We start from the raw sequence: 115,177 nt of genomic DNA on the forward strand, positions 1-115,177 counted from the left end.
AACTGTACAGGCAACACAGGCTGTGTATAAGCGATGCACTCAGTGTACAGGCAACACAGGCTGTGTACAAGCAATGCAGATGGTGCACAGGCAACACAGGCTGTGTACAGGCGACACAGATTATGTACAAACTGTGTACAGATAACACAAACTGTACAGGCAACACAGGCTGTGTATAAGCGATGCACTCAGTGTACAGGCAACACAGACTGTGTACAAGCAATGCAGATGGTGCACAGGCAACACATGCTGTGTACAGGCAACACAGATTATGTATAAACTGTGTACAGATAACACGAACTGTACAGGCAACACAGGCTGTGTATAAGCGATGCACTCAGTGTACAGGCAACACAGACTGTGTACAAGCAATGCAGATGGTGCACAGGCAACACAGGCTGTGTACAGGCAACACAGATTATGTACAAACTGTACCGGCAATACAGATTGTGTACAAACTGTGTACAGGCAACACAGACTGTGTACAAGCAATGCAGATGGTGCACAGGCAGCACAGGCTGTGTACAGGCAACACAGATTATGTACAAACTGTTTACAGGTAGAACAAACTGTACAGGTAATACAGATTGTGGACAAACTGTACAGACTACACATACTAACCCTTCCTCCTTTAATCAAATCCTGTAAGAATTTTGCAAATAGTGCATAATCTTCTCAAAATTCCTGCAATAATTAAGAAGACTTAACACTTGTCTCACCCCTACAATGGTAAGGTGTCTTTGCACACAAAACATAGCTTTCTTTCAATCTTCTGGAATCTCTTTTTAACTCTGGGAGATAATGTGTCCCAAGATATGTCACCTGTTCCCACCCCAACTGAGTTCTGCTGAGTTTGGTTTAAGACCGCTTTCTGAACTGCTTGAATCACTCTGTGTACAGCTAAGCAATGTGCTATTGGACAACCTGATGCTATCAAAATGTCGTGCACATATTGCAAAATGGTCGTTCCTGCACAATCTATTATCTGTGCCATGTATTTGTGAAAAATCACTAGACTGTTGCTGAATCCCTGTGGCAGACGGGTATAGTGTTTTGCTGATTACTGACTATAAATGCAAACCTATGTTGGTGCTCCCCAGCTACAGGAATTGACCAAGACCCATTAGCTGTGTTTGGTACTGTGAATATTGTCTGCTCTATTCCAGTGGTGTTCAGGATGCTAGCTGGATTTGCCACCATGGAGTGCTCTTGAATCGTGCAGCAATTCAAAGCTTTGTAATCGATCGTTAATCGATAACTGCCATTTGGCTTTCTTACTGGCCAAACAGGTGAATTAGTCTCAGAAGAGATCTTCATTACTGCTGTTGATTTTCTAAATCTGAAATGATGTTTTGAACTGCCTCTATTGCTTCTAGTTTGAGAGGATATTGCCTATGTGAGGTGGGGGGGGAATGGTAAACATTTCCAGGAATTGAAATCAGAGGGACATCTAAATACCCACAATCCTGTTTGAGTTCGGCCCAAAGTTGAGGATACTGTGTTGCCTAATTTCCCCATGTTGTTCCATTCTCCCAATTTTGTCGGAGTGTCGTTATTCTAGAGCTATTGCAACTTTTCCTCTGACCCCATCAATTTCGCTTTTTTGACTTATGCCACTTTAGATTACCCTGCCTTGGCATCGATTATAACTCCCAGTTGTTCTAATAGGTCTATCTCGAAAATACTTCATTCCTCTGTTGAACACATCCAAGTCTGGACGTGTTCCCCTTTATCTCCGGTACAGTAGGTTCACTTAATAATGTGGTTCTAATTCCTCCAGTTACTCCTTACAATTGTAAAGTCTAATCAATTGTTGGTAAATTTAGATCTGACATAGATACAGATGTCCCAGCATCTACCAACATGATGCAGGCTTTGCCTCCTAACACTGCTTCTACGTATATTCAGGGATCTCTACTTGTAGTCTCAGGAGTTAGTAATTGTCATTCCTGACCTAACAACCTCTGCAACTCAGCTGGTGTCAGGAAATACTGGCTGTGCTGCCTGCTGTGTTTCTATGGGGTTTTGGGGTTGAGCCTCAGAGGATGAATTCACATTATTGGGATCCTGTCCTTCTTCACCCCCTCCTCCCTTTCGCCCAGCAATTTTTATATCATGACCTATCTCACTACAATTACTGCATTGTGTTCTGTTACCCTGGTTATCTTCCATTTCATAGCCCAATTCATAGCATCCCAATAATTATTCCCTAACAGAATACCCATATCTACGATCCGAATTAGAACTGAATAAGCCCCTCTCTGAGCAAGTCCAAAAACATATCGTCATCTCTAGTAGGGTTTTCAACCCCTCCATTATCTACATAAACCCTGAATTTTCTTTCTCCATATTCTTCCACAGATTCTTTGGGATCTTGTTTAATTAAAGTTACCTTAGTCCATTGGCATGTCCTTTACCTATAGCCCACCCTATTGCCCATTTGAACTGCTCATACCTTTGGTCCTCACTATCATCTGTGGCAAATATCCAACCTCTCCCTTTTAAAGGTTCAGGTAACATTTGCCACGCTGGTCCAGTGAACTTTCCCTTCACTAAAATTCTTATGTTGACCAAAGTCAAATTATGAACCTCTCTTAACTCATCCATATTTTCCCAAAAAGCTGAACTTTGGTGGTTACGCACAAAGTACCTAACTTATCCATAAGCATCTGCTTCTCAGTCACCATTAACGGCACTTCCTCAGTCGATATATTGATTGCTCCTCTACCCCGACTGGAAGATTTTATTATAGTAAGGAGTGCTGCCACAAGGACAGGCGATCCCACCTTACTACTATCACAGGAATTTCCATCTCCCTGAGTTATCCTTTCTGATAAGTCTCCCCGAACCATTTCCTCCTCATCTGACTCCTTTGGGAGTGCTGGGGGGCAGGGGTAACAGTGAATTTGTTAACGTCTTTCCTGTGGGTACACTTCCCAGGCAGCTTTTGCTGTGGCTAATTGTTTGTTAACTGCCTCTTCCTGCAGGCAATTTCTCATCATAGCAGCGTAAATCACCACGGCCAGTTCTGGGTTTTGCTTAGTCTGGCCTTTCTTCCAAGCTTTTTGTTCAGATTCAGAAATCTCCGAATCATATCCTTTCTCAATCCTTTTCCTAATCATTGTATCGTGCTCTGTTACTATCGTTTGTATTAATAAGTCATGTCTTCCCCATTTCAAATTTGCACTTCCTGCCATACTCAACAAGACCACACGAGGATGCCCTAGACCTTCCAACTTCACTCTGAATTTTTCAATTTCACATCATCAACTTTTGCCATCTAGCCACACACCCCGCCCCCCCCACCCCCGCTTTACTCAATGATATCACCTTCACAACCCCCAACACTTGTCCGGATAGGTCAACTTACGGATCCGACAACTTGATGCATTACTCCTTCTAGTTAACTTGGGCAGTAAGGAAGAGATACTCACCCTTAGAAGACATATCTCACTGTCAGACTCCAGTGACTCAATCCCGTCACTTGTCTCCAAAAAGTTATTGGTGGGGTTTTTGAGGTGGCCAGCACCAGCAGAAATTTCAGACAATGCAAGATTCACAAAACTAGTGTCTCAGTTTAAAGACGGAACCTTTATTTTGGCCAGCTAGGTTAAATCATCCAATATATACAGTTCAACACAGATCAGTTTATAGATTTTCTTATCAATTACTCTCATCTTTCATTAGCTTTAAATCAAACGTCTTCAATATACATAAATAATACCTGTCCAATACTTTAGCCAATTGCATCTTAGTCTCTGGCATAATGGCATTTCGTCTGACCTTAGAATCCAGCCATTTTCTCCCATTTTGGCTCACCACCCTATCCCTTAGTAACCAGACACCAGCCACAAAGTTTAAAATGCATTTAAAGTTCCCCTAAAAGTCACTGCCAAATCAGAACTTTGGTGATTATGATGCAAAGGACCTAACTTATCCATAAGCATCTGCTTCTCAGTCACTGTTAGCAGCACTTCCTCAGTAGTTATAGTGTTGCTCTTCTCTCCCAACTGGAGGATCACCAAACGCATGGCTCAACATCTGGGCAGGCATCCATCTTATCTGGACAGTGAATAAACCCTACTCATGAAATTTGATTAAGTGTTCTGAACATTCTCTCCATCAGAAATTATACTGATAAACCTTGTATACTCCCAAGCCTTCAATATTCCCTCAGAACATGGCTTTGTCCTAATAACCTTTACCATGATGCTTTGCAGCAAACTACCTTTGGCTAAAGTGAACAATGATTCTTAAAAATACATTAATACATTCAAAATATCAGCATACATGTTTTTAAATCATAATCACTTGTTTAAATCACTTACTGCATTCCATATGTGTGTAAACTGCATTCTTGTTAGCTTATAAATGTGTTTTAATGTCTTTTAACTCAATGCTGGTAGTTCTGTCAGTGTTTTAGGTTGAAACTCTACCACCTCACCCGCCCCTAAATCAGGGCAGGCGAGATTCCCAGAACGGAAATCTCTGTTGGTCTTGGGTGGGATTTTACCATTGCGCCTGAGCGAGGCAGTAAAATCCCGCCCTTAATGACTAAATATCTCATGGTTTAAAAATCTTTACAATCATGTTCAGATTTTTCCCCCTACAGGAGGACTGGCCATGATCAATGCGCAGGATTACAGGACTAGGGCTGGATATTGGGCATAGGTAGGGTGCTCATTCCAAGGGTCAGTGCAGACATGATGGGCTGAATGGCTTTTTCTGCACTGTAAGGATTCTATGACCTTCACTGACTCCAGCTTGCTTGGGTTCAGTGGCGTCTATTTGGTTCAGTGTTGTTGTGATGTCATTAAAATGAGGTAAGTCTGCCAACAAGACACCCTTCAGAAATCCTTCCAGTTCTTCTTTCCCTGTCACATGAGCCGCCATATGTAGGATCAGCACAGTGGGGCTGTAATGCCACTCCCAAATCGATTTCAAGATCGACAGGAAAATGACAGGAAATGTATTATTAATGGTTCCACCTTTCTTCAACTGTAAATCGCTGCGCCAGTTGAAGCAACAACCACTCCAGATATTCTTGGTTTCCCACAGCACAGACAACTGGGAATCAGAATCAATTTAATGAGCACCACCTTTTTATGAAAATGGCCTTGACCTTTCTCTCCATTTGTACCCCTAATCCCTCTCATCTTCTTCCTAACCCAACAAGCTATCCCTTTTCCTCTCCCCTACGGCCCACATTTGTATTTCCACTCTATATTCTATACACTACATATCATGCCCCTCTTACTTTCTTATGTCCACTATCCCTTCATCTTTAATCTTGTCCTTTACCCATTCCCCTCCTCCTACCTTTCCCCAACAAAAGGGTCCCTGTTTGAAAAACGTCACCTGATCCTGAGCTTTAAATTTAAAGGATAAGCTTTGCATCTTCACCACCAGGCTAGCAATCTAGAGGGGTGAATATTCCATCCACCGTAGAACCTGCCCAGTTTTAATTTCATTGGCTTCACGGTAACTTCACACTGCACGTGCCGAGAAAGGGCAATGCGGTGTAAGCAGGCTGCCAGTTTGCCACATTGAAAGGGAGCACACATTTAAGTTAAATTCTATCGGTAGAGAGCCTGGGGAAAAGAAAGGCACACAAGTGTATTTGGGAAATATTTCAGCCGCTGGCACATGTCCCTCTTGGAAACAACATGCTTTGCGAAATGCCGGTTAGATGCAGGGTATGTTAATATTTTAACAATGAACAAAAGGGAAGCAGTATTTACTTTGGTAACTTTCCTGAAGCCAGCAACCACATCATATGTTCTTGGTCCTTGGCACAGCATTGACCCTGTCTGACAACTCCATCCGCACAGCTTTGGCAATACTCTCCCAGAAGGTGAACCTTGCCACACAAAAAAGATGGTCCATGGACCCCATACTCCGACATCTTGAAGAATAACTTAATTAAATAGCGCCTCAGGAATGAGCATTGTTGCTCACACATCATGCTGGTTGATCCTTGTGCATTCCCGCCACATGCACGATGGTCCAGGAGCGTTGTGCTAAAATATGTCCAGCAGGTTTAGCTTTTTGTGGTGAGTGTCCCTTTAAGGGCAACACAGCTGAAGAGGGTTAGGTGGCTTGAGGGGCCAATTGAGGCTGACAATGAGTAATTGTCCACCCCCCCTCCCCCACCCCACTCCCCAGTGGTTGGACCTTAAGCAGAAGGCACCTAGAAGACATGAGGTGAAACTTTACCCGCACGTCCGCCCAAGGTTCCTAAGATCCCGGGGCCAATGGAGAATGTTATTCTCCGAAACTCACCCACCCCTGGAAGGCGGGTGTACCGGTAAAATTCCAGCCATGGAGGGATTGTGGGGCAGTCGGGGGGAGGCAGCTCACCTCTGTGCAGTTTTTCTTTATTAATAAATAGAATTTGTGTCCCTGTCAGTGTCTGTGAGTGCGCATCATTACACTTTGCTTGTGGGTCAGATCTATCATAGACTAGGGGTACAAATAGAATCAAATAGGAGAAGATTTTGAACACTCCAGATACTCGTTCAACACTGAAGATTTACAATCAATCACCAATTTGCAGTCATCAACAAACATTTGAACTTGGGTTACCGCCGAAAAGGATGGCAATGAGGCTTGACCAGCCAGCGGATAAAAGTGAACCTTTACAACATTAACAATAAGAAAAAATGTGACTGCCAAATTTTCTTTAATATGCTTTTTCACTTTTTCTATTATAAGCATAATTTTAATGGTAGGTTTGAAAACTTTGCCCAGTGTGACCACAGATCAAAGGGTCAGGCATGAAGATCAGTTTGGCAGTGATGCTGATCATTTTGATGTCCAGTATATCTGGGGAGATACCCTACTTCTTTAGTTTACTCTCCTGTCAAATGCTAGGGATGATATTCAGAATTGACCCTTTCCCTGGGCATATTTGAGTGAGCTTCTTTGTCTTTTTGTAACAGCTCTTTCTTTGAATACTGGAGTTGATGCATACAGCTGGCAAGTTTAAATTCAATTTTATTAGTGACACATTAACATCACAGTGAAGTTAGTACGAAAATCCCCTAGTCGCCACACTCCGGTGCCTGTTCGGGTACAGTGAGGGAGAATTTAGTATGGCCAATCCACCTAACCAGCACATCTTTCAGACTGTGGGAGGAAACCAGAGCACCTGGAAGAAACCCATGCAGACACGGGGAGAATGCACAGAGTCCCCACAGACAGTGATCCAAGCCAGGAATCGAACTCGGGTCTGTGGCGCTGTGAGGCAGCAGTGCTAACCACTGTGCCATTGTGCCACCATTGGCTTCCAGCCCTCTATTAACTACACAGCTAAATGTGATGCCCCTCGCACTTGCTCTTGCCTCTGATGGGTGGTGTTGAAGGCTCGGTAGTTTCCTACTCGATATGGTTCAGATTAGGAACTGAAAGCAGTGGAACTTGATCACATCCTACAGCACCATGGAAATTTACAGCAGGGAAGAAGGCCATTTGGCCCATCATGTCTGTGCTGGGCAATATGGAGCCATCCAGCCTAATCCTTCTATTTGGTTCTTGGGAGCCTTGTCACTTATCCCTAGCATATGTTTAATATGAGGGCTTCTGCTTCTATCAACATTTCAGGCAGTAAGTCTTACACTCTCTAGATGAAAGTATTTCCCCTTGCATCTCTTAGCAGCTCTAAGGCCTGCTGCCTTACAACGCCAGGGGCCCAGGCTCAATTCTAGCCTCGGGTCACAGTCTGTGAGAAGTTTGCACATTCTCCCCGTATCTCCGTGGGTTTCCCCTGGGTGCTCCGGTTTCCTCCCACAGACCAAAGATGTCAGAGTTAGGCTGATTGGCCGTGCTAAATTGACCCTATTTTGAGAGGGATTAGCAGGGTAAATGTGTGGGGTAATGGGAAAAGGTGGTCGGTACAGACTCGATTGGCCAAATGGCCTCCTTCTGCACTGTAGAGATTTTATGATTCTATCTTTTTTCTCCTCTAAACCTTCAGACTCTTTGCCTAAATCTAAGCCCCGGGTGCTAAACCCTTATGAAAGGGGAAGACGACCTCCCTATTTACTATCTTGACCCTCCAGTTTTATATACTTCAGTTAGGTTTTCCCCCTCTGCCTCCTCTTCCAAAGAAAACCCTGGCCAATCCAATTTTTCCATTCTTGAGTCCAAGCAACATCCTGCTTTCCATCTGTCGACTGCACGCTTCTAATTTTTAATCTGCTCATCTCACGCCAAAGAAACAAGCATAAAATTAAACGATTTCATAGTAGATCTTTTTTCGAGAACAATTTAAAGCCATCTGCAGTCTCAAAACAGGCACACTTAGTCCAGTCATAAAATGACAAAAGAAACCAGCCAATGTAATCCCACCATACCATGGGAGATAGTATTCTCAGTGAATCTTCATCTGTACTGGTAAATCTTCACATTGTGGTGATAGCAATCTGCAACAGCTAAATACCCTTGCTGTGTCAGACACAAGCCACAGGGTCCTTGAAGGTCTTGCTTCACTACAATTGCAGTGAGAGATAGATCTGGATTGAACATCACAACACAGTTTTGTCCTTTATCAGCAACAAGAATATTTCCATTTTCATCTACACATATCCCAGATGGATTCATAAAATCGAAGTTACTTCCATATATTGGTCCAATTTTCTTCTGGGTGACCCTTTCTTTACCGATAATTTTTATGCATCTACCCACATGTGGGCCAAATAGTTGTCCTTCAGTAACTAGGATATCTTCATCCTGTTAAAGAAATGAGCATCACTACATTTGTAACAAAAAGGGGACAAAGAAAAGGTAAGCATGGGACACAGAGATATGTTCATAAAGGAAGTCCAGTATTATTCATAGAATCATCATAAAATCCCCACAGCACAAAAGGAGGCCATTCAGCCCATCAAGTCTGCGCCAGCCACATCCCACTCAGGCCTCATCCCCGTAACCCCAAATATTTACCCTGCTAATATCCCTGACACTGAGGCGCAATTTGGCATGGCCAATCCACCTAACCTGCACATCTTTGGAGGGTGAGAGCAAACCGGAGCACCCGGAGGAAACCCACGCAAACAAGGGAGAATGTGTAAACTCCACACAGATAGACACCCAAGGCCTGAATTGAACCCTGGTCCCTGGCGCTGTGAGGCAGCAGTGCTAACCACTGTGCCGCTGTCCTGCCCGATTCTAAAGCAAAATTCTACAGATATGAGAAATCTGAAATCGAAACAGGAGATGTTGGAAATATTCAGGTGGTCAGGCAGCATCTGTGGAGAGGGAAACAAAGTTAAGAGGCTGAATATTTTGCTAGTCAGGTCCCTGTCCCGCACAGTATTGTGGTCAAGTCCAAGTTCACTTGACCAACTCATCCCACAGCCATTTAATGGCCGATGGGGAGGAAGTTCAGTCTTCAGTCCAGCCAATCAGAAGGCCAGTAGCTCCAATGGGATCTAATGTCTAATCAAAGGTCATATTGTTCCACATCCAGAAAATGGATAAAAAAGTAACCAGAAAGGAGCAGCAACAAGACCAGAGGAGCAAGGCAAATTAAAGTTTTAAAATTCCTAAAAACACGCTGGTTAGGTGCATTGACCCGAGCAGGCGCCAGACTGTGGCAACTAGGGGAATTTCACAGTAACTTCATTGCAGTGTTAATACAAGCCTTACTTGTGACCATAAATAAACTCTACTTTTATTTATTAGTCACAAGTACGCTTACGTTAACACTGCAATGAAGTTGCTGTGAAAATCCCCTGGTCTCCACATTCCAGCACCTGGTTCGGGTACACTGAAGGAGAATTTAGCACGGCCAATGCACCGAACCATCACGTCTTTCATACTGTGGGAGGAAATCGGAGCACCTGGAGGAAACCCAGATGCAGATCCGAGGAGAAGGTACAAACTCTACACAGTGACCCAAGCCAGGAAACGAACGTCTCTGGAGCTGTGAGGCAGCAGTGCTCACCACTGTGTCACCATGCGCCCTAAAAAGGATGGAGTGTATCTGGGGCTGGGCCTGTAAAAAGGCTGTGCTGAGATTCAAACCCAGGATCTCCTGTTTACAAGGCAGGGCACCTTAACCAACTAATCCACCACCAAACACATCATGGAGCCATCTTTCAAGATACTTCTACCTTTGGCTTATGTGGGTTAAAACACAGATTTAAAAGACATCTTTCACTGATATTCTGAAACTGTTTACCTACCTTACTAACTGCCATACAGGTGGGTCTGTAAAATCCTTCGATCACGTCCATTTTTAGAATTTTCCGTTCCTTCCAATCCACACTCATAAAGTGAACTTTCCCTCCTCCTGACCAATCAGTTACTGCCACCTCGTCACTGGGCAACACTGCTAATCCATAGAAGTAGTTGACATTTGGTGTTGTTAGTTGATGGATTAATCGTCCTTCCCCAGTGAACACTTTGACTGCTTTGTCTCCATTGGTAACTAGTAACCTTCCATCTCTGGTAGCTTTAATATCCCCCAGGCATTTTACTGGACCAGATTCGTAGGAAAAGCTGTGTTTCTGGAGTCCTTCAGGGCTGAAGACCTGAATCCTGTCATTTCCACTGTCTTTAACTACCAGATCCCCAGTAGGTGTAAGTGTGACAGAGCTTGGCCAGATTAACTGGCCAGGCTCACAACCGAGGGTTCCAACTTCACCAATCAGTCTATTAAAGAAAATCTGTCTGATTCCGGACAGCTTCCATTCCTGGTCCAGACTATGGAGTGTTGCCTATTAAATAAACAGCATTATTCAATGATAATAATTACACCTCTACTTTCTCAGGAGGCTAAGGGAATTCCGCATGTCTACTTGCGATTCTCCCCAACTTTTACAGAGGCACCATGGCAAACATCCTTTCCGGATGTATCACAGCTTGGTATGGCTCCTGCTCTGCCGAAGACCGCAAGAAAATGCAAACGGTTGTGAATATAGCCCAGTCCATCACACAAACTAGTTTCCCATCCATTGACTCTGTCTTCACTTCCTGCTGCCTTGGAAAAGCAGCCAGCATAATCAAGGACCCCACGCATCCCGGACATTCTCTCTTCCACCTTCTTCCATCAGGAAAAAGATACAAAAGTCTGAGATCACATTCCACAACTGATTCAAGAACCGCTTCCTCTCTGCTGCCTTCAAGGCTTTTGAATGAACCTACCTTATATTAAGTTGACCTTTCTCTACATGTTAGCTATGACTGTAAGACTACATTCTGCACCCTGTCCTTTCCTTCTTTATGAATGGTATGCTTTGTCTGTATAGCGCGCAAGAACCAATACTTTTCACTGTATAATACATGTGAAAATAATAAATCAAATCAAGATTAGCTGACATGAAACATAATTTAGAATAGACAATACCTAAAAAACTTACTTCCTCATCCTCCAGTTCTTTCAGAAAAAATGAGTCCAACAATTTCCTTTTCTTTAACATTTTCAGGATAATATTAACTAAATTCGCCCAGCTCAAAAGTCGACTGATGGAGGCAAGTTATTTAAAAACTGAGTAATTAACTTTTTTTTTAGAAGCTCTCACCATGATGAGAGCCCCGAGTAACATCTGATAGGGGTTTTTTTTTAGACAGCCATATCAATTTATCAGTTCCTTTAACAATAATTTATAAGGTGACTGAGTTTCTCTTCCAATTTGCTCTAGAAGCCAGCCACAGCCGAAACCACCTGGTAATTGTGCTAATGCAAGTTCCTTGCCAGAGCACATGCAGTCCTTTCCATCTAGGACGGGCTATTCAATTTAATTTAACTTTTTTTCAAGTGTGCACACAAACATTCCTCTAGGTTGATACTGCAGTTTAGTGGTGTAATGTTGTTTGGTCTCTCACTAAGAGGTCTGGAGGCTTGCATAGTTGAACATGAACTGTTTATTGGTAACCCATAACTAAACATAGCCAAGGTACTGCCATGCATGGCTGCTGTCTTCACGCTGGCTCCTTCCAGACTCGAATCTACACAGTCTACTATTGTGTGGCTCTCTACATACTAACGTGCACAGTACTGTTCTCCAGTCCCATATTAACCCTTGCTCTGCCTGAACACCCTTATACTACATCACCCGCCCTCACCCCTCAGTCCTTAACCAAATGTATTTACAATGTAATATTTAATCTACGTGCGACTTCTTCTCCCTGACTCAAATCTTTGACTTTGTACGAGGGCTTGAAACTTTTACCAGATCTTGTCCTGTCATATTTGGAGGAATGGTGGTTCCAGTTGCTTTGAGCTATCACTCTTGGTTTGGCATTGAAATTGTAGTACTCTGTGTTTCTGGTACTTGGTTGTCTCCATTTGATTCACTTTTTGCACTTTTTGAAGTTGTGTTTTTTTTTGACAACCCATCTGTTTCATTTGAACACCAGGAATTTATTTCATTCCTTCCGTGGGAATGTTTGCTCTGTTCATTCCAGAAGGTGGACCTCTGGAAGACACCCTCCATCCTTCATGTGAAGGCAAGCGTCCAGGTGAGGGCAGCAGAGAGGTGACGCTGATTGGCTGTTTCAGGTAAGATTTGCATACATGCAGTCACTACTACCAGAAGGTCGTTTGTAGAGGAGTTGTTGTAAAGGGACAGTTAGGAGGATTGCAACAGACACCTCCATATGCTGAAAGATGCCTTCGTAAGAACAGGATATGGTGCTCGACTCATCGATCGACAGTTCCGACGTGTCACAGCGAAAAACCGCACCAACCTCCTCAGAAGGCAAAATTGGACATGGCAGACAGAGTACCCTTCATCATCCAATAATTCCCCGGATATCTACAATATCTTCCCCGGAGCCTTCAACATGTCATTGATGAAGATGAACATCTCGCCAAGGCCATCCCCATAGCCCCACTTCTTGCCTTCAAACAACCGCACATCCTCAAACAGACCATTCAGGAGAACAGTGACCACAACACCACACAACCTTGTCACAGCAACCTCTGCAAGGTGTGCTGGATCATTGACATGGATGCCATCATCTCACGTGAGAACATCCACCAGGTACACAGTACATACTCATGCAACTCAGACAACGTTCTCTACTTGATACGCTGCAGGAAATGATGTCCCGAGGCATGGTACATTGAGGAGACCATGCAGATGCTACAACAATGGATGAATAAACATCGCTGACAATCACCAGGCAAGAGTGTTCTCTTCTTGTTCAGGAACACTTCAGTGGTCACAGGCATTCGGCCTCTGATCTTGGAGTAAACATTCTTCAAGGCAGCCTTCACGACACATGACAGCGCAGAGTTGTTGAGCAGAGACTGATAACCAAGTTCCGCACACATGAGGCCGACCCCAGCTGGGATCTTGGATTCATGTCACACTATCTTTAACCCCCACGATTTGCTTGGCCTTGCAAAATCTCACTAACTGCCCTGTCTGGAGACAATACACATCTCTTTAGCCTGTGCTTAACGCTCTCTCCACTCACATTGTCTATACCTTCAAGACTTGATTATCTGTAAAGACTCACATTCCAACCATTATTTTGTAAATTGAGTTTGTGTCTTTATATGCCCTGTTTGTGAACACAACTCCCACTTACCTGATGAAGGAGCAGCGCTCCGAAAGCTGGTGGCTTTTGCTGCTAAATAAACCTGTTAGACTTTAACCTGTGTTGTGAGACTTCTTGCTGTGAGGCAACAGTGCTAACCACTGTGCCACTCTGCACTGGGCCCAGACCCCGCCCCCTGAGCCCAGACCCCGCCCCCTGAGCCCAGTCCCCGCCCGCTGAGCACAAACCACGCCCCTTGAACCCAGACCCCGCCCCCTAGACTAAGCCCCGCCCTTGATCCCGAGCCTCCCGTCCCTTGAGCCAAAACCCCGCCTCCTGCGCTGAAACCCGGCCTCGAGCCCAAGCCCCGCCCTCTGTCCTGACCCCGCCCCCAAAACCGAGCCTCTGCACCCAAACCCCGCCCCCTTGAACCCTAAACCCGCCCTGCCATCTGAGCACGTGAACCAGCCGCGGGTCTCCAACCGCGAGGCGTTTTGCGACATCTAGTTGTAAACTTCACGTCAGTGCCGTGCAGTGAGCTCTTGATTTACGGCGGCTGCCCAATTCTTGGAGCCGGGATGGGGAAACCGCGGAGGAAAGGTTGGTGTAGCCCGGGGAGATAGGGAGGAAGGAGGGTGGGGCTTCTATCCTGCTGCGGCCCGGGCCCGGGGACGGGGACGGGGATGGGGAGGTGGAGGTGGGGGTGGGGGCGGGGGCGGGGACGGGGGTGGGGGCTCCTGGCCGTCTGCAGTCACTGTGGGAAGCTGAGACGGGGAAGCTCCGGCCTGTTTTGCAGTTTGCGGCTTGTGGTAAATCTCCTGTCGCCAATTGTAACTAATAAAGATGCTGCACATCTTACAGCCTTTAAAATGAGAAGATAAAACTTCACAACAGGATATGAGACAAATGCTGGAAAATTGGGATTAGTGTGACTCTAGTGGTAAACATGGACAGTACAGATTCGATGGGCTGAATGGCCTTTCCGTGCTGTACGGCTCTAACCTGCCTGACACATTCCATTTGATTTTATTTTGATTTGATTTATTATTGTCACATGTAATAACGTAATGAAAACTATTGTCTCTTGTGTGCTATATAGTCAAAGCATACCATTCATAGAGAAGGAAAGGAGACAGTGCAGAATGTAGTGTTACACTTATAGTTAGGGTGTAGAGAAAGATCAACTTAATGCAAGATAAGTTGATTCAAAAGTCTGACGATAGTAGGAAAGAAGCTGTTCTTGAGTCGGTTAGTACATAATCTCAGACTTCTGTATCTTTTTCCTGACGGAAGAAGGTGGAAGAGAGATTGTCCGGGATGCGTGGGATTCTTAATTATGCTGGTTATTTTGCTGAGGCAGTGGGGAGTGTAGACAGTATCAGTGGATGGGAGGCTGATTTACATGATGGATTGGGCTGCATTCATGACCTTTTGTAGTTTCCTGCAGTCTTGGACAGAGCAGGATCCATACCAAGCTGTGATACAACTAGAAAGAACGCTTTCTATGGTGCATCTATAAACGTTGATGAGAGTTGGAGCTGACATGCTGAATTTCCTTAGCCTTCTGAGAAAGCACAGTCATTGGTATGCTTTCTTAACTTCAGCATTGACATAGAGGGACCAGTACAGGTTGTTGGTGGTCTGGACATTTAAAAACCTGAAGGTCTTTCACTCAAAGGGTGGTGAATCTCTGGAATTCTCTGCCCGTTGAAGTGGTGGAGGCTGCCTCGCTAAATATTTTTAAGACGCGGGTTGATGGGTTTTTGATAAGAGAGGGGATTAAGAGTTATGGGGAGAAAGCGGGAAAGTGGAACTGAGCAGCGACAGATCAGCCATGATCTTATTGAATGGCGGGGCAGGCTCGAAGGGCTAGATGGCCTACTTCTGCTCCTATTTCTTATGTTCTTGACATTTCCACTTCATCCTCGTTGGGATAAAGAGGCATGTTCTCCACTACGCTTCCTTTAATTTCATATCATTAAGGAACTTAAAATAAGGCCAGGGCTTGGAATCCAATTGATTGTGACTACCTGTTGGGAAGGCCGAAGCAGGGGGGAAATTGTTTAATATTTACTTTTGGTTCATGGGTGTCCGTTGACAAGTTTATTCTGCACACCTGATTACCTTGTGAAAGTGGTTGTGACTGCATCGCAGTGTGACTTGCTAGGCGGCCACAGAGGATTAAGAGTCAACCATGCCAGTGCCACGTAAAGACACAGACCATTTGAGATGGGACGATTTCTTTCCCTAAAGGACATTGGTTTCCAAAAAAAAAGGACATTGGTTGAATTTGAGAGGTCTTACAAATATCTGGCAGCTTCATGTTCACTTTTACTTTGGCAATGTATTCTGGAAACGCAACCTGCAAAAGCATTCCAATTCTCAAATTGGCATGGTGGGATTTGAACTCATTCTCTTGATCTTTCACCTCAATCTCCAGATTATTATTTCAGTCATTTAACCAGTTCTGTATAGCATCCCAGTGTATGTATGGAGAGAGTTAAGATAACAATTAGGAATTAACTGGTGATTCTAAGGGATGGAGGAGAGAAGGATGGTGAAGGTGAGATGCTGAGTTTTTGTTAAAAGAAAATAAGAAATATGAACATTATTCCTACGAGACTGATCCCCAAGCTCTGTGGCCTAGGACTTGGCCCCTTCCCTTGCGACTGAATCCTAGACTTCCTAACTCACAGACCACAATCAGTAAGGATAGGCAACAACACTTCCACAATCATCCTCAACCCCAGTGCCCCACAAGGCTGTGTCCTCATCCCCTTACTATACTCCTTATACATCTCTGACTGTATGGCCATATTTTCCTCCAATTCGATTTTCAAGCCTGCTGATGACAACACCGTTGTGGGTTGGATCTCAAACAATGACGAGACACAGTGCAGGAAAGAGACAGAATCTGGTGAACTGGTGTGACGACAATGATCTCTCCCTCGATGTTAACAAAACGAAGGAGCTAGTCATTGACTTCAGGAAGTGTAGTGGAGGGCATGCCTTGTCTGTGTCAATGGGAATGAAGTATAAATGATCGAAGGTCACCAACAACCTGTTCTGATCCCTCCATGTGGCCACTATAGTTAAGAAAGCCCACCAACACCTCTAATTTCTCAGGAGACTAAGGAAATTTGGCATATTCACTACAGCTCTCTCCAACTTCTACAGATACAACCAGAAAGAATGTTTTCTATGGTGTATCACCAGTTGGTATGGCTCCTGCTCTGTCCAAGACTGCAAGAAACAACAAAGTGTTGTGAATGAAGCCCAGTCCACCACTCGAACCAGCCTCCCCTCCATCGATTTGATCTGCACTTCCCGCTGCATCAGAAAGGCTGCCAGCATAATCAAGAACCTCATGTACCCCCGACATACCTCTCTTCCACCTTCTTCCATTGGGAAAAAGGTACAAAAGTCTGAAATTGCATACCAGTCGATTCAAGAACAGCTTCTTCCCTGCTGCCATCAGATTTTTGAATTTACCTATCTTATATTAAGTTGACCTTTCTCTACACGCTAGCTAAAGCTATGACTAGCTGTAGCTACTACATTCTCCACTCTTCTATTTACGGTATGCTTTGTATGTATAGTGTGCAAGAAACAATATTTTTCACTACCCCAATAAATCAAATCAGAATTAGGCTGTATGGCCCTTCAGGCTTACTCTATCACGCAATGTGATCGTGGCTGAACTTCTGCATTGATTCTACTTTGCTGTTTTATCCCCATAACCTTAGATTTTGGGGCACAAGTGGAATCAATCAAACTTTGCCTTAAATGTAAACATCGACTGAATATCCACAGTAGACCTCTTAGAGAATTCCAAAGATTCCCAATCTCCTGAATGAAGGAATTACTCCTTATCTCAGTCTTAAATGGCTGATCCCTTATCCTGAGGCAATAATACCAAATTCTACAACCTCCAACTAGGGGAAACGGTCTCTTTGTATAAAACTGTCTAAGCATTTTGTCTTTTTCAATGAGATTGTTGTAAAATTCAAAAAAACGTAGGCTCATTTTACTCAATCTTTCCTCATAAAATATTCCTCTCTATCCCAGAAATAAATCTAGTGAGCCTTGTTGCAACTCATTAGCGCAAATATACATCTCCTTAGGCGAGGAGTCCAAAACTGTCCAGTATTCAAGTGCGGTCTTGCAAAGCCTTATATACTTGCAGCGAGACTTTCTACCTCTTGTACTCTGACCCTCTTACAATAAAGGCTAACGTACATTTTTTTTTACCGAATGTTGCTGAACCTGCAAGTTAACTTTATGCTTTGTATACAGGAGCCCCCAAGTTCCATTGATAACATTTACTGTCTCACCAAAATAATCCTGCTTTTCCATTCTTCCAATCAAAGTGGGTAATTTCACATTTTCCGTCTGCTACCTTGTGTGATCACATAATCGGTCAATGTATTCTTGCAACCCCTGTTTCATCCTCCTAGCTTACTTCCCCACCTAACCTTGTATCGTCAGCAAACCTGGATAGTTAACCCTCAGTTCCCACATTTAAGTAGTTTGTAAACAGCTGAGGTCCAAGCACTGACCCACAATCAGCATTCCATAAGTTACTACCTATTATCCTGAAAGTAACGTGTTTTCATGTGCTCTCTTTTCTATCAATCCATGCCAATATTGTCAGCACCATGAACCCTACTGTTATGTGGTGTCCTGTTGAATGCCTTCTGTAAATCCAAACATTCACTGGGACGCCAGCAACAAAAACTCAAATAGATTAGTTGAATACAACTTCCCTTTCGTAAAAGACGCTGCCTAATCATATTGTGATTTTCCAAGTGCTATGTAACCATGCCCTTGGTAATTAATGGCAGAGTTTCCCTGACTATGATGTCAGGTTAACTGACCTATGGATTTCAGATTTCTCTATCCCTATCTCAACATCATCATCCATACCTCTATTACCCATCGATTTGACTATCCCAGTGTTCTTCTGACCAGCCTCCCATTTCATTTCTGTTATCCTGTCCTGTCTCCTATCATGAATCAAATCCTACTCGCAAATCACCCTCAAGATTGTCAACCTTGACTCCCAACCCACCAAATTCTCTAGTTTAAAACTCTCAACCTCAAGTTCAAATCTTGCCTTGCTTCTCCCTATTTCTGCGACCTCCTCCACCCCTACACCGTCCACTCCTACACCTTCTCCAGACTTTCCCTCTGTGATTCCGTCCCCTTATTCCACCCCTAGCCAATTCTGTTTGCCTCATCATTGGCGGCCGTGTCTTCAGCTTTCTCGACCCTAAGCTCCAGAATTCCCTCCCTAAAGCTTTCTTCCTCCCACTTGTATCTCCCCCTGAAGATGTGCGGTTAAGTGAATTGGCCATGCTAAATTACCCTTGTGTCGGGGGGATTAGCAGTGTAAATATGTGGGGTTATGGGAATAGGTCCTGGGTGGGATTGTGGTTGGTGCAGACTGGATGGGCCAAATGGCCACGTCCTGAACTGTAGGGATCCTTTGGATTCTAAGATCCTTTTTTGACTGGGATTTTGGTCACCAGGAGTCATGTTTAGCTTGCGGTTTGTTCGTGTCTGATTACAGCTGTATGAAATGCCTTTGGAGAGTTCCTCCACATTAAAGTTGCTTTGGAAGAGCAAGTAGTTAACATCTGCCCTCTCTTACAGTGGAGTTCAGCCATGCTGAGCGGATGATGATGACAATTGCTGATGTCCTCAAGCAGCTGATTGAGGCACACGAGCAAGGGAAGGATGTCAATCTAAACAAGTAAGTGTCTGCACTAAACTATCTGTTCATCTTGATTTAATTTCAAAATGCTTAAGCAGCACGACAGAGGTTACCAAGCAGAACTTTGACATAGAACACATCTGACGGCTTGTTTAGGAGGGTAAATAAGGCCCAGATATCACCCCAGGGGATTTTTACAGCAACTTCCTTGCAGTGTGACTGTACGCCTACTTGTGACAAATAAACTTTAACTTTGCTTTAGTATCCTCTTCAGCTCCTCCATCATGGGGGTGGGGACAGTGGTTAGCACCGCTGCCCACAGCATCAGGGACCTGCGTTCAATGCTGGCTTCGGGTGACTGCCTGTGTGGAGTTTACACATTCTCCCCATGTCTGCATAGGTTTCCTTCGGTTTTCCCTCTCAGTCCAAAGATCTGCAAGTTAGGTGGATTGGCCATGGTAAATTGCCCCTTAGTGTCAGGGGGACATGCAGGGTAAATACATGGGGCACTGGGGATAGGGCCTGGGTGGCATCATTGTCGGTACAATCTTGATCGGCCAAATGGCCTCCTTCTGCACTGTAAGGATTCTATGAAAGGCCCAGATATCAGTCCTGTAGTCTCATATCACCTTCATGTTGTCCTTCACTGGTTAAACTGGTACAAAGTGGTACTGTTGTGAAGTTTTGATTCTGCCAATATTAACTTGCACGCAGCTGATTTGAAGCCTCTAGCGATCTTAACAAGATAGTGCAGAATTCAGTACAGCCCCATAAGAACAAGAGATGAGTATTCAGCCCCTTGAGCCTGTTCTGTAATTGAATTAGATTGTGGGTCATCTGCACTTCAACTTCATTTACCCATCTCAATTCTCTAATCTCTAATACTCTATCAATCTAAGGTTGAAATTTTTAATTGACTCCTAGAGGTAAAGCCTTTTTGGGGAAGAGAGGTCCTGATTTCCTCTCCGCTTTGCGAAGAGGTTTTTCTTGGTTTCATTCCTATTAGAGGAGAGAGTTCCCCCCCCATCCATCATATCCAACCCTTTATCATTTTAACTCAGAATCAGAGTTCAGTTTTTTTAAGCAGTAAAACCTTTGTGCAAGGTTGCTCAATTAGCACAGTTAGATGATTCAAACACAAAACAAAAAAGCTTTGAATGATCACATGTTGTCTGTGCCATGGACACTGTCGAGGCCACCAACTGAAGATAAGAATTACAATGAGACTTTCTGCCAGGAGGCTAGAGTAGCAGGTTGCTCATCTTCTTGCTTTGCACTCATTCTAATATGTGGGGGAGGCGATGGCCTGGTGGCGTTATCGATCGACTGTTAATCCAGAAACCCAGCTAATGTTCTGCGAACCGGGGTTCAAATCCTGCCAAGACAGATGGTGGAATTTGATTCAATAAAAAAAATCTAGAATTAAGAATCTACTGATGACCATGAAACCATTGTCAGAAAAACCCATCTGGTTCACTAATGTCCTTTTAGGGAAGGAAATCTGCCGTCCTTACCTGGTCTGGCCTATATTTGACTTCAGAGCCACAGGAATGTGGTTGACTCTAGGGATAGGCAATAAATGCTGGATGGCCAGCAACGCCCATGTTCTAACTTGCCTGGTTCCTCCCATATTTTAAATGTTGCTGTTTTTGTCTGATCCACTCCTTGCTAAAAGTTCTTTGCAGGAGAACAGTAACCAAGGCGTTGAGAAGAGAACAACCAATCAGAGGTTGCTTGCTAAGTAAGCTAAGGTTGGATTTTAACCATGAGATGTTTTTGTTGTAAGTGCAAAAGTTCCGAGAGTGCCCATGTCCAATTGCACACTTTCAGCCAACAGCAACCAGAGGTAGTCTGGACTCTGGAGCAGGCAGGATAATCTGCATTGCTCTTGTACAGTCCTGATCCCTCCTGCTGGATTGTTGCTTTAGTTTCACAATTGGGGTCGGATCACTCATTCCACAATCATCTGCTTCCAGATATTCTCCCCATCCAATCCAGGGTCAGTGTTTGAGATGTTCCACAAGCGGAACTCCAAACATTGAAATGTTTAATTAATCAGATGTGTATTACAATTACTATATGTACCCTAATCACTAATTACTACTCGGTATTGTATAGTAACAACTTGCGTTTAACACAGTGAAACATCCCAAGATACTTCAGAGGAATGTAAATCAGTCAAAAATAGAAACCAAAATACAAAAGGAGATTTTGAGAGAGGTGACTAAAATCTCCTTGAGAGAGATGGATTTTAAAGAAGGTGAGCGAGGCAGAGAGGGTGTGGGAGAGAAATCTAGACCTTGACACCTGGGTGGCTAAAGGTGTGACTGCCAATGGTGGAGTGATTATAATGGAATGATTTCAGATCAACACTGGAGATGCTGAATAAAACCAAAATTAGAAGAAGGCAAAGATTTCAGAACCAGGATTCTTGATACTGACAGCAGTTGGAGTAGGAAACACAAGTTGCTCTTGAAGAGTTTGGTAGCTGGATCCCTTGGGCAGAAGGCTTTTCCTGGCATCTGTGGTTGATGAATTGCTTTGTGCTAATGTTGGCCTGCGGATGGTTCCTGCAGCGAGTTAGAGCCCCAATCTGACTGTTCATGAATACATAACTCACCAAGCATCCCAGACCTGTGACCATAACCATCTAGGAAGAGCAGTAGACACCTGGAGCTTCCCTTCCAATTCACTCACCATCCTGACTTGGAAATATATTGCCATTCCTTCACTGTACTTTGTCAAAATCCTGGAACTGTCTTCATAACAGCACTGTGGGTGTACCTACACCACAGGGACTGCAGTGGTTCAAGATGGCGGCTCACCAATATCTCCTTAAGGGCAATTTGGGATGAGCAATAAATGCTGCTATAACCGGTAATGCCCACAACCCAGAAAGGAATTGTTAAAAAGCTACGGGATATACTGGTCCCAGTGGGATTAGTTGCTTCAGTTTGCTATTGAATGTTAGTTTTTGTCCTGTCTATTTATTTATGCTTCCACCTTCATTTATTTAAGAGTGAAAACCAAGACCTCATCAAAGTATGGACTGACCTCACAACCTCGCCTTGTGGACATCATTGCGGCTGTGCCCCCTCAGTACAGAAAGGTGTTGATACCAAAACTGAAAGCGAAACCCATCAGGACAGCCAGCGGGGTAAGAGTTTAAAGTTTATTAGTGTCACAAATAGGCATACATTATCACTGCAATGAATTTACTGTGAAAATCCTCTAATTGCCATACTCTGGTGCCTGTTTGGGTACATAAGAACATAAGAAATAGGAGCAGGAGTAGGCCATCTAGCCCTTCGAGCCTGCCCCGCCATTCAATAAGATCATGGCTGATCTGTCGTGGCTCAGTTCCACATTCCTGCCCTCTCCCCATAACCCTTAATCCCCTCGCTTATCAAAAACCCATCAACCCGCGTCTTAAAAATATTTAGCGAGGTAGCCTCCACCACTTCAATGGGCAGAGAATTCCAGAGATTCACCACCCCTTTGAGTGAAGAAGTTCCTCCTCAACTCCGTTCTAAACTGCCCCCCCTTTATCTTGAGGCTGTGCCCCCTAGTCCTACTGTCCTTTCTGAGCGGGAAGAGTCTCTCCACCTCTATCCTATCCATCCCATTCATCATCTTATATGTCTCAATGAGATCTCCCCTCATTCTTCTAAACTCTAATGAGTACAAGCCTAGTTTATTCAGTCTCTCCTCATAGCTCAACCCCATCAACTCTGGTATCAGCCTAGTAAACCTCCTCTGCACTCCCTCCAAGGCCAAAATATCCTTGCGTAAGTGCGGCGCCCAAAACTGCACCCAGTACTCCAGCTGTGGCCTCACCAATGCCCTATACAGCTGAGGGAGAATTTAGCATGGCCAATGCACCTAACCAGCACGTCTTTTGGACCGTGGGAAGAAACCAGAGTACCCAGAGGAAACCCATACAGATACGGGGAGAATGTGCAAACTCCACACAGACAGTAACCCTAGGCCGGAATTGAACTTGGGTCCCTGGCACTGTGAGGCAGCAGTGCTAATCACTGTGCCCCCGTACTGCCCTTTCCATCCTGAAGGATATTAGTGAACTTGATGGCTTTTTTACGACAATCAGTGATGATTTCATGGGCATCATTAGACCTTTAACTTCAGATTTTTATTGAATTCAAATATCACCATTTACCATGATGAGATTTGAACGCATTACCCTGGGCATCTGGATTAATGGTCTAGTAATTACTAGAATTTCAACACCATACCTGCTGTTGCAAAGTGTATCTGTCTGACTTCCTGGGACAGATGTTGCCTAACTATTTACAGCGAACAGGAATGCTCGGCTAGCCTTTCGATTCTGATTGGAACTCTGTTTTCCCTCCTGACCGGCCGAGTATTTTCAGCATTTTGTTTTTCTTTCAGACTTCCCTCACCTGTACTATTTTGCTTTAGCAATTTCGTTCATCCAGGGATGAGAATGACGCCACAAGGGTGGGACAAGGGGAGTGCTGAGCACATCACTCTGGGCATCATGTCCTGGATTACTGGGTTCCATCTTGACCTCTGCGACAGTTTGGTTATACCCAACTTGCTGTTACTATTTGCCTCTTACAGACCCTCTCTCCTCTGTCCGTAGATTGCTGTGGTCGCAGTGATGTGTAAGCCACACCGATGTCCTCACATCACCTTCACAGGAAACATTTGCGTGTAAGTTCTGAAAGTAAAGTTCCCTCCCGTCTGTCATGATTCTTTTAAGTGATTTGAGCATATTTGCTGGTGGACCCCATGCCCCTGAAACAACTGAAAATGGCAATGGTAACCACACAAATCCCAAATCAGAGAAACAAGAAGAAACTGTCGGTGCTTATCTGCATCAACTAATTGGGCAGAGGCTCCTGGGTGGGTTACATTGTTTTTTTTATTTTTCCTGTGGCCAGTGGAGAGTTCTATCAACTGGAAACTAGCAAGACCAACCCTGCTGAAGATACAGGTGTGAGTGGTATTGCACAGTCACATGGTAGTGTCCGTCCTCCTGTTACAGGAACTTGTTGACCTGCAAGGATTAGAAAAGAGGCCAAAAAAGATGAACGTGTAGACTGGTCATTTTCCAGAATTCTTTGGACCATGGATTGGTCCCTACAGATTGGATGGTAGCTAATGTAAGCCCACTATTCAGAAAGGGAGGCAGAGAGAAAACAAGGAACTATAGAACTGTGAGGCTAATGGGGAAGTTGCTAGAGTCTATTATCAAGGATTTGATAGCTCAGCATTTGGAAGGCAGAGGTATAATCAAAGAACAAAGAAAACTACAGCACAGGAACAGGCCCTTCGGCCCTCCAAGCCTACACCAACCATCCGCCCAACTGAACTAAAACCCTCTACCCTTCCAGGGACCATATCCCTTTATTCCCATCCTATTCATGTATTTGTCAAGGCGCCCCAAAAAGTCACTATTGTACCTGCTTCCACTACCATCCCCAGCAACAAGCTCCAGGCACCCACCACCCTCTGTGTAAAATGCCTGCCTCGTACATCCCCTGTACACCTTGTCCCTGGTACCCTAGACCTGTGCCCCCTACTAATTGACTCTTCCAGTCTGGGGAAAAAGCTTCTGACTATCCACTCTGTGCGTGCCTCTCATAATTTTGTAGACTTCTATCAGGTCACTCCCTCAACCTCTATAATTCCAGTGAGAACAAACCAAGTTTCTCCAACCTCTCCCCATAGCTGATGCCATCCATAGCAGGCAACGTCCTGGTAAATCTTTTCTGTACCCTCCCCAAAGCCTCCACATCCTACGGGTAGTGTGGCGACCAGACTTGAACACTATATTCCAAGTGTGGCCTAACTAAGGTTCTATAAAGCTGCAATGACTTGCCAGTTTTTAAACTCAGAACTCCGGCCAATGAAGGCAAACATGCCATATGCCTTCTTGACTACCTCCTTCACCTGCATTGCCATTTTCAGTGACGTGTGTACCTGTACACCCAGATCCCTTTGCCTATCAATACTCTAAAGGATTCTGCCATTTACTGTATGTTTCCTATCTGTATTTGACCTTCCAAAATGCATTACCTCACATTTGTCCAGATTGAACTCCATCTGGCACCCCTCCGCCCAAGTCTCCAACTGATCTATATCCTGCTGTATCCTCTGATGGTCCTCATCGCTATCTTCAAATCCATCAACCCTTCTGTCGTTCGCAAACTTAATAATCAATCCAGTTACATTTTCCTCCAAATCATTTTTATGTTATATATATATATATATATATTACGAACAGCAAAAGTCCCTGAGGAACACCACTTGTCACAGCCCTCCATTTAGAAATGCACCCTTCCACTGCTACCCTCTATCTTCTTTGACTGAGCCAGTCTTGTATCCACTTTGCCAACTCACCCCTGATCCCATGCGACTTCACCTTCTGCACCAGTCTGCCATGAGGGACCTTGTCAAAGGTCTTACTGAACACCCACTGCCCTACCCTCATCAATCATCTTCGTCACTTCCTCAAAAAACTTGATCAAGTTCGTGAGACACGACCTCCCCTTCACAGAACCATGTTGCTTCTCACTAATATATCCACGTATTTCCAAGTGGGAATAAATCCTGTCTCGAAGAATCCTCTCCAATTATTTCCCTACCACTGATGTAAGGCTCACTGGCCTGTAATTACCTGGATTATTCTTGCTACCCTTAAACAAAGGAACAACATTGGCTATTCTCCAATCCTCTGGGACTTCCCCTGTAGCCAGCAAGGATACAAAGATTTCTCTCAGGTCCCCATCAATTTCCTCTCTTGCTTCTTTCAGTGTTCTGGGGTATATCATGTCAGGCTCTGGGGACTTATTTACCTTAATGTTTCTGAAGAATCCCAGTATCACCCCCTTTTTGATCTCAGCATGACTCAAGATATCTACACACCCTTCCCCAACTCATGCACCAAGTCCTTCACTTCGGTGAATTCTGACGCAAAGTACTCATTTAAAACCTTACCTATTTCCTCTGGCTTCACGATAGATTCCCTCCTTTGTCCTTGAGTGAGCCAACCCTCTCCCTGGTTACCCTCTTGCTTTTTATATATGTATAAAAAGCCTTGGGATTTTCCTTAATCCTGCTGGCCAATGCCTTTTCATGACTCCTTTTAGCCCTCCTTACTCCTTGCTTAAGTTTCTTTCTACTTTCCTTATATTCCACACTTGCTTTGTGTGTTCCCAGCCTCCCAACTTTGACAAATGCTTCCTTTTCCTCTTTGACTAGACTCACAATATCCCTCATTATCCAAGGTTCCCAAACTTGCCATACTTATCCTTCATCCTTACAGGAATGTGCTGATCCTGAATCCCTTTCAACTTACACTTGAAAGCCTCCCACATGCCAGATGTTGATTTACCCTCAAACATCTGTTCCCAGTCTACATTCTTCAGTTCCCGCCTAATATTGTTGTGATTAGCCTTCCCCCAGTTTAGCACCTTAACTTGAGGGCTACACATATCTTTATCCATCAGTACCTTAAAGCTTCCTGAATTGTGGTCACTGTTCCTGAACTGCTCCCCTACTGAAACATTGACCACCTGGCCGGGCTCATTCCCCAAATTCCAGTATAGCCCCTTCCTTAGTTGGGCTATCTACGTGCTGTTTCAAGGAACAGTTCTGGATACTCCTTACAAACTCTGCCCCATCCATGTCCCTATCACTAAGTGAATCCCAGTCAATCTAAGGGAAGTTGAAATCTCCTACCACAACAACCCTCTTGCTTTTACACCTTGCCAAAATCTGCCTGTATATCTGTTCCTGTGTCTCCCGCTGGCCTATGGTAAACCCCCAATGTTGTGACTATATCCTTCCTATTCCTGAGCTCTACCCATATTGCCTCACTCTACGAAACCTCCATGGTGTCCTCCCGCAGTACAGCTGTGATATTCTCCTTAACCAGTAGTGCAACCTCTACCACCTCTTTTACATCCCCCTTATCCCGCCTGAAACATTTGTGTCGTGGGATGTTAAGCTGCCAATCCTGTACTTCCCTTAATCAAGTCTGTGTAATAGCAACAACATCATAGTTCCTAATACTAATACAAGCTCTAAGTTCATTTGCCTTACATGTTACACTTCTCGCTTTGAAACAAATGCACTTTAGTCCATCAGATGCTCTTTGATTAGCAAATCACTCTGCCTGCTGTTTCTCTGAATCTTACTGGCCTTACTCTCTGGTTCCCCTTCAGCTAATTCACCTTTGCTTTGGTTTCCCTCCCCTTCCAAACTAGTTTAAATCCTCCTGTTGGCACTAGCAAACCTCCCGGCCAGAATATTTATGCCCTTCCAGTTTAGATGCAACCCGTCCTCCTTGTACACCAGGTCCCACCTGCCCCGGAAGAGACCCCAATGGCCCAGATAGCTGAAACCTCCTGCCTCCATCAGTTGTTTCTGATGGTGAGGGAGTCCAGAACTAGGGATCATAGTTTGAGGATAAGGGGCAAACCTTTTAGGATTGCGATGAGGAGAAATTTCTTCACCTGGAGAGTGGAACTTATTACCACAGAAAATAGTTGAGGCCAAAATGTTGTCTGAATTTAAGAAGGAAATTGGGCTAAAGGGATATGCGTAGAAAGCAGGATCAGGGAATTGAATTTTATATCAACCAAGATTAAAATGAATGCCAGAGCAGGCAAGAAGGGCCAAATGGTCTTGTCCTGCTTCTACTTTCTATGTATGATTATATGTATACAATACCCATAGGAATTGTGGAAAGCTTGAATGCTGTTATTTGCTGCTGAAATATTGGAAAAAGTCACAAGATTTTACTTCAACCTCCAGCCATTGCTCCTTCACAGGGAATTGTACCCTCAAAACTCTTCACCTTCCCAACTCCCACCTGCTCACATTCAACACAAACAGAAAGAGCTTTTGGATTTCTCTGCTAGTCAAATCTGGGCCATCCATGCAGCCCACTGCACAGCTACTCACTTATTGCCAAGATACCCTGCTGTCAGAACCCCCTGTCCTTATAAAGCTTCCTCTCAAGTAGTTTCCCAAACTCATCATTTTGATGAGACCTCTTTCCTGCTCCTCAAGCCCTTATTCTGCCCAATGTCCGATCACCTGATGTTGGAGGCTCTGATCCGTGGGTGTATATCCTTGTACGCAGCCTGAAGTTTACATCCCACCCCATGCAGACGTGAAGATCACGCTAGACGAAATATACACCACTACGAATAGCCTTGAGATGAAACATCCCGAAACCTGTTCGTCATGGCCAGAGACTTCAATCAGGCCAAGCTCGAGCGTACTATAAGTCACCACCAGCACATCATCTGTTCCACCAGAGGCCCAAACGTTCTAGACCGCTGCTACACAAATATCAAACATGTCTACTGCTCTATCGCCCGCCCACTTTGGCAAATCAGACCACAAGGTTGTGCTGTTGATCCCGGCTTACAAGCAAAAACTGAAGCGGGAGAATCCATCAAACAAAGTCGTGCAATGTTGGTCTGAAGAATTGGCTGATGATCTACTGAGCTTCTTGGAGTCAGTGAACTGTTTGGAATTTAAAAACTCTGCGACCAGCCTGAACGAGTACACCACTACAGTAACTGATTTCATTCGTAAGTGTGTAGAAGACTGTGTGCCAAAGAAGCAAATCCATGTGTTCCCCAACCGGAAACTTTGGATGAACAGAGATATCCACTGCTTCCTGAAGTCCAGGTCTGTGGCGTTCAAGTTGGACAACACTGACCAATGCAAGCAAGCCAGATATGATCTAAGGAGATCCATCAAAGATGCCAAAAGACAGTACTGGACCAAGCTAGAATCCCAGGCTAGCCACACCTAGCCTCGCCGACTATGGCGAGGTCTGCAAGACATAACAGCTACAAGATAATGGCATGTAAAATCACAGGCTCCAATGCACCCCTCTCTGACAAGCTCAATGCATTCTACGCCCGTTTTTAGCAAGAGGTCAGCCAGAGCATGCCCTGTACCTGGAAGCCCTGGATCAACCTGTATCTGGGGTCACCATTGCATATGTCAGAGTAGTTTTTTCGAAGGCCAACCCATGGAAAGCGACTGGCCCGGATGGGGTACCCGGATGATAACTCAGATCCTGTGTGGATCAGCTGGCAGGGGTATTCACAAACATCTTTAATCTCTCTTTACAATAATCTGAGGTCCCTATCTGCTAATCCGAGTACCTGAGAAAAACCAAGCAGCATGCTTAATGACTATCGCCGGTGGCTCTGACATCCATCATTATGAAGTGCTTCGAAAGGCTAGTCATGGCACAAATCAATTCCAGCCTCCCAAACTACTTGGATCTACTACAGTTTGCCTACCGCCACAATAGGTCCGCAGCAGATGCCATTTCCCTGGCCCTGCACTCAACCCTGGAACACCTAGATAACAAGGCCACTTATGTCAGACTCCTATTTATTGACTACAGCTCAGTCTTCAACACTATTATTCTCACAAAACTCATCTCCAAACTCCATGGCCTGGGCCTCGGCACCTCCCTCTGCGACTGGATCCTGAACTTCCCAACTCACGGATCACTACCAGTAAGGATAGGCAACAACACCACTTCCACGATCATCCTCAACACCGGTGCCCCACAAAGCTGTGTTCTCAGCCCTCAGTTATATTCCTTATATACCTATGGCTGTGAGGCCAAATTCAATTTTCAAGTTTGCTGTTGGCAGCACCATAGTGGGCCAGATCTGAAACAATGATGAGACAGAGTACAGGAGTGAGATAGAGAATCTGGAGAACTGGTGCAGTAACAATAATCTCTCCCTCAATGTCAACAAATGAAGGTGATTGTCATCGACTTCAGGAAGCGTAAAGGAGAACATGCCCCTGTCTACATCAATGGGAATGAATTAGAAAGGGTCAAGAGCTTCAAGTTTTTACGTGTCCAGATCACCAACAGCCTGTCCTCGTACTGCCCCACGCTGACACTATAATTCTGAAAGCCTACCAATGCCTCTACTTTCTCAGAAGACTAAGGAAATTTGGCATGTCAGTTATAGATGCACCATAGAAAGCATCCTTTCTGGTTGTATCACAGTTTGGTATGGCTCCTGTTCTGCCCAAGACTGCAAGGAACTACAAAAAGTCATGAATGTAGCTCAATCGATCACGCAAACCAGGCTTCTATCCATTGACTCTGTCTACATTTCCCGCTTCCTTGACAAAGCAGCCAGCATAACTAAGTATACCAAGCACCCCGGACATTCTCTCTTCCACCTTCTTCTGTCGGGAAAAAGATACAAACGTCTGAGGTCACATACTAACCGACTCAAGAACAGCTTCTTCCCTGTTGCTGTCAGACTTTTGAGTGGACCTACCTTGCGTTAAGTTGATCCTTCTCTACACCCTAGCTATGACTGTAACACTACTCCTTTGTGAATGGTATGCTTAGTATAGCATGCAAGAAACAATACTTTTCACTGTATGTTAATATGTGCGACAATAATAAATCAAATTAAAATCAATATCTGACCCCTTCTAGTCCCAACCTGCAAGGTTTGCTCATTAACTATATCATGGTCATCTATCTTTTGGTGTGATTGGTGGATCCACACAAGGCAGCCACTGCTGTCTTTCAAATGCATTAATGACTTGTACCTGGGGGTACTGGCCACAGTTTTGAGATTTATACATGACAGAAAATGCGAAAGTGTAGGAAATAGTCAGGAAGATGGTAGTAGACTTCAAAAGCACCTTGACAGGCGGATGGAATGGGCAGACACGTGGCAGCTTCTTGAACCTGCTCTGCCATTCAATTAGATTTGTGGCTGATCTTCAACTGTTCACTTTCCTGCACGATCCCCATAGCTCTTCGTTCTCTTCAAGTCTAAAACACCATTGATCTCCACCTCGAATACCCTGAATTACTGAATCTCACAGCTTGCTGGCATGGAGAATTCGAAAAGATTCACAACCTTCCTGAATGAGGAAGTGTCTCCTCATCTCACCTGTCAATGACTGCCCCCTTATCCTGAGACTATAGCCCCTAGTTCTCAGCTTTTCAAGGGAAACGGGCTCTCCAACAAAGCAAAAACACATTTGGGTATAAAATATATTTTGTGAATTCCAGATACTGCCCAGGGGGCCCAGATTCGGACTTTGAATATTCAACCCAGTCGTACACAGGATACGAGGTAAGGAAGCTCTTGTGTTACAAGGAATCAGCAATCATTTTTTGTATTACTTGGCATCAATAATTCTTGCCCTCCTGATCCTCAATTGGAAAACAAAACAAAAAGTGTCTGCTTCCAGCCAAGAACCTGAGAAATGTTTTAATGAAAGGATAACATTTCCTGATCAGTAATTATAAATTGTTGGGTTTATTAAGCAACTTCAGCCTGCATCAGAGTACCACTGCAACAATATCATATCCTTGTCAGAGTTGTAGAGATGTACAGCACAGGAACAGGCCCTTTGTCCCAACTCGTCCATGCTGACCAGATTTCCTAAACTGAACTACTCCCATTTGCCTGCTTTTAGCCCATCTGTAAGCCACATTTCCACGTATGTGAGCAGCATGTTATGAGCAAGGGATCGCGAGGTGTAAGGGGAAAAATCCTAATGGGTTAGTAAAGATTTTTAAACCATTTAAGACACTGACACAACTACCAGCATTGAATTAAATGATTTTAAAACATATTTATAAGCAAACAACAGAGCAGTTTATATGCATACGAAATGCAGTAAGAGATTTAAACAAGTGATTATGATTTAAAAACACATTTGCTAATATTTTGAATGTATTAATGTATTTTTAAGAGTCATTGTTCAAGGGCAGATTGCTGCAAAGCGTCCGGGTAAAGGGCATTAGGACAAAACCATGTTCTAAGGGAATATTGAAGCCTTGGAAATATACAAGGTTTTATCTGTAGAGTTTCTAATGGTAACATTCAGAACACTTAATCAGACTTCATGAATGGGATTTATTCACTGTCCAGATAAGATGGATGCATGTTCACATGTGAAATGATGCATTAATCTGGTTTGGCAGTGAGCTGTAGGGGAATTTACGGGAATGTACCCTTCGAACTTTATGGCTGGCACCTGGTTATTAAGGGATACAGGATGTTGAGTTAGCCAAAATGGGAGGAAGTGTCTGGATACCATTATGCCAGAGGGTAGGATGAGATTGGCTAAAGTATATGATAGGTATTATTGTTGAAGATGATTCATCTTAAAGCGAATGAAAGGTGGGGGTAATTGGTAAGAAAATCTACAATTGATCTGTTTTGAATTGTATACATTGGAATTAATTGGAGAGGTCTAGCTGCTCCTACTCAGGAGCTGTCGCAATGCTTTGATTTCTCCTAGCCCCCGCAGATCAAAATAATGATTACATCTTTAAATTGAGACACTGGCTTCGTGAGTCTTGTCTGAAATTTCTGACTGTACCTGGCCACCTCAAAAACCCCACAACACAGGGTCTGTCCTTGAATCTCTGTGTAAGTTTACAGTAACAATTCTCATGTTAGTCCTTTAGTGCACTGGTGACAGGTAAACCCTTCCTTTATTTCCATAGTAAGAAGTCTCACAACACCAGATTAATGTCCAACATATTTATTTGGAATCATGAACTTTTGGAGCTATCAACCAAGTTCGGCATATGTGAGGACAGGATCTTGGGTATGTGTCACATCACATGTAACCCCCACCATTTGGCCTGGGCTTGCAAAATCCTACTAACAGTTCTGGCTTGAGACAATTCACACCTTTTCAACCTGTAATTATCCCTCTCTCCATTCACATTGTCCGTACCTATAAACACTTGATTACCTGTTAACTCTCGCATTCCAACGATCATCTTGCAATTGTATCTTTGTCTCTATATGCCGTGTTTGTGAACCCAGCTCTCCATTCGCCTGATGAAGGAGCAGCACTCTGAAGCTCGTGATTCCAAATAAACCTGTTGGACTTTAACGTGGGTTTGTGAGACTTCTTGCTGTGTCCATCCCAGTCCAATATCAACATCTCTGTTTTATTTCCATAGCTATGGGCGTGCTTATTTGCTTTTTGTACCTTGTGTTTAACTATGTTCTTTCCATTAGTCTCTCACTCATGTCTTCCCTTTTTTGGTTTATTTGTCATATTTCCCCCAGCACCAATCCTCTCCAGCCTCAGTGGCATTTCCACACAAAATAGTCTCACAGGGATAATAATCCAGAAAGTTGCAAAATAACTTGGGAGTGTGTGTGTACCTTTGCACAGAGTAGGTGGAATATAAAGTGTAACCTAGCCTGGATGCAATCATTAAATAATTTTCATATTAAAACACAAGTTCCTATCCTTATAGGATTGGGGGAGGGAAATAGGTGATGAAATGTCCCCATAAAGAAAATTAATCTCGGAGGACTTTTTTTTCAAGGATTTGGCTCCATTAGATATTTATCTTTATTTCTTTTAAACAGCCAACCTCGATGAGGGCCATTCGTGCAAGATATGATCCCTACTTACAGACAAGACACCGCGTAGAGCAGGTACGTACGAGTCTGTCATCAATAATCAAACGTCCTTCGACTGCTAGTGTTTTAGTCCAACTCCAGATTGTGAGATGGTTTCAGAGAGGATTATTAGTGAAGGGCATTGTCGACCAGGTGGAAGAGTCAAGTGCTGAGAGTTTGGTCCCACCAGCCTGCATTTAATGTCACACTTCCAAACCCTGAGAGTTTGTAAAGCTGTGCTTTCAGTAACCAACTTTTATACTGTACTTTCCTCTGTAAAGATCTTTTTTCATAAGTAAATCATCAAAGGGAGAACTGCTATCATTGTTACGAGGTGATTGGCTATGTAAATGTGTTTGACATCAAGGTCAAGCAGAGGGTAGCACAGTGGTTAACACTGCTGCCTCACAGCACCAGGAACCCGGTTTTGATTCCCAGCTTGGGTCACTGTCTGTGTCTACATGTTCTCCTTGTGTCTGTGTGGGGTTTCTCCAGTTTCCTCTCACAGTCTAAAAGATGTGCATTGACCCAAACAGACGCCAGGAGTGTGATGACTACGGGAATTTCGCAGTAACTTTATTGCAGCGTTAATGTAAGCTTTATTTGTAATTAATAAATAACTTTTAAAGTTTTAAGTCGCTTTTTTTGGCACCTGCCCCCCCAGTGATTTCTTCATATATCTGGTGGGCTCAACTGCTTCCAACAGCAAAGAGAAAAAAGTTGATTAAAATATAAAAAAAGTGGATCTTTGTAAAGGAAAGTGCAGTATAAAGACAAGTTACTAAAAAGTCTAGAGAAGGTTAATGGAAGAAGTGGAGAGACCTTGATTGATGACCTGTTGCTGTTTTGTGATCAGTAACTGTGAGGATCTGTCAAAAGGATGTAAGAAATAGGAGCAGAAGTAAGCCATGCAGACTCTTGAACCTGCTCCACCATTTAATAAGTTCACACTGATCTTTAATCTTTACTCTTGTGTTCCTGTCCAATCTCATATACTTTGGTTCCATTCAGAGTCAAAGAACATAAGAACATAAGAAATAGGAGCAGGAGTAGGCCATCTAGCCCTTTGAGCCTGCCCCGCCATTCAATAAGATCACTCAGTGACTGAATACCCATATTCTGTAAAGAATATCAAACCTGAGTGAATAAATTTCTCCTCACCTCAGTCCTAAGTGACTGACTTCTTATCCAGAGATTGTGCCACTTAGTCCTAGACTCTCCACCCAGGGGAAACAGAATCTCAGTAACCTCCCTGTCAAGGGTTTTCAGCAGCAAGTAGGTAATATAGATTTTGCAGGCCTGGCGAGGAGTTGAGATGAAAATGGGACAGTGTTACTGGACATGAGGGATACTTACAGGGAGTAAGAGCATGTGGAAGACTTTCAGTATTATGATTACACAGTAATTTACACAGGTCTTTCCAAAGTGATGTTTCCCCCATTTCAATCTCGTTTAGCTGAAACAACTGGGACACAGTGTGGACAAGGTTGAGTTCATTGTGATGGGGGGGACGTTTATGGCGTTACCAGAAGAATACAGGGATTACTTCATCCGTAACCTGCACGATGCCCTGTCTGGGCACACCTCCAACAACGTAGCAGAGGCTGTCAAGTAAGTAACTAGTTCAAAGAGTCTTGAGATGATAGAATTGGAAACCTCTCACTTGACAATGATGATGGTGTCACCAGGGCTGGTAGGCTGATGGTTTGACACAATCTGCTGGGTGCTGCACTTACAGAATCTCCAACTGAGCCTTTCCGTTCATTCTTGGAAAGCTTCACCCAGTCAATGGTTGGAGGTTAGTTTTCCTGCAGTAACTACTTGTTTCCAGCAGAGGGTAACCTATCCTCGTGTGTGTGTGTGTGTGTGTGTGTGTGTGTGTGTGTGTGTGTGTGTGTGGACCTTTTGCAGATCCTGTCAGTGGTTTGCCAATTTTTTTCAGGATTTACAGTAACTCACTCACAGCTGCTCATGTCCACCTAGCTGTGTACGCTTGCAGCTACGTGCAGTCACATACTGCTGTCTTGCAGCTTCACACATCCAGTTAGCCGAGGACCCTTTTTCTTTCTCTGCATCTCGTTTTTTTTCTCTCTAACCCTATTTTTGTCACTTTCTATCTCTCTTTGCCCCCTCTCCCTGTTATCCTGTCAGTTGTCTGCTCCATCCTCGGTATCAGTTGAGACTCTGTTGGTAGCGCTCTTGGCTCTGTCACCAGGTTTGTATTCAAGTTGTGTTTCAGGACTTGAGCACAAAGACCCAGGCTGACCCCTCAGTGCACTACTGCGGGAGTGTTGCATTGTCAGATGTCTTTTGGGTGAGATGTTAAAATGAGGATCCATCTACCCTCTAAATTGCATGCAAAAGATCCCAAAACACATTTCAAAGAAGATCAGGGAGTAATTCCTGATGTCTTGGCCAATTTATATCCCTCAGTCAATATCACAGGAACAAATTAATTGGTCATTATCACTTTGCTTTGTTTATGGGAGCTTGCTGTGCACATATTTTCCAACAGTGACTACACTGAAAAAATCTCTCATCAACACTTTGACACAACTGGTAGTTATGTCCCATTATCACGATGGTCCTCCCATCACTCACGCTGCTGCCACTTACACTTTGTTTTTACCCTTCTCCTCCCGCCCCTGGAATCCTCAATGGATCAGCTGTCTGCTTTCCCCAGACACACCCATGGAGGGAGGGAGCAGTTTGCACAGTTAAACTTGGTGGCGCTGCCTCTTACGAAAGTCTAGTAGCTCATTTCTGTCCAATAACAGAACGAACATGAAGTATATGCTGTCCAAACAGTGACTCGGCCTACACTTCCAGCTGTCTGGGGAAAGTGGCCAGCATAGTTAAAAACCCCAAGTACCCCGGACATTCTCTCTTCCACTTCCCATTGGGGGAAAAGATACAAAAATCGGAGATCATTTATCAACCGAATCAAGAACAGCTTCTTTCCTGCTGCTATCACTTTTGAATGGACCTACCTTTTAGGAAATTGATCTTTCTCTACACCTTCGCTATGACTGTAACACTACACTTTACACCCTCTACTTTCCTTCTCTACGTACGATGTGGTTTGTGTGTAAGGTGCGCAGGAAATATACTTTTCGCTGTATTCTAATAAATAATTAAGTCGATTTATAACAAGTTATATCAAACTTTTGCTACTTGCCCACTTGTCCTCGTGACTCAGCTAGTTGATTAGTCCTACAAATGTTCCAGTGATTCGCAAGGCTGGACGGTCATCAGCCAGGTAAAGCCATATGTACAGAGTACAAGTGTTAGTCAGTTAGTGGCTGTTCAAAGATGTGAATTGTTTACATAGGCATCGAGCAAATGACTCAATCATCAGTTCATTCATGGTTCTTGAAGTTTCTTCTTGCTGGAGCTAGTTCCTCTCGGCAAACCTTCTTCAGGATCCTCTGACTACACTGAGGAGTCTGTCAAAGTGGCCCATTTTGGTCACTCACTCACTCAGTGTTGTCTTAATGATGGGTGGTTGGCTGGGCCACTCAAAGCTGAAATGAGCCTATAAAATAAACTGTCCAGGTGAGACCAGGGGCTGTGCTAGATTTGTTTCTGTCAGGGATTTCCAACTGCCCCAACACGGGTTTTCCAAGTTAATCTGAGAATCTCAGGCCAGCTCAAAGTTTTCTGCGCATTTCTGTTTAAAGTTTCCCAATATAATTCCAAAAAAAGGGGCAAAGTCACCTTTTCTTTTGGTAATGGAAACTTCTTATTTGAACTCCCTTTCCCCTTTCTTCACCTGTGCAAATGAGAGTAAAAGGATTCTCCTTGAGCTGCTGGGATGTACATTAGGATCAAGTCTTAACCGATGGGGTGAAAGTTAGTCTCTAACAATGATGGTTGGAAGTGATATGGCTCTTGGACTGAAACCAGCTCATGTATGATTTGAATTCACACGGAAGAAAGCTTCTATAAATGTAACATTGAGGGGGTTGGTCAGAGTGGAACTGGTCTGATCAGGAATGCTTCCCTGAGGTCAGGGTTCAGGCGTTACAGGGGAGGCAATGTCTGAGTGGTATTATCGCTAGACTGTTAATTCAGAAACTCAGCTAATGTTCTGGCGACCCAGATTTGAATCCCACATGGCAGATGGTGGAATTTGAATTCAATAAAAATAATATCCGGAATTAAGAATCTACTGATGACCATGAAACCATTGTCGATTGTCAGAAAAACCCATCTGGTTCACTAATGTCCCTTTGGGAAGGAAATCTGCTGTCCTTAACTGGTCTGGCTGACATGTGACTCCAGAGTCACAACAACAAAAAGGGGGCAACACGATGACACAGCGGTTAGCACTGCTGCCTCACAGGACCAGGGACCTGGGTTTGATTCCAGCCTTGGGTCAGTGTCTGTGGAGTCTCCAGGTTCTCCCCGTGTTTCCTTGGGTTTCATCTGGGTGCTCCAGTTTCCTCCCACAGTCCAAAGATGCACGGGTTAGGTGGATTGGCCATGCTAAATTGCCCCTTAGTGACAGAAGGAATAACTAGGTTAATTGCATCAAGTTATTAGATGGGATTGTGGTTGGTGCAAACTCGATGGACTGATGGCCTCCCTGTGCTCTGTAGTGAGTGTGGTTGAATCTCAACTGCCCTTGGGCAACTAGGGATGGACAATAAATACTAAGAAGTCTCTCAACACCAGGTTAAAGTCCAACAGGTTTATTTGGTAGCACAAGCTTTTGGAGCACTGCCCCTTTGTCAGGTGAGTGGGAGTTGTGTTCACAAACAGGGTATATAAAGACACAAACTCAATTTACAAAATAATGGTTGGAGTGCGAGTCTTTACAGGTAATCAAGTCTTAAAGGTACAGACGATGTAAGTGGAGAGAGGGTTACGCACAGGTTAAAGAGATGTGTATTGTCTCCAGCTGGGACAGTTAGTGAGATTTTGCAAGCCCAGGCAAGTCGTGGAGGTTACAGATAGTGTGACATGAACCCTGGGACATAAATACTGGCCAGCTAGCTCTGATTATTCATTCCCATGAATGAATAAAAAATAGGCTTGCTGCTAGTGACACAGAAACTTCACTCTGATTCAGAACTGTACTGATACACGGATCTGCTCTGCTGTGAGTTGTCCCTGACCCCATCGCCTCCTTATTCGGACAGGACACTGGGAATCAGAAACAAAGGTAGCTTTGTGACACTTAAGGTGGAGCCATGATATAAGCATTTAAATAGCACACACCCATGAAAAAATACAGAAAAGGTGAACAAGCTGCCAGGAGTTTGGAAGGTTGATTTTGAGGAGATTTTTGAATGCAGGTTTAGGTATTGCTGAATTGGAATGATAGGAATTTCCTGAGTGAGGCAGTTGAGTGTGGGGCGAGTGGGAGGTGGGCACAGGGGGTGGGGATAAGGGAACCAACAACTGTAAGAGGCCGAATTCCACACAGATTCTCTGTGTTGGATCCTGAGTTCACAGAAAATCTTTAGAATTGTACATTTCAAACTTGGACATGGCATATTGGAAACAAGAGGGAGACAGTTCAGAGAGAAGTCTAGACACACAACCTTGGACAGATATATGGTCCAAAGAGTAGTCCTGGAGATATACACAGTATATACACAGAACCCAGCCACAGATCCCCTGGAGGCAGCAGTCGAAACATAAAATCCCTGCAGTGTAGAAAATGCTATTCAGCCCATCGAACCTCCACCGACTCTCTGAAAGAACATCCGCCCCAGACTCTCCCCTCCACCCTATCCCCATAATGCTGTGCATTTACCATATCTAATCCATCTAAACTTACACATTTTGGGACTCTAAGGGGCAATTGAGCATGGCCAATCCACCTAGCCCGCACATCTTTGGACTGTGAGGGGAAACTGGAGGAAACCCAGTCTGACCCTGGGGAGAATGTGCAAACTCCACACAGATAGTCACCCAAGGTCTGAATTGAACCCGGGTCTCTGGCACTGTGAAACAGCACTGCTAACCACTGTGTCGCTGCACCATCCCCTGATCAGACTGTCCAGGGAGCTGTCTAGAAACTGACAGGAGTTGGTAGTTGTTCTCGGTCTATCTGCAATGCTTCAGGACAATGGGGCCCACGCCCATCTTACATTTCTGCCATTTTATCTTTGTTGCTTTGATCTCCCCTGTGGACAGGAGGGCTTCCAGAGAGCAGTCTGGATATTAATCCCCAGATGATACTCCCTGAAGGATTGTCCGTGTTGGACCAGCTGTGGATTGGGAAGTCTGTGTTCCTGGCTGGGAAGGGCGTTGCGAAGAGGGGAGGTGGGGTACAAGGCGACAAAGATGAAATGGCAGGAATTTGAGATGGGATTGTCTGGAAGCATTGCCCTTTCCAATCCCCACGGAGCAGCCCTGAAACGTTGACTGGAAGAAGAGGTACTGCCACAGTCCTGCAGCCAAGTGACGAGTGCAGTGTTAATCATCATTCTCATTGAGCAGGTCATGTTTGTGCTGTGCAATTTCTAACAAACTTCCATTTCAGCACCTGCTCTACTTAACCATGTTCAGATTGAGTATTGATTGATGAAGTATTTATTAAAACAGATCTTGTTATGGTCTTGTGTTCAATGAGATATTTTTAGTGTTTGCCTTCTGATTGATGCTACATTAAAAAGCTATTACTGAGTGTGATTATTGTGGGTAAATTAGACGGGAGAGTGGTAAGTTGGATGGAGGGGTACGAGCTGATCACTCATTCCAACAGGCTGTCTCAAACAGCCAGCAGTGTGTGAATGGGTTGAATGTGAAAGGTTCACTGCAAAGCAACAGCAAGTGAGTCTCTGCTCACTATTCTCTATTGCATGCCATCTTCCAGCGTTCCCTCTGAGACTTGTCGATACTCATCAGTGGTGCTGACTGTCCCTGTGCAGACCCCTCCCTATGGCACATCCAGTGTGTTACTTCAAAATGAGGGAGCACTGTTTCACACCAGCTACAGTTAACCTGCCAGTCACAAATAATTTTGCTTCCATTTAGCAGCCACTTGTAAACATAAACTCATGTAAGTGTCTGCCATTTGAATCACATTCCGTTCACTCACTACCCTCCCTGTGCTCGCTGACATGCAGAATGGAATTTTCCCACCTCGCCCACCACGGAAATCGAAGCGACGGGACAGGACTGTGTAAAGGTCCATTGACCTCGGGCGGAATTTTCCAGTCTAAGGGAGAGTACGGCTGGAAAATTCCACCAACAAAGTTCCTGCCCCTTAAAAAACCTTCAATTCCCCAGAAAGGATGCATCCCCAATTTAATCCTTCAGCTTCGGAATTCCGTTCTGAAATCTTCCCTCTCTTCCATCTCTCTCCACCTTTAAGACTATAACATCTACCTCTTTGCCCAAGCTTTTTGAATGCTCTCAGTACTTGTCTTAATATTTTGGCTGGTTGTTAGGTTTTTTTGTCTGCTGTCTCGTCGTGTGAAGCCCCTCAGGGTGTTTCACTGTGTTGTGTGAAAGGTGCTGTAAGGTGTTGCTGCCATTGATTGGCAGTGCCAATGCTGAGTTATGTGATGCCATTAGATTGAGTTAGTTTGCACAAAGGAATGCATAGAGTGGCCTCAAGCTGGTCTTCCACCCTCACAACACAAAAATCAAGAGCTGTTTGCTCAGTGAAAGATGCCCCACAGAGGGAAGATTACTAACAATGGAATATTACCCTCCCCAGTCGCCCTGAGTGATATTTGATTTTGTTTTTAATCCTGACCATGGCGGTGACTGCACCTTGATGTGTACGTGGTGAATGTTTTGAAAGTACAACTCACCAGATAATCTTTGGATCAATGGATTTCAGGTACTCAGAGCGCAGCAATACCAAGTGTGTTGGGATCACCATCGAGACCAGACCAGACTACTGCCTGAAGCGCCATCTTAGTGACATGCTGCAATATGGCTGCACACGGCTGGAGATTGGGGTGCAGAGCGTCTACGAGGATGTGGCCAGAGACACCAACAGGTGGGCGTGGTTCAGAACGTGATGTTTGACTTTGTCGTTAAAATTGCCACATGGAAAATAGGAATATAAATTAGAAATTTTGCTTCTCGAGCCTGTTGCGCCATTCAGTCTCGAGATTTCCACTGCGTCTAGCATTTCACCAATAAGAAATTACCTTGATCTGTCCAGAGTAGCTGCTCTTGCATTTGCCCATTTACCACAGTTTTGGTCATTTAGTTAGTCCATTAATGGCTCTTTGTGAATTCATGCTTCCATCTAAATTATTTACAATGCTCATCTAACTTTGTAGCATTGACAACATGGACATGTGGCGTTCTATCCCATCACTGATGAATGCAGTAAGTCCCAGTACAAATCCTGTCGATTTGAATACCTGCCTTTGTCCCCACTCGCTGTCTCTTTTTGCTTAGCTAATTGCAGTTTTGAGGGTTTTAATCCCTCAGTTGCCAGTATTTCCACGCATACAACATGCGTGGACTCTGCATCCTAATTTCCATTGGCTCAATTGACAAAACCATACCTCAAAAAAAAATCATCTTCATATTGCTTTACTCCTGATTTTAGTTTATTCTTTGCTGTTCAGTGGAGGCCCTGGTGTTCAGTTCAATGCTAACATTAGACTGTCCAGTGGAGGTCCTGGTGCTCAGTTCAATGCTAACATTAGACTGTTCAGTGGAGGCCCTGGTGTTCAGTTCAATGCTAACATTAGACTGTCCAGTGGAGGTCCTGGTGCTCAGTTCAATGCTAACATTAGACTGTTCAGTGGAGGCCCTGGTGTTCAGTTCAATGCTAATAATAGGCTGTCCAGTGGAGGCCCTGGTGTTCAGTTCAATGCTAATAATAGGCTGTCCAGTGGAGGCCCTGGTGTTCAGTTCAATGCTAACATTAGGCTGTCCTGCGGAGGCCCTGGTGTTCAGTTCAATGCTAACATTAAGCTGTCCAGTGGAGGCCCTGGTGCTCAGTTCATAGCTAACATTAGTACTGCTCTGTCCTGTTGTGGACTCAGCAGAGTAGCTGTCGTTCTCTCAGACAGATCAGATACGTGAACGTGGTCAGTACGTTTATTGACTATTGGTGTACCTGGCTCTGTCTTTTGCGTAACAAAACAATTGATGTTTAGAATTAACTTACAAGATAGCCAATGTGTGTACATGTGGGACGCTTGGTGCCAAGAGCACGTACATACAGGACGCTTGGCACCAAATACACATACGTATGGGATGCTTGGTGCTAAGTGCACGAATGTGTGGGATGCTTGGCGTGGGGCAGCATGGTGGCACAGTGATATTCTGTACTGCAGCAAAAATTTACTCAGAGAGAAGATGAGGAAAAAAGGTTAGGTAATCTTTGACCCATTTCCAACATCCCACACACAGGTTGCACCCTACACTTTGAAAGCGACGAATCCAGCTACTATCCCTGGTTGAGGCAAACCTTGTCTGCACATACAGCAACTGAGCAATACTGATAGGAGCTGAGCACAAAGTAAGGATTGATGTTTATGTCTAGCAGGAGCAGCATGTGTGTGGAGAAAGTGATATCGCTTTCTAAAGAAAAAAGTAGTCTATTTGCTAGTCACAAATAGGCTTGCATTAACACTGCAATGAAGTTACTTTGAAAATCCCCGAGTCATCACACTCAGGCGCCTGTTCGGGCACTGAGGGAGAATTTAGCATGGCCAATGCACCTAACCTGCACGTCTTTCAGACTGTGGGAGGAAACCGGACCACACGGAGGAAACCCACGCAGACACAGGGAGAACATGCAGACTCCACACAGACAGTGATCCAAGGCTGGAATTGAACCCAGGTCCCTGGCACTGTGAGGCATCAGTGCTAACCACTGTGGCACCGTGCCACCCTAAGCACCCTAGGCACAATGACAAGTTGCATAAACCCACAGCTGAAACAGGGATTTGATAAAGTAAGACTGATTTAAGATCAAAATAAGTGTCAGATGATAGATGAAGTGTCAGATGGGTGACACAGTGGTTAGCAATGCTGCCTGACAGCACCAGGGGCCAGGGTTCAATTCAGAGCTTGGGCCATGATCTGTGTGGAGTCTGCACATTCTCCCCGTGTCTGCGTGGGTTTGCTCTGGATGCTCCGGTTTCCTCCCACAGTCCAGAGGTGTGCAGGTTAGGCTAATTGGCCATACTAATTTGCCCCTTAGTGTCAGGATAAATACGTGAGGTTATGGGAATAGGGACTTGGCAGGATTGTTGTCGATGCAGACACAGTGGGCTGAATGGCCTCTTTCTGCATTGTAGGGATTCTATGATTCTATATGCAGTGTGGTTTTTTTTAAAAAAGTTTTTAAGTCATTGGTACACAGAAGCAGAAACTTCAACGTGAATTTGCTTTGGATCTTTTTAGCATTGAGTCCTTGCTGTTTGACTGTGGCCTGCAGATAGAACTCTTGACTAGCGCCTGGCTAACCCTTTGCTGCTTTTCTTTCCTCAGGGGTCACACTGTCAGGGCCGTGTGTGAGTCATTCCAGCTGGCTAAGGATGCTGGCTTTAAAGTCGTGGCACACATGATGCCTGACCTTCCAAATGTTGGCCTGGAGAGAGACATCGAACAGTTCATTGTAAGTGTACATGAGCCGTCTCCTTCTTTGCCAAAGTAAATAGCGTAGTTTTCACGATTTAAGAGTATCTTCATTACAAACCAGAAAAAAAAATACAGTAGCCAGTTCAGCGTACATGAATCTGTATCCCTGACCTGTGCTTGGCACCACTGCAACAGCACAGGAGGAGACAATCGTGCCTTTGCTGGTTCCTTGAAAAGTGATGTCCATCATCCAACTATGCCAAGGTTCATTCCTCTTTCTCTTGCCCTCAAGAAGAGATCTCAATACTTTTTCTGATCGAATGGCCTAAATGCAGGCATTTCTTTTTCTGAATGTTACATTTCAGAAGTTTTTGCCTGCAATTTTGATCATTCGTATCGTGGTCTATATATAAAATTTTCAGCATAAGTCTTAACATCTCCATTTCAAAGGCAGCTATTTTTTTCACAGATCTTTACTTATTGTCAACGTTTCTGAGGTTTACAAGAAAGTGAATAAAATGCAGCATCTTGTGAGCTTTTTTCTTTGTTACCAGCTTAAATTTTTTTGTTGTTAACACATCCTTCATGAAATTACTTCTGGCTATCTTGATCCTTCTGATTTCAGCATCGCATTTGCCATTTTCTGTTATCAGTTGTTCCAGATAGACAATCTTATCTCATTATTTCAGTGTGACACCATCCACTTCGATCTTCCCTCCAGCTTATTCTGAAGTATTCCTTCTGACTACTATAGCTTTTGTCTTTTAAGTGTTTGTACTCAAACCATATTCTAAACGTCTAGATTTTTCTTCATTTATGATTTTTTTGTAGACCCTTTCTCAGTTCTGTGTCGTCAACACACTGCAAGTTTGTAATGTTCATCCTTCCAATTTTTACCCCTGAAAGTGCATCTAATTCTCTGACTATTTGTTCTGTGTACGGATTAAATAATTTAATTGTTTGAATAATTTGGCAGCACACAGTGGTTAGCACCGCTCCCTCACTATGCCAGGGACCCAGGTTCAATTCCGGCCTCGGGTCACTATCTGTGTGGAGTTTGCATTTCTCCCAGTCTCCTCCGGGTGCTCCAGTTTCCTCCCATAGTCCAAAGATGTGTGGTTTAGATTGATTGGCCATGCTAAATTGACCCATAATGTCAAGGGGATTGTCAGGGTAAATATGTGGGCTAAGGGAATAGGACCTTGGTGGGATTGTGGTCAGTGTAGTCTTGATGGGCCAAATGGCCTCCTTCTGCACTGTAGGGATTCAGTGAATTGTGGCTACAGTATACAGCCTTCTCATACTCCTCCTGTTCATTTGAAAGATACCTGATTGTTTGGCTTCTAGTCTGAAGTTCACTATTTGGTTCCAACCATAGTTCTGGATAAAGCTCATGTCTTCAATGACAATCTGACAGCTTCATTAGCTTTTACCATGTTAACAATTATACATTCATGGTGCTTATCATGTTATGTTAATTAGCAGCTAGGCGACCTTTTCAAAAATGCAGTGTCAGATACCGTAGAAGATTTATCCCCTGAGGAATATTCAACCATTTAGTTCGGTTTAATTGAATATGTTTCTCTGATCCTTTCTGGTAGTGTTTTTCTGTGCAAGACTTATGCCCCAAGCAAGCCAGATCATGTAGCATTTTTGCAATTTCCACACAATAATTTATAATATGCAGTAAATACCTCGCTCTCATATATGATTCTTGTAAGCCTGTTTTTATTGATTTTATAATAGGAAGATTACTTCTTATAAATCCAGGGATCCTGACAATATATTCACACTATATATTTAGTGTCAGTGCGAGAATGGCTTTTGGCTTCACGTCAATGCTAAAGCTGTGGAAAGTAAATGGGGCGTCAAGGATGGGTTTGACAGGTGAATGAGATGAGGCTGTTTTCTCAGGAAGCTTATTCCACTTCTTTTCTCAGTCCTAAGTCAGGCCCTGCATTTAGACTGTGCTGACACTTTAACTGCAGTGTTCTCTTGAAGTGAGACTGCTTTGCATAGATGCTGTCATTCTGGCTTCTCCAGATTCTGATGGCAAAACTAACATAAGTCAGTCTCATCCACACTGCAGTGGAGTGAGACCTGCTTAAAATATTAGGGCTGACTTTGTACCGTGGAGTGAGAGATGCCAGATGTTATATTTTGCAAGCAAAGAGTGAGTCTTGTTCGAAATAAGAGACTTGTCAAGTCTGGTAGAATCAAAGTAGCACCTTTGTACCTGAGTTTGAGTTAATTGTTCAAAAGGACATGGAGATTGCTGTTGGTGAAATGAACCTGCCTCCATCCATTTCCAAGTAGTAGTGACTTCAGTTCACTGACTATAAGAAGAAAACGTAAGAAAAAGGAGCATAAGTATCCTGTCGGCCCTTAAAGACTGCTTAGCTATTCAGTCAATCATCACTGATCTTCTACCACAACTCCACCTTTCCACATTAAAGTTTAAAGTTTATTTATTGGTGTCACAGGCAGGCTTACATTAACATAGCAATGAAGTTACTGTGAAAACCCCCTAGTTGCCACACTCCGGCGCTGGTTCCGTATACTGAGGGAGGAATTAGCATTACCAATGCAGCTAATCAGCATGCCTTTCGAACTGTGGGAGGAAACCAGAGCACCCAGACGAAACCCTCACAGACTCGGGGGGGAATGCGAAGACTCCACTCAGGCAGTGACCCAAGCTTCGAAAGACATGCTGGTTAGGTACACTGGCTGTGCCAGATTCTCCCTCAGTGTACCCGAACAGGTGCTGAGTGTGCCGACTAGGGGATTTTCACAGTAACTTCATTGCAGAGTTAATGTAAGCCTCCTTGTGACATGAATAATTAAACTTTAAGCTTAGATATTAAATGAATACTTTGCATCTGTCTTTACCAAGGAAGAAGATGCTCCACAGATCATGGTAAAAAGAGTTAATTCAGAAACTATAAAGGTTTAAAATTGGAAAAGAGGACATATTCTGCACTGCATTGTAGGGATTCTAAGTCTGTTATCTGTACTTCCTGTTGATAAAACACCGGGACTGGATGAGATGCAGCCAAGAATACTGCACAAATAAGAGTGGAATTTGTAAGGATGCTGGCCATTACTTTTTAGTCTTCCTCAGGCTTGGGATTGGTGCCAGAGGACTGGAAAATTGCAAATGATCTATCCTTGTTTAGAAAAAGATGTCAGGATAACTTCTAGAAACAATAATTTGGGAAAAAGTTAATAGTCACATGGACAAATGTGGCTAATTAAGGATTTAGGAGAAAATCAAGTTTAACTAACTTGCTGGAGTTTCTGAAGAGGTAACAGAGAGGATTGATGAAGGCAATGTTGTTGATGTAGTTTACAAAAGGCATTTGATACTGTGCTGCATAACAGTCTAGTGAGCAGAGTCATTGATCACGTAATTAAAGGAACGGTGGCAACATGTATACAGAATTGGCTCAGTGCTAGGAAGCAGAGAGTAATGGATGTTTTCCGAGCTGGAGGAAGGTTTGTAGTGGGATTCTCCAGGGGTCAGTGTTGAGACCCTTGTTTTTGCTGATCTATATGAATGACCGAGCTTGGTATACAGGGCACCATTTCAAAGTGTGCAGATGGTACAAAACTCAGAAGCTTTGTAAACTGTGAGGAGAATAGTGTAAAACTTGACAAGTTGGTGGAATGAGCAGACAAGTGGCAGATGAAGTTCAATGCAGAGAAGTGAGTGGAAGGAACAGTATAAAATAGCGGGTACATCTTTAAAGGGGATGCAGGAGCAGAGGAATCTGGGTGTGTAAAAATCATTGATGAGAGCATGGTCAATAAATTGTACAGTATCCTAGGCTTTATTAATAGAGTACAAATGCAAGGTGGTTATGCTGAACTTGTATAAGTCACTAGTTTGACCTCGGCTGGGGTACTGTATCCAGTTCTGAGCAGTGCACTTTAGGAGGATGTGAAGACATTGGGGAGAATACAGAAAAGATTCACAAGAATTTTTTAAAAATCATTCATGGGATGTGGGCATCATTGGCTGGGCCAGCATTTATTGCCCATCCCCAATTGTCCTTGAACTGAGTGTCTTTCTAGGCCATTTCAGAGGGCATTTTAGATTCAGCCACATTGCTGCGGCTTTTTAGTCACATGTAGGTCAGAGTGCATAAAGATGGCAGATTTCCTTCCCTAAAGAACATGAGTGAACAGATGGGTTTTTGTGACCATCAACAACGGTCATCATCAGACTTTTAATTCCATACTTTTTTATGTACTCAAATTTTGCCACCTGCCATGGTGGGATTTGAACCTGGGTTCCCAGAGCAATACCCTGGATCTCAGGATTACTAGACCAGCAACAATGCCACTTACATCCACCACCTCTCTTGGGATGGGAATCTTCAGTTATGGAGATAGATTGTAGAGATTGGGGCAGTTTTAGAGATTTGATAATGGTATTCAAAATCATGAGGAGTCTGGAGTGATGGAGATAAATAGGTGGATGTGGAGAAACTGTTCCCACTTGTGAAAGGCTCAAGAACAAGAAGGCACAATTCTAAAATAATTAGTAAAAGAAGCAATTGTGATACGAGGAAAAACTAGTAGCTAGAGCCTGGAATGCTCTGCCTGAGAGTGGGGTGAAGGCAGGTTCAACTGAAATGTTCAGAAAAGAATTCAACTGTTATTTGAAAAGAAATCATTTGCAAGATGATGAATGGGATGGATAGGATAGAGGTGGAAAGACTCTTCCCGCTCAAAAAAGACAGTAGGACTAGGGGGCACAGCCTCAAGATAAAGGGGGGGCGGTTTAGAACGGAGTTGAGAAGGAACTTCTTCACTCAAAGGGTGGTGAATCTCTGGAATTCTCTGCCCGTTGAAGTGGTGGAGGCTGCCTCGCTAAATATTTTTAAGACGCAGGTTGATGGGTTTTTGATAGAAGAGGGGATTAAGGGTTATGGGGAGAGGGCGGGAAAGTGGAACTGAGCAGCGACAGATCAGCCATGATCTTATTGAATGGCGGGGCAGGCTCGAAGGGCTGGATGGCCTACTCCTGCTCCTATTTCTTATGTTCTTATTACCGGAGGAAGAGTGGAGAAACTCAGTGAGTTGCCCATTCAAAGAGCCAGTACAGCCATGATGGGCCAAATGGCCTCCATCTGCATTGTAATAGCCTGATGAAGGCAAATGCCATCGAATCTGCTCCAAAGCTGGCAATCTCACACCAAGCTGCACTTAGAAAAATAAAATGTCACAAAACAGGCAGTAGGATTTTTCTGGAGATGTGCTTCAGAACTATGTGACAGAGTGAAGAAACCTTTTATTCTGTTCCTGACTTGAACTGTTCTTGGATGACAGAGATGAAAAAAGGGGATTAAAAAGTTCCATTCTTGTAGCAGCTACATCACTTAGGCTGATATAAAAATTGTAAAGGAAATGAAAGTAAAGAAATACAAAATAGAAGAAATAAGAGCCATTCAGCCATTCAGTCTGCATTGCCGTTCAATAATGTCACGACCGATCTGGTCACAGCCTCAATTGCATTCCACCCCGTGACCTTTGACTTTTTTGTAGATCAAAACACTGTCTAACTCAGCTTGAATATATTCAATAACTCCACCTCCACTGCTTTCTGGACTGGAGAATTCCAGAGATTAACAACTGTAGAAGAGAAATTCCTCCTGATGCCCATTTTAAATGGGAAGACTCCTTATTCTGAAATCATGTCTCCTGATTCTAGGTTTCCACACGAGGGGGAACATCCTTTCAGCGCCTACCCTATCGACACCACCTCCCCCCTCAGAGTCTTGTATCTAATTAGATCGTTTTTCATTCTTCTAAACTTCAATGAGCCAATCCACCTAACCCAAACGGCTCAATCTGACCTCATAAGACAACATAGTGCACCTTATGTGAGCTCTAATGCAAGCGTATCCCTTCTTGAATAAGGAGACCAAAAGTTTATGCCATACTCATAAATACTCTGTACAGTTGTAACAAGTCTTTGTCACTTTTATTCTCCATCTGCCCTGCAACATTACATTTGCCTTTCTAATTGTATGCTGTGCCAGCATGCCAACTTTGTGATTTATCCTCATGTGTAAAAGCAAATGGCATTCAAAGAAATTGCTCAAGCGCCTGAGACACTGACAGAATAGGAGTCCAAGGAGAGAGTGTCAGAAAAAGGCCTGAGAAAGACTAACACAAAACTTAGAAAGAAGGAGGCACAGGCAAGATGGAAAACCATAATATGACCATAAGAACTAGGAACAGGAGTAGGCTGTTTGACTCACTGAGGCCTGCTGTGCCATTCAACAGGATCGTGGCTGCTCTGATATTCCTCAAATCTGCTTTCCAGCCCTTTGCCTATAACCCTTACTGATCAAAAATCTATCTATCTCAGTCCTAAATATACACAAGGACTGTCTCACAGCTCGCTGGATATCCAAACACACTCAACCCTCTGAGAGAAGAAATCGCTCCTCCCCTCAGTCTTAAATTGGCATCCCTTTAGTCTGAGACTATGCCCGCTGGTCCCAGACTCTCTCCTAAGGGGAAACATCATCTCAGCATTTACCCCGTCAAGCCCCTTAAGAATCCTGTATGTTCTAGTGAGACCACCTCTCATTCCTCCAAATTTCAATGAGTAGAGTCCCAACCTGCTTAATCTTTCCTCATAAGACAGTCCCACGATGGCACAGTGGTCAGCAGTGCTGCCTCACAGCACCAGGGATCCAGGTTCGATTCCCAACTTGGGTCACTGTCTGTGTGGAATTTGCATGTTCTCCCCATGTCTGCTTGGGTTTCCTCTGGGTGCTCCGGTTTCCTCCCACAGGCCAAAGATGTGTGGGTTAGGTGGATTATGCTGAATTGCCCCTTAGTGTCAGGGGTCGAGTTAGGGTAAATATGTGGGGTTATGGGGATAGTGCCTGGGTGGCATTGTGGTCGGTACAGATTCGAAGGGCTGAATGGCCTCCTCCTGCATTGTAGGATTCTATGATTCCTCCGTACCAGGGATCATCCAGTGAACTACCAGGAAACCGTAACAAAGGAGGAAAATGTAATGAAAGACATTTCTATTGAAAGTAGGGCTGTGGCAGAATCCAATTCCGTGAGACCAATACCAGCTGTATGTGTTTTTTTTAATATAATTGAGGGTTTTGTGGAATTTAATGGCTCGTATTGTATTTCACCAAAGTGCAGGATTTCTGAGAGACAAAGTTTAAAGGCTTTTTAATATCTCAAAATATAATGGAAAATCTTTGCTGCATTGTTGATGATTAATAAGCGAGTTTGGAAGCAGCTGTAAAATAAACCAGGCCCGGCCACAGGAGAAAATATTCAGACCATTTAAAGAGCTGGGTTTTGCTCAGGTTAAACACAAGCAAACATGACTGACAGGGCAAGAACCAGACCAAGTAGATTGATCTAGAAATTAGGGTGTGAGGATGTTGCTTTTGGAAAGCAGTTGACCTCTGTTGAGTACTCTGTCCTGCAGTTGTGCTTTTAATTATGGGTAATTGACAATCCTGACTCTAAGAGGCCCCTGAACTCCACTGCAGAATTCTCCCGTGTTCTTACGCTCAGGAGCAATCCAGATCCTGATGGATTGGCTGTACCAACGTACATCATATCCGAACAAAGCATCACAGACAAACTTGACTCTCATCCAAATTTCCTGTTTGCTTAGCAAACTCAGAAGAAATGCTCAGTGAAACGTGGGTCTATAAACTGGCTGTGGACTGATCCTGTTGCCATTGTATTTAAACTCTGTTTCAATTAAGCATCCTGCTGTATCATTTGACTTCTGTATATTCCAATTCTGGCCTTTTGTGCAGGCCCAATTTTAACCATTGTTAACCTAGTTCCCTCTACCCTGTAATGTCCTCCCAAAACCCCTCTACTCTCCTTCACCTCCTTTTTAAGTAGTTCTTTAAAGCTCACATCCAGAACCAAGCTTTTCGTTACCTGCCCTGCTATCCCTTAAGAACTCCCACCCACCTGACGAGGGAACAGCCAGTTCCGAAAGCTAGTGGCATTTACATAAGAACATAAGAAATAGGAGCAGGAGTAGGCCATCTAGCCCATCGAGCCTGCCCCGCCATTCAATAAGATCATGGCTGATCTGTCGTGGCTCAGTTCCACGTTCCCGCCCTCTCCCCATAACCCTTAATCCCCTCTCTTATCAAAAACCCATCAACCCGCGTCTTAAAAATATTTAGCGAGGCAGCCTCCACCACTTCAACGGGCAGAGAATTCCAGAGATTCACCACCCTTTGAGTGAAGAAGTTCCTCCTCAACTCCGTTCTAAACCGCCCCCCCTTTATCTTGAGGCTGTGCCCCCTAGTCCTACTATCCTTTCTGAGCGGGAAGAGTCTCTCCACCTCTATCCTATCCATCCTATCCATCATCTTATATGTCTCAATGAGATCTCCCCTCATTCTTCTAAACTCTAACGAGTACAAGCCTAGTTTATTCAGCCTCTCCTCATAGCTCAACCCCCTCAACTCCGGCATCAGCCTAGTAAACCTCCTCTGCACTCCCTCCAAGGCCAAAATATTCTTGCGTAAGTACGGCGCCCAAAATACAAATAAACCTGCTGGACTTTAACCTGGTGTTGTGAGACTTCTTACTGTGTTTATCCCTTATGTGGCCAGTGTGAAACTTTTATTTTTAGTATCCAACTAGGTTTACATTAACACTGCAATGAAGCTACTGTAAAAATCTCCTAGTCGCCACACTCCAGTGTCTGTTCAGAGGGAGAATTTAACATGGCCAATGCACCTAACAAGTAAGTTTTTCAGACAGTGCGAGGAAGCTGGAGGAATCCCACGTAGATACAGGGAGAACGTGCAGACTCCACACAGACAATGACCCAAGCCAGGAATTGAACCCACGTCCCTGGTGCTGTGAGACAGCAATGCTAATCACTGTGCCACGGTGTTGCCTCATCAAACTTGGTCTGATTATCACCACCCCCCCCCCCCCCACTTCCCCTCCCCCCCACTTCCCCTCCCCTGTTTCATCACATTAAAGGTGTTTATAAATACAAGTTGTAAAAAAAACTTAACCTTTTAGCCTGAATGTATTGTTCTGGAGGGGCAATTTCTGCCTTTTGGGAGAAGCAGCGTGCCCAAAGAGGCTTCCTTAGACCCAGCAGTAACACTGGACTTCAGCTAGATATTAATGGTTAAAACCAAGCATCTCAGTCTCATTAAAAACACACAGGCCTTGAATTTTAGGAGACTCAAACTTGCACACAATGCAAGATAAATCTATAAAGTCCCCACAATGCAGAAGGAGGCCATTTGGCATTGATTCTCAGAGCATTTTATCCAGACCCATCCCCACTTCTGCCCTATTCCTCATAACCCTGCATATTTACCATGGCTGGAGTGGCGCTGTGAGCAAAGAATGAAACAAAGAAAATTGCAACACAGGAACAGGCCCTTCGGCCCTCCAAGCCTGCACTGACCATGTTGCCTGACTGAACTAAAGCTCTCTACCCTTCCGGGGACCGTATCCCTCTATTTCTATCCTATTCATGCATTTGTAAAGATGCCCCTTAAAACTCACCATCGTATCTGCTTCCACTACTTCCCTCAGCAGCGAGTCCCAGGCACCCACCACCCTCTGTAAATAAAACGTGCCTCATACATCTCCTTTAAACCTTGCCCCTCGCGCCTTAAACCTATGCCTCCCTAGTAATTGACTCTTCCACCCTGGGAAAAAAGCTATCCTCCCTGTCCATGCCCCTCATAATTTTGTAGACTTCTATCAGATCACCCCTCAACCTCCATCATTCCAGTGAGAACAAACCAAGTTTCTCCAACGTCTGCTTGTAGCTAGCGCCCTCCATACCAGGCAATACGCTGGTAAATCTTTTTTGTACCCTCTCTAAAGCCTCCACATCTTTCTGATAGTGTGGCGACCAGAATTGCACACTATATTCCAACTGTGACCTAACTGTGGTTAGCACTGTTGCCTCACAGCTCCAGGGATTTGGTTTCAATTCCAGCCTTGGGTAATTACAAAGAACAAAAACAGCCCGGGAAACAGGCTCTTCGGCCCAACGAGCCCGCGCCGCCATCTCAACACCACCAGTCCCCCTCTCCACCCATGATCCTTGTCTAATGTTTTATGGCCATCCAGATTGAGGGAAACTAATTTAGGGACAACTTATTACTGCCAGCCAGCCTAAGAGCACATCTTTGGGGTGTGGGAGGAAACCGGAGCACCCGGAGAAAACCCACGCAAGCACAGGGAGAATGTGCAAACTCCCACAGACACTGGCCCAAATCCATGTGTCTGCACAGCAAACAGTGATAGTCACTGAGCTGTCGTCTTGCCCAGTATCTTGTCTGTATGGAGTCTGTATGTCCTCCCCGTGTCTGTGTGGGTTTCCTCCGGGTACTCCGGTTTCCTCCCACAGTCCGAAAGATGTGTAGGTTAAGTGGATTGGATTGCCCATGATAAATGCACAGGTTATGGGGTTAAGATGGAGGGCAGGAGCACAGTGGGGGCCTGGGTAAGTTGCTCTTTTGGACAGTCGGTGCAGATTAAATTGCTCCTTAGCATCAGGAGGATTAGCAGGGTAAATATGTAGGGTTATCGGTAGGTATGTTGTCAGTGTAGACGGGATGGGCCAAATGGACAGCTTCTGCACAGTAGGGATTCTATGAATCCACTTAATCTCTACATCTTTGGACATCTGGGGGCAATTTAGGATGGCCAATCTTTCTAACCCGCACATATTTAGACTGCAGGAGGAAACTGGAGCACCTAGAGGAAGCCCAGGCCGAAAGTGCAAACTACACACAGAAAGTGACCCAAGGCCAGAATTGAACCCGGATCCCTGGCGCGGTGAGGCAGCAGTGCTAATCACTGCATTTCTGGAGTGAAATAGTAGCAGTGTTCATTGAGGTGTTAATGTTTGCACCCTGCTAAGTTAGTTTTGTAACACCACAGAGGACAGGAAGTCATAGATTTTTATTTGCTTCTCTCAGGAGATATGATAGCTGCTGCTGGGAGGGTGAGTTAACAACCTCATTGAACCTGGTTCAATGGGACAAGCCCAGTGGACCATTTGGACTTTCCCTGTCTGTTATTTTAAAATGTTTATGTACCTTCACACCATCTACCACTGATAGTGAGGAGCTATCATTGGATTTTGGGCTGTGATAGTGGGGAGTGTGTTTTGAGATTGGATTTTGGGCTGTGATAGTGGGGAGTGTGTTTTGAGATTGGATTTTGGGCTGTGATAGTGGGGAGTGTGTTTTGAGATTGGATTTTGGGCTGTGATAGTGGGGAGTGTGTTTTAAGATGGGATTTTGGGGCTGTGATAATGGGGAGTGTGTTTTAAGATGGGATTTTGGGGTTGTGACAGTGGGGAGTGTGTTTTAAGATGGGATTTTGGGGCTGTGATAATGGGGAGTGTGTTTTAAGGTTGGATTCTGGGGTGTGACAGTGGGGAGTGTGTTTTAAGATGGGATTTTGGGCTGTGACAGTGGGGAGTGTGATTTTAAGGTTGGATTTTGGGCTGTGACAGTAGAGAGTGAGTTTTAAGATGGGACTTTGGGGCTGTGACAGTGGGGAGTGTGTTTTAAGGTTGGATTTTGGGCTGTGATAGTGGGGAGTGTGTTTTAAGGTTGGATTCTGGGCTGTGACAGTGGGGAGTGTGTTTTAAGATGGGATTTTGGGCTGTGACAGTGAGGAGTGTGATTTTAAGGTTGGATTTTGGGCTGTGACAGTAGAGAGTGTGTTTTAAGATGGGATTTTGGGCTGTGACAGTGGGGAGTGTGTTTTAAAATGGGATTTTGGGCTGTGACAGTGAGGAGTGTGTTTTAAGATGGGATTTTGGGCTGTGATAGTGAGGAGTGTGATTTTAAGATTGGATTTTGGGGCTGTGATAGTGAGGAGTGTGATTTTAAGGTTGGATTTTGGGCTGTGACAGTGAGGAGTGTGATTTTAAGGTTGGATTTTGGGCTGTGATAGTGAGGAGTGTGATTTTAAGGTTGGATTCTGGGCTGTGACAGTGAGGAGTGTGTTTTAAGGTTGGATTTTGGGCTGTGATAGTGAGGAGTGTGATTTTAAGGTTGGATTTTGGGCTGTGACAGTAGAGAGTGAGTTTTAAGATTGGATTTTGGGCTGTGATAATGCATACCCCCTGTTCTTCCCTGCAGCATGATCGTGGGGACTTTGATGAGGTTTTGTGCATGCACTGGGCAGGCCTAGGATATCAGGTGTTTGCATCAGAAACAGCACTGATCTTACTACAACATTACTGGAGGGTTAGACTTGATTGGCTGGAAATGATTTGAATTTCATGCCAAATTTGTAATGTTGGTGTGTATGATATAGAATTCTCAGGATTAATCTTACAGGAAGATGGCAAGGAAATGGAAGAAAAGATGGTTTCAGTGGAACAGCTGGCACTGACATGGGCTCAGTAAACTGAAGTGCATTCTCCTGTGCCTCTGTAAACCAGCTCACAACCCACAAGTTAGCATGATATTGATTAATTAGTTCAAATATAATTCATCAATAAGGCTATAAATTAATAGTCACTGATTGTCACACTAAAATTAAATCAACTGCTAACTTCTCTTAGTAAGTGTAATATTCAGTAAATCTGAGACATTTCACCGAGCACTGATAAATGCAACATCCTCCACTAGATATGCTGTAGATTGTCTGACTATTAAAAAGGGATGATAGCCCAAAACCCATACATCAACTTGGCATGGAGATCACGCATGAGGAGCTGTCATGCATATTCCTTCAACACAAACCTGTTCCATTACAACAGCAGGTAATGCAAAGCTTATCAAAGTCATCTCTGTAAAACTCTGTGTTTCATGCATTATAATTGATGGGTCAGTCTGCCTGAACTAGAATTAGGGTAAATGATTAGTCATGGGGAAAATCCCCCAGTGTTTTTACACTTTTTACAGGATGCTTTGTGCAATTTGCAGTTCTTGTGCTATGTTTTTCTGTGGTTTAGGGAAGAAATCCCAGGTAACTGCGTGGCTTCCAGTGGTGCGGCCATAGCGTCAGAGTCAAAGGAATGGAGGATGAGATCAGGGGATACGGAGACAGGGAAAACTTGGTGTCACCTTCTGGTGTTTCCTGATTTATCACATCATCTTTCCTTGCTTAACTTTTGTAGTGTTAAAATTTATTTATTAATCACAAGTAAGGCTTACATTAACACTGCAATGAAGTTATTATGAAATTCCCCCAGTCGCCACACTCCAGCACCGGTTCGGGCTGTGAGAGGAAACTGCAGCATCTGGAAAAACCCACACAGACACAGGGAGAATGTGCGGAATCCACACAGACAGTGACCCAAGCCAGGAATCAGATCCGACTCCTGGTGCTGTGATGCAGCAGTGCTAATCACTTCGAGTCCTAGCCGTTTACGTTCTGTTATCAGTAACATGTTCATAATGGTCTCGTGATGCTTCCTTGTCCAGTGAGTTATACTATTTGTTGTGTTGCAGGAATTCTTTGAGAACCCAGCGTTTCGCCCTGATGGTATGAAGCTGTATCCCACCCTGGTGATCCGTGGCACTGGACTTTATGAGCTTTGGAAAACTGGCCGATACAAGAGTTATACACCCAGCACCCTTGTGGATTTGGTAGCCCGGATCCTTGCACTCGTCCCTCCATGGACTCGAGTGTATCGCGTTCAGAGGTACTTCATAGTGATATCGCCCATCAACCTCTTAAGAATATTCATATACTATATAACCCATTTTGTTGTCTTCTGATAAATTACTCCTCAGTAAAAATCATAAGAGCGTAAGCTATAGGAGCTGAATTAGACCATTCGGCCCATTGAATCTGCTCTGCCATTCAATCATGGCTGAAATGTTTTTCAGCTCCATTCTCTCACTTTTTCTCTGCAACCATTGATCCTTTTACCAATCAACAACCATTCATCTCTTAAATATGTTCAACTTGCATTACTAGCAGCATTGAGTCTATTTAAGTAGAATTCATTCAGTTACTCTTTACAATGTAAAATGTGTCCACACTTACCTCAGTCTTAACTCTCAGCTGCATGGGGTGTTACAGGAGATTAAACATTCTCCATAAGCACGTCCTTGAGAGATGAGCGCACTTTTCCCAATCACGGCTATTTGCTGGACCTCGGAGCACTCCCAGTGCTTCCACAGAATGACTGATGAAGGTTGTGCGTTGAATCTGGTTTGGATTCCAGCCAGGTTCCTGACAAAAGATCCCACCCAACAGACTGGTCAGAAAAGTAAAGGCCCCTCCCCCCACCCTGTGAGAGAAAGTGGCAATTTGGATCCAAAGTTAACCGAGAAGCTGGAAGCAAAGGTAATGGTCAAATGGCCACGAGAAATCGCAAGTGCCCAGAGATCTGAAATAAAGCTGAGTTAGTGGACATACTCCACAGGCCAGTCAGCACCTATATGAAAAACAGAAGCAGTTTTATGTACTTCAGGTGGTCAGGGAATATTTGCTGAGCTGCCATCCATAGGAACCAGCAGGCTTAACGGTCCATCAATTCCATTGGAGGGAGGCTATTCAGTCCCACATATCTATCCTATCATTCTCTTTGATCACAGCAGGCTTATACCTCAGCCCATCACACAATTTCTTGATCTCTCATCAAGAAAACTCTCCAATGTCAGTTTCATAAATTTTTGTTAACCCCCAGCATTTGCTACCTTTAGGGATTGTAGAATCCTTACAGTGCAGAAGCAGGCCATTCAGCCCATCAAACCTGCACCACCTCAGCAGCATGCATCCCACCCAGATAGTAACCCCGCATATTTATCCTGCTAATCCCCTAACCTGTGCATGCCAGGACACTAATGGGCAATTTATCATGGCCAATCAACATGGTAAATTTGGGTAGCCACTGCCCTTTCTGAAGAGAGATGCTTCCTGATTTTGAAATGTCCAAGCTCCATTACTAAGATAATGAGTGGCACAGTGATTATCACTACTTCCTCACAGTGCTGGGGACTCTGGTTCGATTCCCGGCTTGGCAAACAGTCTGTGTGGAGTTTGCACGTTCTCCCCCTGTCTGCGTGGGTTTCCTCCAGGTGCTCAAGTTTCTTCCCACTGTCCAAAAATGTGCGGGTTAGGTGGATTGGCCATGCTGAATTCTCCCTTAGTGTCAGGGAAACTAGCTAGTGTCAGTGCATGGGGAATAGGGTCAGGGTATGATTGTGGTCAGTGCAGACTCGATGGGCCAAATAGCTTCCTTCTGCACTGTAGGATTCTGTGACATAATACCTCGTATTCTGCATTTGTCACCAGAGGAAACAGCTTCGATGTATTGATCCTATCAAATGCCTTTGTTATTTTAACAATCCTGATTCTATCACCCCCTCAATACAAACCTGGTGTTGTATGTTAACCCTTTATGATTGGTATTCTGATGAGTCTGCCTCCAAAGCCAGTCGATCCTTTCAAATTTTCAGTGTCTAAATTGAATGGCCTGACCAGGATTCTGTAAAACCTCTTCGTTTTATTCCGAGCTCTGATATAAAATCCACCGTTCCATTAGTCATTCCTGCACCTGTTCACCCTCCTTTAATTATTCGCGTAAATGGATATGCAGTTCCCTTTGCTTCCCCATAGTTCCTCCTCCTCATACCATTAAGGAGACATTCCTATTTGTCTTTCTTGGAAGTAAGCGAGTGACCACACGCTTCCCAAAGTTCCACTCCATTTCTCATAGTTTTGTTAGCTCGCTTAATCTGCCCTTTTGTAACCTCCTGCTCCCTTGTTCATAACTTGGGTTTTAATATTCCCAGTACTGTAATGCGTCTAAGAATAAAAATCCAATTTCCACGTGACACAATGAAGTAGGAGCCAGACCTGCCCTCATACTTCATACTAAAAGTGTTGCCACAGGAGTGGCGAGGCCAGCTCAGTGTTCTGCTCATTGGGGATCGATAAATGCGTTTTCTGCCCATAAAGCAACCCATTGAAGAATGACCATTCTGCTCTTTACAGCGCAGCATGCTTGAAAATCTTTTAAACCTGATTGAATATTGGCCCTTTGAAAAATAAATAGCATTTGGAATCCGCATTGGTGCATTAAAATGGAATGAGCAAAGTCTGATATACTCACGTCACTTGTGCCAGCAGAGCTCTTAAATTATTGACTTGCTCATGAATTAGACCATTTCTCCCTGATGTCTGTGCAAAAGTAGATGAGTTAATTTGTTCCCTGTAATCGGTGCCTGTTGACTGCGTCTTAACTGGCACATGGGCCCACCAGGTATCTTTTATTCCCACTGGTGTGTGCGTGAGAAAACAGCTGCTTTACAGAGGGGCCGTTACCTTGGGACCCATTGCTCAGAAAATTTTAAATTGTGGGGTGGGGGAGGAGCGGGGGGTGGGGGGGGGGGGTGGGGGCCACAAAGTGGAATAAATAGTTTGATATAATAATTCTAGTGAGTCTTGACGAGGTGCTCAGATGTCATGGAAGCACTGCTGCCTCGCAGTGCCAGGGACCCGGGTTCAATTCTGGCCTCGGGTTGCTGTCTGTGTGGAGTTTGCACATTCTCCCTGTGTCTGCATGGGTTTCCTCTGTGTGCTTTGGTTTCCTGCCACAGTCCAAAGATGTACAGGTTAGGTTGATTGGCCATACAAAATTGCCCCTAAGTGTTAGGGGGATTAACACTAGGGAAAAAATGAAGGGTTGCGGGAATAGGGGCTGGTTGGGATTGTGGTTGGTTCAAATTCGATGGGCCAAATGGCCTCCTTCTGTAATGTGGAGTTGCTGGCTTTGGATTGGGGCAGAGAGCATTTCACTGGCTCTGTGGCGCAATGAATAGCACATTGGACTTCTAGTCAATGACTTGGGTTGCCGTTCAAAGGTTGTCTCTCCAAGTCTCGATGTGGATGTGCCGGCTTTGGACTGGGGTAAACACAGTAAAAAGTCTGACAACACCAGGTTTTAGTCCAACCGATTTATTTGATAGTCCTGTGAGTTTACTATCAAATAAATCGGTTGGACTAAAACCTGGTGTTGTCAGATTTTTTACTGTGTTCTCCAAGTCTCATCAGAGTCTGTGCTGTAGGGATTCCATGATTCTATTCTAAGCATAAAACAAAGGAGCTGGGTGGTTTTGTAGTCTGGGCAGTAAATTAGAAAGAAAAAATATCATATCTTCCCTCCCCTCCTCCTCCATAAATTATTCAAACTCCCCTGCATGTAATATTTATTACTGAGAGAAGCTGCATATCCAGGTTGAATGTTCCCTCCTGCAGAGAGGGGCTGTTCTGGGTCTCTAATGATCTAGATTGTGGGTTAGGGAGACTTGTGGGAGTGGTTTGCTCACCATCTCCGTATCAGTAAAAGGCCAAAGGCTGTTACTGGTGGTGATTTAACCTGAGCTTCACTGCACCTTAGGCGAGGGCCAAGGTTGAGAAGTCTGGGGCTTGCGTGAATAACCTCAGCTGGTGTGGGAATTGAACCTGCGCTGTTTGCCACTGCTCTGTATCGCTAACTAACTGTGTAGCCAACTGAGCTGAACAAACCTCTGTATCAATTCCATTTATCTCAGGATGGTCCAGAAAGAAGAGACCATTTGGTCTATTGTAGTTCCATCCAGATAGTCCATGCCCTCCTTTTAGTATATCATCCAATTGGTTCCTAAGTGAGGGCTTTTGCCTTCCAGGAGAGATCTCCATGTTTTTATCAATCTCTGAGAAGAAGGGCTTCTCAATGTCAATCCAACATTTTACTCATTAGAACCTGGGATTTTACTCTCGCACTTTATATTGTTTAGAAGTTACCTTATTTGCACTTGGCCTATTTATATCTTTGTATGCAGAGTCACTTCACAGACGACTGTTTGAAAAGGCCAACCCCTATGTGCTTTCCTTACTGTTAACTCAGGCTCCGAGTTCTCTGCACCACCACCACCTCCCTCGGTAGGAGCGAGGCTTGCTTTTATGTAGCATTTTTCACAAGCTCAGCTCATTCCACATCAAGCCAGCGAAAGATTTTTGAAACGTACGCACTGCTGTATTTAAAGGAAACCCGGCAGCCAATTTATGCACAATAAGATCCCACACGTAGCAACAAGAAAGAGTCCTGTGATATAGGCCTGTGAATCTGTTTTGTGAGGTTGACTGAGGGATGAATATTTGCTAGGAATCTGAAAACAGGCCCTTTGAATTTGATTTGATTTATTGTCATATATTGGTATACAGTGAGAAGTATAGTTTCTTGCATGCTACGCAGACAAAGCATACCGTTCATAGAGAAGGAAAGGAGAGGGTGCAGAAAGTAGTGTTATAGTCATAACTAGGGTGTAAAGAAAGATCAACCTAATGCAAGGTAGATCCATTCAAAAGTCTGATGGCAGCAGGGAAGAAACTGTCCTTGAGTCGGTTGGTACGTGTTCTCAGACTTTTGTATCTTTTTCCCGTCGTAAGAAGATGGAAGAGAAAATGTCTGGGGTGAGTGGCGTCCTTAATTATGCTGACTGCTTTTCCGAGGCAATGGGAAGTGGAGACAGAGGCAATGGATGGGAGGCTGGTTTGCATGATAGATTGGGCTACGTTCATGACCTTTTGCAGTTTCTTGTGGTCTTGGTCAGAGCAGGAGCCGTGCCAAGCTCTGATACATTCGTAAAGGATGCTTTCTATGGTGCACCCGTAAAAGTTGGTCAGAGTCGTAGCTGACATGTCAAATTTCCTTAAGCCGCTGCTGCTCTTCAAGATAACATTGCTTTGATTGTCCACATGGAAGGCAGGCGGAACTTTGGTTTCATGTCTCAATGGGAAGATAAAACCTTCAGTTGAAAGTTTGTTTATTAGTGTCAAAAGTAGACTTACAGTAACATTGCAATGAAGTTACTGTGAAAATCCCCGAGTCGCCACACTCCAGTGCCTGTTCAGGTACACTGAGGGAGAATTTAGCATGGCCAGTGATCCTAACCAGCATGTCTTTCGGACTATGGGAGGACACCGGAGGAAACCCACGCAGACCCGGGGAGAACGTGTAGACTCCGCACTGACAGTGATCCAAGGACGGAATCGAACCCGGGTCCCTGGCCCTGTAAGGCAGCAGTGCTAACCACTGTGCTGCTCATTTAACAGTGCAGGTTGGGCTCTGTTGGTAGATTGCCTTTTTGGAAACATCCTCTTCATCAGGCAGCTGACTTGATTCTACAACTGAATGAAAAGTGACGTAAAATCCTCCATCCAGCCACTGCCTAAAGGAATTCCAGCTCAGTATAAACTCCTGAAATCATGCTGAAGATTAATGCTTTAATCACTAACTCTCTATCATGCTCTGAAGACAGACCTGTTTGTAATTCTAACTCCCCACTTCCCATACTCTCATTCCCCCAATCTCATCCCCCACCTTTTTCTCTTACCTTACTGATCACCTGAATCGGTACTCCAGCACAGCACATTTAAAACTCCTCAGTATATTCTTCAAGAGATTGGGCCACTTCTCCAAGTATAAACTGTATCCCAGCATTTGATTTGATTTATTATTGTCACCTGTATTGAGATACAGTGAAAAGTATTGTTTCTTACATAGAACACTACAGCGCAAACAGGCCCTTTGGCCCACATGTTGCACCGATCATATCCCCACCTACCAGGCCTATCTATAACCCTCAATCCCATTAAATCCCATGTACTCATCCAGAAGTCTTTTAAAAGACCCCAACGAGTTCGCCTCCACCACCACCGACGGCAGCCGATTCCACTCACTCACCACCCTCTGAGTGAAAAACTTATCTCTGACATCTCCTCTGTACCTACTCCCCAGCACCTTAAACCTGCGTCCTTTCAAAGCAACCATTTCAGCCCTGGGAAATAGCCTCTGAGAATCCACCCTATCTATACCTCTCAACATCTTATAAACCTCTATCAGGTCACCTCTCATCCTTTGTCTCTTCAGGGAGAAAAGACCTAGCTCCCTCAACCTATCCTTACGCTATACAAAACATACCGTTCATAAAGTACGTAGGGGAGAAGGAAAGGAGAGGGAACAGAATGTGGCGTTAGATAGCTAGGGTGTAGAGAAAGGTCAGCTGGTTATCCTGGTGCCATGTATACACACAGGTTTTGAGTTTCTTCATAGTGTGTGCCTGACAGTCTCCGTATGGCATGACTACTAGTCCAGTTTGGTAAGACTTTTCATTTTGGCTGAATTTCATTTAACTCAGTTGTAATTTCTTGATCTGTAACCCCTCTCCCTCCTCTTCCTCCCACAACATCTCTTTACACAGTAGATACAATTTTAGTTGTGTTCTGATGCATTATCAACTATTTACCTTCCATGACGCAGTTTTGTTAGCCTGATCTGGCTTAGCTTGGCTCCCATGTCCTCAATACATTCTGTTTCCTTGTATCTATAAGCTCTAGCCTACTTTTAGCCTAAGGAATAGAGGGATATGGGCCAAATGTAAGCAGGTTCAGTTGGCAGTTAGGAGGGCTAGAATACACGAGCAGGGATGTACTTCTGAGGCTGTGTAAGGCTCTGGTCAGACCACATTTGGAGATGTGATGTCCAAATCCATCACATTTGGAGATGGATTGGGGATCCCAATCCCAAAGTATTGGGATTTTGGAGTATCCCAAAAATGGGAGCAGTTTTGGGTCCCATATTTAAGGAAGGATGTGCTGGCCTTGGAAAGGATCCAGAGGAGGTTCACAAGAATGATCCCTGGAATGAAGAGCTTGTCATATGAGGAACGGTTGAGGACTCTGGGTCTGTAGAAGGATGAGGGGGGATCTTATTGAAACTTACAGGATACTGCGAGGCCTGGATAGAGTGGACATGGAATGTTTCCACCAGTGGGAAAAACTAGAACCAGAGAGCACAACCTCAGGCTAAAGGGATGATCCTTTAAAACAGAGATGAGGAGGAATTTCTTCAGCCAGGGAATAGTGAATCTGTGGAACTCTTTGCCGCAGAAGGCTGTGGAGGCCAGGTCATTGAGTGTCTTTAAGACAGAGATAGATAGGTTCTTGATCAATAAGGGGATCGGGGTTATGGGGAAATGGGGATGAGAAAAGTATCAGCCACGATTGAAGGGCAGAGCAGATTGATGGGCCAAGTGGCCTAATTCTGCACCTATGTCTTATGATCTTATGACCTTATGGTCTAAATGGGACTAGTTCCTTTTTTGTTTGGCATGGACGAGTTGGGTTAGGGGGCCTGTTTCTGTGCTGTATATCTCTATGACTCTGTTCTTAACCCCCACATACAGTTTTGCCGGAATTATTGGGTGGAATTCTCTGGCTTCCCCGTGCCATGTTTCTTGGGAGGGGGAGGTGGCCTGCTTTGGCCAGTGTTGTGGTCCTGGCATCACTGCGGTCAATGGAATTTCCCATTGACTCCAACCACCACCGCCCCCCCATTGGTTTCCCCATCCTGGATAATATATTGGCCTATTTTCAGCAGTGTGCTGAACAAACGTAGTCTGCAAGAAACCTGAACAAGAATAGTTTTCTGGCTGGTTAATGTATCTCCCCCTGTGGTTTCGTGAAATCTGATGAGTGTTTTGACTGCTTTCTTTTGCAGAGATATCCCAATGCCCCTGGTCAGCTCTGGAGTGGAGCATGGGAACCTACGAGAATTGGCTTTGGCCAGAATGAAAGACTGGGGAACCGAGGTAAAGAATCAAAAGGAAATGTGTGCACACTTGAATTTAAAGTAGTTTCACCCTGCCTGATCATTTGTTCCAGTGAATTAAAATGTATGTAATTAATTGATTCACTTAATTATCATCACCAAGTAATTAAATGTTTTAACCTCCAAGATATCTGGTAAGATTGAGTTTTTAATAATTGGAAATCTTTGTAATTTTGTTTAAGGGATGACACAGTGCAGTTTTATATGCAGTCAGTAATGCGATGTGTTCGCATGAATAGAATAGAATCCCTACAGTACAGAAGGAGGCCATTTGGCCCATCGAGCCTGCACCAACAACAATCCCACCCAGGCCCTATCCCCATGACCGCACTTATTTACATTGCTAATCTCCCTGACACTAAGGGGCAATTTATGGCGAAATCATGATGAATTAACCCAACCCACACATCTTTGTCTGTGTGAGTTTCCTTCCACACTACCTCGGGAGAACATGCAGACTCCGCGCGGACAGTCATCCGAGGTTGGAATTGAATCTGGGTTCCTGCCGCTGTGAGGTAGCAGTGCTAACCACAATGCCACCGTGCTGTCCCCTTGATGCAGACTTTGTGAGGACCAGTTAACTATGAGGTGATTCTTTTCAAAGATTCCCATGGTACAAGCCTTGGCGATTTTGACATTTTGTCCTGTGTTATTTTCAGTGTCGCGATGTCCGAACAAGGGAGGTCGGGATCCAGGAAATTCATCACAAAGTGCGACCCTATCAGGTGCGTGAGCAAAACGAGTGCGTTTTTTGTCTTTGTTTGGGGCAGGAGCTGACAATCAGACTTCCAATTCTCAAACCTCACTCATTCTAGACTTTCAAACTGAGCCTTTGTTTCTGAAACCTATGGTTTTTTTTTAATTACTGTGAAATATGTTGAAAGGTAAATGAGGATGAGGAAGGCCATTAAGTCCATTTTCTGTTGAAATCTACAGTCTCTTCCTCCATGTAACTAACTTGAATGATATTTGTAACCTCGTTATCTGCTCCAAATGTACTTCAAATGTTAATCACCATGATGTATGTGTGACGATGCTTCTTGACATCAATGCTGAATTGTACATTGCGTCAACAGCACAGAAACAAGTCTAATTGACCCAACTGGTTTATGCTGATGTTTAGACCCCACAGAATCGTCCTCCCATCCTAATGACTTGTTCCCCATGCAACACCATAGCCCTCTATTCCCTTCCCTCTCAGACCTATGCAGCAGTATTCTACACTTCACTCACTTCCTGTGACAGTAGGTTTCATGTATTCACCACTGGTTTTATAGAAGAGGCTGATGGTAACCGACTCTCTGACTTTGTTCATCCAGCCTGCGCAGAATCGCTGAGGTTCTGTTCAGATGGGCTCTGTGTAGAGAATCTGGTCCTTTTGCAGCATAACGCATTGCAATACACAGCATCTTGCATGTTGGTCACTAATGTCCCGGGTTGTGCACCTCTCAGTTTTGGTCACCGTACTTACGCAAGGATATTTTGGCCTTGGAGGGAGTGCAGAGGAGGTTTACTAGGCTGATGCCGGAGTTGAGGGAGTTGAGCTATGAGGAGAGGCTGAATAAACTAGGCTTGTACTCGTTAGAGTTTAGAAGAATGAGGGGAGATCTCATTGAGACATATAAGATGATGGATAGGATAGAGGTGGAGAGACTCTTCCCACTCAGAAAGGACAGTAGGACTAGAGGGCACAGCCTCAAGATAAAGGAGGTGGGGTGGTTTAGAACGGAGTTGAGGAGGAACTTCTTCACTCAAAGGGTGGTGAATCTCTGGAATTCTCTGCCCGTTGAGGTGGTGGAGGCTGCCTCGCTAAATATTTTTAAGACGCGGGTTGATGGGTTTTTGATAAGCGAGGGGATTAAGGGTTATGGGGAGAAAGCGGGAATGTGGAACTGAGCCACGACAGATCAGCCATGATCTTATTGAATGGCGGGGCAGGCTCGAAGGGCTAGATGGCCTACTCCTGCTCCTATTTCTTATGTTCTTATGTTCTCTCACAATCTACCCAGAGGTGGTCCCGCAGGCTAAACTTAGTGTCTGATTCTCTTCAATGCAAGTCTGTGCCAACTTCTAATTGTTCATAGTTCTTGAAATGGTGGGTAAGCAAACTGTACTCTGTGAAGTGGATATTCCTAAATTGTAGGAAGCTTCATCTTTGCCTATTTGCAGCAGCTCACAAAGGTTAGGAAGAACTCTTGAACGCCTTTCCTCCGTCCCTGTATTCCCTCATGCATTTACATTTTAATCACCTTCATTACTCTCAGGATATCAGATTATAATCTGTGGCCTTCCTGAGTGGCAGAAAGCAATTTGGATGATAAAGGAGCTTTGAACTGTTCCTGAAATGCTTCAGGGCTGGCTGCAATTCTGCTCCACATCATTCATTTCTTTACTAACTTTTGATTATCGATTTTCTGGAGGGTAAAGCATCTTGGGCTGCAGCTCAGAGATAAGATGTGAAGACGAAATAAAAGAAAATTGTCTCTTAGCAGGGATGAGCATTGATAATACCCGAGAGGTCGCACTCACTGATCCTTCCACATCTGAAAATATACCTGTGCTGCTAACAGCAGATATTGATGACCCACGCTGGCCAGATCCCATCCAGATCCCTTCTGAACTTGAAGTGTTTAAATAAGCAGACATTTCCATCGTAAACTGCCAGAGTAAATAATTGGTCATTTAACCAGTTCAGTTTGCTTCACCCATAACCACTTGAGGCCTGTTTATTGGTAAACCCGTATCCTTTTTGTTCTTTTCCAACACTCCTCCACTCACTCTCTCAAACTGGTTGGACCCCCTTGAGACTAGATGCGGTCAAAGCGTGATCTAATCTCAGTGATTCTAATGACACAGGATTTCATAGGGTAGATAAAGAGAAACTATTTCCTCTGGTGTGGGAGTCCTGGAAGAGGGTGCATAGTCTTACAGACAAAACCCCGCAGATGCTGGAACCTGAATGAAAAACATAAAATGCTGGAAAATCTCAGCAGGTCTGACAGTATCTTTGGAGAGAGAATAGACTTGAAACGTTGGCTCCGTTCTCTCTGCATAGATGCTGTCAGACCTGCTGAAAATTTCCAGCATTTTCTACCTTTGTTAACAATCTTAAAGATGGTTTATTTATTAGAATCACAAGTAGGCTTACATTAACAGTGCAATGAAGTTACTGTGAAAATCCCCTTGTCGCCACACTCCGACGCCCACTTGAGTACATTGAGGGAGAATTTGCCATGGTTGATGCACCTAACCAGCATGTCTTTCGGACTGTGGGGGGAAACCAGAGCACCCAAAGGAAACCCACGCAGGCATGGGGAGAATGTGCAGACTGCACACAGACAGTGACCCAAGGTGGGATTCGAACCTGGGACCCTGGCACTTTGAGGCAGCAGTGCTAACCACTATGCCACCGTGCCGTCCCACTGAGTCATCCACAGTACAGCACCCTCCATAAAGAATGTATATTTTGGATTCAGTAAGATGCCGCCTAAAATAACAAACTTTTTTAAACAACTTGCAAAATTCAGGTCATTTTTATTAAAACTGTGGCAGTTAAGGGATGTTTTGGTTGCAGTGCTTCAAATTCAGAAGGGCTGGGACATACTGTTTTTCTTGATTGAAGGTCATTGGTTGAGGGGACAGAGAAGAGATTAAATGTAAAAGATTTAGTGCAGGAGATTTTGTTTATCTTACACCGAGGGCTGTGGAATACATTTCTCTAGTTGAGTGATTGAAGCAGAGACCATGTCAGCGTTTTAAGAATAGATTAGACAGGGTGGTGAATGGTTTGGAGAATAAGAGCATTTGGAACAGAATGGACACGTAGGATTACAACTGCTGCTGTCAAAGAGGATAAGCACCAGCACGGAAGGGGCGGCACAGTGTACACTATTTAGCACTGCTGCCTCTCAGCACCAAGAGCGCAGGTTCAATTCCAGCCTCTGCTGACTGTGTGGAGTCTGCACGTTCTCCCTGTGTCTGCATGGGTTTCCTCCGGGTACTCCAGTTTCCTCCCACGCTCCAAAAATGTGGTGTCTGCATAGATTCCCTCCCACAGTCCAAGATGTTCAGATTAAGTAGACTGATCGTGGTAAATTATCCATTACTGTCCCAAGATGTGCAGATTGGAGGGGATTAGCAGGATAAATGTGTGGGGACAGGGAGTAAAGTTCTCTTTCAGAGAGTTGGTGCAGACTCAGTGGGCTGAATAGCCTCCCTATACACTGTGGTGATTCTATGATTCTATTCAATGATCTAAGTTGGTTAAGTTGAGGCAGTGCTGTGCTGTAAGCTATATGTTTGTATGCTATATTAGACAGATAATTCTCCCCAACACACTGTAATAGCTTGTCTCTGTAATAGCAGGGCCTGAATGTGTAGCTAATGGAATAGCCTGCCCTCTACAATGTGAATAACTGAGTGTGTGGTTAATTTTTTTTTTCAGGTAGAGCTGGTGAGAAGAGATTATGTAGCGAGTGGCGGATGGGAAACGTTTTTGTCCTATGAAGATCCCGAGCAAGACATTCTTATTGGATTACTCCGCCTGCGGAAGTGCTCCAAGGAAACCTTCAGGAGTGAGCTGAAGGGAGGAGTGTCCATTGTGCGAGAGCTCCATGTTTACGGCAGTGTAGTGCCTGTCAGTGCACGCGATCCGTCCAAGTTCCAGCATCAGGTAAGGCCAAAACATTGGAGCGGTTTGATTCCACAAACAAATACTGACACAGACTTTTTCACCAAGATTCCAGCTTCAAAAAACAGCCATTTATTTTATTTCAAACTCCATTTGTTGACCCTCAGCGGAATGCTGGGAGCTTTACTGTGATAGTGAAATGGTCAACAAGCTATCCCACCCAAGGATCTGTAACACACACTGATTTGCACCTTGTAGAAATGCCAATTCCTGAAGTTGCATACCACAGCACAAAAACTGACCATTCGGCCCACTGCCTATGACTATGTTTATGTACCACACAAGCCTTCTCCGATGCTACTTCATTGGGTGGCACGGTAGCGTAGTGGTTAGCGCTGCTGCCTCACATCTCCGGGGACCTGGTTCAATGCCCGGCTTGGATCAGTGTCTGTGTAGAGCTTGCACATTCTCCCCCTGTCTGCATGAGTTTCCTCCCACACTCCAGAGATGTGCGAGTTAGGTTGATTGGCCATGCTAAATTGTCCCAGGATGTGTATGTTAGAGGGATTAGCAGGGCAAATATGTGGGGTTTTGGTGTTAGGGTCTGGGTGGTACTGTAGTCAGTGCAGGCTTGATGGGGTGAATGGCACCTCCTGCAGTGTAGGATTTCTATCTTGCCCCGTGAACAGAGCCTATTCCTCTTGCCCTCATGTGCTTACCTAACTTCCCTTAATTGCATTGATCTTATTCATCTTAGCTACTCCATGTAGTGAATCCCACATTCCCACCATTCTCTGGGTAAAGATGAATTTCCTATTGGAAGTATTAATATCTTACTGTAATATTCCGTGGTTGAGGTGACCCTCACAAATTTAATCTCCTGCCTTTGAAGTCCAGATGAAACACTTCTGTGGCCCCAGAGCTACAAGCTGTATTTTCTTCACACAAGATTAAAGTACAGCAATTAAGTGACCACCATCCACCAATCCACCCCCACAAAGAGACCAATCATTAGTATTGATTTTTCAACTAAACCAGTGGGCTGACAGATTACAAAGTGGACACTGTGTTCATTCGGCTTCAGAAAGATAGCACGCTAAATTCTCCCTCAGTGTACCGGAACAGGCGCCAAAGTGTGGCAACTAGGGGATTTTCACAGTAACTTCATTGCAGTGTTCATGTAAGCCTACTTGTGACTAATTATAAAAACTCATTCAGAAAAACCAACAAGCTCCTTGAGCTTCTCTGGACTAGTGAAAAGATCTTTTTTGTTACATTTCTCAGTTTGATGAGGAACTGTCAGACAGTGAGGAAGGTGGGATAGGTCAGGTCAACTCCATGACATTGCTGTCTGACTCCTGAACCTTTAACATCTGCCTGTTGTTAAAGTATCCTTGTTATATTTGGGAAACTTTCTTCCTCAGTCTGTTGCTGACTGTCAAAAACTGGCCTGTTGATGCAAGCTGGCTTTAGGTGGGGCTGAACAAGTCTAATCAGAATGTACAGGTATGAATCTTTATTCAGTTCACTTCTGGATCAGCCTCGTTGGATGTTGAGCAAAAATAAGTTCATGAGATATAGGAGCAGAATGAGGCCATTCGGCCCATTTGATCATGGCTGATATACCCCTTACCTCCATTTTCCTGCCTTCTCCCCATAAACCTTCAACCCATTACCAATTAAAAATCTGTCCAAATCCTCCTCAAATTTACTCACTGTCCCAGCATCCAGCACACTTTGGGGTAACAAATTCCCCAGATTTACTACCCTTTAGGAAAAGTAGTTTCTCCTCAGCTCTGTTTTAAATTTGCTGTCCCTTATCTTAAGACTAAGTGGTTATCAATGCTGGTGACTAGCGCTAACTTGCAGGAAGATCTTGCCTGTTGCATTGAAAAGAAAAAAATTGAGCCCAATTGTAATTAGTTTTTTTCAATAATTTTTGGTTAATATTAACTTCCTTGCTAAAGTTTATAAAGGTATGAATGAGGTAATAAAACAAAACTCTTACATTAGTGAATCCGAGCACCATACAAGCTATATGACGCAGGCCTCAGTACATTTCATTCAAGATTCAAGTACATTGGAAACTGTAATGCGAATTTCAATGGTTATGAAGTGGAGTAGAGACTCCAGTTGTCTTGTTCCACCAAAGACTTTGAGGTGAAGATGCCAGCGTTGGACTGGGGTGGGCACAGTATGAAATCTCACAACACTAGTTTAAAATCCAACAAGTTTATTTGGAATCACAAGCTTTCGGAGCACTGCTGCTTCATCAGGTGAGTGGAAGTTAGTTCACAAACACGGCATACCTAGGCAGAGACACAATTGCGAGATATGGTGGAGAAGTCGGCGTTGGACTGGGGTGGGCACAGTAAGAAATGTCTCAACACCAGGTTAAAGTTAATTATCTTAATTATTGTTAAAGAAAAATTATTTTGCAATTGTATCTTTGCCTGTATATGCCATGTTTGTGAACTAACCTCCACTCACCTGATGGAGAAGCAGTGTTCCGAAAGCTCGTGGTTCTAAATAAACCTGTTGGATTTTAACTTGGTGTTGAGATTTCTTACTTTACCAAAGACTTTGACACATTTCCTGGCTGTTCTACTGCTGTTCCCATATTTCATTGTCCTGTCTTCTCCACCTGGCTCAGAGGTGCACACACGCAAACAATTCATTTGACCCCCATCTCTTTTGTCTTCCACTACGTCATCTAATTGTCTTATTAATGAATCCAATGTCCTGACCTCAATCTCCTTTCCAGCTATTGATAGCTCCCTAAATAGAAAAATACTCCCTGACATGGATTTGACACCTGATTTTTCATTTTACCTTGTTGGCTTGTTATAAGTACTGCTGTTCTACTTTCTGTATCTCATTCAATATTTTGTGAACCTCACTTACTCTTGCTTTCTTTGAGAAAAGAAACAAATAAAGAGAGATTTTCATTTATCTAGAAACCTTTGCAACTTTCTGATGCCCAGAGCACTTAACAGCCAATTAAGTGCTATTGAAATGCACTGTTCCTTTTAGTTACAACAAAGCTCTGTTCACAAACATATATTTCAATTTTATTTATGTATTGTCACAACTAGGCTTACATTAACACTGCAGTGAAGTTACTGTAAAAATCCCCTAGTTGCCACGCTTTGGCACCTGTTCGGGTCAATGCACCTAACCAGCATGTCTTTCGGGCTGTGGGAGGAAACCGGAGCAGCCGAAGGAAGCCCACACGGACACAGGGAGAACGCACAGACAGTGATCCAAGCTGGGAATTGAACCCCGGTCCCTGGCGCTGTGAGGCAGCGGTGCTAAACACTATGCTGCCCATCACTGCCATTCTTATCCCGCAGCATGGCTCAGTCATGTTCTGTAGTCACCAGCCTTTTCATTTTGATTGATAACTTGAACAACACCTTTTAACGGAAATGAGGAAGGATTTCTTTGAGAGTCGTTCATGTTTGGGATTCATTCTGCACTCAATACATTCTGCACTCTCTCATTTCCTTCTCTATGAATGGTATGTTTTGTCTGTATAGCGCCCAAGAAACAATACTTTTCACCGTATGTTAATATATGTGACAATAATAAATCAAATCAAATATATTCAGATTTTTAATTGACAAGGGAGTTAAGGATTTTGGGGGGCAGGCCACGCTGGATCAGCCGTGATCTTACTGACTGACATAGCAGGCTTGAGGGGCCAAATGGCCTTCTCCAGCTCCTATTCTTCTGTTAACTTGCATTTTTATACCACTGTTAATGTAAATAATCAAGCTGGGGCACTTCACAAATGCCAGCAGATTGCTTTTGAAGGACAGTCTCTGTTGTCATCAGGGAAACACAACAGATTGTGTGCAGATTGTCACATTTCCCACATTACATCATTAACTGCCCTTTAAAAGTACTCCGTTGATATCTGTTTCTCTCCCTGTTCCCATTTGCGAGTGCCTTGGGATGTTTGTTTACATTATCAACACCATTGAATCGATAAACTGCATTTGTAATGGAAAGGCTGATGAGTGGAATATCGGAATTCTGCTGCAGGTGGAAAAGGGCAATGGTGTCAGGTGTTGCATTGCGAAGAGTCCTTTATCCAAATTATAAAAGAAACCTACATTTCAAACAAGTTTTCCCATTGTTCTAAATGAAGAACCTTCTCAGCACAAACATTTCCCATGAGACATCTGCTATGTTAGGAATAGGGTAGCTTGGTGGCACAGTGGTTGGCACTGCTGGCTCACAGCGCCAGGGACCCAGGTTCAATCCTGGAATCGGGTGACTGTGTGAATCTTGCACATTCTCCCCATGTCTGTGAGGGTATGCTCCGGTTTCCTCCCGCAGTTCAAAGATCTGCAGGTTAGTTTGATTGGCCGTGATAATGTCGCCCTTAATGTCAGGGAATTAGCAGGGTAAATATGTCTGGTTGTGGGTGGGATTGCTGTCAGTGCAGGCCCAATGGACCAAATGGCCACCTCCTGCACTGTAGGGATTCTGTGATTCTATGAAATGGTGTGCCTGGCCAGAAACAATGAGGGATTAGATTAAAATTACATATATTTGAGAAACAAAATATAAAAGAGCATTGGGAAAGTAATGAAGAACCAGAAGAGCAGGTGCTGTGTGGCCAGTGTTGTTTATTACCAAGGTCTTGACTTCAGAGTTAGCAGAGATGTGATGGGCTGAATGGTCTCTTCCAGCTCTGTAAATGTCTAATACTAACCTCTTTTAGTGGAGTCCTTTCCTTTCTGGAGTTGCCACCTTGTTCCTCAGTTCTGTTGAATGCCTCTGTTTTCCAGGGTTTCGGAATGCTTTTAATGGAAGAAGCAGAACGGATTGCTCAGGAAGAGCATGGCTCATCCAAAATTGCCGTCATTTCAGGTAATCTCCACAGTTAGTTCACAGAATGAAACATTGGTGTGTTTGATATAATCTACAGGTTAGACAATAAGGAACATTTCAAAACAGTGTAAAGCTGTTTTAGCCCATATTGCAGGTATAGTGAGTCTTACTAATCCTCTCGATCTGGAATCATTCTTCTTGAAGAAGCACGGATCTGAACATCAGTAGAAAATCTTTTAAAAGCTGTGAAGAATTTGGATGCCTTAAACACAACCCGTAAGACATGCCAAAATACAATTTATTGTTTCTGTATTATTACTTTATCAGCGGCATGGATATCAGGCAAATCTCCTTTTGATAAGGAACTTTTGAGAGTCGGGGGCATCAGAAGTGAGTACTAAATAAGGGTGTTCTTTCATAGCTTAGGAACATAGAAATAGGAGGTCCATAGTTCAGTTAGATCAAGGCTGGTCTATAGAATCATAGAATCGTACATTGCAGAAGGAGATCATTCAATCCATTGAGTCTGCACCGACCACAATCCCATCCAGGCCCTATCCGCATAACCTCATGCATTTACCCTAGCTAATCCCTCTGACACAAGGGTCAATTTAGCATGGCCAGTCTATCTAATTCTCACACCTTTGAAGTGTGGGAGGAAACCAGAGCAACCTGGAGGAAACCCAGGCAGACATGGGAAGAATGTGCAAACTCCACACAGACAGTGACCCAAGTCAGGAATTGACTTGGGATCAGGAATTGAACAGTCCCTGGCGCTGTGAGACAGCAGTGCTAACCACTTTGCCACTGTGCAATATAGCTATACAACAACTCCATTTGCTTAACTTGGTTCTGTACCTCTAAATACACTGACCCAACAAAAATCTCTCCATCTCAATTTGAAACCTCGAATTGGTCCCCAATTTGCCCTGTCTTTTGGAGGATTGTGTTCTAGATTTCCTCTACCCTGCGACTAAAGAAACAGTTGATGACAAGGGCATTTCTGATGGATTCCGATGGGAATGTCTACGCCTCAAAAGAGCCTCTTATTAGATTCTAACACTCATGTGTAATAATGCATTATTCAGTATGTTTCACTGTTACAGTGCCTTGCACGTCTTTCCACAACTTGGGGGCAGCACGGTGGCATAGTGGTTAGGTACATTGGCCATGCTAAATTCTCCCTTAGTGTATCCGAGCAGGCGACGAGAGGATTTTCACAGTAATTTCTTTGCAGTGTTAATATAAGCCTACTTGTGACACTAATAAATAAACTTAAACTTACACCATTTCTCATGCACTATTTAATATTTGACCTTGGCAATGGGCAACGCTGGCCAAAGAGCACTTGCCATCCAGCCTTGGTGGGCCAGAATGCATTTGGAGTCAAGCACACAGGATAGAAGTGGAGTTGCTTACAGCAGACTAGGTGGATGGGTTCAGATACCCAGCTGGGTTTTTACAATGTTCCAGCAGCTTTTACTGAGTTCCAATGCCAGTTACTCGTATGTTTTCTTCTGGAGTACAGCACAAGGCAATTAAACTTAATGCTATATGTGGATGAGTGCCCTAAGTGTGTTTCAGATTAGAGTAAGTGGCCCTGCTGGACTGTCGCTTGCTGTGATCATGTGAAAGCAGTTAGTCTGAGTGTGTTTGGGAACACTGCTTCCAAAGTCCAGCAATCACATCTGTTGGTGCTGCTTCATTAGCCCGGTTGCAGATTTGTATTTGTACTGTCATTACGCTCCAAAAGCTGATATTATCACTGAGGAACCGGCTGCTCCTTAAATTATAAATGGCTAAGGGGACCGGTAGTGAGCACACTGAACATTGAAAGATGATGGCAATCTCATTGTAGGCTCATTAACAGCAATCTAAAGGATATTACAGCTCTAACTGGAGAGAAGGGAAGCAGGTTAGATTAATTTGTGGATTACTGTTGCCGATTACAACCCGCCGCTGTTTGTCTAACTGTCGCACACTTTAAAGGCTTGCGTGCCATCATCCCCGTGAAGGAAGCAATTGTGGTGAACGGCAGTTTTGTCGTACCCAGCTATATATGTGTGTGAATTGTCTTCCCTGTTTATGTGAACTATCAGTGAATCTGGCAGCACAACAATAAGCCATTCAGCCCATCACGCCTGTGCTGGCTTTATGCAAGAACTATACAATTAGTTCCACTTCACTGTTTCTTGCCCAATAGCTCAATAATATTTTGCCAACAAGTATTTTATGCCCTTTTTGAAAGTTACGATTGAATCTGCCCTTTCAAACATTGCAGATCACAACAATTCTTTGATTTGATTTATCATTGTCACATGCATTGGTATACAGTGAAAAGTATTGATTCTTGCGCGCTATACAGATAAAGCACAGCGTACATAGAGAAGAAGAGGGGAGAGTGCAGAATGTAGTATTACAGCCATTGCTAGGATGCAGAGAAAGATCAGCTTAATACAAGGAGGTCCATTCAAAAGTCTGATGGCAACGGGGAAGAAGCTGTGACACTCGCTACATTAAAAAGTTGTATTTACGTCCTGTTGGCTCCTTTGTTATATTTTAAATACTTGTCTCCTGGTTAATGATCCTCCTGCCAGTTAAACAAGTTTATCACTTTATGCTCTATCAAAGCACTTAGTAATTTTGAAAGCTCAAATGTTCTCCTTGACCTTTGCTCTAAGGAGAAGCCACCCAAAGTTCTCCAGCATTTCCACATACCCAAATTCACTCATCCTTGGCATCATTCAAGTGGATCTCTCCTGCACCATCTCCAAGGCCTTGACATCCTTGCCAAAGTGTGTTTCCCAGAATTGGATGCAATTAATTGCCTTTGATGCATTGTCTGGACAGAAAGGGAAAGTGGAAGGGAAATGTTCAGTTTTTTTAAGACTTGCCTGTGGCATCGGCATGGAGGAACCAGGACAGATTGTACAGCACAGTACAGGCCCTTCGGCCCTCGATGTTGTGCTGAGCTATGTCTGACCCCAAGATCAAGCTGTCCCACTCCTTATCATTCTGGAGTGCTCCATGTGCCTATCCAATAACCGCTTGAAAGTTCCTAAAGTGTCCAACTCCACTGTCACAGCAGATAGTGTGTTCCACACCCCAACCACTCTCTAAAGAATCTACCTCGGACATCCCTCCTATATCTCCCACCATGAACCTTATAGTTATGCCCCCTAGTAACAGTTGCATTCACTCGAGGAAATAGTCTCTGCACGTCCACTCCATCTATCCCCCTCATCATCTTATAAACCTCTAATAAGTCGCCTCTCGTCCTCCTCTGCTGAAGTACAGTACAGGATGAGGATCAAGCACCAGAGATGCAAAGAAATCAAGAGGAGAAATTTAAGAATTTAATACAAGTTTTAAAAATAGGAATAGAAAAAAATACTGTCTCTAGATCAAGTGGACAAATCTCTGGGATCAAAAAGTTTTTCAATCCACATAGATCCCTACAGAAAGAGGCCATTTAGCCCATTGTGCCTGCACCCACAACAATCCCACTCAGGCCCTATGCCCATAACCCCACGTATTTACTGTGCTAATTTCCCTGTCATCTCTCTGCTAAACACACCCCTCCCCGCCCTGGTACTATCCACTGGGCCATCATGCCACCTGTGCTTTTTGCCATCATCCTCCAAAACTCTTTGACTGAGAAATTATCCTCTTGGTTTGGAAAATTACCAATCTCACTCTGTCACTTAAGAAACATAGGAAAGGTAAGCTAAATTATGATAGGCCGCTTAGAGTAATTTCAGCTGTGAGAAAGTTACTAGAACGTTAGAGATGGCAAGATTAAGCATCTGGACAAACTGATCAGGGAGATCCAGCATGGAAATGAGTAACAGATGAGTTAGGTCGAATGAGCCTAGTTGTATTTGGTGAAGAGTTAATCAGCGTGGTAGGTAAGAGATATTAAAGATGTGTCTATGGATTCAGTCAAAACATGGGAGAAATCCTCACAGGTCAGGCAGCATCTGTGCAGTGAAACAGAGTTAATGCTTCAGATGATCTTTCATTTCTGTCCATGGATACCAAAGGAGATCTGGTAGTTTGTAAACTTTTTAACTTTAAAAGGAGTTAATCGCTGTGATATTCCTTTGAAAGTTCCTGCTGACGTGGTTCTGATCTCTGACACTGTTGAATGTAATCTCAAGTCAAGCTTTAAAGCGTGGCTGAAAAAGTTATGTGTTGATTCTCCCACATGTACGATTCATCCAGAAAGAGTGCAATCCTGGTGTATTACATTCGAGGCTTTTAAAAAGTCCATTGTTCCTACCTAATGCACTGCAGTGTTCAGTGCCTATTCTTGTACATATCACACAATGACCTGCTTCCCTCTCCTTCAATGCTCTTTCATCCTTTAAGATTTACTGAACAATATATTGAACAATCGCTCAAATAACAAGCTGGATTTTGTGGAGTGGAGCTCGAATCCACAATGCACTGACTCAGAGGCAAGAATGCTGCCATTGACACCTAATTGAGGGGGAAGTCGCACAAATACCACTCTGTACCTGGCCATCTCAGTTATGCAATTTTTATCTGTTTGCAATGTCGATATCTGTCTCCTGCATTTGCATCAGAGTTTTTGATTTATTATTGTCACATGTATTGGTATACAGGGGGAAAGTATTGTTTCTTGCACGCTACACAGACAAAACATACCGTTCATAGAGAAGGAAAGGAGAGAGAGCAGATTGTTTTAGTCGTAGCTAATGTGTAGAGAAAGATCAGCTTAATATAAGGTATTCAAAAGTCTGATGGCAGCAGGGAAGAAGCTGTTCTTGAGTCGGTTGATACATGATCTCAGACTTTTGTGTCTTTTTCCCAATACAAGAAGGTGGAAGAGAGAATGTCCAGGGTGCATGGGTTCTTGATTATGCTGGCTGCCTTTCCGAGACAGCGGGAAGTACAGACAGTGTCAATGGATGGGAGTTGGTTTGCGTAATGGACTGAGCTTCGTTCACAACCCTTTGTAGTTTCTTGTGGCCTTGGTCAGAGTAGGAGCCATACCAAGCTTTGATATACCCGGAAAGGATGCTTTCTATGGTGTAGCTGTAAAAATTAGTGAGAGTCGTGGTGGACGTACTGAACTTCCTTAGCCTCATGAGATATTAGAGGCGTTGGTGAGCTTTCTTAACTGTAGCATCGATGTGGAGGGACTCGGACAGGTTGGTGACCTGGACATCTAGAAAGGTGAAACTCTTGGCCATTACTCCTTCATCCCTGTCGATGTCAATGGGAGCATGTCCTCCACTGCACTTCCTGAAGTCAGTGACTAGTTTGCAGTTTAACAGAACCTTCCTCTGCTCATTCATCTGTTGCAGGAAGAATGATTACTATATGCCCCTACCGAAACATTCTGAAGATATGAAGCAGCCTAACATGGTGTGTTTGCTGAGAGGAAGATGTAGCATGTGTGGCCCAAGTGGGGAAGAAGTTGTGAGAGCAGTAGCAAGTGTGCAAAATGGAAGCTGAAGGAGTTGGAACAAAGTGCCCCATTGGGGGAGCGTGGGAAGTAGAAGAGGGGGAGGGTGCCAGTGTTGGGGAGGGTGATGCAGGTCTGTTTCAGTATAAGAGATATTGGAAGAGGAGCTTTAACCTTGGTAATCCTGGTCAGGTAAATACATTTCTTCCTGCACTAGTGAGTCATACTGATGGCGTTGCTGTACCACTTTGAGTGGCATTTGCACACTTTCTTACTTGTGATGGTACAAGCCTGCACTGTCTCTTGAACTAGCTTTAGGGCGGCACAGTGGTTAACACTACTGCCGCACAGTGCCAGGGATCTTAGTTTGATTTCAGCCTTGGGTGACTGTGGCCTTTGCACATTCTCTCTGTGTCTGCGTGAGTTTCCTCCGGGTGTTCCAGTTTACTCCCACAGTCCAAAGAAAGATGTGCGAGTTAGGTGGATTGGCCATGGTAAATTGAGCCTTAGTGTCAGAGGGATTAGCAAGGTAAATTTGTTGGAATAAAGGGATAGAACCTGGGTGGGATTGTTGTCAGTGCAGGGATGGGCTGAATGGCTTCCTTCTGCACTATAGGGATTTTATGATCTTAATCGTTAAGAGGTGGAAGGTGGCTTGGAAAGAAATTTCCCAGATTTTGTTATCTCCAAATTGGCCTGGGGTTTAATTTAGTTGCCTGTCTCTGTAAATCACGTGGTTTTGGATTGGGCTGGGAAGTATAGGTACTGTGATGTACGATATATCATTACTGTGGGACAAAGCTGACTGGATCAAGGAGGTCTTTTCCTGTTTGTCATTGCTCATACATTATGTAAAAGGATTGCCCGGTTACCAGCTCAACTTGGAGTGCAAAGAAATTAAATATTTATCAGAAGGTTGCTTAATTCTGATCATTATCAAAAGCCTGGAACAGCAATAAACCACAGAGAGAGGAACGAAAAGCTGCAGAGTGTTTCCCTGCAATTCCGGGGCTCGGTGCTGCTGACAAGTATGAATGTATCTGTCTAAACTCAGAGGGCTGGACAATAGATCTTCAAACTAAAATACAGTCAGCACTGGCCGCCATTCTTCAGAGTGAGCTAGATATTGAAAGCACACTTACAGCCCACCTATTTGGATCCAAATTGAATTTAAGAAGTGATTTTTTTGTGTGAAAGGAATCGCTAATCTCTTGGGGAGCTTTAAGTTTCATTGGTTATTACATCTTTTGTATGAATTACCCATGTGTTATTCACTGACAAAGAGATGATGGATTGAAAAGTGAGTGTGAAGTCCAAATTAAAATGTCATAATGATTCCTGGATGTGTATTTTCGTCAGGGAAGGGGGGCAGCTGATTTCTTCATCATAACAGTGTGGGCTCCCACCATGACCCAGAGCAAAGGTTTGTCTGTCCAGCCCTGAGCATTACACACCAGAATATCTCCGGTTTAGTCCCTGAGGTAGGTGTTCTTGGCCAGGATTGCAAGTAAACTCAATATCGCTACTAAGTTAGAAAGAATAAGAAGTCTCACAACACCAGGTTAAAGTCCAACAGGTTTATTTGGAATCACGAGCTTTTGGACCCACCTGATGAAGGAATGGTGCTCCGAAAGCTCGTGAAACCAAATAAACCTGTTGGACTTTAACCTTGTGTAGTGAGACTTCTTACTGTGCCCACCCCAGTCCTACACCAACATCTCCACATCATAGTTGGAAAGAAGAAATGTCATTCTCATGTTAGGACCAGTGGGGTTAGATCTCAGCACAGGTCTGCAGTGGGTCAGAATGTGAAGTTTAAACTCTAGTACATATCAAGAAATGCAGTTCTGAAGTTGTGGAGAAATTTTGCCCTGTGGCCCAGATATTGAAGAGTTCCTGTATACTGCACTAATCAGCTTCTGCCACAATTGAGGATTACTACATGTATTTGGGCAGTTTACTGGCCAGCGTTCTTACTCACTACACCTCTGCTTGGAGGGATTCTGAAGAAACGCTCCCATGTTTTCTTGACATGGAGTTTTGATACTGTGGAGCTGAGTGGTCTGTGTGAGGTGTCACTCAGTAGTAAAAATAGAGTTTATTTATTAGTCACAAGCAGGCTTACATTAACACTGCAATGAAGTTACTGTGAAATTCCCCTAGTCACTACACTCTGGCACCGGTTCGGGTCAGTGTACCTACCCGGCACATCTTTTATACTGGGAGGAAACTGAAGCACCCAGAGGAAATCCCACAGACGTGGGGAAAATAGGCAAACTCTGCACAGACAGTGACCCAAGCCGGGAATCGAACCCAGGTGCCTGGTGCTGTGAGGCAGCACTGCTAACCACTGCCGTCCACACTCCTGAGTTCCTCAGTGTCAGTGTGTCTCTGGTTGTACTCTCTTCTCTGAGCCACAAACTTATGGGTTCAAAGTCCTATTCCAGGACTTGAGCACAAAAATCAAGGCTGACATTCTGGTAAAGTCCTGAGGATTGCTGCCCTGTCAGTGGTAGTTTCTTTCAGATGAAGTGTTAAATTGGCCCCCTCAGGTGGATGTCAAATATCCCGTGGCACTATTTCTTGGGGATTTATCCATTTCATTTCAGGCCTTCAGCAAACATAACAAAAATCGGATTTTCTCGGCACTATCAAGTTGTTGTTTGTGGCAGCTTACTGTGTACTATTTGACTGCGGCGTTTCCTACATTACAACCATGAATACATTGCATTGTCTGTGAAGGGTTTTGACATGTGCAGTGGTCATAAAAAGCGAAAATATAAAAGGGAGTCTTCTGAGTTTGTCTCAAGTGTTTGGATTTAGAAGCTCATTAATTCAGCAGATGGTAGAGCTGTTTTGAATGTGAAAGGAACAATGATTGCAATCAACCAGTTGAGTTATGGATGCTGCTTGTCAAGTGTTGGTTTTTATTCATTGAGCGATGACTGTTTCTTGATATAGATGGCACAGTAGTTTGCAGTGCTGCCTCACAGCACCAGAGACCTGGGTCCAATTCTGGCCTTAGATCACTGTGTGGAGTGTGTACATTCTCCCAATGTCTGTGTGGGTTTCCTCCAGGAGCTCCTGTTTCCTCCCACACTCCAAAGATGTGTACGTTACATGGATTGGCCATGCTAAATTGCCCCTTTAGTGTCTAAAGCTGTGCAGGTTATGTGGATTGACCATGCTAAATTGCTCCTTAGTGTCCCTGGATGTGCAGGTTAGGTGGATTGGCCATGTTAATGTGCAGGTTTACGGGGATGGGGAAGGGGAATGTGCCTGGGTGGGTTGCTCTTTCAGAGAGTTGGTGCAGATTCAATGGGCCGAATAGCTTCTCCCCTGCCTCCTTTGGGATTCTGTATTGATGAGAATCTGCAGTCCAGCTTGTCCATTTGGATCCGTGTGGTGAATTTGTCCATGTTCGGTTTTCTTGTTCATCCAACTGTGACAGGTTCTTGGATTTGTCCTCAGCCTCTTTATACAAACAATTTAATAACTCACCTCAAAGATGTGACTATTTAAAACAGCAACTTGCATTTATCTTGTGCCTTTTATAGAGGAAAAAGTTCTAGGACATTTTGTAGAAAGCTACTGTAGTCAGAAAAGCCAATAGTGGGCTAGTGAAGGAGTATTTGGAGCAGATCCTGTTTGGTCAAATTAGTGGATTGTAAGGAGGAAGGTAGGGAGACAGGATTGTTCGGAGAGGGAATGCCAATGTAGGCAGCTAAAGGCACCACTGTTGCTAGCAGGTGTAGGGGGAAGAGATGTGTGAGGCCAACAATAATGGCAATGGCCTCCCAATACTTAGCGCAAAACATCAAAGCATCACATCCACTCTCTCAAAAAATATAACCCCAATTGCCCCAAATTTGCTGGAGACACAGTATCTGGAAAGAACAGACTTGGGGATAGCTGGGTGAGTCTTACTGGAATGAGAGAGCGATGTTGTACTGGTGTAAAAGACTAGTATGGGATACTGTTCTTTTCATTTTAGTTTCTTATTTGGTCAGTCCCTCAAGCATGTTTCACTATTCACTTAGATCATGGCAAACTCCATCCATCTGTTTTGACTCTATACCTCTTAATATCTGTGACTGGTAAATATCTATGGACCTTGGATTTAAAATGATTGATTATGCTGGTTTCTGCTACTGTTTGTGGGAGCAAGTTACACATTTCTGTTATCCCTTGCCCCCTCCTGAAATGCCTTGCGCTGATTTTAAGGGTGTGTGCTGTTGTCTTAAACTCCCTCCCTCCCCCCAGCAGTGGAACGTGCTTCTCTTCATCTACCCTGTTAACTCCCTTCAAAATCATAAAAATTTCAACTAAGTTGCCCATTAACCTTCTGTATTCCAGGAAAAATAAACCTGGTTTATGTAGTCTCTCAATTTTATGACTGGAGGCCTGGTATTATTCTGTTGAATCTACACTGCTCTTTACAAGGCCAATACATCCTCTCAGGTACAGTGCACAATACTCTAGATGTCTATCCAGGATTTTGTCTAGCAGTAGCAAAACTTCCCCCCCTTTTATGTTTTGCCCTAGTGAGGGAGGAGGCCTGTATGAAGCATAACACAAGCAAGCCTACTCCTAAATACTTTGTAAAGCTTTGGAAATTCTCTGTCTTTCTATCTTCTGCCCGTATTAGATGGGGCCAATGTCTACTTCTGCTAAACTATCATCAGTTGCACCCTGCTGTTTCTTCTGCCGGATAAACACAGCTGGACTCCATATCTCACCTCTGTCTCCCCTTTTGTTCCATCCTCATTACCAGTACAGCATGAAATCAGAAAGTTTCTCATGTTTTGACCTTGTAAAATAATTCTGACATTTCTTTTCAAAAAGGACCAAAAACTAGACTTTTAGTCAACACTTTTGATGTGATCTGAGTAAAAAATGGAATATCTTTGCATTATTTGCCCCTGTGGTAACATCAGTTCTCTCCATTAATTATAGAGTAGTTTAGATGGGGCCTGCACTGTATGTATTAATGTAAATAACTTTTCACACTGTTCCAGTGTTTCCCAATCCTATGTCATTTAGCTTTAATCATTACTATAAATAGTTTTGTCTTATGAAGTGCCATTAACTACATCACGATTTGAGTCTTTTGTGGGAGATAGGCATCACTGACTGGCCAGCATTTATTGCCTATCCCTAGTTATCCTTGAGAAGGTGATGGTGAGCTGCCTTCTTGACAACTGGGTGGCTTGCTAGGCCATTTCAGAGGGCAGTTAAGAGTAAACTACATTGCAGTGGCTCTGGAGTCACATGTAGGCCAGACCAAATAAGGATGGTAGATTTCCTTCCCTAAAGGACAGTAGTGAACGTGATCTGACAAAAAAAAACTTGTATACATTCCTGCCACTTGTAACTGTTGTTTCATTGTCCCAGCCTGGACTGGATTCAGATCTAACTCCCCGAAGCAAGGTTGAACCCCAAAGAGTGAACATTGAGTGAGTGGGAAAAGATCTGCAGTGAATTGAGTACAGTCCTGGGGGAGGAGGGGAATGGTGCTCAGTAACCTACAGAGCAGGTGTGTAATCTGAGTGTAGATTCGATAATCCTTTGGTGAGAATTATGGGGCTAATAATCTTTGTTTCCTCCACAAAATACAATCACTGAACAGATAACTGAATTACTGGAGCAGTCGCAAAACAAACTCCCCAACACGACGGCACCGTGGTTAGCACTGCTGTCTCACAGCGCTAGGGACTCGGGTTCAATTCCCAGGGTCACTGTCTATGTGGAGTCTGCACGTTCACCTAATGTCTGCGTGGGTTTTCTCCGGGTGCTCCAGTTTCCTCCCACAGTCCGAAAGACATGCGAGCTAGGTGGATTGTCCGTGCTAAATTGACCATTAGTGTTGGGGGACTAGCTAAGGTAAATGCATTGGGTATATGAGGATGGGACCTGGGTGGGATTGTGGTCGGTGCAGACTTGATGGGCCGAATGGCCTCCTTCATTGTAGAACTCTATGTGCTCATCTGCTAATTCCGATCTTTAGCAGTTTCAGCACAATGTTTAAATGGTTAAGTGAAAGATTTCCAGTGTTCTGGACCACACTAACTTCAGTGGCTGAATCAGCAGTCATTGGACCTGATGAATTGTCCCTGACCCCTCTAGTTAATCCCTCCGCAGACCCTCATACATCAATGTATGGGCCTAGATTGCATACACTGATTACTTGGGGGCGTTAGTCTATTACCAGAGCTCATGCACTGTGATTTTGACGTGCATCCCTATCACCCTGATCAGCAAGTGTTGTCCACAGTTAAACGCCAGTCAGGGTTCTGAGTTAATAATGAGCTGGCTCATTGCGTTGTTTCAGCGTTTTGTTAAAATGCCTATAGCACTCGTTCAATAGTGCAGAGGTATTAGAATCCTCAGTCATGTTTCTGATCTATGAATATGAGGTTAGAGTCTGAAGCAAGTTATGGAGAATTACGTGGCGCTACATTGCTCTATCTAATAGCATTACCCATCATTTAAAAAGCATCAATAAGATAAAATCAAATACCTTTCAGTCAAGGTGAAATCCTACCTTTCAGTCTGTTTCTCGACTGCTTTTTGGGTTAGTTTCTCATTTATACATTTCCTAAAGACAAACATATGCTGGGTACAGGGCACCAGTTTGCAATAGATAGGTTTAAAGTTTATTGATTCGTGTCACAAGTAGGCTTACATTAACACCACAATGCAGTTACTGTGAAAACGCCCTAGTCCCCACAGTCCGGCGCCTGTTCGGGTTGCAGAGAGAGAGAATTTAACATGGCCAGTGCACCTAACCAGCACATCTTTCGGATTGTGGGAGGAAACCAAAGCACCCGGAGGAACCCCAAGCAGACACGGGGAGAATGTGCAGACTCTGCATAGATAATGATCCAAGCCAGTAATCGAACCCAGGTGTCTGGTGCTGTGAGGAAGCAATGCTAACCACCATGCTGCCCAAAGATAGATAGATGGGAGGCAGAAAGCCAACAATGCAGTTGGTATCAGAGAGTGAACCCTAATATCCCAGGTTGTAGTCTGATGTCATTCTGCCCTTTGAATCTGTTACACCAGACCAGGAGGTTGCCATTTGGTCCCTCGAATCTGTTCCACCATTTGATTAGACCCTGGTTGATTTATCTGAAACATACAACACACTCCTTGCATGAAATTCAGTTTGTGCCAAAGATGAATGAGCCTGCCAGCATTTACCTCCTAGGGTCACATGTGAAGCATGCCCACTCTGGTGAAATACCAGAGAACAGCTTTAATCTTATCAACTGGTCTGTAACATAAAGGCAGCACGGGATGGTATGGTGGCACAACGGTTAGCATTGCTGCCTCACAGCACCAGGGACCCGGGTTCAATTCCTGCCTTGGGCGTCTGTCTGTGTGGAGTTTGCACGTTCTCCCCGTGTCTGCGTGGGTTTCCTCCGGGTTCTCCAGTTTCCTCCAATAGTCCAAAGATGTGTGAGTTAGGTTGATTGGCCATGCTAAATTAACTCTTTTTAATGTTAGGGAGATTAGCAGGTGAAACATGTGGGGTTCTGGGGATACAGCCTGGGTGGGATTGGTGTCAGTGCGGGTTTATGGCATCCCTCTGCACTATGGGGATTCTATTCTATGATAAAGGATCGAGAATGAAGGAGGAGAAATTTGGATAGGGAGTTAGGGCACTAAACAAATGGTGGTTCCAATACAGCTCCGGTCACCCATGAAGGTTCAGAAGTAGGGAGAAGGAGTTGAGTTTTCAGAAACATAACAGGAAAGTTTGAGAGAGAGACAGGAATACGTTTTGCAGGGCATGGCCAGCAGGTCAGACAAATCGTGCTGACAAAAACAGGGTTAACATTTCAGGTTGATGATCTTCTGTTGGAGCTGAGAAGATTTAAACCATTTTGGGGCCAGGAAGAATAAACAAAAGGCAAGAACTGCAATAGGATAGTGAGTAGGAGAGATTAAATGACAAAAAGGATAGTGGAGCAAGGTGAAGGGAGAGGAAAAGTAAAAAATTAGTTATAGGTGCTGTAAATGGCAACAGCAGTACCAATGCCCACTGTCCAAAAAGATTTATTAAACTCATTGTTAAGTCCAGAATAACTGTTATCCAACCAGGAACACGCAAAACTAGTTTGTATTGTCCTTGCAGAGAAGTGAAAAATTAGTAGTCACCTGAATTTAAAATAATACTTCTGCTTATTTACAATGATCTTGTATCAGATAGTGCCTTTAATGTTGTAAAATGTTCCAAGGCACTTCATAGGGATCTTGGCAAACAAATTTCAACAAAATCTAAGCCTCTGGCACTAGAGATTGGTTTTAAGATACATTTAAAACAAATGGAGAGGCTTATTCCTGAATCCTCAATTTCTTCCATATCTGACAAGGGAAATATGGGCCTGGTATGTCCACACAGATGCCATGTGTCATGGCAGAGAGAGCACAGGGGCTGCCTCCTGTCCCTGTGTGCTCTATGTTTCAGCACCAATACCTGTGGACTAGCACTTCCCACCTTCCACCAATCTGAGCAGCATTGGCACTCGCTGCTGAACTTTGTGGAATAAAACCTTAGCCCCTCGGCCTGGAGTAAGAACAGTTTTCAATTTGCTTTTTGAGATTGAGTCTCACTGATCTTCCCTCAGTTCTGCAGCATCCGAATCCCAGTGATGCGTGCAGGGGCTGTGTTGTGTATTTATTAACACATTGTTTGGCATGATGCTGGCGAGCATACCCAAACTATATCTGAAGGTTAATGAGATGTCCCATTATCAGCCATCACCTGGGAAGCTTCTAGTCCCAACCCTCACCTCAGGCTGTAACATCTAACTGCTCGGGCCTTAATGAAATGCTCCTTACTCATTACGAGAGCAGTGAATGGAACCGAGCCAGCTGCTTACTCCTGTGGTTGTGGAGAATATTTAGAAGGTTCAGATCTATTTTAGCTTTTCTTTGAATCCTAGACATCCTTATCCTTAAGTCTGGTGGTTTTTAAAGTTAATTGCAAATGTTGTTCCACCATCTGTGTGGACCTTGCTATTTATCTCTTCTATGTTCTCTAATTCTCCTGTCAGTCGATTTAAGTAGCCTTATTGTATTCACAGTCTGCTGTGGTACACCCTACCTGTCACCATTCTTCATGTTTAGACCTAGTGTGGACATCGCTGTAGACTGAACCACGTTATTACCTGTGAAGTCGCAATGAAGACCTAGCTCGAGTTTCTGTTGAGATTTCTCTCCGATTTTAGCTTTTATCCTTATTTATTTTACTCACCCAAGCACTGTTCTCCGTTAACTCCGGGTCACTATTTTGTGTCTCATTCCTGGGATGAGGAGCTATCCTAAGCAGAAAGGTTGGGCCTATATCCATTGGCCTTTAAAAGAATGGGGGTGGAGGGGTGGGTTTAATCTTACTGAAACTTAGAAGATGCTGAAGGGATTTTACAGGGTACCAAAGGATACCAAAAGGAGACTGGAACCAGGGAACACAGTTTTAAGAATAAGAAGATAAGACACAGATGAGAAGCACTTTCTTTCTCTCAAAGAATCATTAGTCTCTTCCCTAGAAAGCGACAGAGGCCCGGTTACTCAATTGCTTGCAGGCTGAGTTAGATTGATTTGAACTGATAGACCACAACTGGATCAGCTATGATCTTATTGAACGGTTTGAAGGTCTGAATGGCCTATTCCTGCTCCCAAGTCCCATCTTCCTATGAGTTTGAATGATCAAGTGAAGCTTTAATTTCGCAACCTGTTATCCCTTTGGGATAGACGTTTTAGTCTCTTGATACTGCGACAGCAAGGTGGAGTTAGGCCCACAAGCTCCTACACAAACTGCCTTTCGCTCTTCAAGAAGCTTTAAAACATCTTCAGAGGTGAATGAACAATTAGTTTATCAAAAACCTTTTTTTTTGAAGCTATGTTGGTGGGTTCTGTCTCTCCATCCTATTCATGCCAAAATGGTGCATGGCATAGGGAGGCAGGATAACTTAAATGGTATTATTTTGACTGGGGTATGGGAAGAGAGGGACCATGATGGAATACGTTCAGAAATCTTTCGTGGTTGTAGTCAGGATGACCAACTGTTTCCGAATGCCCAGGACCGTTCTGTGCGGTTTCCTGGGTTGTCCGTGTCCAGAGCACTATCCTGTATTCTCTATTGCCGAATTGCTCACACGTAGATCATAGAATCCTACAGTGCAAAAGGAGGCCGTACAGCCCATCGAGTCTACACCAACCACGATCCCACCCAGGCCCTATCCCTGTAACCCCATGCATTTACCCTAGTTAGTCCCCCTGGCACTAAGGGGCAATTTAGCATGGCCAATCCACCTAACCTGCACATTTTTAGACTGTAGGAGGAAACCGGAGCATCCGGAAGAAACCCGCACAGACACAGGGAGAATGTGCAGACTCCGCACAGACAGTGACCCAAGCTGGGAATTGAACCCAGCTCCCTGGCGCTGTGAGACAGCAGTGCTAACCACCATGCCTCCCTGTGCAATGACATGTGCAGTAGTGTCTGTGTGCACTGTTCTCTTACCCCAGCACCCCCACCACCACTGTTTCATTGCTGTGCTGCCACAGACTTGCCTCCCCCACCACCCCCAGTTCTTTCCTGCATTCTCCATCTTCCCTTGGATATCCCTTAAGGTGCCCCCCGAGAGTTAGTTACCCTGGTTGTAGAGTGGATGAAGTGGTTAAGAAAGTACATGGGATACTAATTAGGAACATTGAGTACCCGTAGGGCAGAGCATGTACGTAGGGAACAGACTCCTTTTGCCCAAAGGACTTGTGGAACCAACTAACTTCTATCAGATGTAGCTTAACGTCTCACTCGACTAACTCACTAATGCATCAGAGGAGCCAGAACAGCCATTTAAAAAGACAAACGATCGTAGTGAGCATTAGCTCGCATTTATATAATGAGTGTCTTTAATTGAGCAAAATGCCACAAAGCCGTCAGGTCCCACTGCCCCATCCCCAAGATAAAAACAATTAAATAGACATTGAGGAGGTGTGTGTGTGTGTATATAAATGTGAAATAAAGTAGTGAATTAGAGAATTCTGCCAGGAGCTATTGGTTGAGGGTTTTTTTTTGCAGTAATCCGGTTATGAAATTTCTCATCCAAAGCTGTCGAAGTGTGCAAGAAACTCTGGCTCACTTCATTTCTGGAAATTACATTAAATCAAGGTGTGAAAATGAACTGAACATGTGTTGCTTGTGCTGTTAGTGGGAACAGGCAGTCCTGTGCCAGGTAATTCCCTGAAACTATCCTGCAGAGAAAATAAATCTGCATTTTGTAAAATAAGTGACACGTTTGAGGCATTGTTGCTGGAGCTACAGATTTGGGACTGGAGAGCTACAGTTAGTAGGATGGACAGAAGCTGGCTCCAGAACTCCCTCCCAACAGGAGTGCATTTACATAATGACGCAGTGTATGACGATACTCTCCATTAGATTTGGGTTCGAGGGGCCCTTGTGACTCAGAACGCCTTGTGTAATTACAAGATAAGGGTTGGCAGATGTTACAATTGCAGTGATTAATGACCCTGTGATACAGATTCCCTGGTTGAATCTCCATCCTGTCACCTCTGCTAAAGTTATACCCCACAGAAAGCTCCGATAATGTTGGAATTCACAACCCTTTGAGCAGTGAGTGAGCCGGCATTACACCCGGCCGTGTAAACTCGTACACTTGTTTCACGTTTTGCACACTGCTCATTATTTTCTAATAATTTTTATTAGAGAATGATAAAGCGCAATGAAGCCTATCATACCTAAGCCAGTTCAAATTAATACACTTCCCTGTTCTTTCCCATAGTTTATCCAAACTTATCCAATTCTTTTTTCAATATTATTGTTCTGTCTGCTTCAATTCTTCTCTTCTCGCCTCTGATTCTTTCGTCAATCACTTTAATTCTCAGTGTCCTCCAGTTACCGATCCATCTGCCACTCAAAACAGTTTTTCTTATTTATTTTACCAAAATCAGTCCTCATTTTTAATCTTCCCTACCCTAAGGAAAATAATCGCTGCTTCTCTAGTGTTCCCCCATCCCTGGTGGGATTCTATTAAATCTCTTCTTCATCCTCTCCAAGGCTTTTTAATATCCTTTCTCAAGGACATTGTGCTCTAGCTGGGGCCCAGCCACTGTCTTTTTTTTTAAGGTTTAGCATGACTACCTTGCATTTTTACTCTATCTCCATGGATAAAGCCAGATAGTCATCAACTTCAGGAAGCATAGTGGAGGACATGCCTCCATACATCAATGGGGGTGAAATAGAAACAGCCGAGAGCTTCAAGTTTCTAGATATTCACACCACCAACAACCTGTCCCAGTCCCTCCATGTGGACACTGTAGTAAAGAAAGCCCACCAACACCTCTACTTTCTCAGGGGGTTAAGGGAATTTGGCTACAACTCTCACCAAATTCTACAGATGCACCATACAAAGCATCATTTCCACATGTATCTTAGCTTAAAACATAGAACATAGAACATTACAGCGCAGAACAGGCCCTTCGGCCCACGATGTTGCGCCGACCAGTTACAAAAACAATGACCCACTAGCCTATTACCAATCCCTTTTCGTCCATAAACCTATCCACAGATCTCTTAAATGCCCCCAAACTAGGCGCATTTACAACTGCAGCAGGCAGGGCATTCCAATCCCTCACCACCCGCTGGGTAAAGAACCTACCCCTGACATCCGTCCTGTAGCTACCCCCCCTTAGCTCGGTATGGTTCCTGCTGTGTCCAAGACCGCAAGATATTACAAAGGACCATGAATGTAGCTCACTCCATCACACAAACCACCCTCCCATCCAGCGACTCTGTCTACACTTCCCGCTGCCTCCAAAAAGCAGCCTGCATAATCAAGGACCTCACACACCCCGGACATTCTCTCTTCCACCTTCTTCCATTGAGAAAAAGGTACAAAAGTCTGAGAACACATATCAACCGACTCAAGAACAGCTTCTTCCCTGCTGCCGTCAGGACTTTTGAATGCACTTACCTCATATTAAGCTGATTTTTCTATACACTCTGGCTATGACTATAACACTACATTCTGCACTCCCTCCTTCTCGATGAATGGTATGCTTTGTCTGTGTAGTGTGGAAAACACAACACTTTTCACAGTATTCTAATACATGTGACAATAATCAAAAACATTTTGCACTTTTTAACAGCCTTGTCCTACTGCCTTCACAGATTTGCAAACCAAGTTCCCCAGGTCTCTGGAGAGAGAACACAGCTAACATTTCAACAAAGGATGATCCTTGTTGGCCTTATTCTCTCTCCACAGATGCCGTCAGACCTGCTGAGATTTTGCAGCATTTTCTGTTTTTGTCTCTGATTCCAGCATCTGCAGTAATTTGCTTTTATAGCCCCGCAGGTCTCTTTCCCTGCCTCCCGTTTAGGAATGTATCCTTTAGTTTATAATGGCTCCCCTCAGACTTCCTACCAATATGTATCATAATTCACTGCTTTAAATTTCCCCGTTTCACCAGCCTGCCTGTTTAAAGTTTTTAAAGTTCATTTATTAGTGTCACAAATAAGCTTACGTTAACATGGCAATGAAGTTATTGTGAAAATCCTCTAGTGGCCACACTGTAGCGCCTGTTCGGGTACACTGAGGGAGAACTTAGCATGGCCAACGCATCTAACCAGCACATCTTTTGGACTGTGGGAGCACTCAGAGAAAACCCACACAGATATGGAGAGTGTGTGCAGATTCCACACTGACAGTCACCCAAGCCGGGAATCGAACCCAGGTCCCTGGCGCCATGAGGCAGCAGTGCTGACCACCGTGCCATCCTGCTGCTGTAAGTTACTGTCTCCCTGAACAGTTACATTTCCAGATTTCTTATCATCAAACTTTGAAATGATGCCCTGTATAAAGAAGTCCAGGTTACTAATGTACCTCATAAGGAGCAGTGGTCCAAAGGCAGACCACACCAGAATATGCTTTGGTCCAATCTGAAAATCCATTTCCAACTCACCCCCCTGTCCCTTAGCCAATTTTGTACCCTTGCTGCTATTATTGCTTCAGTCCCGTATTGTTTCTAACAAGAATTTGTACAATACAATTTGAGTTTTACTACGTTTGGTACCTTGAGCCTTTTCCGCCATCCAGTCATACATACCTCAGAAGCTTTAATCAAGCCCCAGTGTCCGTGGCTTTTGGGAATATAAGTTTGTGCATTCACTTACTGAAATAATAACCATACAGGACTGAGCTGAGACAACCAAGAAGTGAAAGGGAAGTTCAGCAAAAGGTGCTGTGTGCAGTTTAAATCAACACATATGTATTTCTATATTATTTGTTGGTTATTGACTAGAAATAGATGTTCAAAATGCATTCTGAGAGTTGAAAGGCGTCTCAGTATTTATAGGGTTAATACACTGCCTCTGTCAGATGTGAATTTCCTGTGTTCACTGACTTGTGAGGTGCTTGCGTCAGTAGAATTCCGGCAAATGTTAATATCCTCTACTTGGGAAGATTAACTGCTGCCTCTGCTGGGTTTTTATGGTTTATTGTGAAACACAGATGTCTGCTAATAATATCGATCTTTTATTTTCCTCCTCTAATGATACTTCTGATTGTTCCACCCAGCCGCCTCTCCTGACTGCAGTAACTCATTGTGCAGAGTTTCAGCAGGCACGGCTGACCTTCAGCGCCTTCTCCATAAGGCAGTGAAGGAACTGTCTCTGGGATGGACACCTGAGCCAAGGACTGGGCCAGCCCAAGTTGTGTGATCACTGCTAGTCACTGAGAGAGCAGGGTGGGGTGGAGCGGGGGGAGAGAGGTTAATGTGTCTGATTGTAGACACAGTAAAAAGTCTCACAACACCAGGTTTTAGTCCAACCGATTTATTTGATAGTAAACGCATAAGCTTTCGAGGTTTCCCTCTTCGTCAGGTGAATGGAGAGAACTCTCCATTCACCCCAGTCCAATGCCGGCACATCCACATTTTGATTGTAGAGGCAGGAAGCTGCCTCAGACCTGATTGCTGCCATTCAGATAGATCATCACTGATCTGTATGTCTGATGTGGGATGACTGGGGTGGGCACAGTAAGAAGTCTCATAGCACCAGATTAAAGTCCAACAGGTTTATTTGGAATCACGAGCTTTCGGAGCACTGTTCCTTCATCAGGTGACTGGAGAGCTAGGTTTCACAAACACGGCACAAGAGACAGACATCAAGTTTCTACAAAGATGCAAGAAAGCAAACAAATTAAAGTTTACTTATTAGCCACAAAAAAAGCTTGCATTAGCCCTGCAATGAAGTTGCTGTGAAATTCCCTGAGTCGCAATGGTCCGGCACCTCTTTGGATCAATGCACCTAACCAGCAGAGTATTAGAGGAAACCAGAGCACCCAGAGGAAACCCACGCAGACATGTGGAGAATGTGCAAACTCCACACAGTGACCTAAGTGGGAATTGAACCCAGGTCCCGAGCACTGTGAAGGCAGCAGTGCTAACCACTGTGCCACTGTGCCGCCCAAGGCCGCAATAAACTACAAAGGTCGTGAACTAAGCCAGCCCATCATGCAAACCAGCCTCCCATCTATTGGCTTTGTCTGCACTTCCCGTTGCATCGGGAAAGCAGCCGGCATAATCAAGGACCCCACGCACTCCGGACATTGTCTCTTCCATCTTCTTCTGTCAGGAAAAAGATGCAGAAGTCTAAGATCACATACCAAATTGTGTCTTTCTGTAACCTGGTGCTGTGAGACTTCTTACTGATCTCTATCTCAACTCCATTTTTGATTTATTATTTTCACATGTATTGGTAGACATTGAAAAGTATTGTTTTCTTGTGCGCTATACAAATACCATTCATAGAGTACATAGGGGAGAAGGAAAAGGTGCAGAATTATAGTGTTACAGTCATAGCTGGAGTGTAGAGAAAGATCAACTTAATATACGGAGGTCCAGTCAAAAATCTGACAGCAGCAGGGAAGAAGCAGTTCTTGAGTCATTTGGTACGTGACCTCAGACTTCTGTATATTTTTCCCAATGGAAAAAGGCGGAAGAGAGAGTGTCTGGCGTGTATGGGGTCCTTGATAATGCTGGTGCTATCCTGATGCAGCAGGAAGTGTAGACAAAGTGAATATTTGGGATGGTTTGCATGATGGACTGGGCTTCGTTCAAAACTCTTGTTCTTGCAGTCTTGGGCAGATCAGGAACCATACCAAGCTGTGATACTTCTGGAAAGGATGCTTTCCATGGTGCATCTGTAAACGTTGGTGAGAGTTGTTGCGGACATGCCGAATTTCCTACTGTATTCGCTGATCACAAAGCAGTCTCCTCAGAATTGGGAGACCAAATGCAGACGGGGTGATCAGTCACGGGACATATCCTTGACTCGGCAAACGTGATCCCAGTTTCCTGTCACTTCACCAACTTGCTCCCATGCTGGTCTTTCTGACAATGCCAGTGAAGTTTAATTCAAGCTTGAGGAATAGCTTCTCATGTTTTGTCTCGGGGATGTACTGGTATAGTGGTATTGTCACTAGGCTAGTAATCCAGAGACCCAGGCTCTTAGGACCTGAGTTCGAATCCCACCATGGCAAATGGTGGAATTTGAATTCAATGAATATCTGAAATTAAAAGTCTAATGACTTCATCATCATCAATTGATGACCATGAAACCATTCTCGATTGTTTTAGAAAGCCACCTCATTCACTGATGTCCTTTAGGGAAGGAAATCTGTTGCCCTTACCTGGTCTGACCTACATGCAACTCCAGAACCCAGCAATGTAGTTGAGTCTTAAATGGCCTAGCAACCCACGCTGCTAAAAATAAGTCAATAAGGAATGAAGGTGGATCAACTACCTAGCATTGACCTAGACATTGGAAACGACAGCAGAAAACCTGACCCCATTGACCCTGCAAAGTCTTCCTTACTAACATCTGGGGGCTTGCTTAGTTTATTATTTATTAGTCACAAGTTTTAACACTAAAGAAATTACTGTGAAAATCCCCTAGTCGCTACACTCCGGTGCCTGTTGAGGTACACTGAGGGAGAATTTAGCATGGCCAATGCACCTAACCAGCACATCTTTGGACTGTGGGAGGAAACTGGAGAAAACCCACGCAGACACAGGGAGAACGTGCAGACTCCCAAGCCAGAATTAACCCCAGGTCCCTGGCGCTGTGAGGCAGCAGTGTTAACCATTGTGCCGCTGTCGGCTTGTGCCAACATTGGGAGAGCGGTTTGACAGGCTGGTGACAGACTGCCTCACAGCCTGACGTAGTCACACTCACAAAATCAAACCTTAACAATAGTGTCCTCAATACCACCATCACCATTCCTGAGTTTGTCCACCGGCAGGACAGACTCAGCAGCAGAGGTGTCAGAACAGCTGGACAGATGGGAGGGAGTTGTCCCGGGAGTCCTCAACATTAACTCCAGATCCCGTGTAGTGTCATGGCACCAAGTCAAACAGAACAGTACAGCACAGTACAGGCCCTTCAGCCCTCGATGTTGTGCTGAGCTATGTCCAAACCTAAGATCAAGCTATCCCACTCCCTATCATTCTGTGGACAAAGAAATCTCCTGCTGATTATCACATTATGTCCCCCTGCCCCTCAGCTGATGAATCAGTCCCCCTCCAAGGTGAACACCACTTTGAGGAAGCACCGAGGGTGGCAGAGTGCAGAGTGTCCTCTGAGTGGGAAGTTCAATGTCCCTCACAAAGACTGGCTCAGTAACAGCAATACCCAGCTGGGGAGGAGGGAGGGGTGGTGTTATTGCTGCTGGACTGGAGCAGCACGGTCATTCTGGACACAGGCTTTGTTTTTATACCCATTACTCTTCAGCTTTTACATTGTGAAATCTGTTGTTAGTTCATTTGTCCTGTCCTCCCACTTGATTACAGATCTTCCCTTTTGTTCCGCCTGCTGCCCCCTTCCTTTCACAGGCTCAGAAGCTCTGGTATTTCTGTCTGTCTTCAGTTCTGATCAAAGGTTTTCAGTGTGAACCATTAACCCTGTTTCTGTCTGTCAATGTGGCCTGTCTGGCTGGGATTTTATTTCAGATTTCCAGAATATGCAGTATTTTGCTTTACTCTTCACCATCACCTTGTCTCTCACCAGAGAAAAATGTGTGTGAATGGGTTCTGTTTCCAATGATGGTGCAGGCAGTGCATCTGTGGGTATTTTTGGGTGCACAAGTGTATTCTTTATAGTGTCTCACATCTCATCCTGTGTTTCGGGGAAGGCAGTGGCCTAGTGGTATTATCATTAGACAATTAATAGTCTAGACGTGGGTTCAAATCCCACTACGGCAGGTGGAGGAATGGGAATTCAAAAAAAATATCTGGAATAAAAATCTACTGATTGTCACAAAACCCCATCTGGTTCACTGATGCCCTGTAGGGAAGGTAATCTGCATTCCTCACCTGGTCTGGCCTACATATGTCTCCAGAGCTACAGCAATGTGGTTGACTCTCAACTGCCCTCCAAGGACAACTAGGGAAGGGCATAAATGCTGACCAACCAGCGATGTCCATGTCCCACAAGTGAATAAAAATATACAGCCTGCTGGACTCAGCACTTGGACCCTTGAATCCAGTAAAGTGGTCACTAGGTATCCAGTGGGATTGCAGCAGCAAGAAAGGTCACTGACATAGCAATGTGACAATCTGTATCTATTCAAATGGAGCCTGTCCATTCACTTTAGAAAAGAGAATCAGTCACTGAGCTGTGAGCCAGTGTTAGACAAGTGTTTGAGCCATTGGGCAGGCTTTCAGCCAATACAGCAGCCAACAAGAGAGACTTGTGGCTTCTTCCTCAACTTCTGTTGCTTTTTTTTTCCCGTTCCAGGTGTCGGCACAAGGAACTACTACAGGAAGATTGGTTACGAATTGGAAGGGCCATACATGGTCAAACGCCTGGACTGAGTTCCTTCATCGTGGAGCAGGAAGCTGTTTGCAAATCCTGACCATCGCGGGCCGTGCTTAATAAACAGTGACTTTGCTACGTTGCACCTTTAAAGGATTTCAGTGCCCAGTTCAACCTCAGACCCCATCAGTCCCAGTCTGCAAAAGCACAGAATCCTGTGGTGGGTTTTGACAAACTGTATGGCTTGTTTGGATTGCAATTGGGAAGCAAAACTGTTCATTGATTATGAGTAAGTCTGATATGGTTCAAGTCACACAGGACTTGAACAGGCTGCCTCTCTGTTACAATAGTGGACTGCTCCTGTCTTAAAAGTGTGCATCCAGCCAAAGGAGGAATTGATATCCTTACACAAGATAGAGAAGACCATTTGGCCTATTTTACTTCATCCCCCACTCCATACTGGCATCCCATGGTTAAATGATTCTTGCCTTCACCAGAAGCTCATCTCATGTATGGATCGTGTTCTTTGTAAGGGAGAATGTCCGCAGTTACCTTTTACTGCTGTGACCCTTTGCCCCACTCTCAATTTATTTGAGTTTTAAAGTTAGTTTATTAATGTCACAAGCTTACATTAACACCGCAATGAAGTTACTGTGAAAATCCCCTAGTCGCCACATCCAGCAGCTGTTCAGGTACACGGCGGGAGAATTTAGCACGGCCAGTGCACCTAACCAGCACGTCTTTTGGACTGTGGGAGGAAACTGGAGCTCCCAGGGGAAACCCACGCAGACACAGGGAGAATGTGCAGGCTCCACACAGACAGTGATCCAAGCCAGGAATTGAACCCGGGTCCCTGGCGCTGTGAACTGTCTTCTTTCACTCCATAAGACCGTTCCTGGTTGAAAGGTCCAAGCCCCTCTTTCCACTGAAGGGCTGTAACGTGTTGGATCATCAGAAGACAGCACTAATTCTGGGTATCCAAGTGACTCAGCAGCAGAAGGTGGTTACAGGAAAGCGAGTGACAAACATGAATAGGTTAACTGGTCAGTCATCAGTGCAACAATCGATTGAGAACAGGAGATGCTGTACAAACTTCCCATTACAACTGAAGGGATGTAATTAATATTTTAAATATTAATTTTTGGTAAGTTAAACCAGGATTTTGCATGTCAACAAAAAAAGGAAGAGTTATTTTTGAGCTCAAGGAAACTTTGCATTGAGGAAAAGCACTTTAATTACAAAAGTTTAACATGCGTCTCAGAGTTTCAGTACTCATCCTTCAACACTGCTGTCTGGAAACAGGCAGACAATTCGACCAGTTTATGTTAAAACATTTTATCCATCTCATGAGTATGGGCACCAGGGTAAAGAACAACAATCAATCCTTATTGTGCAAACTCGCTTCAAAAAAACTCTTAACTTCCCAGAATAACTTATTACTTTATGCCATATGTCTGAAATTTCTGATAGTACCATGTTGAGGAACTTGACCGAGCTGCCAGGTTTGCTGAGCTGAGTCTCTCGGGTCTTCTTTGCAAAGGTTGGTCTCGCACACCCTCCTTCGGCGTCACTGGGTCTCCGCCTACTCTTTGCTGTGAGTCGAATCTTTGCTGGAGTTTGAATCGGGTCTTTGATGGGAGTGGCTTCCAGGTGTTTCTTCTTATCTCCCTCTTCTCGCCCTTCTGGGAGACTTTCTTGCTGTCAGCCAAATGAGGTCATTAGCCAAAGGTCATAGCACCCATAGGGGTTACTGATTCCATATATAGAAAACACCAGGGCCCCCTGGGTGTCCATCCTCGGGTGTATGGAATGCAATAGGCTAACTGCAGGAATCTGCAGTGCCAGAGAGTCTGACTGAAACTAGGGAATACACAAGCGCTTGGCACAGTGGTTAGCACCACTGCCTCAGTGCCAGGGACCTGTGTTTGATTCCTGGCTTGAGTCGCTGTCTCTGGAGTCTGCACATTTTCCCCGTGCCTGTGTGGGTTTCCTGTGCGTGCTCCACTTTTCTCCCACAGTCTGAAAGACGTGCTGGTTAGGTGCATTGATCATGCTAAATTCTCCCTCAGTGTTACTCAAACAGGCGCCGGAGTGTGGCAACTAGGAGATTTTCACAATAACTTCATTGCAGTGTTAATGCAAGCCTACTAACAAAATAATTCTTTTAAACTATTTGGTCAGGGTCGAGCACCTCTGGTTCCAGCCTCCAGGGCAAGTCCAGGCTTGGCCTTGCTCACCTCTGACCTGTGCCCGTGCTTTCAACTTGGCCTGTCCGAACTCCCTTCAGGCCTGGCTGTGGAGGCTGAGTGCTGTTTAATTTAGACTGTCCAATTCTGAGTCGGGCCTAGTTGCTTTGGCCACAACACTTAGTAGGAAAGCTATCGAACTAAAGTTATGGGGGACAGCATGACACCCCTTCAACCACCAGCAGAACCACCCCTCCACCATCAACAAGACTGCAGAACCCACAGGAATACCCTGGGCAGGTCACACACACACACACACACCCCCCCCCCCCCCCCCCCCCCCGGCAATTCCACTTCTGACCTGAGCCAGAAACTCTCAGCAGCAGTTCAGGAACTGATGATTGCAAGCCCTGCCTACAAGCTCACTAGGGCCACTACAGATGCAGTCAGCATGGAATTTAAAACTATATCAGCGAGCTGCTACAGAGTGAGTTTATTCCCAGTGATCTTGAAGCAGAGATTTTCGCCGCTCCAGGTACAAAGCAAGAAATCGTCTGTGAGCATATTTTGGAACAAGTGCAGAATGCAGAGTTTTTCCTTACACTGAAGACTCATGCCGTGTGTTTAAAGACAAAGATCAAACTTTGCTGCACAATGTCTAAAAACAACAAGCTTTGTTGATTTTGCAAACTGGATTAAATGCAGTAGGAGCATTTAAATTCCAGAACTTGCTGACAGTAAATGTTAATTTTGATTTGAAATAGATTTTAGTCCAGCTCTCTCTTTTCTGTCAGTGCAGATTCTAACCAATCCTGACAATAGCAATGGCCTTGACATGCAGTGATTGATTTGATTTAATTATTTATTAGTGACAGATGGATTGGGATCCAGCGGAACATTTCTTCGGTGCTATATAGGCAAAGCATACCGTTCACAGAGTATAAGGAAAGAGTAGTGCAGAATGTAGTAATAGCTCGGGTGTAGAGAAAGATCAACTTAATGTGAGGTAAGTCCATCAAAAGTCTGATGACAGCAGGAAGGAAGCTGTTCTTGAATTAGTTGGTACATGACCTCAGACTTTTGCATCTTTTTCCTGATGGAAGAAGGTGGAAGAGAGAATGTCTGGGGTAAGTGCGGTCCTTGATTATGCTGACTGCTTTTTAGAGGCAGCGGGAAATGTTAGAGTCAGTGGATGGGAGGCTGGTTTGCGCAATGATCTTTGTGACCTCTGATACAGTAAAGAATTCTGTATACTGGGTAATGTCCATGACAGTTGGTTAAATATCCCACCACTAATACTGAACAAATTAAGTGCTGCTCCTTTAAGATTTATTACCTCTTCGTTCTTAACTGCTTCAGTTGCCAGTTTCTGTTTTGGTCACTTCCCTTAAGCTTCTGCTTATCTCTTAGATTCCAGTGATGATCTGCCTGATTGCTAAGTTATGTTCCACTAAAACTGCCCCAAATGACCACTGAGAGCTTGCCTGATCATTTGGTTGTCAAATACATCTCCTTTTATTAGATAACACAATGCACATTTGCTACAAGCAAGAACATTTTTCCAAAACGTTGCATTCGGGACTGTTTTATTACACTACAATTGCATGAAAGGGAAACCCATTCATCATGGAATTAATTCTCTCACTGAAAAGCATAATAACAAGAAAGTGAGGGAATGAACTGCTGAATTAGCAGCAGAGGACAAAATAGTGGAGGAGATATCTAAAGGTATATGGTGCAGGCACCCAGAGGGAAACCCACACAGACATAGGAAGAAGGTGCAGACTCTGTATAAAAATCATCATAGAATTCCCTACGCTATAGGAGGCAGCAATTTGGCCTATTGTGTCTGTACTGAGCACAATCCCATCCAGGACCTATTTCCACAACCCCACACATCTAATCCCCCCCTGACACTAGGGTCAATTTAGTGACCCATCTAGGAATCAAACCTGCGTTGCTGGCGTTGTGAGGCAGCAGTGCTAACCACTGTGCAACTGTGCTGCCCTTATCAAGGTAGGAATGGAACAGATGATTAATTGGACCTTTCCTAATTGAGTTTGCACTGTATTTTGTTGATTAACTTGTGGTTTGATGTTGAACTTTTCACATATAGAAGGTGATCTGTCTTCAGGGTTTTTTTTAACAATTTGTGCCTTCAAGAATCCTGAGTGTAGGTGGTGTGGCTGTGTTTATTGGTGTTTGGCTAGGAATCTGAGAACACAAATGTTAACCTAATGCTATTAATGTAAGAGGACACTCCAACAAAGCAGCCTCTTTAAAGGTGCTAATCCAAAAGCACTTGTTTTGGAGCTGAAGATCATTTTTCTCCCCCACTCATTCCACAAAAACATCTGACTGGCTGGACACTTCACATCGAGAAGAGGTGATGATGTGAGTTTCTGAAACGCGACACATTGAATTTCTACTCCAGGAGTAGAGCACACAGAATTTATTTTTAAATTTCATGTAAAATCTTGTTTATTACTGTAAAAATATTAGATTTCATTTGACCGACAAGGGGTCATGTAATCAACCACACTTGACTGCCCAAAACATGGTTTGACTATCTACAAAGGAAAAGTCACAAGTCTGATGGAATATTCTCCACTTGATTTATTATTGTCACGTGTTGGGACAGAGTGAAAAGTATTGTTTCTTACATGCTATACAGACAAAGCATATCGGTCATAGATTACAAAAGGGAGAAGGAAAGAAGAGGGTGTATGATGTCATAGAATTCCCTACACTACAGAAGGGAGGCCATTTGGCCCATCAAGTCTGCACTGAGCACAATCCTACCCAGGACCTATTCCCACAACCCCACACATTTATCCTGCTAATCCCCCAACACTAGGGTCAATTTAGCATAGCCAATCTAACGCACACATCTATGGCACAGCACCTGGAGGAAACCCACGCAGTCACAGGAAGAATGTGCAAATTCCACACCGACAGTGAGCCATGGCTGAAATTGAACCTGGGTGCTATGAGGCAACTCCAGTAAAACTCAAGAAGCCCAGGACCCGTGGCATACTTAACCTTAAATATCCATTCTCTCCATATCTTCACACACTAACAGCAGTGTGTTCACTACAAGATGCCCTGTGACTCACCAAGACTTTTTTTGGAGCTGCTTCCAAGACCGCGACCTGTGTCACCTAGAAGAAGGGTAGCAAATGCAAGGGTGACACAACGTGTAACTCACTAACTTGGAACTATATCAACGTCACTAGATCAAAATTGTTGAACTCTCCCTACCAGCAGCATGAGTGCACCCGCCCTATACAGACTACAGCAGTCCAAGGACAGAGCTCCATCACTTTCACCAGGACAAATAGGGATGGGCAATAAATACAGTGATGCCAACCTCATGAATTAAAAAAAGGTTGACAACCTACTACCTGTCTTGAAAAGGTACCAGTGTGCTGTCTTCTTTCTGAATAGACTCAAATCTGCCTAAAGGGACAGCTACAAAACTAGTGTTTTTGTCACTGTGTCTTAACATTTTCAGGCAGAATTATGGAGCAGGATTGAGAGAAATTCTGAGGGGAAGCTCATTGTGCCATATCCAGTCAGAGCCTAGAGGCCGCAATCCTGCCACGTCCCCCAGTTATTCCTACTGTTCACCAGCCAGGTTACTACCACTGACCAATTGGCCATTTAATGCACTGACTCTGACAGCAGCAGAAATCCATTCAGGCTCACAGAAATAATATATTTCATTTCACAGCTATGTCCCTCTGACTGGTGCTGTCATTTCAGTGCAGACGATGCATCAGTTAGTGTCAAAATCAATCCTTTCCAATAGGGAAAAAGAAAAGAGATGCTGAGTACAATCATCTTTCGACAAATTACCAATTGGGGCTTTTAAGTGAAAATTATACACTTGATGGGGAGGTGAATTGTGTGGATATTCTGGGTGAGGAGTAGCAAGCACGTCATGCAATTCCTTCTTGAGAGCTTCAGCAATTTGCACTTCCATTGTTAGGTTTGAATGTAGAGAGGAGTGAATCAGCCATCGATTTACTGGGCCATTGAGAATGGTTCGCATTGTGTGAAGGGACATCCAGATTGGTTTGCTGGTGTTTTCAATGGACAAGTACTTAATTGGTTTCAGTAATTGAAAAGGTGTTTTTTTTTTCCCCCCTTTAACCTTCAGAATGAAGCAGATGAAATGTTGCAACGTAATTCAGCGTTTAACATAATAGGGATTTAATAAGTACTCTTCTGGGGTATTTCCCCTTCCCCCTCTGCTCTTTCTCTAACCTAAAAATTGATCCCTGGTGCGTTCAACTGCTACCATACTCTGGATTTTTCTGTCCTTTGCTTATCTTGATGCAGAATTTCATTCAAGGGGGCATGAGTCCCAAATTGTTAATAATGTTTAAAAGTACAGCGCAAAGTAGCCTGACATTGGACATGTCAGATTCAACTCTCACCAACTTTTACAGATGCACCACAGAAAGCATCTTTTCCAGATGTATCACAGCTTGGTATGGTTCCTGCTGTGTCCAAGGTTGCAAGGAACTACAAAGGGTTGTGAATGTAGCCCAATCCAACACACAAACCAGCCTTCCATCCATTGACTCAGTCTACACTTCCCACTACTGCAGGAGAGCAGCCAGCATAATCAACCCTATGCACCCTGGACATGCTCTCTTCCACCTTCCATCAGGAAAAAGATACAAGAGTCTGAGGTCAGGTACTAACTGACTCAAGAACAGCTTCTTCCTTGCTGCCATCAGACTTTTGATTGGACCTACCTTACATTAAGTTGATCTTTCTCTACACCCTAGCTATGACTCTAATACTACTTTCTGCACCCCTCTCCTTTCCTTGTCTTTGATGTACTCTATGAACAGTATGCTTTGTATAGCATGCAAGAAAATACTTTTCACTGTATCCCATACATGTGACAATAATAAATCAAAAGAGCCAGATGTCAGTTAATATGGATCCAGATGAGTTAATGATAGAAGGTAAATATAGTCAACAAGTGGTGTGGAGTAAGACAGCCATACATAGCAGAGAAACTCCAGTCCTCTAATGCCAAGTTGGATATCATCAGTTAGTGATGGGATTGGCAGGCGGTAGCACACATTAATTTCATTCATATCTCTCAATGGAGTGAATTTACTGGGCTAAATAAATAATCTTAATTATTACACTAGACTATGATTTAATTATTCAGAACTGTTCACTATGTCAAATAGGCCAAACTGAATTTGTATCCAGAAGTCAGGAATTAAATATACACTTTCAAGTGTTACTTACAGCATTCAGTTTAAAAAAACTTAAACGAAGATTTTTTAAAAATTTCTTTCATTGAATGTGGCCATTTTTGACAAGGTCAGCATTCGTTTCCCATCCCTAATTTCCCCTCAGAGAAGATGATGGTGAGTTGTCTTCTTACTTCTCTGCAGTTAGTACAGGTGCACCCACAGTACTGTTAGGAAGGTGAGCTTTACCCAGCTAGTGAAGCAGCAGCAATATAGTTCCAAGTCAAGCTGGTGCATGGCTTAGAGTGAAATGTGGGAGGTAAATGTTCTCATGTATCTGCTGCCTTTGTCCATCTAGAGGCTAGAGCTCGCAGGTTTGGAAGGTGTTTTTGGAGGAGGCCTGACAAGTTGTTGCAGTCACCTTGTAGATGGTGCACACTGTCTCCATGGTGCTGAACATGGTGAACAGAGTGGGAATCAAGAAGTGCTTCATCCTGGATGGGGGGTCAAACTTCTTGAATGCAGGATTTGCTGTCTGAATAGGAGCAAGTTTTGCTTTTAGTCACACAGTAACTGTGTTTACAGCACAACAACAGGCCATTAATGTCAGTTTAACACTCCAGAAAAACCTCCTCAGACCTTACTGCCTCATTCCCATCCACATGTCTTTCTATCACTTGACCTTGTGGTTATCCAGCTTCATGCAGCCAGTCAATATTTGAAACACTCTCCAGTTTAAAGAAAAGTTTCTCCTGAATTCCCTATTGGGTTTAGTCACAAGTATTGTGTTTGTGGCCTCATAGGAGATGGTACATTCACTTTCAATCAACACCCTTTACAAACTCAGGACTCCCAAAGCATTCTTCAGCTAATCAAAGAGTAGCATTTTCAATGTAGAAAAGGTAACCAATTTACATACAGCAACCACTCAAAAACGGTGGGATAATCTGTTTTTGTGCTGTTGGAGTTCAGGAGAATATTCATCCCTCTTTTGAGGAATAATCCCATGACTGCTTTTGCAGCAACTTGCGAGTGGAATAATTTTTCCAGATGTTGCCAGCGTGGCATCTGAAGAGACATTGCATTTAACTGAATCAAAGTTTGGAATTAAAGCAGCTCTTGTATAATACACAAACACTGATATCTTGTTCTTTGCCACCAACTTTTTGTTTGGTTGAAATTGCAACACTGAGAAACTGTTTTGCAAACACGAGGCTGGATTGTAACGGTGTCAGTGAGAATGAAAAAAAATTGCAGCCAGCACCCAATTCCAGGGTTCCTGACCTCATTCCCATATCGCCAGATGAAAGTCATCTTCACTCCAAACCTGGCCAGCATCATAGTGAGGATCGGCATCTTCCACCCCACCCCCTCTGCAATTTTCATGGCCAGCTTATAAATAACTGTATGGTTCTTGGCCCCTCAGGAGAGTGGGGGAAGCAGAATGTGAATGAGAGAGCCTGCTGTATGGCAAGTTCAAAAGGTCTTCCCATTCCTGTGCGAAGCTGTGACCTTCATACCTTCTGTGCCAGGTGATGGCATTACTACACATTCACCCACTATACATAACAATAAACACTATAGCAACAATAGGACGGGAAGAAAAGCTTCAAGTCATTTCATTATAGCCCAATAAGAGTATCAACCATTCAGACCTTTTAAACCATCAATAGCAGAAGTAAGCAAGCAAGGTGCAACTGACAGAACAGATCAGAGAAAGCTGTCAGGTTACCTTATCTCTGGGACACTGCTCTCAGCCAAGCCTGATTATGTATTTTTGGCTGAGAGCCCAGATCTATATTATGCATTCAATCATTTAAGCCTTGCCCCTTTTGAGAAGGACAGAAGTTGAAAGGTGAAGTTTTGTGAAATGAAGGCTCACTCAGCAGAAATGTTAAGAATAAAGTGTCAATATTCAGGGCAGCACAGTTAGCACTGTTGTCTCTCAGCTCCATGGACCCGGGTTCAATTCCGGTTTCGGGTGACTGTGGCGTTTGCACATTCTCCCTACGTCTGCACAGGTGCTCTGGTTTCCTTCCATAGTCCAAAGATGTGCAGGTTAGATTGACTGGCCATGCTGAATTGCCCAAGTGTGTGTTAGGGGGATTAGTGTCAGTGCAGGCTTGATAGGCTGAACAGCCTCCTCCTACACTTTCAGGGATAAAATAGCAGGACATTTTAAACAGTTTCCAAACTTCAGGAGAACCCCTTGTATACAGCCAACTTGAATAATATCCCCAAAGAACCACACTTTTGACCCCAGAACATTACTGTGTGCAAACTGGTCTCTGTGGGACTCAGTAAGGGGCTCTGAACTATCACTGTCACAAGGTGGACATGACAGAATCTTGTCTGCCCTGGGCTTCACAAGGACTGTACTATCAGATTTACTGGAAATAATGATATGGCAAATAAGTCCATGAATAACTGGAAATAAAGATCACAGCCCAGAGATCCTCAGTCAGAAACCTGCGCCTCCACCTCAGTATTGGCAGACCTTCTGTGCATTCTGAGTGTGCCAGGATTACAAGGCAGAGCTGACCAGAACTGGCATAATCAGACCAGATGTATAGCCACAAAGGATGCCAACCAGCTGTCCATCAGATAATTGGGGCAAAAATTGTACAACAATCAATGGAGTCCAGCATTCAATTTGGCAACGACACCCCAATTTCCGGCAGTCAAATGGGGACAAATCGACCAATCCAGTTATCTCGTATTTAATGAACAGACCCAAAAGACATCCAGACACATGGAACAGCCACAGGGACCAAATTCACATCTCAATATGCCAACATCTTCATGCATAGATTTGAACAAGACCTCCTCACCGCACTGGACCTTCAACTGATGCTATACAATAGATACAGTGATGACATTTTCTTCCTTTGGACTCATGGCAAACAATCAGTGAAACAACTATATAAAAGAAAACTATAGCACACACAGGCCCTTTGGCCCTCCAAGCCTGCACCGTCTATGCTGCCTGCCTTAGAACCCCCTACTCTTCCGGGGATCATATCTTTTTATTCCCATCCTATTCATGTTTTTGTCAAGACACCCCTTAAAAGCCATCAACAAGTTCCACCTCACCATCAGACTCACTCACTACTCTCTGGAATCAGTTGCATTCTTGGACACATGCATCTCCATTAAGGACAGTCACCTCAGCACTTCACTGTGCTGCAAGTCCACAGATAACGTCACGATTCTCCACTTCTCCAGCTTCCACCCTAAACACGTTAAAGAAGCCATGCCCTACAGACAAGCTCTCCTTATACACAGGATCAGCTCAGATGAGGAGGATCATGATAGACACTGAAAGATGCCCTCATAAGAATAGGATATGGTGCTCGACTCATTGATCAACAATTCTGACACACACAGCAAAAAAAAAAAATTGCACCAACCTCCTCAGAAAACAAACACGGGACATGGTGGACATAATATCCGTCATTGTCCAGTACATCCCCAGAGCAGAGAAGCTACGACATCTTCTCTGGAGCCTTCAACATGTCATTGATGAAAATGAATATCTCGCCAAGACCATCCCCACACCCCCACTTCAAACAACTGCACAATGTCAAAATAGACCATTGTCCATAGCAAACTACCCAGGAGAACACTGACCACAACACCACACAACCCTGCCACAGCAACCTCTGCAAGACGTGCTGGATCATTAACACAAATGCCATCATCTTATGTGAGAATACCATCCACTAGGTACATGATACATACTCTTGCAACTCAGCTAATGTTGTCTACCTGAAACATTGTCCCAAGGCATGGTACATTGGGAAGACCATGCAGACACTATAACAATGGATGGATGAACACTGCTCAACAATCACCAGGCAGGAGTGTTCTCTTTCTGTTGGGGAACACTTCAGAAGTCAAGCGCATTCAGCCTCTGATCTTCAGGTAAGTGTTCTCCAAGGCAACCTTCATGACACATGACAACACAGAATCGTTGACCAAAAACTGATAGCCAAGTTCTGCACACGAGGACAGCCTAAACCGGGATCTTGGGTTTCTGTCACATATCTGTAACCCACACGACATGCCTGGGCTTGTAAAATCTCACTGTCCTGGCTTGAGACAATTCACACCTCTCTCCACTCACATTGTCTGAACCTGTAAAGACCTGATACGTGTAAAGACTTGCATTCCAACCATTACTTTGTAATTGAGTCTATATCTATGCATGCCCTGTTTGTGAACACAACTCTTCACTCAACTGATGAAGGAGCAAAGCTCCGAAAGCTTGTGCTACCAAGTAAACTATTGGACTTTAACCTGGTATTGAGAGACTTCTCACTGTGCTTACCCCAGTCCAACACTGGCATCTCCACATATAGTAGGAATGACACCAGCACATTGCACAGAGGTGCCTTGTTGACCATGGAGGGATCCTATTCCCCTCTTTTTGAAGCTAGCAGTGATGTGAAAGGTTAATGCAATGGAATTGAATATCAGTTTGACATTACCTCAGTAAAACATTTAAAAATCCTCCTTTCTTAATTCAAGAAGATAACATTTGGTATTCATTGGGTAGCAATACACTGAGCCTAATTGTCAATTTGAAAATACTGATCTTGAACTTGCTATCTGGCTGTACCTTGCTACCATGGACAGCACAGTCATTTGCACTGCTGCCTCACAATGCCAGGGACCTGGGTTTGATTCCCGGCTTGGGTCACTGTCTGTGCAGCGTCTGCATGTTCTCCCTGTGTCTGCATGGGTTTCCTCTGACAGTCCAAAAACGTGCAGGTTAGATTGATTGACCATGCTAAATTCTCCCTCGGTATACCCAAACAGGCACTGAAGTATGGCGACTGAGGGATTTTTCATAGTAATTTCATTGCCATGTTACTGTAAGTCTACTTGTGACACTAGCAAATAAACTTTACAAATGACATTAAGGGATGGACTATTTATAGAAACTGGGATTGACTTGGGTGTGTTGGGTCAGTGTAACAAATGGGCAATGATTTTACACCCTATCTATCTAATCTGAAAGAGGACAACAATTTTTTTTAAAAAAAAAGTAACTACTCAACAGAAAATCTTTAGTTAAAACAACAAGATTTGAAAGTGCAGAAAGCCTCAGCATCTCGTAGGCTGTATTTTGGGAGAGTCAGCAAGTGATTTTGAACAGAACACAGGACATTATTTTTGGAGAAAGTGGTCCATTTCGCTCCATGATTAAAGGCTTTTTAAAAATCTCTCTGCTACGAGATATTTGCATGCACAATTAATCTTGATACGCAATGCTCTTCAGAGTATAGTTCCAGATACATGTCACCATCTGGCAAAGCAGAAGTGAAAAGCAACATTGATAGGCTGACTCACTGACGGACTGAGGCATTTACACCTCTCCCACTGAATGAAGAGATATGCTGATTTTTGATTGCCTGTCGCAGAAGATGGTGGGTCAGACCATTCAGGGATAAATGTTTCGGAAAACCTTTGGGAGAAATATACTGATCACGTCAGCCACAAGTCAACAGCCAGAGAAGTACCAATGCCTCACAGACGCATGGTGCATCTCCGACGGGGCATTATAATTTAAAGCCTCCATTAATGCAGAGATCTGTAAACAATGCAAGTCAGTGCGAGAGACCAGAGTTAAAAGGTTATGTATGCATTCGCAGAGGAATCCTAAAGGACATTCATTGTTGAAGACGTCCTGGTCTATTATAAAGACAACAATAGATTAATTTAAAAAGACATGTTTTAAAACAACATGAAGAGGCAGCTCCTCTGTAACTCATTAATGCCCAATTGCTGAAACTTGTCCAGAAGTCAAAAACCATACATCACCCACCTAACTATGTTGAATCCTTGGCCAGAACAGAGGTGAACTCCAAGCCTTATCTGGCTCAGTGGTAGAGTCAGTTCATCCTGAAACCCAGTCCATCATGCAGACCATCCTCGCATCTATTGACTCTGTCTACATTTCCCGCTGCCTCGGAAAAGCAGCCAGCATAATCTAGAACCCCACACACCCCGGACATTTTCTCTTCCACCTTCTTTTGTTGGTAAAAAGATACAAAAGTCTGAGATCCCATATCAACTGACTCAAAACAGCTTCTTCCTTGTTGCAATCAGACTTTTGAATGGACCTACCTTGCATTAAGCTGATCTTTCTCTACACCCTAGCTATGACTAACACTATATTCTGCACCTCTCCTTTCCTTCTCCCCATATACTCCATGAACGGTATGCTTTGACTGTATAGTATGCACTACTATTTACAGTGCCAGGGACCTGGTTTCGATTCCTGTCTGTGTGGATTCTGAACACTCTAGAGGGACCTCGGGGTCCTTGTGCATGAGTCGCAAAAACCCAGCTTGCAGGTGCAGCAGGTGGTCAGGAAGGCGAATGGGATGCTGGCCTTCATAGCGAGGGGGATTGAATATAAAAGTAGGGAGGTCTTGCTGCAGCTGTATAGGGCACTGGTGAGGCCGCAGCTGGAGTACTGTGTGCAGTTTTGGGCGCCGCACCTGCGCAAGGATATTTTGGCCTTGGAGGGAGTGCAGAGGAGGTTTACTAGGCTGATACCGGAGTTGAGGGGGTTGAGCTATGAGGAGAGGCTGAATAAACTAGACTTGTACTCGTTAGAGTTTAGAAGAATGAGGGGAGATCTCATTGAGACGTATAAGATGATGAATGGGATGGATAGGATAGAGGTGGAAAGACTCTTCCCGCTCAAAAAAGACAGTAGGACTAGGGGGCACAGCCTCAAGATAAAGGGGGGGCGGTTCAGAACGGAGTTGAGGAGGAACTTCTTCACTCAAAGGGTGGTGAATCTCTGGAATTCTCTGCCCGTTGAAGTGGTGGAGGCTGCCTCGCTAAATATTTTTAAGAAGCGGGTTGATAGGTTTTTGACAAGAGAGGGGATTAAGGGTTATGGGGAGAGGGCGGGAAAGTGGAACTGAGCCACGACAGATCAGCCATGATCTTATTGAATGGCGGGGCAGGCTCGAAGGGCCAGATGGCCTACTCCTGCTCCTATTTCTTATGTTCTTATGTTCCCCATGTCTACGTGGATTTTCCCTGGGTACAAAGATGTGCGAGTTAGGTGAATTGGTCTTGGTAAATTGACCCTAGTTTCTGGAGGAGAAAATTAGCAGGGTAAATATGTAGGGTTACAGGGATAGGGTGGGATTGTTGTCAGAGCAGGCTCAAATGGCTTCCTTCTGTAAGTAGGGATTCTATGATTCTAAACAATACTTTTCACTGTATCCCAATACATGTGACAATAAATCAAATTTTCTCACTGCACCGTTGATGTTTATACTTTCATTTGCCAAGGCCCTACCTGTGCTCAATTCTCTCCCTAAACCTCTTTGAACACACTGTTTAAAGCCCATATACCCCAACATCTCATGTGACTCAGCATCCAGTTTCATTTGATAATACTTCTGAAGTGCCTTGGGATGTCTTATGCCAATGATACCATATCAATACACATTGGTGCTCATGCTGAGGTTCATTGCTGGGACCAAGGTGGTGTCTTTCGGGTCAAACCAAGTAAACAAACTCAAATTACATTCGGACAAAGAAACAGGGGTGGCTCCCCAAAAATGAGGGGGAACAGCCCGGAATCGTGCTCAATAAATGGATTACAAAGATTAATTAGCAGCGATGAAAAGACATTATCTCAAGCAAGGCCTGAGGAGGTTTGACATTTGCCTGCTAACAGCTATCAACACCAACAGCCTCCTAATCCCCAAATGGACAGTCACGTACCCAGCAGTTCCTTCTTGGCCTCGACATCTCTAAAGGTGATTCTCTCGATCGCGGCCCAGAACATGATACCAAGGGCAAAAATGTCAACTTTAGTAGAGTACTGTCCCTCCCAAAGTTCTGGTGCCATTAGAAGTCAGAGCCACATGTGGTGGACATGTGCCGTCAATTCATACTACCACTGTTCTGGCACATCTTACTCAGACCAAAATCAGCCACCTGGAATACAAGAGGTGAAGAGAGGTCATGGATGCCATCTCCTCCTGGTAATCAAAAAAAAAACACAGCAACTTTCAGTCCGCCTTGTTGGCCAACAAGGGGCATACACGCGGTGGGTCGTGCGAGGGCTGCTCTTGGATGTTGCTTTGAGAGTTGCCTAGTGCTTCACATTGTTAGTGTACGCTTAAACTGGACCAACTGACAGGCAACACGACAGCTCAGTGACTATCACTGTT

At 44.1% G+C, this 115,177-nt stretch overlaps 2 protein-coding genes across 3 annotated transcripts; one reads left to right on the forward strand and one right to left on the reverse strand.

Annotated features, from left to right (window-relative positions):
- Positions 1-6,406: 6,406 nt before the first annotated feature.
- LOC145345411 (E3 ubiquitin-protein ligase TRIM32-like) lies at positions 6,407-12,221 on the reverse strand. 2 transcript variants are annotated; one of them, XM_080193229.1, is made up of 3 exons: positions 12,177-12,221; positions 10,188-10,721; positions 6,407-8,730 (listed from the first exon to the last, which is right to left on the reverse strand). In XM_080193229.1, the coding sequence occupies exons 1-3, from the start codon at positions 12,192-12,194 to the stop codon at positions 8,383-8,385; spliced, it is 900 nt and encodes a 299-aa protein (XP_080049355.1). In that variant the 5' UTR covers positions 12,195-12,221; the 3' UTR covers positions 6,407-8,382. The 2 variants fall into 2 exon arrangements, with proteins under 2 accessions (XP_080049355.1, XP_080049354.1); XM_080193228.1 differs by lacking the exon at positions 12,177-12,221 and adding an exon at positions 11,364-11,505.
- A 1,772-nt stretch (positions 12,222-13,993) lies between these two features.
- elp3 (elongator acetyltransferase complex subunit 3) lies at positions 13,994-102,050 on the forward strand. Its single transcript, XM_080191856.1, has 15 exons — positions 13,994-14,091; positions 19,147-19,246; positions 22,226-22,364; positions 23,832-23,902; positions 31,290-31,353; positions 33,625-33,693; positions 35,114-35,268; positions 41,462-41,623; positions 44,086-44,212; positions 57,654-57,847; positions 65,699-65,789; positions 66,469-66,534; positions 70,254-70,481; positions 75,239-75,320; positions 99,542-102,050. Exons 1-15 carry the CDS (start codon positions 14,070-14,072, stop codon positions 99,616-99,618), a joined length of 1,647 nt encoding a protein of 548 aa, XP_080047982.1. The 5' UTR covers positions 13,994-14,069; the 3' UTR covers positions 99,619-102,050.
- Positions 102,051-115,177: the final 13,127 nt, after the last annotated feature.

The sequence above is a fragment of the Carcharhinus amblyrhynchos genome, chromosome 7 (genome assembly GCF_965287045.1).
Source record: "Carcharhinus amblyrhynchos chromosome 7, sCarAmb.v2.hapA, whole genome shotgun sequence".
Lineage (NCBI taxonomy): Eukaryota > Metazoa > Chordata > Chondrichthyes > Carcharhiniformes > Carcharhinidae > Carcharhinus > Carcharhinus amblyrhynchos.

Coding starts and splice junctions, on each gene's coding strand:
- elp3 (XM_080191856.1), top strand. CDS start 14,070: ATGGGGAAACCGCGGAGGAAAG. Junction 35,269..41,461: donor AACGTAGCAGAGGCTGTCAA/GTAAGTAACTAG, acceptor AATGGATTTCAG/GTACTCAGAGCGCAGCAATA. Junction 66,535..70,253: donor ACAAAGTGCGACCCTATCAG/GTGCGTGAGCAA, acceptor TTTTTTTTTCAG/GTAGAGCTGGTGAGAAGAGA.
- LOC145345411 (XM_080193228.1), bottom strand. CDS start 11,423: ATGTTAAAGAAAAGGAAATTGTTGGACTCATTTTTTCTGAAAGAACTG. Junction 10,722..11,363: donor AAGAACTGGAGGATGAGGAA/GTAAGTTTTTTA, acceptor TTTATTTAATAG/GCAACACTCCATAGTCTGGA. Junction 8,731..10,187: donor CCTGTATGGCAGTTAGTAAG/GTAGGTAAACAG, acceptor TTTCTTTAACAG/GATGAAGATATCCTAGTTAC.